We start from the raw sequence: 144,179 nt of genomic DNA, 5'->3' as shown, positions 1-144,179 counted from the left end.
AAACCTTCCCCAAAAATGTGAGAGCCTCATCACTTCCCCAGTACGAGAAGCTACGAAAATCTATAATGCACAGCACATACACAGAACACGACACGACACTCTGACACGTTAATTCTAAAAAATGTTAGATTTCGACACATTATGACATGTTTTGATATTAAATAATATTTTTAATTTTCGTAGTGTATATTATATTTAATATTCAATAATCTAACAAAAAAATGAAGGTTAACTTATAATACCCATCAATTTTGCAAAGAAATATAAGATATCCCAAATATTTATATTGAACTCGATAAAATGGTAATGATAATCTAACGAATCTAATAGTTGGAACTAAAAACGTAACGCAACGCAACCTTTGAACCCTTTTTTGAGTCTCTACAATGCGTGTTGGAGTGTCGGATACGATATGTCAGGTTTTTTGAAGTGTCGGTGCATCATAGACGAAAATTGCTTTTGTGTATGTTTATGGACTTTCAAATTTTGTTATTGTTTTTGGTATGTTAATATGGGATGTTTAAAGGAAGATTCAACGAGACTTGAAAATAAACCTTCCTTGAGAATGTGAGAACATCGTTGATTCCATTGGCTGAAGGTTTAATAATCTGTATTTTGACTTTCAGTTTTAGTTTTGTGTGAGAATGTTCTTTAATGACTGACTTAAACCTAGCATTTTTCTTTGTGTGATGATCTCTTTCTTTTCTTTTGTTTTAATACATGCAAATGTATATTGTTTTAGTAATTTATTTCATATAGATGTTTATTTGCAGTATTGTATCTTTTTCCTCTTCAAGAACAACAACTTTCCGTATTTGTATTGTGTCATACGTGTGTCTTTTCTCTTGGTCATTTTTTCATGGATTAGTCTTAAAATGAAAACTTCCCAGAATGTGGCTTATTTCCATACTTCCTGACAATTCAAATTGGACTTCATGGATGTAGAGCCACAGCCATAGGCTTTTAGCCTTATTTTGAATTTTTCAAAAAAAACTACGGTAAAATAATGTTTCGTAATAATGGCCTTTAGACATGTTACGCATCAAGGGCTTCACATTTACTCCCAGTGCAGAAACATTCCTAAATGTGGCTAAGGAAGATTTACATCTTCATTCGTATTGATTAGCAATTGCTAGCTTCCATTTATAAAATATTGGATTGATATCAATTAGTCCCAATTAGTATCAATAAGCATTTGTTAGCTTCCATTAATAAACTATTGGTATCAATAGATTAGTATCAATTAGTCCAGATTAGTATAAAATATTTTTAGTATTTTAAATCCTTGTAATCTGTTGTTATAAAAGACATGAAGGATGTATGGAATAACCAAGTAATTACCTTCTTCCAATCTTTCTCTCCTCCTCTCGATCTCTTCCCTCTGGAATTCTGCCTTTCTATAGTTACCCTTAACATCTTGATTTCAATACTGTATCCAATTTGAACTTAAAACTGTTATAGAAATACACTTTATAATGTTCACTGAAATCTAACCTGCACTTATCTCATAAATTCATATGGGAGCAATTTGAGTCTCTTTTGATTGTGATTTTTCCATCATTTGTATATTGTAGTCTTTAAAATAGAAAATTATTTTCCAAATAATGCCTACATGGCACCAACAAATACATATTTCAGGTGGAGGACAATGCTTTATATTGCAAGCATCCCCGGTTTTGTTGTTGCACTTGGTATGCAATTTGCTGTTGATAGTCCGCGCTGGCTTTGCAAGGTAGGATTTGTTGTTTTCGTATCTGACAATTTATAAGCTTTTCCACTGTTTATATAAAGCTTTAATATTTCTGCTCAGGTTGGGAGAATAAATGATGCTAAAACAGTAGTACGTGAGCTTTGGGGAGCATCTGAAGTTGAGAGTGCAATTGAAGAATTTCAGTCTGTCAGCAAGAATGATGGTAATGATTTGGACAGCCGATGGTCAGAGATCTTGGAGGAGCCACATTCTAGAGGTTGTGTCAAGGTGGTTTGACTGTTACTTTTAGACAGCATTCTGTGCATGGAAACTATTCTTTTCCCTATCCTAATATAGATTGAATAACAGGTCAGGAGAAATTTAAGCACGTTGCAGTAATAGTTTCTGCCCCGAGATGTGATTGAATTTAGCTTCATGAAATACAATTTTCTTCTTTCATAAACAAGTACACATCTATAATCATTACTTGCATATGGCACTTGAAGCATAAAGTTCTTAGTGGATTATCTTGTATGATTGCAGTTGCCTTTATTGGAGGTACTCTTTTTGTGCTTCAGCAGTTTGCAGGCATAAATGGAGTCCTTTATTTTTCATCATTGACCTTTCAAGATGTTGGAGTTCAAAACAGTGCTTTCGCAAGCTTGTTTGTTGGGCTTACTAACTTTGCAGGTTTGCAGCCTGCACTGTATTTCTTTTTTATTTTAATATATATTTCTTCTTGGAATCAGATTCTGATTGCTGTGAACTTTTGTTTTTTCTTCAGGTGCAGTTTGTGCTTTATACTTAATCGACAGGGAAGGGAGACAGAAACTTCTAATAGGAAGTTACTTAGGAATGGTGAGTGCGTACAAGATGTCCATAACTTCTTTATAGGTAATTTTATGTAAACTAAAGCACATCCAGTCATCCATTCACAAGGATGCGACGATGCGTTGCTACAGGCACATGTGCACTGATATACCGCTATTACTAATATTTATGCTCCTAGGAAGGGGATAGGAAGTAGAGGATCAACACAAGTGGGTAATGAGTAATGAGGACAAATGGGAAACTAAGAAGAATATTCATGCTGAGGAGCATAACTGAATTCAGATGTGGCAAGAGGAGAGAAAAGAAGCCATGGATTGAGTGAGGGTCTGTCTGTCTCAGTGGGAGATTAAATTTGATGGGGAAAGGAGAGGTTTGGCAAGATTTTGGTGAGGAAAGGATTGGGAGTAGACCCTCAAAGTTCTGCACTGTTTCTTTTTTTTTTTATGTGTTATTTAGTAGTAGTAAAGCTATTCCTTTGTAATTGAAAGGTCACAACTTCGAGTGCGGAAACTAGCCTCTTTGTCAATATGCAAGGGTAACACTGCATATAAAAATTGCTCTTACCTCTACCCTTGTTAGTCGAGGTTTAATGTGGAGTTGTGTTTTATTTCACTTTTATTCTGTATATCTTCACCTTCCTTCATTGTTGATTTGTCCACCATATCAGTAGTAGACGAAGAGATACAATGTTAATATAAATAAAATAGATCTATGCTTTAAGTTCCTATTACGTGCGCACAGGCATGCACTGAATTCGTTCAGATCTTGTTCCTAGTTCAGACTAGCCTTCTCTCACTGGATTATTACTCATGACTTTTACTTCTGTTTCTTTGTAGGCAATTTCAATTATTCTTGTGGTCTGTTCTGTCATTTTTCCATTGGATGAACAACCAAGCAACAACTTATCAATACTAGGAACTATCATGTAAGCATCTACTTGCTGCTGCTCTTAGAATCTAGTGAAATTGGCCTTCTCCAAGAGCAACCTAGCCTTTTCTGCCCCCCACATCCCCATTTCTGAATAAATATGTCCATTTGCTTGGTTATCACTTATTTGCAGAAAGTGGAGTTTTAAACTTACTGGACTTGGTTAAATAACTGTATATGATTGGAATAGTTAACTTACATCTAATTGGATTTACATGGTACCTTCGTTGTGCTGTGTAGCATGATTCTATCTATTTTCTGGCCTGCATGGCATCTCCTGTGGTTGAATTTGGAATCATAAAAAAACAAATGGGTTGGAAAACTTGGAAAATGTTTTTCTTCTCCCTCGATCTGTTCTTGTTTTTTCTTTTTTGGTTCATCGACCGCCGACCCCAACTACCTTCGAATAAAAATGATGTTGATGTTGAAAAACTTAAAAAATGGGGGCAAAGATGGGTTTTTGTCCCTGAGCACCATACCGGGCACGACAACTGCGATTTTCCATGATATTAGCTGCGATAGCAGATGCTATGCGAAAACAATGGGATTGACTTACTATTGTAGCCACCTATGCGACAGCAACATAGCGCATGATTGACTACCCTGTTTGCTATTGAAATAATATCTTACTGTTTCTAACTCAATAACAATGTGCGATGCGACAACATTTCATTAACATGACCATAAATGATGACGAAGATGTTCTGAGATAGTTTCCAATATTTCATATTTTCTGGAATATTGGCACATGGGTGATGCATTTTCGGTTTATACAATTTTACAGGTATATATTCTCTTTCGCAATTGGAGCTGGCCCTGTAACTGGCATCATTATACCAGAGCTTTGCAGCTCCAGGACTCGAGGGAAGATCATGGGGTTCAGTTTTTCTACCCATTGGGTGGGTATTAAAACATATTTTCAGTTGGTAGTTGCGTGTTGTGCTTGAAGCTGCATGTGTGATCCCCTCTCCCCCGGTTTGGTGCTCTTTTAAAGTAGTTTTTATATCTTTTATTCATACTAGTTAGGTATGAATATAAGCTTATTTGTATAGTAAGACATTCTTCATCATGTTGGTGTTCAATTTAAAGTAAACTACTATTTTTTAAAAATTTACCTTTATATCCAGGTTTGCAACTTTGTGGTGGGATTATTCTTCCTTGAGTTGGTGGAGAAATTTGGAGTTGCACCAGTATATGCCAGCTTTGGAGCAGTTTCCCTGTTAGCCGCAGCATTTGCCTATAAATTCATAGTAGAAACTAAGGGTCGCTCTTTAGAAGAAATTGAACGGTCCTTAAACCAGCAAGCTTGAGCCACTGATGAATGTTATAATATACTGATCCATGTATACCGGACATGGTTGAAAGGTGTGGGTGTTTGACAATGATTTTGTTCTCTCATTGATATATATATATATATATATATATATATATATATATATATATATATGGGTGAGGATCATTTTACACCAGTGTAAGTTACACTCTCAATCTTATCCATTGATTCTATTTATATCTAACGGCTTAAATTTTTTAGTAATATGAGTCATTGGATACAAGTGGATCAATACTTAAGATTGAGTGTAAGACTTCTAACTCTTACACTGGTGTAAGAATATCTATATATATATATATATATATATATATATATATATATATATATATATATATCAACTTGCTAATGAAGTTTTTAATTAGTTGATCCTTCAATGTTTCACTAATGCTGCTGTTTCATACAGCGATGTTGCATTGTTTTTTTTATTTTATAATTGTCATCGGAAAAAAAAAAAGTAAAAAAGAATATACCATCAGAGACTTGATGATCCACATTCCTTATATATTTGGAATTTCACTTATTTCTGCAGCTATTTATTTTTCCACTTGAAGTGGCTCGAGGTGAGAAGTAGTTTCTACAAAATGGAAGAGGAAGATGTTGGTGACTCTGAGCTTAACACTATTGGATGAGGGAGTTGACAGTGTTGATTATTTAGCTGTTGCACATGACAAGGGGCCAGCAAAAAAAGAAGTTGATGATATTTGTAATATTCTCATTTGGATTATTTATCAGGTTGTTGATGCTTTTTGAGGATGATGACAATTTATGCAATTTTAGTTGAGATTTAGGGACTTTGGTGAATGTTATTTTTTTTCATTTTAATTGTTTGTCCATTTTAGTACTTGTATAGGAATTATATAGATTACTTGTCTGTTTTAGGTTTTTTTGTTTTTAATTTTTTTTCAAAAAAATTCTCAATTTTTTTGTGTTTTTTTTTTAAAAAAAAATTCAAATTTTGAATGTTGTGTCGCGTCGACCTTTGACACGCAATGGGTGGGGTTTGTGTTTTTGACTCGTCAACAACTACGTGTTGTGTATGGGTCGTGTTGTTTCATGTACAAGTTGAATGTGTGTCGTGTCATATTAATCCGTTTTGCCACCACTAAATGACACCTTATACTTTGGCATTATTTCATGAATAATATTTAAGGCATTTACTTTTTTTTGTTTTATTTGTCTCTATTTACTTTATTGTTTTTTTACGGACAAGGGCCCTTGAAATAATCAAGGTGTATCTTAAGGATCTATGATGAAATCATGATCATGAAGATTTGAGTACATTATTTGATTATTTGCTAAACAGTGTTCCTAGTGGAGAGTTACTGAGAAAATGCATTGGTTAACTTGATTAGATTAGTACCTGCGATATGATGTACGGACCTTATGGATGGAAACATGAAAATACCTTAATCAATGTTGTGGGTAGATGCTTACATACTTACCCACGGCCTGAGAAGATTCAAGGTAGCACATTTTTTGTTTTACCTTTATTTCAAAAGAGTTTATGGGAAACAAAGTTTGGGTTTACAATGGGAAGAGTTATTTTAGGAGTGAAATAAATAATCAAATATTCAATAAAAAATAACAATTTAAATGTTAACAAAAAAGGATATATTTGATAAACACCATAAAAATTAAAAAATGGAGTGGCTTTACCTTGGAGTCCACAAAGATGTTAGTATAGATGTGCTAGAAACAATTTCATAGTTAGATGACACCTTATACTTTGACATTATTTCATGAATAATATTTAGAGCATTTACTTTTTTTATTTTATGTGTCTATTTATTTTATTATTGTTTTTGGATAAAGACCCTTGAAATAATCAAGGTGTATCATAAGGATCTATGATGATATCATGATCATGAAGACTCAAATACATTATTTTAAGTTTGGCATCATCAAAAAGGGAGAGATTGTAGATACAATGTATGTTTTGATGATTACAAAGTGGCAACAACAAAAAGAGAAGAGTATTAATCAAGAGCAAAAAGCATCAACCACATGTGGATATTGAAGATGTATGATGTAGTCACACAAGAAGAGTAATAACATATCAAAGTAACAAGATCGTTGGATCAAGAGCAACAAGGAATAATTAGAAGAGCAACACCAAGATCAAAGACAACAAACCATTTATACAAAAAAAAAAAACAAAAAAAGACAACAAACCATAGACAATAGCTAAGAGAAGCTCAATATCATAACCATGATGAAAAATGATCAAAACCAACAAAGTGTCAAGCATTGTCATATCCAACAAGTCAAAGCATCAAGCTCAAGTAAAAATTCAAGACAAGGGGCATGAAGCTAAGTATAAAATTATATTTAGAATACATCTTTAGGACTTAGAATATATGTGAGGGTATATGGTAGATTGCATTGCATGAGCTCAAAGTTTTTCTCAAAATAAACGTGTTTTTTTGAATTGTATAATCATAACCTTTATATACTTAAAAGAAATTTGAAGAACCAATGGAAAAGATCCTTGACATGTTTTATAACTTCAAAACAAATTTATCAAGTCAAAATCTTTCATAAAAAGTGGTTGGAAGCAAGATAGAACACAGTTGAACTTAGAATTTACTGAATAATTTTTATACTTCATTCCATACAATTTTTCGTATCCAAGATGATAGATTTAGATCTTGTGTTCTCATAAAAGTTGTATATCTTTATTTTATCTTTCCAACGACACGAAGATCACATCAATTCGACAAGTATAACTCAAGTTATGCCCAAAATACGAAACAATGTTCTTGTTGTCAGGTTGGGAATCGATTACCATTTGAGGTAATCGATTACCCACCATTTGGTAATCGATTACCACTGTGACAAAATGCATATAATGGCTATAAACGACTAGTTTTAAATGGAAACACTATATATGCATTCCCAATGACTCTAAAACTGATTGGGCATCATTCCTACACATATTAAGCATACTTTGAGAGCTTCTACACTATCATTTGCATATTCTTTCATATCTTTTAAAGATCAAAAATATATGAGCTCATCTTGAAAATTCATATACACATAGTGCTTCAAGTTGTATATCCACACTTTGAGAGTGTATATTCATTTCCAAATATTTCTCTCCTTGTGTTCTTGAGTTGAAAGGATTGTGAGACCCATTGTTTGAGAGATAGCCAAATACCTAAGTAAATTTGGAGTGAATTGTAAGGTTGCCAAGTACCCGTAAACTTAGAGATTATAAGATATCCAAGAACCCGAAGTCTTGGAAGATTATAAAGGTTTGTCAAACACCCGTGAAGCTTGACCATTAGTGAAAGAGTTGATCAAGCGGCTTCAGCCTGTACGTAGGTCACAAGTGGTGGTGACCGAACCATGATATATTATGTTTTGCAATTCTCTAAACTCTTTATTTCTAGCATTTTAATTGCTTCTTTGATATCTTGTATGTGCTAGAATAAGTTCTATAATTATGATATATTATATATTATGGATTGTTGGAATGTATTGATTAGCTTTCCATATATCAAAGTTTGCTTGAAATGATTATTTAGAAACTAGAAGGGGCCTTTTGCGAAAATCTTGTAATACTCAATTCACCCCCCTTTTGAGTATGAAAGTCACATTCCTAAGACATTGCAGCACAAAGACAAACACAAATAATCAGCAAAAGTTGATAATCCTAATAAAAAATAAATGGATAACTAAATATAAAAGATGTAATAATAAGTTATCAATAATCATAATCAACTCAAAATCAATCAAGGCATTTTATTTAGAATAATCATATCTCAATAAATCAGCATAAGTAACTCAATGATATTTTAATAAAGATAATCATCAACTAACATATTCAGTACTACATTATTTAAATTCAAAGATTAAAATGAGCATCCTAATTTTTTTTAGGACTCAAAAAGTATTTTACTCTTATTTTATATTAGATTTATATTAGTGCCCATTGTCCGAGTTGTAAAATGTATTAAATTAAAAACTTGAATTATGAAATAAGATTTTATTGAATTTTGATATAAAAATATAAAGTAAAGTATTTTTTGGGTCCTCAACCAGTATTACGGGAGCAATTAATCCCTTAGGAAACAAAAGTCGACACCTAGTCTTTCTGAAATTCAAAATAGACCATTGTTAGTTCTTTTGAGAGACTAACGTGAGTCTTCTTCGAACTTCAGAGGTCCACAATTTTAACTAATTAGGTCTATTTTAAATTTCAGAAAGATCACAAATCGATTTTTTTTTACTAAGAAATTAAACCGGGCCCATAATTTTTGTTTAGGATGCAGAAGGTACTTTTCTCGAAAATATAATTAAAGATTAACTTCAACTATCTCTTGACAGAATAGGGTTAATTTTAATAAAAAAAATTATTATTACATTATTGTTGATCTTATATCACGCATATATAAGAAGTAACTCAAGTGATAGGTAAACTTGAATTCAAATAATTAAATTACTTTTGCAATGCTGCTATATAGTACCCTTACCTTAAAGATTGTTATTAACTATTAACTATCATAAGCACAAAGCAAGGCGAAAAGGGTATTGCTTTCAATATATTAAGAACGGGAGAAGGTTTAATGAAATAAATATAGAAAAGAAAGAATACTTTTTATTTTCCTACAGTATATATTTAAATAGAAAAATATTTATGTAGTTACTACATATAAGTTATCTGCATTTATTCTCAAAACGACATCATTTGAAATGGAAAAATTAAAAAATTATAATTATAAAGACTATAATAATCCTGAAATAAATTAAAATTACAAAAATATCATGATTTCCATCCCAAAACGACATCGTATTGAGTTTACTGCAGATAAGTTATCTGTAGTGATCGCAGAAAAAACGAACCCATATTTAAAAGTGATTTTTCATCAACCATACCTAAATAATAATCCTGAAATAAATTAAAATTACAAAAATATCATGATTTCCGTCCCAAAACGACGTCGTATTGAGTTTACTGCAGATAACTTATCTGTAGTGATCGCAGAAAAAACGAACCCATATTTAAAAGTGATTTTTCATCAACCATACCTAAATAATAATTTCGCCAATTTTTTTTTTCACCACCACAAAAATAATAAATAACCTCACTACAAACTTTCTTAATTCAAATTTTACTGCAAAGAAAACCAAGTTTGAATAACTAAGTTAATGTAAAATTAAAAGTTTTCAAAACAAAATTAAAGCACACTATCTGACAAAAACTGAAGACTCACCAACATAGAAAAGTAAGACATTTTTTATTTTATTTTTGGAATGAAAATATAATCCTCCACCAACATAAGATTTACCAGAGCCATATATATTCTTAATTAAAAGGAAAATTTCCCACGTTTACTACTCAATAACCAAAATATAATCTATGCTAACACAGAAGGTTAAAAAAAAAAAAAACACAGGAAGAGAACCTTGTTGTACCAGTAAAATTTTCAGCAATTAGTCACCGATTGATAAAGATTGATTGAATTCTAATTGAAAAGAAGAATGATGATTCGATTGAAGCCTAATTCAGTCCAAACCATTAGCTGGCCTTTGTACAAAAGTGAATTGGCCAATTTGAACATGCAACCAAACTAGTACATAACATCATTGTCTGCCACAAAATTTTTGGACAAGTAATATAACTTCATAGCAAAAAAATTCCCCATATTAGAAGTCCTATCCCCATTAAAAGGCTTCTAATTCTCAATCCACATCTGTGGATATTGCAGGCAGAAGAATATGAATTTGTGGAATTCATTGATATTGCCGTGACATTAGAAAATGTGCCGTTTTTGCCAAGGCTGCACAACATTTACACAAACCAATCTCTTGTAAGCAAAAACAATGACACAAAAACACATGGTTAACAAAATGAAGCAAAGAGGCAAATAAATGTACTACCTTCCCGGAAATTTACATGAACCATGACCTGCAGTCATTAAAAAAATGTCCTTAGTTATTACTAGAAGAAATCATCAATAGAACTACAAAATCTGATAAAGCATATCCAACCCAATATTCATAATCTTGAAGGAAATGGTAATTTACTTGGATCAGAAGTGGAGATTGTAGCCATTTCATTGAAATCACATGACTCAGCAGACTTTCCAATTTGATGATAGTAAGTGTCAAAAGCATAATTTGCATGTGCAATAACATTGTCTGGTTCATAGCATGATTCTCCTTGCAGCAATGGAGAGCAATCCACCTTGCCAGGTCCACATGCCCAATCTATTCCAGCCTGCAGCATCTTTGGATCAGCACCATCTTTTGCAATGCAGTAAGTTTGATTTGTGGTATCATTTGCTAACACTGCTCCTGATCCTGTTAAGTGTAAAATGTAAACAGGTGCCCCATTTGCATCAAACAATCCCCAGTTCTTCTCTGACAATGGCCCTGGCTTTGTATCCTCATTGTAGAGCTCATAGATGTAAGTACTAACAGCAATTCCAGGATGTTTTGGAGTTCCAGTCATGTTCAATACATGCTTTATCAAATTGCTGTTGTAAGCATTGGCATTATCTGCTGTTGCATCAGGCTCATTAGAGTCCCCTTTTGAGGGCCAGCCTGTCTCAGTTACAACTACAGGAACATTAGTGTAATTCAGAAAAGACATGGCAAAGTATGCTGCATCAACCACAGCATCAAACACATTGGTGTAGTGGAGAAGGGTATTAGGATCAATAGCTTCTTTGTTTGGAGGAAGAGGTTTGAAGAGTGCATAATCCAATGGAATCACACCATTTGATTGCATGTAGTCATAGTAAGGGTAGATGTTGAGCATGAGATACGAGCCAGAGGATTGCAAGAAATCAAGCATTGGGACCAAGACTGGATTCAATGAGCGGTTAAAGAAGGCTTGGGAAGGTGGAAATGAATCAAGGATGATTGAAGAGGAAAGGGGTGTTGAAACTCTTATTTGGCGATCAAGATTGGATGCCACAAGTGCTGAGTGAATGTACTTAAGAGCATTGACAAGAACTTTTGCTGCATTAGGGAGAGTAGTTAAAACCTCAGAACCAACACAAATAGCTGTGATATTTGTGGCTGGATAATGTGCTACCACATTGAGGGAAACCCAATTTGCAGCTGTGGAATTTGATTGACCAATTGCTAGGAGCTCTTCATTAGGGACAGACACAACAACTTGAATTCCAGACTTTGCAAGTGCAATGAGCATAGCTTGGTCAGCATCATACAACCGAACATGTCGAATTTGCTGGGCTTTAAGTAGTGCTACTACTTGAGTAGGGTGAGGCATGTCTGAGAGACCTGTTCCAATATTCACCCCAATGAATGGTTCTGCAAGGAACAAACATAAGGTCCATTAAACATAAGTCTCAAGACTTAATTCATCAAAGGTTAACCAGTCAAATAACATTAGCTTGGTTTGCAAGAATATGCAGGCAGACTCTCTTGCACATTTTGCCTCTTCAAACCAAATAAGGTTTTTTTGGGCAAAATATAATGTAATTGATTATGTTGTCTTGCAATATGCTCGACTCGTGTAAAATGTAAGCATTTTAAGAAATTGATTTGCTTTCTTTTGAAGTTTTATCTAGTGTGACCTGAGAAATTTGAACAAGAATATAGATAATTTCCTAAAACAGTAAGCTTATTTTGAAAATAACTTCGCCAGTGTACTGTAAAGTGCTAAACACATATCCATATGTGGGGAAAGAAGACAATAAATGACTGAATATAAGGACAAACAGAGCCATCCTACCACATTTAATATATTTGAATACTAACAGGTACACTGCATTGCCATTCAAGAAGATCAATCAATAAAGCCTACCTACCCCTCTTCTTTTTTTCCATGTTATTTTACACACATTAATTGTTGATAAAAAATTCTTTCAGTCAAAATAAGCATCATGTAAAGAAAAATATGAATGCTTAGAGACTAAATGGGAAAAAAAGAAGGGAAAACAAGAACAATAGGCTGATTCGTCACTCTACACAACTCAATAAGATGTCTTTCAAACCTCAATACTAATTAAATCTCATAGAACACACTAACAGCCAAGATGTGCCAGGTACTTAGGGAAAATGAAAGGCAATGAAGGGTGTGCTTCAAACCTGACCCTAAATCTCATAGAACACGCTTAACAGCAAGGAGTCACCTTAAATCCTTTTCTGAAGGGTGAGCAAGAAAGTATAGGCAAACTGAAAATGCCAACTCATGTTTATACCAAGTAAAAGAGAGTAATAAGAACAATGCAGTGAGTAATCCATGCAGTTCAAGTAAATGTAGTTTTTCAGTGCAAACTGAACAATGCCAACTCATGTTTATATCAAAGGGGAATGAACAGTCAGAGGACAAGTGACTTTAAATGTGAGAAAATCTGAATCCAATAACAAAGAACTCCTCAGCAGAGAAAGGAAATATTTGACAAACACCATAAAATAAAAAAAGGCTTTACCTTCAAATCCATAAAGATGTTAGTATATGTGTGCTAGGGACAATTTCATAGTCAAATTACACCTTATACATTGGCATCATTTCAGGAATAATATTTTGAGCATTTACTTTTTCTGTTTTATGTGTATCTATTTACTTTATTACTGTTTACGGATAAAGAGCCTTGAAATAATCAAGGTGTATCTTAAGGATCTTTGATGAGATCATGATTACAAAGACTCAAATGTATTATTTGATTATTCGCTAAACATTGTTCCTAGTCAAGAGTTTCCAAGAAAGGGCATTGATCAACTTGATTAGACTAGTATGACATCACCTACTTACATGTGATATGAAGTACGGACCTCGTAGATGCATGCATGGAAATGCTTAATCGATGTCGTGGGTGGGCGCTTCCGTGCTTATCCACGGCCATGACTTGATTCAAGGCCGCAAAATTTTCTTTTTACCTTTCTTTCAAAAGAGTCAATGGGAAACAAAGTTTGGATCTTTAACGGGAAGAGAGTTATTATAGGAGTGAAATAAATAATCAAATATTTAATAAAAATAACTTTTTAAAAGTTAAAAAAAGAAGATATATTTGACAAACACCGTAAAAATTAAAAAAAAATGGAGAATGACTTTACCTTGGAATCCACAATGATTTTTTTATAGGTGTCTAGAGACAATTTCATATACAGATGACACCTTATACTTTGGCAATGTTTCACAAATAATATTTAGAGCATTTACTGTTTCTGTTTTATATGTCTCAATTTACTTTATTTCTATTTGTGGATAAAGGCTCTTCAAACTATCAAGGTGCAGCTGAAACATCTATGATGAGATCATGATCATGAAGACTTGAGTACATTATTTGATTATTTGTTAAACATTGTTCCTAGTTCAGAGTTACCAAGAAAGCGCATTGGTCAACTTGATTAGACTAATACGACATCAGGTACTTAAACGCGATGTACGGATCTCATAGATGCAAGCATGAAAATACCTTAGTCGATGTTGTGGGTGGATGCTTACGTGCTTACCCATGGCCATGAGTAGATTCAAGGCTGCAAAGATTTTCATTTTACCTTTCTTTCAAAGAATTGGTGGGAAACAAAGTTTGGGTTTACGATGGGAAGAGAGTTATTTTAGGAGTGAAATAAATAATTAAATAATTAATAAATAATAACTTTTTAAAAGAAAAAAAGAGAGAGGATATATTTGACAAACCCCATAAAAATTTTAAAAAATGAAGTGGCTTTATCTTGGAGTTCGCAAAGATGTTAGTATAGGTGTGCCAGAGACATTTCATATTCAAATGACACCTTATATTTTGACATTATTTCATGAATAATATTTAGAGCATATACTTTTTCTATTTTATCTATCTTTATTTACTTTATTAATGTTTACGGATAAAGACATTTGAAATAATCAAAATGTATCTTGAGGATCTATAATCATAAAAGCTCAAGTACCAATGTTATTAAAATCGGCTCGATCGTTAACCCGGTTGAGGTACCAGATCACTGGTTCAACTGCATGACCCGGTAATTATATGCAATTCTATAATTCATATTAAAAAATTATAAACATATTCGAATATCTAAAAAATTGATAAAAATTTCAAATATTTTAATATAAAAAATAATAAATCACATATTATTATCCAATAAAAGATTAAAAAAATATAATGATCGTGATACAGAGCTTGTAATATACCAGAAAAATAGTAACAACAACAACAACAACAACAATAATAATAATAATAATAATAATAATAATAGTGCATACCCTTATAGTGTTATAGGCATTTATTGCTAATAGTGTGTCATAATTTGACTATAAAATTATAACCTTAATTAGTGGTGGTTTTAGTTGCAACGTTCAGCAGTTATGGTTGGTTATCATTTAATTAGTAAATGACAATTATTATTTTTATTTAATTTTGTAACCATTGATATTCTAATAATAGTTAAAATAATTATGATGACCATTGATATTACTTGCAGTTTCAATAATTGAAATAAGTATATGACTTTTGATATTACTTGTAGTTAATGTATCAGTTTCAAAACTACAGCTATAAATAGGAGCTTAACCTAACCAAACCAAATCACTTACAATCCTCAGCATTTCTCCGTTTCTCTTCTCCCTTATTTTCTCTCTTTTTACTTCAAATTTTTATTTATTTTATTTATTATTATTTTCTTTTGGTTACCAACTGCTTTTCTTCCCCAAATCACTTTTCTTCTAGAAGATAACCAACATGGAGACCAGGTAATCCTAATCCCTAGAGAGTCAAGGGTTAGCTTTGTATGAATTTTTGTTTGATGTAATCTCGATGCTTAGGCACTATAGTTTTGTTTTATTATAAATTTATTAGATGTGATTCTAATCTTCATGGAATAATCAATAACTTATTTGAAATTTATGTAATCCTAATCTCTAGGTGATCATAATCCCTAGGTATTTGTAGGTTATCTCTTTTATATGAAATTTAGGCATAATCCTTATATGTAATCCTAATCCCTAGGTGCTCTTAGGTTAGTTTTAAATGAAATTTGTTGGGTATAATCCTAATGCTTTAGAAATAATAGATTAACTTTGATAAGAAACTTTGTCTAATGTAATCTTGATCCTTAGGGCATCTTAAATTAGTTTTCGATGAAATTTGGTATACATAATCCTCTAGGTGATCGTAGGATAATTTTATATTAAATTTGTTAAATGTAATTTTAATCCTTAGGGAATTTTTGGATGTTTTCATATATTATATGTAACCCTTAGGGTATTTAAATTAAATTCTTTTATCCTCTAGAAATTAATTGGATAATTATTGGACTTTGGGTTTTACTCTTTGGATTCTGATTTCGAAAATTATGATATGATGATTGGATTTGAGTTTTACTCTTTGGATTCTGATTTCGAAAATTATGATATGATGATTGGATTTGAGTTTTACTCTTTGAGTTCTGATCTGGAAAATTATGATATGATGATTGGATTTGAGTTTTACTCTGATAGATGTTGAATATGAAAATTATGATATTATTGGATAATAGATTTGAAAATTATGATAGAGTTGGAAATTATGATATTCTTGAAAAATTTAATTTGGAAATTATACTCTTGATTAAATTCATGTGGAAATTATGAAAAATATTTGAGGAAATTTTCCAATTATAAGGATTGTGACAATATTGAATTTTATTGATTGTGTGTGATTGTGATAAATAATAGTGGGAAGATAGCTTTTGAGACGGTACCTCCTGAAAGTGATGAACACAACCTTTGGGCTTTATGCCTTTGATATTTATTTGATGTGAATGATGTTTCCGTTCTTCCCAAAGTGGTATCTGGTAACTTTGGGAAGAGGTGTGCACACTATGATTTGATGTTTTGATGATGGCCAATTTTGATTATACGTGGCTGGTAACAGAGTTTTCCAGGTCACGGGGTAGACTGGCAACAGGGTTTTCCAGGTCTACCATGGTTCTCTTCCCACTAAATCCACTAAATTCACTACATACACTAAATGAACTTAATAAAGATTATGAGTAAATTTGATTCGATGTGAATATATATTGAAGGTGATATTTGATGTGATTATGATGAGAATATTTTATATATATGATGAAGTTGATATTTGATTCAATTATTATGTAATTATATATTTAATTTGATTACTATATTTGAGTTATATAAATTGTGATTTGATTAGGATTACCAGTTTTGCTGACTGTTTGTGGTTGTTTGGCTGCAATGATCCTTCAGGGGGAGCAGATTTTTAGTGAAACAGGTTGCAACGGATGGGGCTAGCTGTGAGCAGTGAGGATAATGACTCAGAGAATTTCCAACTAGTTCTAAATTTTATGTATAAAACAAAGTCTCTGATTTTATTTTAATATTTATGAATGTAAAAAAGTTAGTCTTGCACTTGTCAATGTACCGGTACGGCGGTAACATCTCTCCAAATTAGTTTTAGATTAGCTTCCACGATATTTCCATGATCATAAATAAATAAAACGTGAATTTTGACAATTTCTTTATTATAATAATATTTCGTAAATTGTTAAAAATTTTGGGGTGTTACAGGGCTTTAGGTTTAATAAACAACATCTCTAATTATAAAACAAATCAAAATTTTCTACATAGTACATAATTGAGATAATATTTGTGTCGTACGTACATTACTAGTATGACATGAGACTACTTACATCTGATGAGGTACAAACCTCATGAATGAAGGCATGAAAATGCCTTAGTCGATGTTGTGGATGGATGCTTATTTGCTTACCCACAGCCATGAGTAGATTCGAGGCATGGTGGACATGTCGAGATGTCCGAGTATAATGATTTTTATTTTGCTTTGACGAATGTGGCTCGCCTTTCTCAGTTTTCAAAGGTTAGATTTCCTCTAATCTTTATGATATGATCTGGTTTGACATCCAATTGCAAAGACTCCAAGTTGGAGTCGAGTGTCTCATATGTCTTCTCGTACTTCGTATGTTGCCAAGAAGATGTGGGTGCTCTACAATTGACCGATGTTGTTTCCCTTTATACATTAAGGCTTTCGATTTAGCGTAGAGTCATGGCTTGATATTCTTTTATAGTGACCAACGTATTGAGAAACTTCATATCCCAGTGTGAGCCACAACTTGATATGCCCTCGAGGAAATATACTATCCCTAGTCAATCCAACCAGCTCACTCGTGTGTTGAATCAAGTCTTTCTTGGAGAACTCTAATTTCCTAATTTCCGCTAATGTTTAAGGAATAACTGAAAATACAGCTAGTCATAACTCCTGATAATATTTTGGTTAGTTAAACAAGTTAAATTTGTATCGAACTATGTTTAAAATCAATTGCATTTGAAACACAGACTTAACTAGCGATCCGAGACTATTCAATTTATAAAAAAATAAAAATAAAAAAATAATGCTTTCCAAAGACAATGCTGAATAGGAAAATAAACCGTTAAATATTTTGTTCATTTTTTTCAAGATATTCAATTCAATATCTTGATCATTATTGAGTTTTGCTCGTCTTCATTTCTATTATATGGTTATAGATATTATAGAAGATTCTGTCTTCACCTCATGTCTCGGCAAATCAAATGAGACGAATTTAGAGGCGCCGATTTGTTCTGGTATGAATCACATTAGGCGAAAACAGAACAAGGAATGTGAGAAAACGGATAAGCAATTTTTATTTTTATTTTTATTTTGGTAAATAGTATACGCAGTTTTATGTTGGCTCTTTTTAGGTTCTGAACTCACAGGCAATGTGAGAAATAGAGAATTAATTACCCAAGGTATTGTTAGTTGTGGCAGAATAGTGCCGACAAGCTTTTGGCTTTGCTTTTTTCTATGTCTGAATATAAACTATTCTGATTATTCAAAAACAAGACCAAAATAATCAGGTAGTTTAAAATTTCTAATGGCACCAAATAGTAGCGTCGATACAATTTATAATAACAGTAAACATCATTCGCACTAACTTAAAAAATATTGCTCTCCAATAATCTTTTGCAGCAGAGATAAATATTAATGTAAGTTTACATATAAAGGTTGAACACAACTCGACCAGTCAAAGCCTCTACAGGAGCATTCAGCACAGCTCAAGAAGCCCATCATACCGAATATCAAATTTTCAGATTAATAGCTTTTCAATAGCATCCTGCATAGATACCAATCAAATACTCAGTATGCGTGTTTATTTAATATTAACATACGATGATAACAAATATAGTTTGCAACTACCTAAAAATTATTAAAGCAAAGAATAGTGCATACCTTTAATTGCTGTATTTGGGATTTCAATTGACTTCCCTCATTAGTTGTCACAGAACATGAAATGACTGGCCGGGTGACTCCACATGCTCGTCCAAGTGCTTGTTTTGATGGGACGAACACATAGGGAACATTCTAAAAAATTCAAGTAGTTAATTACATGGTCAACAGGTTACTTCATTGCTATAGATAAAAGTTCCAGAAATATCATTGATTTGAAATGAAAGCTGCTGGAGTTGGGACAAAAAACATAAAACCAAAATATTCTCCAATCAACATATAGGTAACATTTCAAGATGAAATTAACATCTACAGCAGTAAAAAAACTTACTAACATTATGTCTGCATCTGCTAATGTCATCCCAACTTACAAGATATGGTTGATCACACAACGTAATCTAATATGGGCACAGAAAAGGTGGGTCAAAGTGTGATCTTGAGACATGAAGGATCAAACAGGGTACTAGAGTCACTAGGCTACAAAGGCCACTAGGCCACAGCCTTTAGATAACAAAACGTCTATACACTCCAGGGATAATTTCAAAAGAGATTAAGTGCAGTGAAATTCACTATCTATTCAGTCTCTTCAGAACTTGAAAAGCTAACATCGCATGGAAAAGTAACTATACTCAAAATTAATTTCAAAGAGCACATATCAATAGATCAAACTATAAGGCTTCAACTTTACACAATATAGTTTCACTATTTAAAAGTACCAATACAGAACACTTTCAACTTACGCACGTAGAGATATCAAATAGTTAAATTAATAGCAAGATGCAAACTTCACAAGCCAAAAGATGATTGGCCATACACATCAGGGAGCTATCAAAATAATTATGGTAGCACTCAAAAGAAGCTTATCCAGACTCAACTTATTAGACGCAACAGACATCAAAACAATAAGTCAGATGGTGTTTTGGACACCCTTTTTAAATGCTATTGTGCTATTTGACGACCTGCTCATCAAATTTCTACAACATACACTAATCCAACACCAAACAGTCATTTATGCAACAACAAAGTGCTTTGAAATAAGAAAAGCTTCGTCCTCAACAATGAGTATTTAAGAAAAAAAATAAAGGTAGGGGAAGTTACCTTATCCTCAGCAAGTAAAGGAAGATGGAGAAGAATCTCAAGAGGCTCAGCGTCTGCTGCCATCACAATGAACTCAGAAATGCCTCTGTTCAGTGTCTTGGTCGCTAAAACAAAACAAAAAAAAAAAAGAAAAAAGAAAAAAGAAACGCTATATAACTAACACTTAAGAATAACAAATAAAATGGTACAACCAATGAAATATAAGCTCTTTTATACATGATTCTTTTTAAAGAAGAGGCGAAAGTAGTAATAATACCTTCATTAGCACCCTTTTTGAGCTGCTTGTAGTTGGCAGCTTGTTGAACAAGATCCAGTATTGTTAGTGTGAGTTGTGCATCGGCCAAAGGGTACGCTTTTGGATTCACTGCCTCTCCTGTCTGCAAAGCAAATTAAAGAAAGAAAGAAAGCATGAAGGAAAATTGAACATACAAGTAACGAAACGTCAGACTCAATGAATCATTTAGAAGGAAGAGATGATAACAAGGGAAGAGAGAAAATGTACCATTTTTGTTGGGGAGTCGTTGATTGAAAGGTGAGAAGCGGCTAGGGTTTTTCGTGGAGAAGAAAAAACGGTAATGAGAGTACAATGGGATTTCAGTCAAGCATCAATTTTAGGGCACTCTCAGGTCATGTTTGGTGCACAAGATCAGAAGTATAATTAAGTTTTTTTTAAGACTTATTAAATTTTATTACTATTTATATTTGCCATTATATTATATGAGGTAATATTATTCAGTTCTTGGTAATATCTTATATAATCATAGATATAATTAAAATAAATATTTTTAATAAAAATATCCTATAATAAAGAATTTATATGATTCTTTTAAATATATTATATGATATTAAATTTTTATAAAAATCTATCTATAAGTATTTTTAGAAAACAAAATATTTTTTATAAATATAAAAATCTTCAATATTTTTTAAAAAAAAATGCATGACTATTATATATATATATATATATATATATATATATATATTAACTTAAAACAAATTTATTTAGTTATCTGTTGATCCTTTCACAGCCACCGAGGAAAACTAAGTCGTTCACAAAATGATGACCAATTACACAAGTGCACGCATCGAGTAATAAATGGAAGTGTTATACCCAGATTATCATTTTCACGAAGAAAATATTGTTAAATCGAATTTAAGCCATATTCGGGAATAAAATAATGAATCAAACAGTATTGAACTATTTGGTCACATATTCCCAAGTATCACATTGGTGTTCCTATTATGACAAATGGTTTAGTTTAACTTAAAATAATTCATCGCGTTGTTATATTTTTCAAATTCTTTTTAATTAAAGGGGAAACAACAAATCATTGGAAGAAATAGTTGTTTTGTATTAAGAAAAGATAAACTTGATATTTCAACTGTGTGTTTATCTCATTCATTGGTAGCCTTTAAATAGGCGAACATACAATAAATGGTAACAACGTAACAGACTAAAACAAATAAATACTCTATCTAAACAGTCCTACGGTTACAAAGAACTCAAACAATATACGTTACAAAGAATTCAAACCTACGGTTACAAAGAATTGAATTCAAACAATATACGTTACAAATAATTCAAACCTACAGTTACAAAGAATTTAAACCTACGGTTACAAAGAATTGAATTCAAACAATATATTGTTACATATAATCTCCAACACTCCCCCTCAAGTTGGAGTATGTAAGGATGAAATGCCCAACTTGGGAAGAAAACTAAGAAGCTCGCGTTGTCCCAAGGCTTTAGTAAACAAATCAGCAAGTTAGGAACGAGAAGGCAAATGAGCTGTTGTAATATGCTTGGCTAGAATATGTTCACGTACAAAGTGGCAATCTAACTCAATATGCTTGGTACGCTCGTGAAACACCGGATTCACTGTAATGTGTAAAGCAGCTTGGTTATCACAAAACAATTCCATAGGAGTTGAGTGAGTGACCCAAGAGAGGTGAGAAACGACTTGAGCCACACAATCTCTGCTGTAGCTGCAGCCATTGATTTATACTCTGCTTCTGCAGAAGAGCGAGACATCGTTACTTGTTTCTTGGTCTTCCAGGATATGGGTGAAGAACCCAACATAATAAAGAAACCAGTGAGAGATCGTCTGGTAAGAGGACATGAAGCCCAATTCGAATCACAATAGGCATGAATTTTTAGGTCACAATCCGATTTGAGGAGAAGTCCTTGACCAGGATCTCTCTTTACATATCGAATAACCCGGAGAACAGCCTCATAATGAGCTAAGCGCGGTGAATGCATGAATTGAGAAAGTATATGAACAACATAGCTCAGGTCGGGTCTTGTGATAGTGAGGTAAATCAACTTACCAATGAGTCTTCTACACCGTTCAGGGTTCTCATATACTGGTCCGTCATCCAAGGCAAGACGATGATTTTGTTCTATGGGGAAAATCGCCGGTTTACATCCACTGAGCCCGGAATCAGAAAGGATATCCAGGGCATACTTACGCTGACATAAAAATATTCCTTTCTTGCTGCGGGCAATTTCAATACCCAAAAAATATTTCAGACTACCCAGGTCTTTTATTTTAAAACACTGATTCAGATACTCCTTGACTGCAAGACAAGCATGTGAATTATTACCTGCTAAGATGATGTCGTCAACATAAACTAAAAGTGCAAGAGACACCTCCCCTTTTTGCATAGTAAAGAGCGTGTAATCAGCTTTTGACTGAACAAATCCATATGCCGTCAACGAACTGCTGAGTTTGGAAAACCAGTTTCGGGGTGATTGGCGCAAAACATACAATGACTTTGTAAGACGACATACTTTATGCTTAGACCCAGTACTGAATCCAGGGGGAATCTTATGTAAACTTCCTCACTTATTTCTCCATTCAAGAATGCGTTATGAACATCAAGCTGGTGCAACTCCCAGTTTCTTGCTGCAGCCACTGCAAGCAATGTACGTACACTCACCATCTTTGCCACTGGTGCATAAGTCTCACTGTAATCTTCTCCGGCAATCTGATAATTACCTGCAATCACCAATCTTGCCTTATACCGTTCCACCGTTCCATCATAACGATATTTTATTTTAAACACCCACTTGCTTGGAAGAGCACGCTTCCCTGGAGGTAAATCCGTGAGGCACCATGTATGGTTGTCTTCTAAGGCTGTGATTTCAGCCCTCATGGCTTCCACCCATCGGGAGTCTCTCATAGCATCTTGAAATGTACGTGGTTCATGACCTGTGTCAATAGCTGCAACAAAATCTTGATGTTGCTTAGAAAAGTTAGTGAGGCTAAGATAATTGCAAATAGGATACCGAGTACCTGAGGTGACATTGGTTTGAGTAGGGAGAGATGAAGGAGTGTGTGTATCAGCTACTTGACATGCATAGTCCTGCAAATAAGATGGTTGCTTCCTGTTACGGTGCTAGCGTGTGACTGTTTGACGCAGATTTGCTTCCAGCAACTGCTATTGGGTTGATGCATCACTAGAACTCGAACTTCTTTCTAGTAAGGAGGACTCCCTAGCGGTAACTTTGTTAGTTGGTGTTGCTTCCAGCGAAACACTCCCCCCTATCGTCCAGAGGAACACATGATCCACTAGGCGTTGGGCTGTCATTTGATGCATCAGAACCGTCATGGACAATTTGGCCTTCGTCAAAGTAATTTGGCTCTGTAAGCACACGAGAATTTGGTGCAGAAACAGGTTGTACTGGAGCTTCGCGAAAAGGAAAAATATTTTCAAAAAATTTTACATCCCTGGACACAAAGCTTTGTTGCGCTTCTATATCAAACAATCTCCAACCTTTCTGCCCTATTGCATATCCGATGAAAACACATCGTCGCGAACGTGGAGCAAACTTGTCAGTTGGTTTCGGTCTTGTATTAGCAAATGACAGACAACCGAACGTGCGCAAGTATGTATAATCTGGTTTAACTCCATGCAATTCTTCATGTGGTGACCTGCCTTGGAGAACTCTTGTAGGTGTTTTATTAATTATATGAACAGCAGCAAGAATACTCTCCTCCCAAAAATCAACAGGGAGATTTGCATGAAACAGTAAGGCACGTGATACATTAAGGATGTGTCTATGCCTCCTTTCGACTCTCCCATTCTGTTCAGGCGTATAAACACAAGTTGTTTGTTGCAAAATACCTTTTTCATTCAAGAGTTTCACCATGTTATTAGATTTGAACTCAGTACCATTATCAGACCTTATTATTTTTACGGTTTTACCAAATTGGTTCAGAACCATAGCAAGAAATTTGCACATCCGATCATAAGTTTCACTTTTATCGGCCAACATAAAAACCCATACATGCCTACTATAGTCATCCACCACAGTTAAGAAATAACGTGCACCAGAAGAAGAAGAATTTTGATAAGGACCCCAAGTGTCACAATGGATTAAAGCAAAACATTCTTTGCTGCGAGAAAAACTTATAGGAAACATTGATCTAGTTTGCTTGGCACGATGACAAACTTCACATGCCTTACATACTACTTTATTTTGCAAAACTTTAAATTCTGGAACCAGAGATAAGATATCATAGGATGCATGGCCGAGCCTGTTGTGCCACAAGTCAATTGACTCTCCTGCTTGAACTGCCGAAGCTGAAGCACATGAAGGTTGAAACACATAGACTCCTTCATGAAGTTCACCCAAACCAATCTCCCTCTTCAGCACTTGGTCCTGCAAAATGCACTTTTTATCAGTAAATGTAACGCTACTGCTCTTGGAGTGAAGCAATTGGGAAACAGAGATGAGATTGCAGCGTAAGTTAGGCACATATAAAACATTTGACAAGCTGAAGTTTGTATTAAACACCATCGAGCCTTGTTTTGCAGCATAAGTAATAGAACCATTTGGTAGAGTCACAGATAGAGGGGGAATAAGTGTAATGTCAGCTAATAAAGCCAAAGTGCCTGTCATATGACGTGAGGCCCCACTATCAATGAGCCATTGAGAATGAATACGCTTACCAGATAATTTTTCATGTGACTGAGGCTGGTCTACCAATGTTAACAGTTTGTTCACAATTTCTGGGGTCAAAACGGAGTGTGCAGCAACTTGAGAAGAGGCAGAATGGGAGACGTCTGGAGGAAGAGAGTTAGCAGCAACTGGGTGTGAGGCATCCATTGCAAACGTCGCATGAGCATGCGTATAACGTCCTGCCGAACGTCCTCCCCTTCCTCGTCCGCGACCAGCACTACTGTTTGGTGGAAAACCATGAATGTTCCAGCATTTGGAAGGGTCGTGATTGGTCCTGCCACAATGAGGGCAAGGTATTCTGTCTTGTGGTTTGTTAGGAACCATCCGCTGCTGCATGGACGTGTCTGATTGCTTCATGGAATCGGTTTGGGCTGAGTATCCCACTACCTGACTCCTCTCATCTTGAACGCGAGAAATACTACGATGGGTCTCCTCTTGAGTGACAATTGCGTACACTTTGTTGACACTAGGAAGAGGAGAAGTGTTGAGGATATGGGATCTCAGATTGCCAAATGTAGATTCATCCAGCCCCATCAAAAATTGATAAACGTGATCATGCTCTTGCTCCTCCTCGATTGCTTTGGCAATGGCACACTTATCACCACAATCGCAAAACTTGCGAGTTTTGCTGCCTTCCAGATCGTCCCATACAGCCCTGTGTTTGGTGTAATAATCACCAACACTATCTCCATGTTGCTTGATATTGGCTAAACTGGATTTCAGTTGATACTGTCTTGGAAAGTTTTGCACTGCATACCTTTCCTCTAGGTCATTCCATAAGTCCTTGACGTCATCAAAGAACTTGATGAATGGTTGAAGTTTTGCATCAATGGTGTTGTGAATCCAACCATTGAGCATCGAATTGCACATCTCCCAGGCGCGCCACTCTTCGGCATCATCCTATCCTGGTTTCTTGACTGAACCGGTCACAAAACCCAATTTGTATTTCGCCTTCAATGCGTTTTTCATGAGCTTGGCCCAGTTGTCATAGTTGGCCTCACCACGCAGCATGACAGTCGTTAACAAGAGACCTAGACTGTCGGATCCAGCCAAGTAAAATGGCGAACTAGGATCAGTTGTTTTGGACTTGCTGCCACCACCTGGTGCCATGTTAAATGAACCAGCTTTTGCACTGAAAGGGAATGCGGAAACGTGTATACTAGGATTGCTCTGATACCAAGATAAACTTGATATTTCAATTGTGTGTTTATCTCATTCATTGGTAGCCTTTAAATCGGCGAACATACAATAAATGGTAACAACGTAACAGACTAAAACAAATAAATACTCTATCTAAACAGTCCTACGGTTACAAAGAATTCAAACAATATACTGTTACATATAATCTCCAACAAGAAACATTAAAGATATATGCAGAAATTAAATTGAGCAAGTTCAAGGAACAATATCGGTGAAGTGAAAGATGGAATGACAGTTAAAAGAAAAGGAATGGATGCACTGATCCATTGTTAAACCAGTTGTAATCTAGGCTTAATACCTCGTCTAATGGACTTGTTCAAGTCTTTTTCAATGCCAACGCTGATTCTTCAAGCTCTTGGACTTAAATGGTACATGAAATCTTATATTCCTATAGTTGTTTCGTTCCCAACAAGTACTCAATTCAGAACCTTTAGTAAATGAGGTGGTCTCTTATTCCTAAGGCAACCAATGAAAGTGTTTCCACACTCTTCACCTCCTATTGCTGAGTAGATTGAAATCTCTTCCTTATAAAAGTTCCTTTATCAAGTTATGTTCAATTTCCATTGATACAAGATTTTAAAGCACTAAATAACATAAATCCAAAAGATTCAGCAACAGAGATTCAATTACAAAGATTTAATAGCTTTATAGATTATCCATTCCAAAAGAAAATTAACTCGTGTTCACATACATTGCTGAAAATACAGACATAATCTTCACAAACTGAAATCCCATAGACCCGAGATATAGATTGATGAAGACGAAGAAGAACGAATAGAAATTACAGACTCAATCAAAGTAACATAAAACAAAGACTCAATGAAGCAGTAAAAGAGAAAAATGAAGAAAAATGGTTGTTTTGCTCATATGGAGACTGAAAGTTAAATGGCCTTGAAGGCCGAAGCATGAGAGAGGAAAAAATAAAATTTTTCATGCGGAATCACACATGCAATCAAGACTCATGCTTTAAGACAGCATGATGTTACCTTTGTTTGTGATTCAAACACCAAGGAGATCAGTGTCAGGTTTGAAGGGTTCAAACCCTCTAACGTTGATCCACACCACCCCACATCAAGATGCAAGAACTCTTCTTGAAAAGCCACCAATTGATCACCACAAAAGCTTGCTAGGCGCCCAATGTGTGAAGGAGGGGGCTAGGTAAAGGTGTTTAGAAGAGTGAAATTTTCAGCTTAAAACTTCACAAAAGTGGGGCATGGATGCTCTTAGAAAAGGCTAGGTTATTTTCAAAACCTCTTAGGGGGCGTTTGGTTGAGGGGAAATTTTATGAATAATAGGGAAATGTTATGCATAAGGAAATGGTTGGAGGATTATGTTTGATAGGAAAATGTAAAAAAAGTTGTTTGGTTGAAAAAATTTTGGATGGGAAAATTAGGCAACTTTTATAATGTCTATGTTTGGTTGTAAGTAACATATAGATGGGTAAATGCAGTGGGTATTACAAAAATAACCCTGAGATGAAAAGTAACAATTGTTTTCCATTTCATTCTTGTCCCATTTTGGATTATTGTTTGAGCTTTGTCCTATAATATAGCACGGTACAAACCATAATAAAAATGTTTTCATTCCATAGTTGTGAGCAGATTATTATAGTCACGAGTATCCAATTTTGTAATTATGTGTAGTGTTTCGTGATAATATCCCCATTTATATATATATATATATATATATATATATGCATACATGAGTATGGAAGAAGCAAGTTATGTCTGAGTTGGTTACAGTTATGAATTTAGAAGGACATGCTATGTAGAGCCAAAATAGATGATGATGAGCTTGCAGATAATAACAAATTTCATCACAGAAGGTCAACAGTTATCTTTGTGTCTAAATGATAAGGTTGGAAGAGATATTTTGAAACAATATGGTGTCAAAAATATATATGAATTGAATCATCAATAAAGTTGCATAATCAAACTCAAGATTTCTGGTTTAGCTTAAAGAACAAGCTTTGTCCTGAATTTTGTCGATGATCGACATTGTCAAGGTCTGTTTGAGGAGGCATTCTAATATGAATAGGTACAGTTAGCCTGTGGAATTAACCTGATGCTTATTACATTCCTCTTTATAGTCAACATATGTGATTGCTCACATTCACAACACAACTATGGAAAATCATTCACAACTACTTCAATTTAATCGGTTAATATAGCTGTCATAGATACAATGGATTGCACTTAACAAATGTGATTAATAATATTGTGGCCATTATCATATTCATTACATCATGACTGCAGATTACAGGCAAATAGACCATAACATTCATCACTGTCCCCATTCCCAAAGTTCAATTTATAAGAAGCTGACAAATCTTCAATTCCTGTTCGAAGACCATTGCACAAAAAAGTTTCGATCTAAGGAAGTCAAATTCAGCCTATCTGATGCAATCCTCATTACCCTTGAAAGGAAGCACTCCAATTTCCTCTACATTGTTTGACTATGGAGCCCATGTAGCATCACCAAAACACTGTCAAACACAGATATAAAAAAACATATTGGTTGATCATTTGAGTTAGTGTACAAATTATATGTTGAATGCATACATGTTCAAAACAAGAAAGATTACAGACTTAAAAAAATCTTCCTTAACGTATCAACCAAAAAACAGAGGAGAAATGCATATATGAGGATGCTAATGCAGTCCTATATCATCCCAATGATAGTACGAGTTTAGAACAGTTTAAAATATTGGAGAAAGGGCAATGCATAGAAACCCAACCCACCCTACATAAGCAATTCCACAAAAAATGGGAAAGTACCTTTACACAAAGTGAAACAGAGCGACACATAAATGATCAAATTGAGAGCTGTGGAACACAGTTGACGCTAGTTTGTGTGCTTTACTTGTCGAAACCAATCTCTGCTCCAACCAACAAACGCCAAAAAATAACAACGCTACAAAAAATTATTACCTCAGATCTGGAGGAGAGATGTCAACATGAAGAAATGAGAATATTTTTTCACCTACATGCAATTTAAGAAATTAATATGTAACACCATGTTGCAAAGGAAAAACGCACTCTTTGACAGAAAACAACCATCAACCCAGATGAAATCATTTCCTTTCTCCTTACCTTACCTCCCACTGTAACCAACCTTCATGCTCAGAGATCATTTCTTTTGGGTTTCAGTCTGGAAACAGGAACACTTTGCAACTCTGGTCTTTGGAACCAACTCATGTTACTTCAACGTCTTCGTCTCTCGGACTATATTGTTTGGGAAGTGATAACTCTGCAACAAATAGATCTAACCAGGTAGATATTTTCAGTTTCGCGTGCAAGTGGAGGGTACGCTGGTCATATGCCTCTTGCCCATTCTGATGATTTACATAGATAACGTAATATACCATATCGCAAATGGGAAAGTATGGCCGGGTTTTTGGATCAAAAGCACATGCAAACTGTAAAGATGGGGTAATGATTTAGGTGGGCATTTTTTCAGAAAGCTTCAACCAAACATGGCCACCAACTAATCCCACCTCTCAAATGCCTATGCATCTTCTTAGAATCCTCCATCCAAACGCCCCCTTAAGAAAAACCTAACAAAAGGATGACCAAAGGAGATGAGAGAATGAATGAAAAATCAGATTTTTTCACTAAAAATTCTAACCTATGTAAAGCACACTAGGAGAGGAATAAGTGGAGTTGTTGCAAATCAAATCTTGCCAACAACCTCCTATCATATCCTCATGATATCAAGTCAATATCTAAACAAAAATTTGACTTAACAACCATCATATGGCCAGCCATATGGTGTGCCCTTTTGGTCTACAATGCAGTCCAAATACATTGCATTCAAATTTGAACCAACTCACTCACTTATTCTCTCAACCAACCAAATCAGATTTGGAGCTTATTTGGTTGATTAAATGACATTCATAACAACCCAAATCAGCACCCCAAACAACCTTGGATGATGCTTCAAAGATCTCCTCTTGATACAAGGGATTTGTTCCAACAAGATCTTATCTTATCATTTTGTTATGAAACAACTTTTCATAGCCAATTCAAATTCAAATTCAAATTCAAACATTTAAATTCAAATGTTCAAACATTTAAATTCTAAATTCAAATTCTAAATTTAAATTCTAAATTCAAAACTCAAATTTCAAAATTCAATTTCAAATTTCAAATTTCAAAATTCAAATTTCAAATTCAAAATTCAAAATTCAAATATTTGATAATTAATTTAACTAATTAAATTAATTAGTAATGTCCTGGACCAAGCTCATTACATGATCCATGCGCCCTTTTCCTTTTTAGGTGGGCTTCCAAACTTCTTGGGCTAACAACCATTATTAGGCCCAATACCTTTAATGCTATATCATCATGACAATAAGGTGTTAGTGTGTGACCCATTAGGCCCAACATAGCCACTGACATAAATGGGCTTGGACCCAACTAGGGGTGTTCATCAACCAATCCAAACCGCAATAACCGAACCGAAAAACCGATAACCGAATAAATCGAAAACCGAAAAATCAAAAACCGAAAAAAAACCGCAAATTTTAATTGGATTGGATCGGTTTTCGGATTGGTCAATGAAAACCGATCCAATCCAAACCGATCCAATATATTAATTTCCCTCTACCTACTAGGGTTTTTCCCTAATCATAGCCCAAAAATTTCTAAACCAAAGACTCATTAACCCATCAACTAAACTCAAGAAAAAACCTAGTCACATCTCACTAACAAAATTTAATTTGTGTAGAGCTTCATATCTCATTGCCAAAAAAGGAAAAACTACATTATCGTTTAATGATGCTTTTATATTTAAAAAAAATAAAATGACAAAGTCAATATATACAAAAGATGTTATTTGCACAATAATCATGAAATAAATTTTAAGATTTTCAAAAAACCGAAAACCAATCCAATCCAAACCGAAAAAAATTGGATTGGATCGGATCGGATTTTAAAAAAATTCAAACAGAATGGATGATTACATGATCAAACCGAAGGGATTGGATCGAATGATTTTTGCTTCCAAAACCGAAGGGATTGGATCGGATGATTTTTGCTTCCAAAACTGATCCAATCCAGACCGGAACACCCCTAGGCCCAACAAGCCCACAACCCATCTAATGACAACACAGAGCACTAGCAATGCTTTGTTGCCCCAGAGCTAGTTAGGTTAATGACATAATCATCCTATTATACATATTTAGTTACCGTATGTATTTCCTTTCGTCTCAGTTACCTTCCCATTAAACCTAGGGCAAGGAAACGTATCAACCCTTGCGGTTTAGGGTAAGCTTTATTCGAAATAGGGAATCTTCAATTTACTGACTCTAAAGGCAGATCATCTCATGACCTCTTTTACTATGCATAGATTCCTGAGTCCTGTAAATGTCATCCTGATTTCTTCGGTTTACAGATAACCTAATCCCTTACAGAGATTTGACGAATTCCTTCAGCTTATCACCCTAGGTTTGTGCTCTTTCAGGACATGCCCAAAAATATACCTATGAGTCTCCATGTTTCAGGCAGACGAGGTATACAATCAAAACATGCCTTCTAGAACACAGTCCAGGTGACAACTTATGGTCTAAGGAAAGACATACCCAAATATTAAGAGACTGCTCTAATGATACTTTTGTAAGATTTTCTCGTAGAGTCTCTTTGTGGGTCTGTTCAGTGCGAGCTATACCCTTATAGGTCCACCCACGACTTTAGCTAAGACATCTCCATATCTGTAGCTTATGAGGTCTTTACCTTGCATCCGAATACAAGTAGATAAGTCTTGCTAGTCTCACCCAAGATCACTGATCCCCATTCTCAGTGTCTCTAGACTAGGAACATAAAATTAGAGATAAACATTCAGTATCCTTGAATCCTCATGATCGTGATCTCATCACAGATACTCAAGAGATACCTATTTTATTCCAAGGGGTTCATCCAGTTACTCATATAAAATATTAACTATAATATTAAGACAAAATATGAAACAGGATAAAGAGTGCCTTTTATTTATTTGCGACAATATAAAAGGTCCACATATGTCCTAATCTAATCAAAAGATTGTCTCTAGGACATCCATATACTAACAGAGACTTGATGGAGAAAAGAGAGTGCAAGGGTGTTGTTCCAAAAAAGCTTGCTTCTTTTGCCTTCATTTGATCTTCTAATTATAAGGGTAGGTATAGTGGTGGCATTCTTGTGATTAACACGAGTCGTTCCTTGCACCGTTGGATTGAGGACGTCTCCTCTTTCTTGATCTAATGAAGGTCAATGGTTTACAAAAGTAAAAGTGCTGAAAGGGCAGAACGACTGACGTTCCACAACAAAAACACTACAGACGGGAATGAAATTTTGTCCTATCAAATACCCCAAAATTTAACTATTGTTCATCCCCCGAACAACCCAATTGAAACAATCTATTTATTTATTCAAAATCATTTCAACAAACACAAGTTAGAAATCAAGGAACAATATTCACACAGTAACATATTCATGTCATATATCACAAAGTCAAGAAAGATTTCAATCAAAGTTATGCAAGGTTATTGATCCATATTTCACCAAACACTCATGGATACTGTTTCACTCATCGTTCCAATAATCCATGGTTCCATGAACTTGAGTATCCTTTGCTTTCTTAAGAATCACTTGTTCTCTTCAATCAAAAGGGAATTTTGACGTTTGTAATGAGGCTTAGGTTGAGGTAAGAGTGTTTGGTTTAGTCTAATTCAGAATAAGGAACATTGGTCCTTTTCTTTCTTTTAAGGAACGTCTTCTCTTGTAATTGTGGGAACTTATATGTTTTGACTGCTTTGTTTTGCATTTCCTTTTTGGGATGTGTTTCTTTTTCTTCTATTTGACAACAATTATTTTTCCTTTCTTTTTCTTTTGTCATTCCTAGAAAATCTTTTTACTTCTTTTGACGTTCCTAATAACTTTCCTTCTTTTTCTTTTGACGTTCCTAATAACTTTCCTTCTTTTTGTTCCTTGCTCTAGTGAATGGAATTCTTGCCTTTTGGAACGGGTTTGAAGAACTAAATTTATTTTAGGCTCAAAGAGGGTGACTATGGAAATAATGTGATTGTTGGCTGTTTGGCTCAAGCTTGATTGAAAGATTTCCCCTTATCCTTTTGAGGTTCCCAAATTCTATTGTACTAACAATCAATATCAACAACGCCTTTAACATAAACTAGTTAGGTCGATGGTAGATAAACCCAAAAAATGGTACAAAAATATTGTGAAAAAAAAACTTTAAGTGTGTGTGTATATATATATTTATCCAAAGAAAAGCATTACACAATTACAAGGAAAAATAAATTAAAATAAAATACAAATAAGAATATATAGGAGGATAGAAGAGAATAAGAAGGTAAAAATAAAAAATAAATAGATAAGTAAATAAGATAAGATATAAAATAAAATAAAAAAACATAAAAAGTGATATAGGGAAAAGAAAAACACATAAATAAATAGGTAGGAGAAAAAAATTGAAAGAAAAAGTTGAATAAAAGAGAAGAAGGAATGAGATAAAGTGGAGAAAGATTAAAAAGGGTCTGTCAGGAACATAGGAATAAAAATAGGTCTAACTCTCCATCATGCTTATAGTTTTTCTCTACTCTGTCCAAAAACACGTCGTCCGCCAATCTATATCCCACTCCATTAAGTCTTGTTTTACTACCTCCTCCCAAATAGGTTTCGATCTACCTCTACCTCTCTTTATGTCAAGCTCTTGCTAACAAACTTTTGCTCTTATAGGATCATCCAAGGACCTTTTCATTACGAGCCCAGACCACCTCAATCTATGTTCTTTCATATTTTTCGCCACTGGTATAACTCCCACCTTTCATCGAATATATTCATTTCTTATCTTATCCAACCTCGTATAACCACACATCCACCTTAACATCCTCATTTCCACTACTTTCATTTTATACTCATGTTGCCTATGTGTTGGCCAACATTCAGCTCCATATAACATTGCACACCTTACTATTATTCTATAGAATTTTCCTATTAGCTTAAGGGGAATTTTGCAGTGACATAAAATTCCTGATGACTACGTCATTTCATCTACCCTGCCCTGATTCTATGATTTACATCCTCATCAATCTCTCCACCTTTTTGCAAAACTGATCCCAGATATCTGAAAGCATATTTATTGAGTACCTCTTGTCCAAGAAGATGCACAAAATTTTAGTCTCTATCTTCTGCCAGAGAAAACACACTTCATATACCCAATCTTGCTCCAGCTTATCGTAAATCCTTTAGACTCCAACGACAACATGCTTCTCCATAATTCTAGTTTTCTATTAACATCGGCCTTGATATCATCATTAAGCACAATATCATCTGCAAAAAGTATACACAATGGCACTTCCTCTTGAATATCTTTTGTTAGTTCATGCATAACTAAGGCAAAGAGATAAAGACTTAGAGCAAAACATTGATGTACACCTACCATGATAGGGAAATAATTTGATGTTCCATTACAAGCTTTCAAACATGTAGTAGCACCATCATACATATCATTCATTGCATCTATATACTTTGATGATACTTTTTTCTTCTCAAGAATCTACCATAAAACTTTTCTTAGTACCTTATCATATGCATTTTGCAACACTTATAGTGTCAATGCAAATTCAGGAATGAGAAAACCTAGGAACACTCTCTTGAAGAATTTTAGTGTTTGACTTTTGTTCCTTACCTTTAGGACTCACTTTGATCACAACCTTAACAATTCTGAGGTTCAAAATTCAACTTTTCTTTTTCAACTTTTCCAAAATTTCAGTTCTTGAGTTAACGTTGCTACTTAACTCTTAAATATTTTGCTTTAACTAACTAACAAAAGCAAGAGAATTACTCAAAGAGTAGACAATATAACAGGGCATTTCGTTCAAAATAGCAAAGCAACAAATGCTACAATCTTGCAAAATTAAAACTTCTACAAACAACAAAGTTTTCAAAATAGCAAAGAAATAATAATTAAAGTTTGAAATAAGATGAAATATACTTCATTAATCAACAAGGAATCACATTAAAAGACTACAATATTGAGAGCAGTTTGAAACAAAGGTGCAGAAAATTAAAAGTATGGAAAATTAATAAGTGTAGGGATAACAAAGGTGGATGAGTGGATCAACCTATTCAAAATGTTCCACTTCTTCCCTGTTTACAACTGTTGATAGGGCAAGTTGTGGAGCTACTATTTTCCCAATTACGATAAATGTAGAGGGACCTAGCCAAACTTATTAATCCTACCTCCTTTCCTACCATGCCTACGAGTTAGGCCTACTGTTACCGACACTAATAAGATATATAAGTCCAACAAAAGGATCACTCAATTAAGTGTGTTTTATATTGCACCCCGTATGAAACATGACTTATCTAATTTTTATTTAAAACAAAAAAATTGTAATTAATTGAAACCCATAATAATTATAAAAAAATTATGACAAGAACAATCTAATATCTTAAATCTTAGAGTTTATTGGATTTGTGATGGTGACCAAAACACTAGCAGCCTATTTAACACATTTTTTTTTGGAGCTAAAAGCTACTTTTAAGCTAAAGGTAAAAGTTACTTTTAAACTAAAGCTAAAAACTGTTTGACGATTATATAAATTCTTTAGCTTAAAAGCTCAAATTAAAAATAAGCTGATACAACTTAAAAAAAGCTCCTACTAGGAGAGAAGCTTTTAGTTTTTGACTATTTTTTTCATTATAAAAAAAAACTCGAGAAAAGAAGCTAAAAAAAACTTCTCAAATAGGCACTAGGTAATCTAAACCAAAACAATAACTCGTAGAAGAAACAACAAAGGTGGGCACAGTTAGCTAAGGGTTTGGTTCATACCTTATAAAGGAGAGAGTTCAAACTACACATGCCGATGTGAAGACTTTATTGGTGGGTGATATGTAATCTGTTCCGTAAAATCTCAAAAAGGTTGGGGGTCTTCTCTGTGCCTGTTTGGATAATCTTTTTTTAAACTAAAAGCTACTTTAAATTAAAGCTAAAAAAAGGAGCTTAGAAAAAGGTAAAAGTTATTTAGTGATTACATAATTTTTTAGTTTAAAAGTTACTTAAAGCACACATTTCGAAAAAAGTCTCTCTACCTCTACGACTCTTCATTTCGAAAAAACATGCAATTCAAGAAAAGCTGATAAGAGCTTAAAAAAATGCTCCTCTTAGAAGCTTTTGACTTTTGACTATTTTCTTCATTATAAAATTTTTTTTTTTCATTATAAGAGCTTTTCTCAAAATTTGTTTTGCCTAACTTTTGCTTATAAGGAGAAGATAAACTAAAAATAAAAGAATTCAAACAGACACTTAAACTTTTCTATACTAAAAGAAATTGAATTTAAACTTCGTCTACTTTATTTTATTTTTGTAATTTATTTTTTCGTTGGGGATTTATCTCTTAAAAAAAATAGGAGAAAAAAAATGAAATGAACATTAGAGGCTCTATTTTCATCTTCAAAAACTATATTTACTCATGCAATTAAAATTTAGTTATGTCATCTTTAATTTATAATGGCTATACTTTTTGCAAGTAGTGATACTGTTCATTTCAGCAAAACAATTCCATTGCTATTAGCCTAAAAAAATAATTATTATAGGGGTGTAAGTAATTAATAAATAATTGAATTTAAAAATTATAAAGAAGAACACATTTAAGAAATACCGTAAAATAGAATAAAATGAACAATGGAATGCGAATAGCTTTATCCATGTATATATTTGGGGTCCACATCATCCGATATTCTCTTGTTGTAAGAGATAAAATTATCTTTTATATACATATAAAAGTGTGTGGAACTCATATAAATATAAGCTCCACTTACATTTATACATGTACAGAAGATAATAACTCTTATAATATAAGATATATTAAACCCATATATTTAAAAGTATATAACTTAGTGCAATTTCAAAAGTCAATTCAAATATCATCCTAGTTTTTTTTTAATGATAGAATTCAAACATTACTTCAAAAAAATCATCGTTTAATCAAGGTTTTAATATTTTTACGGCGAATATAGATAAGTTATTTATATTTACTTCCAAAATCAAGTCTTTTTGGTTAAAAAATATAATAATAAAGACTGTTATAATTTTGAAATAAATTATAATTACAAAAATATCTTGATTTTTGCACCAAAACAAAATCATTTGGGTTCAATATAGATAACTTATCTGCATTACTTGCGGACGAACCTTTAATCAAATACTTTTTATAATTAAAATATTTCACGGTTAAACAACTCCAATAAAAAAATAAAAAAATTTATTTTCATTTTCATAAAGAGATGAAACACTGTACTTATTGGGTGCCAACACTTTCGTCTCTGACCGTTTCATAGTCACTTTCGAGTTTCAACCATTTTGCATTGCACACACACATCGTCGTCGTTGTCGTTCTTCTTCTTCGGCAAAATCAACCTTTGATTCGAGTTTGTTAAGTTGTGACTGTGAAATCTAAATGTGCCAACAACCACTATGGCATCCCCAGAATCCAATGGTGCAGATCACATTATTGAGCTCATTTGTTGTGATGCCTCCATCACCTTCTCATGGTGATTCTGATGATGCGGGTAATGACCAGATTGATGAAGACGAAGAAGAACGAACATAAATTATAGACTCAATCAAAGTAACGTAACACACCTTCTCATATTTTTTTTTTCGCAATCATAATATCATATATATATATATATATATATATATATTTAAAAAATATTTTTATCATTCGGAAGAAGTAATTGAGTAAATAGTTGAAAGACGATCGTGATTGGGTTTGCACCAATCGAAACCATAAATTGAATATATAATAGAAGGATATAAGAAGAAGAGTATATATTAAGAGTAGATTTTTTTTTTTTTTTTTTTTTTTGCTAAGTAAGATGGTGTGAATGGAGTTCTTCCATTCTTAACCTTAACACACCGATACTGGAATAATATTTTTATCTTCTATATACATATAAAAGCTATGTTGCACTGACATCTGACATCAACATGAGACACGAGATACGATACTACACTACGAAATGTTAATTCTAAAAAAAAATATGTTTTGATATTAAATAATATTTTTAATTTATGTAGTGTATATTATATTTAATATTGAGTAATTTAAGAAAAAAATGAAACTAAACTTATAATGGCTAATGCCTATAGATTTAGCAAAGAAACAAAAGATATCCTAAATATTTATATTAAACTCAATAAAATGGTAATCGTAATCCAACGACTCTAATAGTCTACAACGTGTGTTGGAGTACCAAGAAGTGTCAAATACAACACGTCAAGTATTTTGAAGTGTCGACACATCATAGTATAAAAGTGAGTGGAACTCATGTAAATACGAGCTCTATATACTTTTATGTATGTACAAAAGATAATATTTCTTATAATACGAGAGATATTAAAGGCATATATTTAAAAGTATATAACTTAATGCAATTTCAAAAGTCAATTCAAATATCACCCTATTTTTTTTTAAATGATACAATTCAAACATTACTTAGGAAATCATCGTTTAATCAAGGCTTTATTGTTTTTACGGTGAATGCAGATAAATTATTTATATTTACTTTTAAAACGAAGAGTTAAAAAGTTATATTAATAAAGACTGAATAAATTTAATTATAAAAATATCTTAATTTTTGTCCTAAAACAATATTATTTTGGGTTTAATACAAATAAGGTGTGTTCATTCCAGAAAAACTAATCCTCTAATCAAATACTTTTTATAATTAACATATGTTTAAACAACTCCAATAAAAAAAAAAATTAATAATTCATTTTCATTTTCATAAAGAAATGAAACACTATACTTATTTTATTGCCAACACTTTCGTCTCTGACCGTTTCATAGTCACTTTCGAGTTTCAACCATTTTGCACTGCACACACATCGTCGTCGTTGTCGTTCTTCTTCTTCGGCAAAATCAACCTTTGATTCGAATTTGTTAAGCTGTGACCGTGAAATCTGAATGTGCCAACAACCACTATGGCATCCCCCGAATCCAACGGTGTAGATCACGTTGTTGAGCTCATTGGTTGTGATGCATCATCACCTTCTCATGGTGATTCTGATGATGTGGGTAATGACCAGATTGCCCCTCTTCTCTCGCTTACAGAGAGACCAAAGATCAACATCTTCACGGCTTCTTACCCTCGAAGAAAACCCAGAGTAATTTTCTTTTTCTTTTTCTTTTCCCCTTACATACGGTTTGTCATAATTTGAATCGTTATCTCTTCTTGTGTTTTCTTTGATTATTGGAAATAAAATTTTCATTGGAATGAAGGGTCGTTGTTGTTTCTCAATTTGCTAGCAGAAGTTTACTGCATTATTATGGTTGATTCCGTTTCACAATTTAAATAATTTACACAATTTTTTTTTTAATGAGTTTCAGGATGTGTATATATGTGTTATATTAACTAATGCACAAAACAGTGTTACCGTTTGATGAAGGTTAAAACTCAAGATTTGTGTTACTGGGTTCACAGTCAACTCTATACGTGGCAACATATTATTACACTTTATATATGTTTAAAAATTATAAATTTATAGATATTATGAATTTCAGTCTATGGATATGTTGTCATATATATATATATATATATATATATATATATATATATATATATATAACAAAACTCAACCTCAACCTTAGCTTACTCTAGTAATTCCTGCGCTGAAGCAATATAAATTGTATAAAAGAAAGAAAATGTAATGAATGTTTTTTTTCTTCTTCTTCTTCTTTATATACTTAATACCTTGGAGGAAGGAAGCAACGAATTTTGTTTGAAACATATTTTTTTAAAGCAGATTCTGGTGTTAGTCTGTAATTATGAATAGAATATAAGATGGCTTTTATGTTTCTGTCTGTCATAAAAAAACAATTTAAGCAAAGGGAAGCTGACGAAGTAGAACTAATTTCTTTAACTCATATTTGGGTGCAGGATGAAGTAATAAGACTACTTGAATCGGAGACGTCTCCTTTCACTCAGTTTATATTGTGGGTATGGAATGGGTCCAGATACTCTGGTTTACTTTGTATGGCTCTCTCATCTATCATCTACTTTCTCATGGGAGTTCTTTCCAATATTTTTTCTGGTAATGCTCTCTGTTCTGCACAGTACTTCTTGTTCTTTGCTTGACATTATGCATTTGCAGAATAATGGAAACAACGAATGAAAAAAAGAAAAACTTTAGTTGGAAATAGTTAGCAATTAGAGATTAGAGTTAGATATTTTGAATTTGTGTGATGTTCAACTTTTATGTTTAATCACTATCTTTAGGTTAGGGGAGGGAGAGGGTTGACTCAGAATTATTTTTTTGTCCCCTGTCCATTCCATTTTTATTGAAGTTGGTCTGATAAATCTTATATATGTCAAGTATTAGTTTTTGCCACATTGGGGAATGATGAAACTGTTTTTTTTTTTGATAGAAACAATGGAGACTAGCTCCTTTCAAGAATAGAAGAAATACAGAATACTAAATGATAAATCTAGAGTTTATAGATGTCCAGAATCTCTAGCCCAACCCCCTATCTTTTCCTTTTTACTCAATTAATGCCCATTACCATGTTCCACCCCTCCCTTTATAACCTCATCTTGTCCCTTCAGCTCCTCCCCAACTCCTCTCTCCAATTTTATTGCAGTTAATGCTGATTAATGCCTCAACAAATCCCTCTAAATATCATAAGCTCCCTTCCACATTTTTTTTTCTGTTATAGGTTAGTTCATTTTAGAATGTTTTCTTGCTTTCATATGGCTGTAAACAAACATAAAAGGAAAATCTATGCCTCTCTCCTTGAGGTTCACCTTGTCCTCAAGGTGAAAAGAAGTTGGGATCGTTACCACTGCCTTCCCCACCTCTGAAGCTGTCTTCTGCTTGATGCACTGGATCCCTTGTTCCTAGAATCATCACATGGAGGTGCTTATTTTGGCACACATGGCCTGGCGAAAAGGGCGTGTCACAACGAAAATACACATTACATCTCAACTTATCAGTTAATTCCTCTGGCATCAGTATCTTGAACTGAGAACCGCTTTGATGATTCCCCCCTCCGCTGTCCATGCTGTTTGCTCTTCCTTGTGCTGTCCCATTTTGGTCATGCGAGAGACCTGCTTCGTAGTAATATGTTTTTGCCGTCACCATATTGGGTCCTGAGTATTTTCCTTTTGTCTTTTGAATGTGTTTGACCTCTTTGGGCCACCATATTGGGCCTAGCTCTCTCATCCTAACTTCTTGTAGTTTTGTTAGTTAAGGCTAGGTGTGAGTGAAGCCCAATCCCAATCCCACTTCCATTCCAATATCCACTCATTTCATCAGAGGACTCGATTGAATCCAACACTGCTTCTCTCTCCTCCAGTCTTTGTGCAATAATTTGTCCCAAGTTATTTGTGATGAGAAGTCAAACCTCCATGTGTATGGTCTTCCCTCAATTCGTTCATGAACCCTGCCAACATCATTTTGTTGTTCGCTTGCAATTCTCTCAAATATTGATTGTAGGAACTGAAATAAGAGAATTACCACACTTGCAAGCAACACGATCACGAGTAATACAATGAAAGAGTAAAGTTATTGTTCCATTGAGGATTTATATAATTGTGCATTCAATGAGATTCCTAAATCAAATGGTAATTCATGGAATATTGCAAGAAGTAATCAAACAAAACTCAAACTAATCACTGATCTAATATGATGTAAAATAGCCCCTATGTTGCACCGACACTTAAAATATCCTAATCCTGAATTTTCGTGTCTGACACTCCCTGACACCTCAACACTCTAACACGCTCTGACATCTATAATATTTGAAATTTCATTATGTCATGAAAAAATTGATCGATATTTTACCAAAATGATATAATAAAAATTAAAAATGGATACCGAATAAATCTCACTGGAGTGTATAAGAGATTTTTAATTTAAAATATAATAGTAAATATTTACATCTTATGTTTTTTTGCAAAATTGATGGGTATTATAAGTTTAGTTTCATTTTTTTGTTAAATTATTGAATATTAAATATAATATACACTATATAAATTAAAAATATTATTTAATATCAAAAGTGTCCTAACAAAATCTAACATTTTTTAGAATTAACATGTCAGAGCGTCGCGTCGTGTCATGTCTCGTGTTGGTGTCGGTGCAACATAGAATAGCACTAATGAGTCACAAGGAAGTTGATTCAACATTCAGATAGCATCAGACTTGGAATTTCTTCCAATTACCTTGTTTTACACTAAATTACCAGAACTTGTTACAACACCTTTGTCAATTAACTAATCCGCTACCACAGTTCTGCACTTTCGAGCTACAGAATAGTGGTTTGGTTATGAACTGAATAATTCCTAATTGAATTCACTCTCAAACGACTTTAACGCCTTGGATTTAAGTTCTACGAGTCTGATTATCCCTAATCAAAACTATGCAGTGTTCAAGGTAGATCTGGATGTTGTTTTCCAACAACCAATCCTATGTTACTCTTTCAAATTGGCCAGATAAGATGAGTTCTTTCATTAATAATCCTTGAGCAAATTGATTAAGGAACAAACATAATTTATTCACAACCTTTAGTACATTCCAGATCTGATTAAATTACTTAGTTACTACATGGACATAAAGCTAAAATTCAAATACAGATCAAAAGCATTCATTTGAATGTCACATATTGAACAAAGGAATACGGATGTATGTGTGTAGTACAATTGAACTCAGAAAACAGAATTAAAATGTAGAAGAAAAAGATTAAAATCTGCATTTTGGAAATTGCTGCGCTTCAATGAGATCTTGCTCAAGCTTCTAAAAACTTTCCAGCAATAAATATATCGAAGAGTTGGTGCTGGGCTAGCCGAAAATCAAAGTTTATCAGAAGCTTGGTCTAAAATTCCTGAAAAATTAGCTTTTTATGATTACGTTGGCAATAATCCGGCAAAGGGGGGATTGTTTAGAGTGGGCACCTCAATGTCGGCTCTTCGCCACCTGGGGTTGTAGTATTTTCCAAGGGTTGGGCTGTTCGCCTATTAAAGCGGTATGTGAGCTGGGTTCAAAACGTCATGAGACAGTTCGGTCCATATCCGGTGTGGGCGTTAGAGCATTGAAATAGAAAAATGGTTTGGATCCAACATTGGTGCCTGAGGAAGAAGGAATAATAGGTTGCAAAAGAAAGAGAAGCTTCACGAAGTCCAAAAACTAAGACAAGTTCTGAAAAGTGGAAAGTGATTCTAAAAGCTAAAAGTCCCCTTCACTTTCTCTCTCTCTTCTTTTATAGTTTCCTGAACCTTTCAACATGTAGAGCCAAAGTCCTTTTCATTGTGGTTAGGGTTGGCAAAACGGGCCAACCCGGCTCGACCCGGCCCAACTCGCATTCAGCCCGAAAAAAACGGGTCGAGTCGGGTTGGCTCGAAAAAAAACGAGCCAGAAAACCCAACCCGGCTCGACCCGAGCCGGGTTAGGGTTGGCTCGCGGGTTGGCTCGATAATCAGCTCGCGGGTTGGCTCGGAAAAAAGCTCACGGGTTGGCTCAAAAAAAGCTCACGAGTTTGCTCGAAATGGTGCCAGTGAGTTGGCTCGCGGGTTGGTTAGCTCGAAATATTGGCTCGCGGGTTGGCTCAAAAATTTTAATTTTTGTGGTTTGTTCTCCTGTATATAATTATCAAATTATCAACACTGCCAAATCTATTGATTGCCTAATGGATAATGGTGTAAAGACAGTAACTAATAAAACATAACCAATAAATTAAGAAATCCCAACATAGCAGTAGACAAACACATTACGAAAAAAAAATTGTCCTATGAGTTCCCATGGCCAATACAGTACAATAACAAAATATAAACATCCAAAAGTACACCATCATCATTAGATCATCTATAAAGTTTCATGACCATTAGATCCCCGTGAAGAAGCTAATATATGAGAAATACCATCTTCATCATCATCATCATCTACAAAACACAAACCATAAAATGTAAATAATCAATTAAGGTTACAATGACAAATGAAAAATGAAATTTTAATTGCATTGAAAATAAATAAATTACCATTGGCAACAAAACCAGCCAACCAATTGCGGGTACATACCAAAGCTTCAACATTCTTTGACAACAACTTATTTCTATATTTGTTAAGCACACGTGATCCAATGCTAAAAGCAGATTCAGATGCCACAGTGATAATAGGAATGCTTAACAAGTCACGAGCCATTAATGATAGACTCGGAAAACGACAACTATTATCCTTCCACCATTGCAATGCATCTAAACTATTCCAGCTGTCAATAACCATTACAGGCGGCTCCTCTAAATAAACATCAAGTTCAGATTTTCCAGCATTTATTGCTTGGTGTTGAGTGTGCAAGGTCAATTCCTATCATATTTGAGAAGTGCAAAAACATAATAATCGAAGTAAGTAAGTACATGCATAAATAAAGGCGTGAAAATGAATACGATATAACATAATTAAAGCTTTTTGCTAAACATGAACTTACATCCAATATCTCATCATCCCATCCTCTCGATTCCATTGACCCTTGACTTGAAGAGTGGGTGTTATCTTGACTTTGATCAATGGTAGTTGATGAATTAATTTTTACATAATTCTCAAAGAGCTTATACACGTTTGCCTTTATATTTTCCATCTTGTCATCATGTGTGTAAGCATATAATGTAGTAAACTTAATGCGAGGATCAAGAACAGCTCCTAATGAAAGCACATCACTATAATCTTCCCAATATTTTTGAAACTTATCCATCATCTTATTAGCCATGCTACTTACAACCACATCTTCATCATTACTCATACGAATGAGAACCCGCTGAATTTTCCAAACTTGTAGAAAATACAAGTTAGAAGTAGGATAAGAAGTGCCAGACATCAAATTAGTGATCTCACAAAATGGATGCAAGAACCGACAAAGAATTTCCAACCTATTCCACTCTTCTTCTGAAGGATAATACTTGTAATTTCTATCACTCAATTGGAGAATTGCTAACTCACGCTTGAATTTGAGAGCACGATTAAGCATTTCATAAGTGGAATTCCATCTAGTGGGTACATCTGCTATCAATGCAGTTACAGTTTTCTCTCCACCAACTTGTTCAATGCACTCCTTAAATTTGATCATTCTTGATTCTGTGCCTTTTATATATTTAACACTCTCTCTAATCCGAGTCAAGGCATCATTTGCAACTTTTACTCCATCTTGAACAATCAAATTCAATATGTGTGCAGAACAACGCACATGAAAAAACTTCCCATCACATAACAACAATTTTTGCATATTCAATTGGTTTCTCAAACCACTAACCATAGAGTCATTTGCAGACGCATTGTCCAAAGTAATGGTAAAAATCTTCTTCTCCATGCCCCATTCCTTTAACAAACCAAGTATCTTATGAGTCAATTCAAATCCAGTATGAGGAGGAGGCATATGACGGAAGGCAATAATTTTACTATTCAGCTTCCAATTGACATCAATGAAATGGGCAGTTAAGCAAACATAACCCTTAGTATTACAAGATGTCCACAAATCTGAAGTTAAGCATATCCTACTTTGAATGCTACCAAACATCTTTTTCAGCTTCATTTTGTCTCTCATGTGCAAATTTAAAACATCTTGTTTAAGAGTATTTCTAGAAATGCCAGTCCAATCTGGATTCAAGTAATTATGGAAACGCTTGACTTTCTATACTCAGCAAAGTTAAAAGGTTGGTCATGTTCAATAACAGCTTCAGCATACATCTCACGTGCTACCTTCATATCTATTTTTATAGCCTTCATTTTACCTTGCATGTCCAATATGACTTGACCAATATCTTCATGTTTAATTTGTGTGCATTTATCAATGTGACGGTTTAAAGTAGACGTACCACAAGTCTTACTGTCAATCTTGTACTCTGTCTTGCAACCATTGCATCTTGCCTTTTCATTCCCTTTTTCTCCTATTATTGTGAAATGTTTCCAGCAACGAGCTTGCCTTTTCCTAGGCTTTTTAAAAGTAGGTCCTTCTTCAACTTCTTCCAATTCATCACTTCCTGCATCAGCATCATTGCCTTCTTCAAGCATCACCAAGCTTTCCCTACATCAAAGTTAAATATAAAATTACTATAGCGTGGAAAAGATAATTTAAACTAAAACAGATTTTAAAAAAATTGAAGAATATTAACCTATTCGAATCAGCCATTTCAGAGACTTCAAGTCGAAGATAAGTAAAGGGCAGGATCAATAATGATCTGTCTTCCTCTTTGGTTCCTGACCATATAAACAACTCATCAGCTATATCAGCTACAAGCATTAGACAATCCTAATCCAAGCTACAAGCATATAGTAAGCTACTTTATCCATACAGTCCCTCAGCAAGAAGGTGGCTTAGAAAGTTCGCCTAATATCCTAAGCTACTTTATTTTAAGGCATCCAACTAACTCTATTCTTTTTCTTTTTTTATCAAAGAAGAAATTCACTAAGAATAACTTCTACAAACTGTAAAGAAAAATAAGGGGTATTAAGTGAGGCAACAAAACAATAAGGGGTCTCAGATTAAGGGGTATTATTTTTCCTGATGTATTCATTGGTGCTATAATTTATCTGTATAGTTGAACTTGTTCTGATACATCAATGTATATATTCCAGATATATTGTTTGTCATGCAACATAGGATATTTTATAATATGTTGAATTGCCATGATATAGCAGCTACAGAGCCCTTATAATTTTAAGCCTATAGAGTAAAAATTTACTTTTAACAAAACACTGGCCTGTTCCAGATAATTTTGATTTTTATCTTCAGGTAATGGCAGGATGCCATGTAACATTCACCAAACCAAGTTTGTTGTTTTGGTGCCATTTAGAGGTTTGCAGGGGACCACCAGCATTTGGTGGTCAATTAATGAGTTTACAACAACCCATAATTAGTTGGAGAATCATTGTTTCTGGTTGAGTAGAAGATGTTATTAAGTTTTCAACCTGTGATGCATGGAAATAGTATATCATTATTTCATGGTATTTTCTCTTCTTAGTGGTGCTTTGAACTCTTTCTGTAACGAGCTTCACAAAAAAGGACCAAATGGTTCACTTGAATTTTATAAAGAGAACATGAAAAATATTATTCCTCTAATACTTGAATATGTACTTTGCAGTCTATTGCTGCGTTTCAATATGATTACATCATAATCATGTTGAATTGGAGACTCTGTGATTTCAGAGCTTAAAGTGTGTAAAGAGAAATATTAGTAATTGAACTAAGGAAAAATAGTGACACACATTTATACAACTTTAAAAGACCTACATGTAAAAGTCAATATCCTTCATCACTATCCAAAGATGTACTGAGGCAACAAAATTAAGGGGTATTAAGTGACTTCAACATGTTCACGAGGATAATAAGTCAATCTCTTTGTACTGCCATGTCTTTCTTAAAAGAAGAATTCATTTCAATCTTTTCAAAACAATCAAAACTGATAGGATACAGAAAGTAGGAGAGAGGAAACCAAACAAAACAATAATATGAAATGTAAATAGCTGATCTAAATTATTAAACTGTTGCGCCGAATCCAGAAATGCAAGGAAGTTTGGTGATGGATGGTGGTTGATTTACAATAAAGTATTGTCAAAACTAATGCATAGGGGTCTCAGATTTTTCTATTAGGTAAATTATGGATTAGTTCAGTGCAATTTTAATCACAAAAGAATTTAGAATCTAATTGTGTACACATGAAACTAAAACACTAAACGTAAACAACATAGACTAAAACACTAAATATAAGCAGCTTAGCTACTTTGATTTCTGTAGCAAATTAAGGACATTTTCAGAGCAACAAAACAGAGATCGAACACTTTTGCATAACAGAGATCGAACACTTTTGCATAATACAATTTTGAGAGAGGTTGAACAGCAGTGTTTGACATGCAAGGTCGACTCCCCTTAAGATCGAGTTGCGGGATGAAGAAGAACATCATTTTTATTTTATTTTTATTTATTCTTTTGTTTTTAAGATTTTATCACCCCCAAAAGAAAAAAAAAGGGGAAGATTTGAAGATTAAGACTAAGAAGAAAAAAAAAAGAAACCTGAAAACACAGAGGTGACGGTCGGTGGAGAGGAGGAGCACGGTGGCTGACTGACTGCCAAGATCTGGAATAAAAATGGAAAAAAAAAATTAACAAAATGCAAGATCAGTAAGACAAGAAGAAAGGGAAAAAAAAACCTTAAAGTTGCGGAAGAGAGGATGTTGTCGCCCGCCGTCGCCCGTCGATGTGGGTGGGGTGGGGGACCTGGGGTGGGGTGACTGTTGTCTGCTGGTAGTGAGCGGCGGTGAGTGAAAGTGAGAGTGAGAGTGTCTGAGTGTGACTTTTTTTATTGTATTTTATTAATAAAAAAAAAGAGTAACCCGCGAGCTGGCTCGTTCAACCCGCGAGCTGGCTCGTTTGAGCTCGGGTTGGCTCGGGTCGAGCTAAATCGAGCTGGCAGCTCATTTTTGCCAACCCAACCCGGCTCGTTTTGTGCGGGTTACGAGCCAACCCGACGGGCTGGCTCATTTTTGCCACCCCTAATTGTGGTCCCCACTCCCCACAATGTGATTTATTACCTATCTTCTCTTTCTACCAAAAGGGGCGAACCGGAGCAGTGGTAAAACTGTTTTTTCATGATTGAAAGGTCATAGGTTCGAATCCAGGAAACAACCTTTTTTTTTTCTCTTTCTACCTTTTCGCACTTCCTTGCTTTCCTCTTTGTATTGTTCAAAACCTGCAAACACAAAAAGAATCGCTTTAGTATTTTAAACCCATAAAAGACATTCAAATGCTATTTTTATTCACATGACAACTTGCTGCACACTTTAAGCTTAAAGAAATATTCATTCCTAAACAAAATGCAATTTTCAGCTTATGTTTTTATCAATTATAACACTAAATTATATCTCTAAAAACAACCCATCATCGTTGGCATGCCTGAGTGAAGCTGAGAGCACTCACTCCCGATACACTGCCACTGATCCTTCCTTATTCCAGAGGCTGAGAAGTGAAACCTATGTAATAGCGCAGATGAGAAAAGAATTTCGTGGTTCCCCCCATTGAAACCAATTAAGACCTTTTCTTTGTTGGCAAATTGAAGTCGCTGAAATTTGTTCGTTACCCACAATCCGATTAATGCACAAGTATCTCTTAGCCTTATAAATCCAACCATATGGATCTTGACTAGAAGAATAAGGGGTGGCAATTTAGGTTGGCGGTCATAGACAACATGACAACATGAGCATAAAATGAGAGTAGCGGAAATGAGGATGTTAAGGTGGATGTGTGGTCATACAAGGGTTGATAAGATAACAAATAAAGATATTCGACGAAATGTAGGAGTAGTATCGGTGGCTGAAAAGATGAGAGAATATAGATTGAGGTGGTTTGGGCACGTAATGAGAAGATCCATAGGTGCTCCTGTAAGAACGAAAGTTTGTTACCAAGAGTTTGACACAAAGAGAGGAAGAGGTAGACCGAAACTTATTTGAGGGAAGACAGTCAAACAAGACTTAATGAAGTTGGATATAGATTGGCAGACGGTGTGTCTTAGAACGGAATGAAGAAAAGCTACTAGCATGGTAGAGGGTTAGACCCGTTTTTCTTCCTATGTTTCAGATGATCAATTTTTAGTCCTTTTCCTCTTTATCTCCCTTTCTTTCTTTAGCTTCCTCTTTTTTTTTTTTTTTATTTCTTTCCTTCTTCTCTTGTATTCCTTTCTTTTCCTTTCAATCTTTTTTCTCTTATTTATTTATTTATTTATATATTTTTCTTTTTCTTTATTTTACTCTCTTTTTTCTTTTTTTTTTATCCCTCTATTTCTTTTTTTTTACTCTCTTATTCTTCTTTGTCCTCTGATATATCTTTATTTTCATTTTATTTTAACTTACTTGGGGGAAGGTAGTAAAACAAAGTTTAATGGAGTGAGATATAGATTGGCGGACGGTATGTCTTAGAACGGAATGGAGAAAACCTATAAGTATGGTGGAGGGTTAGACCCGTTGTTATTCCTATGTTCTAGATGGTCCCTTTTTAGTCATTTTCCCTTCATTTCCCCCACTTCTTCTTGTCCTTCTCTTTTTTACTTTTATTTATTTATATATACATATATATATATTTTTATTTTATTTTATTTTATCTTTTTCAACCGTTTTGTATCTTTCATGTGGGTTCATCTACCACCGATCCCAATTAATTTGGGATAAAGGTGATGTTTAATTTATTTATCCTTTTAATTATTTGTTGCTAATTTTTTTAATGGATAATGTTTTATATATATATGTACATGTGTATATATATATATATATATATGTATATATATATATATATACACACACATTACTTTTATCTTTTTTTCTCAATCTTTTCGTACTTTTCATTTAGGTTCATCTACTACCAACACCTACTAGTTTGGGATAAATGTGTTGTTGATGTTGATGTTGATGGTAATGTTGAATTCTGGGTCAACGTGAACATGAACGCTAATACCTTGATACGAACCCAACTCCAAAATCAATTAAAGATAACAGAACACAAGATTTTGGCTTGGAAACCCAGACTTTCTGATATATGTATTAACAATAAAACGATTACAACCGATGGAAATTGATCTACTGCTAAAGGGAAATTATGGGAATCCAAATGACATGAAAGAAAGAATAAAATGACAGAAGGAACATAACAGTGAGTGAAGCAATTCGAGAGGCCTCACACTCTCCCAAGGGTCTCAATTCCACAAGATATCTAAGATACCCCCACACACTTCACATTCTCATCTTACACCCAGCCTAACATCCTAGTATATTCTATTCTCCCTCCAAAAGTTAGTAATGCCACCTCATTGGTAGAACATAGTCCCCTACAACCCACCTTACATACACCTTCATGAGTATATTCCTATCATACCCCTAACATGAACATGTCAAGAACTTTTTTAGGTCACTTTTAGGTTTACACGAACACGATTGTGGGTTTATATGAACACAAAAATTTCGTGTTAGTCGTGTCGTGTTGAGAATTGCCACCCCTAACCCACACCTTATGGATTTATTTTCCCAATATTTGAAACCATCTAATTTTGTTTTAAGCCAAAATTCTCAGTCATACATCAGTTCGTGAACACTGAATTAACTGCGTGAGTCATTTTTTGAAGATTACTGTCTCTATTCCTTTGTGGCTTGTGCGTTTCTTTTAAGTATATTCTATGGATTCTGTCAAGGAGACAACGGATGTCACACTTGGAGTGAACACTGAATTAACTGCGTGAGTCATTTTCTGAAGATTACTGTCTCTATTCCTTTGTGGCTTGTGCGTTTCTTTTAAGTATATTCTATGGATTCTGTCAAGGAGACAACGGATGTCACACATGGAGTATATATATATATATATATATATATATATATATATATATATAGGGAAAACTTCAAAAATCCCCCTACAAGTTTCCTCAAAATCACTTAACCCCCCTCCTCCCCCCCCCCCCCCGAAATTTTTAATCATTTATCCCCCTACTTAAAATTTCTTTATCACTTACCCCCCAATTTGATTTTCCATCCAAAATTTTGTTAACAGAGTTAATTTTTTTAAAAAGTACCAAAATTACCCTTAATAGAAAAAAGAAAAACATAATTTTCTCACAAACGCAGTTTTAGACAAACTCACGTCAGCAAGACATGAATGTAAATCAACAATTGAATCCTCTCTCTACTCTCAACGACACAGAAAACAACAAAATAACACCTTCTGCATGTTTGCTTGGTAATATCATATGATTAATAGAAAAACAAGGCATATATGAAGCACAGAACGTAAAGCTTTTCAGGTGCTGTGCAAGCAAAATAAAGGGCAGCTTTGAATAAATTTATAAAGTCAGATTTGTTAGTCATATAATAGCATAAACGCTTATAACAGAAAAGGAAAGATCTAAACCTGCTGAGATGATGCCTCTTTAATCATTTTATTTGAACAATGGCACCAACGATTGTGAGTGCGGTGTTTAATAACAATGGAATTTGCCGGAAACAATTTTAATAATTACTAATTCTAACAAGGCTACATTAAAAAAAACATTCTCTGAGTTCGTCTAAAATTGTGTTTGTGAGGAAATTATGTTTTTCTTTTTTCTATTAAGGGTAATTTTGGTATTTTTTAAAAAATTTAACTCTGTTAACAAAATTTTGGATGGAAAATCAAATTAGGGGGATAAGTGATAAAGAAATTTTAAAATTGGGGGGGGGGGGGTAATGATTAAAAATTTCGGGAAGGGGAATAAGTGATTTTGAGAAAACTTGTAGGGAGATTTTTGAAGTTTTCCAATATTTATATATATATATTTTTATATATATTGGTCTGTCTGGTTAATTTGAGAATTTTTTTTTCAAGATCTACAGTTATCTTTTTTTTTTTTCTTTCTGATTTTCATTTTTTTTTATTTGTTTCTAATTTTAATTTTTGCAATAAAATTTTTGATTTGGCAGTTCAGGCAATTCCTTTGTTCGAGACTGCTTTTGGAAGATGTACAATTATCTTGATACTGTCATATTTGTGGTTGAGAAGGAGCGAACAGCCACTATTTGGAACATCCCATGTTAGAACCATGTTACTTTTAAGGGCCCTTACAGGCTGTATATCGATGTCAAGTTTTGTATATTGGTAAGTAGTATGAGTTTTTTCTCTTAATTTTCATTCTTTTCAGCACTTCATTTGTCATTTTAGGATGGTATTTCTCCACCTTTTCCCTTTACTTTTTATCTTTGTATTTTTGTAAATTATCTTTGTTTTAGGATATTATTGGATATTATATTTTTCTGCACTGTTGATAGTTTATTTTATAAAGCTTTCTGGTTTGAATAGTAATTTCATTAGTTGCTAGTATAATATTCAATGAAGGTTTTAGCAGAGGGATTTGTATTGCATTTTCATGTAACTGATAAGTATGTAAAGACAAAATCAGTTGAATACTTCATATTGTATCAATGTATCCTAACGTTATCGAACTCCATGTTGACAAGAGTTATTTCACGTGTAGTATTCTTCATATTATGTTCAGTTAAAACCTTGGTTTGTATTGTGTCATTGTCCATGATTTGCTTTAGTAAACTAGAGTTTACATGCAACTCTCTTCATCACTTCCCAACCTTTTATTTTTGGTGTGCTTTACGTTGTTTTGATATTTTCTGCTATTCTGGGCAATTTTGGAGGGATGCTTGTTGAGGATTTCATGAACTGCCTATTACTGTAACAAAGAAATTTATTCTTTTTCAGCTTTCAGAGGTTGCCTTTTTCTCAAGCTATTTTATTGAATTCAACAACTCCAATTATGGCTTCAATTATGTCGAGGGTCTTTTTGCGTGAGAAATTAAAAATTGCTGATATTGCCGGTAAGATTTCATACTTCTGTTCTTAAACTACCTGCTATTGTAAAATTATGTGGAATGAGGAGAAATTTTAAACCCTGATTTTTTAGTCAATTACTTGTCTATATTATTATGAATTTTATATTTCATACTTAAATTTCTGCTAAATTATCTCCTGTTTAGAAAGCTGAAGTAGTTTGTGAACTACTAACTATTACTTACCTTTTATGATCTGATATTTGACACCATCTGTCTCTGTATACAATTAAGGCATTTTGGTGTACAGGACGATATAGAATAGGACAAAAAACTTACAATATCAACATTATCTTTATCCTCCCAAACTAGTTGGGATCTTGCAGTTGACGAGCTCATATAAAAGCAAGAACATATTAAAGAAAATTAATAATAAAAAAAAATATAGAAAAATTCTATCCCTCCACAAAGCTAATAACTTTATTTCATTTCGTTCTTAGAGAAACTGTACGCCAATCTATGATCAAGAAGAGTGTGAATGAGAAATAAATGTGTTTGATTTGAGGAGAACAATCAATAATAACTTTTGATCAATGAAACAATGATTGTTTATGTTGAAATCCGTAATTCATTATTATAAATACGTTTGGTGGGAAATATAGTTTTTTTAATCCATTTATAGATGTTATTTTTGTTTTCTGGTGTAGGGGGGATCCAGCCCTATTAAAAGGTTGGAAATTCAGCCAAAAGCATTGTTTCTTGATTTAAATGGATTGCAATCACTTATAAATGTTTGATAGACACTTGGAACATGTTTTCATAAACGTGGGATGTTCAAAATAGTTTTGTGAGATTTCAACACGAAATGTTGATGTAATGCATGTGTTTCGAAAATCTTTTGAGCTTTTTCATGCAAATTGTCAAGTACCTTCACGATTAAGCCTAAGTCCTAAAAATATACTACTTGTGGGCTCTTGGACTTGGGTTCTTCCATTCTAGCATGAATCTTGAGCTTCTTTGAGCTTTGTCAACTATTTATATTGACTTAGTTAGTTGCTCTCTTAGACTTCTTTTTTATTGTTGCAAGTTATAATGCTTTGAAATCCTTTCCATACTTGTTTGTTATTGTTGAGATATATAGTCCCACATTGGTTGTATGAGAAACTAATGTGGAGTTTATAAGGCCTTGGGCACTCCCACCCTTTGAGCTAGCTTTTGGAGTGGTGTATCCCAAGGTTCTCTTATATTTTCTTCCATTGGTACTACTCCAAATTTTTGTTCAATACCTTCCTTTCTTATCTTATCCATCCTTGTATAACTTCATATCCACTTTAACATCCCCATTTTTATTATTCTCATTTTATGCTCATGTTTTTGTGTTGGCCAACATTCAGCTCCGTATAGCATTGCAGGCCTTATTATTCTATAAAATTTTCCTTTTAGAATAAGAGGAATTTTTATGATCACACGGAAAATCCCGATCCATTCCATAATTTGATTTAACCCACTATAATTCTATAGCTTACGTTCTGATAAGAACCAAACCAGATAATCAGAGAACACAAGAAACTGCAGCTCTTGGCCCAGAAAATATCTGGATTTTCTGTATATTTAAGGAACAAGATAACAATAATGGAAATTGCCTGAAAACAATCCTATATAGCCATGTTGTTTACAGAAGAAAATACTAAATGGAAAACAAGAGACATATTACAGTGATTGATCCTAACTAGTGAAGCTAAAAAATCATAGAGGAATTCTAGAGCCTCTAGTCTCTACCAATTCACCCAAGAGGTGCCCAAAAGTCCCAGCAATATCCATGCCCCCTACACCAATGCATCCTCCTCTATTTAAACAACCAGACTTTCCTCAACAGCCTCTCCAATTCTGTTATCCACGTCAGCCACACAAAATACCCTCTCTCAACTGATAATATTCCCCTTCTTTTCCTTATTTTATACACCTTTGCTGACTAGAATTGTATCAATACTCTCCCCTAACAATTACCTTGTCCTCAAGGTGATGATCATTTACCGGGGTCCCACTGTGTGAAAAGTATATGCCCACAGATTTCTAAAATATAAGAGCGTCCACTAGGATCCCACTCCTTGAGTTGTAGGAATCCACATGTGCCTAAAGTATGATAATGTCCACCTGGATCCCTTTGCACTGCTTCAATCCCCATTTCATTACCCATTACGACATGAACAAAGATCAGTCTTTCTCTTGACAGATTTTTCTACTTTTGCGTATAAATGAGCTTCTGCAGCCAGTCGAAATTCCATGACAGCTCCAATAGTGCTTTTGTTTATGTTTGTAGCATAATTCATGGCCATAACAGTGGATAACAAAGTAGAGAATCGTTTGGGTTGAAAGTTTGTCTTTTCGAAGTTGGACCCGTTAGAGGAGTGGGTAAAACCGGTTCTGGAAAGCACATACTCCTTTGTTCCTTTGTTGCCATGACCGTGACTGGTAATGATGACAAATGCTTCCCTGATTCTTCGCTCCTCACTTGTCAGCTCATCATCCTTGATTATCTTCTCGCTGCAGTGGTTGTTGTCTATAGCCTTGCGAAGACGACAAGGAAACACATCAACAATGTCTTGGTTATTCAGATTTATGGTGACCCCCTGATTAAAAAGGCAGGTTAGGTCAATCAAGGTGATGGCCTTAGGCCCATTCAAATACTGAAAATATGATTGGGTCAGGCAAATGCAGCAGCCCCCAATTCCAATTGTCCAAAAAAAAAAACATTTGTGAGGCCTAGTAACCATTGGTTAGTTTGAATCATCAGCCCACAAACAGCATTTCCTCTAAAATTCACAGCAGATAGGCTAAGGTTTTGGACTTGAAATAGGTGGATAGATAGTTGGGCCTGACCATTCATTAGTGCAATAGATCGGCCCATTTTCTTCATTCCCCCTTTACCCTAATTTTTTTATCCTCTCTCAGCACAATTCGCAGCCGCTTTACCTCCTCCTTGTTGCACTGCGGACTCGCCTGCTTCTTCACAAGAATACTCGTTTCTGGAGGTTTGGGTAATGGTGGTGGTTGTTCCACCTCCTCTCCTTCTTCACGCGTTCGCAACCACCTTCTTTCCTCATGGTTGTGCCGTTCAAAGCCCTCCATCTTCTTAAGAAAAAATAGATCTAGTGGGTCTATAACCATGGCTGCTGATTGCCTTTCCACTTCTACTACTCCACTTTCTTCTTTACTTTTTATAGGCTCTTTATGCTCAACATCTTCTCCCTTATCATCTTGCTCATCCTCTTTTATTTTTTTAATGGCGTCAGTCTTCAGATCTTCTAGTAGTTCTGTCCTAAAGACAACTCTCTTCTCCTCTTCTACCTTTTTCTGTGATCTCCGCTTCCTCCCATACAAATTTTTGTTGCTGTTCGAATTCTGGTTTTTGAGGCTCGAATTTTTCTTCATCCACCAAACAAACTTCCGGTTGAAATTCCTTGAAGAAAGCTTTTAAAAATGTCCACAAGCTAACTTTTGGATTATACCAGTATCGGTACCAGATTTGAGCTTGACCGGTGAATCCTTTCTAGCTTCCCATGGCTTTTTAGTATCCGCAATTCCCTTTGCCTCGAAGTACCTCTCAACTTGAAGCAACAATCCCCAAGCTTCTTCTTCCCCAGAAAATATAGGAATCTTCATTTTATAAAATTGATTTCTCATTTTTTTTTTTGAATGGTGTGGTTCAAAGCCCCTAGATTAGAGAGCTTTGATACCAATTGATAAGAACCAGACCAGATAATCAGAGAACACAAGAAACTGCAGCTTTTGACCCAGAAAATATCCGGATTTTCTGTATATTTAAGGAAAATTGAATCTGAAATATATTGTATATTCAAGTGTGTAAGTTTGTACAAGGAGGCTCTCTATTTATAGAGACTAAAAGACCTAATGGGATGACCTAATGAGCCAAGCCCACAATCTAGACTATTCTAGACTATTCTAATAATAATAAAATAATATTATTTCTAACACTCCCCCTCAAGCTGGTGCGTATATATCAAAAGCTCCCAGCTTGTTACAAATATGATCTATTCGGGGACCTCTAAGAGCTTTAGTGAATACATCCGCAAGTTGATCATTGGAATTGACAAATGCTGTCTCGATCTCCTTTGACTGGATCTTTTCTCTAACAAAATGACAGTCAATTTCTATATGCTTGGTCCTCTCATGAAAGACTGGGTTAGAGGATATATGCAAAGCGGCTTGGTTGTCACAAATGAGCTTCATAGGCCTTTGTTCACAGAGATGGAGTTCCTTCAACAATTGTCTCAGCCAGATGAGCTCACAGGTTGCATTTGCCATTGCCCGATATTCTGCCTCCGCACTGGATCTGGCGACCACAGTTTGCTTCTTACTCTTCCAAGAGATCAAATTTCCTCCGAAAAGAACACAATACCCTGAGGTGGATCGTCTATCTGAAGGAGAACCTGCCCAGTCAGCATCTGAATAACTAGAGATCTCTGAACTCCCTTTATTTGTATATAATAAACCTCTTCCTGGCGCCCTTTTAATATATCAGAGAATTCTAATAACTGCATCCCAATGGGAGTCACAGGGAGAATCAAGAAATTGACTTGCAACACTCACTGCGAAGGAGATATCTGGCCTTGTCACAGTAAGATAATTCAATTTTCCAACTAGTCGGCGGTAGCGACTAGGATCTGGCAGTGGCTCCCCCTGTCCTGGTAATAACTTAACATTGGGGTCCATAGGTGTATCAATGGGTTTACAGCCTAACATGCCAGTCTCATCTAGGATATCCAGTGCATACTTCCTCTGACAGATGGAAATGCCCCGCCTAGACTGTGCAACTTCGATCCCCAAGAAATATCGAAGTCTGCCAAGATCTTTGGTCTGAAATTGATTGAATAAATGCTCTTTCAACTGATCAATCCCGGTCTGATCACTGCCTGTAATGATAATGTCATCAACATAGACCAGAAGATAAACGCACTGGCCAGAAGAGCTATGCCGGTAAAAGACAGAATGATCGGCTTTGCTTCTGATTAAGCCAAAGGATTCAACAACTGAACTAAAGCGGCTAAACCAGGCCCGAGGAGATTGCTTCAGGCCATATAAAGATTTTCGAAGTTTACATATCATTCCAGAACTCTCCCCCTGAGCAACAAAACCTGGTGGTTGCTCCATATAAACTTCCTCCTGCAAGTCACCATGTAGAAAAGCGTTCTTAATATCAAGTTGGAGAAGAGGCCAGTGATGAATGACGGCAAGGGCAAGAAACAGGCGAACAGAAGCCATCTTAGCAACAGGAGAAAAGGTATCCCCATAATCAAGACCAAAGATTTGTGTGTATCCCTTGGCCACTAAGCGAGCTTTAAGACGATCAACAGTGCCATCAGGACCAACTTTAACTGTGAACACCCATCGACAACCAACAACAGACTTCCCGGGAGGAGCACGAACAAGATCCCAAGTGCCATTGGAGTGAAGTGCCTGCATTTCATCAAGCATCGCCTGGCGCCACCCTGGATGAGATAGTGCTTCACCTGTGGTTTTAGGGATGGAAACAGAAGAGAGACTAGAAACAAAAGTAAAATGTTGTGAAGAAAGTCTGTCATAACTCAAGAAAGAATAAAATGGATGAGGATTTCGAGTGGATCGAATACCTTTCCGAAGGGCAATGGGAGGAGTCTCTGATGGAGGATCCGGAGGAGAAGAGCTGACGGGAAAGGGCGATGAGTCATCAAGAGGCAAAGTCGGAGGAGGTGCAGGCTGACGATGCTGGTATGTGAGGAGAGGACGATCTGCAGGTATGGAGGTAATTGGTTGCTCCTCTGGAATAGGGTCACCTGCAGCTGGTAAAGACAAGTCAAGAAAAGGAAGAGGAAGGACCTGATCAACTTGTGACACTGGAGACGGAGTAGAGTAAAAAGGCTGCTGATCAAGGAAAGTGACATCAGCAGAAACGATATAACGCTTGAGATCAGGAGAATAGCAACGATACCCTTTTTGAAAACGGGTATACCCAAGGAAAATACATTTGAAGGCCTTGGATGTCAACTTGTCTTTACCTGGAGTAAGATCATGAACAAAACAAGTACAGCCAAAAATATGTAAAGGCAGAGGATAAGAAGGTGTTCCGGAAAACAAAATACTGTGGGGAACATCATTATTTAGCACAGAAGAGGGCATGCGGTTGATAAGAAAACATGAGGTGATAATAGCATCTGCCCAAAAACGGAGTGGGACGTTCATATGAATGAGAAGAGTACGTGCAGTTTCAACTAGATGTCTATTTTTAGGTTCAGCGACTCCATTTTGTTGTGGAGTGTAGGGACAGGTAGTTTGGTGTATCGTCTCATGTGTATCCAGAAATTTAGAAAATTCAAGAGACACATACTCTTTTGCATTATCACTGTGCAAGATTTGAATAGAAGCACCAAATTGAGTTTTTATTTCTGCACAAAACTTTTGATAAATAGAAAATAACTCAGAACGATTTTTCATTAAATAAACCCAAGTGCAACGGGAGAAATCATCAATAAAGGTTACAAAATACTGAAAACCCAAAACTGACATAGTCCGACTCGGACCCCAAATATCAGAATGAACAATAGAAAAGGGAGCAGCAGCTCTGTTATTGACTCTACTAGCAAAGGAAGAGCGAGTATGCTTTCCCTGCTGACAAGACTGACAATTCAAAGACTTAAGACCTGACAAAAAAGGAACCATATGCTGAAGCTTCGAGAGACTTGGATGACCCAGACGGCTATGGAGAAGCTCAGGAGACTTTGTGAGAGAGCATGCAACTGGAGCAGAGGGTGCATGCAGATAGTAGAGACCTCGTGACTCACCGCCCGCTCCAATCGTCTTCCCCGTACCCGGATCCTGCATAGAAAAAGATTGTTTAGAAAAGGTGATAGAGCAAGAAAGAGAATGGGTCAATTGACTAACAGAAATTAAATTAAAAGGAATGCCAGGGATGTAATAAACAGAGGTTAAAGTCAAGAAGGGAGTTGGTTTGGCTTGCCCAATGCCACGAGCAGGAGCCTTGGTGCCATCAACAAGAGTAACAGAGGGAAGATTATTAGAAAAGGTAAGGGAAGTAAAAAGATCCTTATTACCACAAAGATGATCAGTAGCACCTGAGTCTATTATCCAGGGTCCAAGAGACGATTGAGAAAAACAAGCAACATGATTACCAGTATTTGGAGCAGGTGGCTGAGAAGAACTCTTCTGGAGAAGGGCCTCATAGTCTGCAGCGGAAATAGTCACTGATCCGGTCGAGGGTGAAAAAACATCTGTTTGAGCAAAGTTCATATGTGGTGGCTTCAAGTGAGGGTACTTTCTATAACAACGTTCTTCAATGTGGCCCAGATATTGGCAATAATTACACCGAGGCCTTTGTCCTCGGCCACCCTGTCCATACGACATCGTTTGTCCGCGCCCGCCTGGGCCATATGATGTCATGGGCCCGCGACCGCCTTGTCCGCGGCCACGACCACGACCGCGTCCACCATTGTTCCAATTACCACGAGAGACTAAAGCAGCAGAATCAGACAAGAGAGCAGTAGAGTCAGTAGCTGGCACGTGTGCGGGGGGCACCTTATCTTGAAGATTCAGAAGGCGCTGAAAGGTCTGGGATATGCTGGGAATCTCAGTACTGGTTAGAATGTTCTCACGAACACTTTCTAATCCGTCAGGGAGACCAGAGAGAGTCACAACCGTAAAGAGACGCTCCACTTGCGTCCTGTACACTGTAGCATCCGCAGCATGAGTTAACATAGCCAAAAATTCCTGCATCAAAGAACGAATCTTACCAACATAAACTTCCATACGAGCTTCGGGTGATTTGCGCAAATCCATCATCTGGGAGACAATGGAATAAAGTTGCTGAATATCATTGGTGTAGAGGTTTTTGGCTTCCGTCCACACATCATAGCAGGTCTCAAAGGGAATGAAAATATTGAGAAGAGATGAATCAATGGATTGCCAAAGAATACTGAGGAGCTGAGCATCAACTTTCTCCCATTCAGTTATCTGATCTTTGGAAATATCAGTTTTCTTAGTGGTGAGATGTTTGTCATGGCCTTGACCGGTAAACCAGATCTTAACGGAGGTAGACCAGGTCTTGTAAGTGGCAGATCCGGTCAATTTCAGAGTTGTGATAGATGGAATAGCACTTGAAATGATGCCGGAAGAATGTTTACTGGTTCCTTCCATCAGGAACAGCGATCAGACAACCAAAAAACTGTAAAAATCACGCGAAAAAGGAACAAAGTAGCGACTTTTGCACTGGAAACCCTCGAACGGAAGAGACCCACAACGATCGGGCACCGGATCTGGAAGGAGGAGGCAGAGGCGAGCCTGTCTGCCTTGGTTTGGCCGGAAAAGGTGGCCGGAACAGTGCACACGCGCCGGAGAGAGGTGGCGCGTGGAGGCCCGTGCGGCGGCCGTTTGGGACGGGACTTGGACAGAAATGGTCGCCGGCGTGAGGGGATCCTGATCGCGTGGTTTCTCGCCGGAAAGGTGGCTGAAACAGTGATGAATAGTGACAGAACAGTGTTTCTAGCGATGTGAACAGTGTTTTCCGGTCAAATAATGAAGGAGGATGACGATCTGAGATCGAAAAAGGGTCTAACAATGTTCGGAGGGTTGAAAAAGGTTGTCGGTATTATGCACGGCGGTAAAAAGGTTTGCCGGTATGATGCACGGCAGTAAAAAGAAGGGAAAAGATATATATGCGGAAGCAGAGCCCTCAGATCGAGAGCTCTGATACCAAATTGAATCTGAAATATATTGTATATTCAAGTGTGTAAGTTTGTACAAGGAGGCTCTCTATTTATAGAGACTAAAAGACCTAATGGGATGACCTAATGGGCCAAGCCAACAATCTAGACTATTCTAATAATAATAAAAATAATATTATTCCTAACAAGGAACAAGATAACAATAATGGAAATTGCCTAAAAACAATCCTATACAACCATGTTGTTTACAGAAGAATTCTAGAGGTGCCCAAGAGACATATTTCAGTGATTGATCCTAACTAGTGAAGCTAAAATCCTAGAGGAATTCTAGAGCCTCTAGTCTCTCTCAATTCACCCAAGAGGTGCCCAAAAGTCCCAGCAATATCCATGCCCCCTACACCAATGCATCCTGCCCTATTTAAGCAACCGGACTTTCCTCAACAGCCTCTCCAATTCTGTTATCCACGTCAGCCACACAAAATACCCTCTCTGAACTGATAATATTCCCCTGCTTCTCCTTATTGTATACACCTTTTGCTGAATAGGATCGTATCACATTCTCATCAATCTCTTCCCCTTTTTACATCCTCATCATTTCATATCCACTACTATAATTTCTTAGGAACTGTAACACCCCGTATATATCCGGTAGTATTAACATTACATTGTATTAAGCTACGCTTAATTAAAATTGCGGAAATTTCTTTTTCTTTTCATTTATGACGTCATTATACTTAGCCAAGTTGATTACTTAATCATTTTCAGAAAAACATCGCCTGAATGTAAATTGCAATAAGACATCTACTGAAATACCTCAATATATAAATAAAGTGAGTATCTAAATCACGGCATTACATCCAGTGTTGTTAAAACGTAGAGTCTACGCCTCCAAAGTCTGCCTCAACACTGTGTACGAAAAATGCACACCAAGATGGGTTTTTTCTTCACAAAGGTGACACTTTGAAGCTCAAAATGCCAAGACCAAGGCTTTCACCACTCAACCTCCAAACTCAGCCCTCAAAATTGACTCACACAGTGGCAAGGACTCAGAAAATACACCCTCACACCCTCACAAGGATAACTCTCTAGTGTATACAAGCTCAAAGATGAAGAACCCAAGCAAAGGTGGCAACTTGAGCTCAAAAATGGTGAAAGTAGGCAATGGAACAGTGTTAGAAGAACTGGTCAGCAACCCTTCACGTAAGAAGTCTGGTCCTAGGGTTTTGTGCCCATAATGGGTGTATATATAGCCATTTACTCATTAAACACACAGTATTAACTTTAATTGCTACGCTTAGCATTTTAATCCCAAACTTTGGATTCTTAACCTACTCAATTTTACAATAATTATCATATTTTTATTATATTTTTCGGATCACCTTTCCGGTACGCGCTTTTCATAGCCAGTATCAGTTTCTGGCACCAGTTCTCATTATATTAACTTGAAACTCGTTTTACAAGTCCTATATATTATTCTAGGAATTATCATGCACTTATTATAACCTTCCGGGATACTTTTTCGGTACACATTTATATCGACTAGCAGAACCGGTATCTGCACTTTTCTTCCGAAAAGCGACTTCCAGCATTCTTAATCACTTATCATAATTATTAAAGCTTCTTAATAATTATTAGGGTCAATTATGGAATCATTTCCTAATTTAACATAGTTAATTAATTAAATTCCTTAATTAACGGTGCGGGTTCTTACATTCACCCCACCTTTTTAGGATTTTGTCCTCAAAATCAGAAAACATACCTGTCTCGAAACTCGGGGTACTGCTGGAGAAGCTCGTCCTCACGCTCCCAAGTACACTCCTCAGGTGTTCGTCCAGTCCACTGCACTTTGACCATAGGAATGGTCTTGCTCCTTAGCTGCTTCTCGCCACGATCAAGAATTCTGAGTGGCCCAACGGGAGTTTTCAGGTTCTCCCGGACTTCCACATCATCCGGTTGCACCACGTGCGAAGGATCTGCTATGTACTTCCGAAGCTGAGACACGTGAAACACGTTCGTGGATGTTGGCCAAGTTCGGAGGTAAGGCAAGCCGGTAGGCAACAGGTCCTACTCTACCAAGAATCTGGTATGGCCCAATATATCGCGGGCTCAGCTTCCTCACTCCGAGTGCCCGACCAACACCGGTGACAGGTGAAAGTCTCACAAACACGTGCTCACCCGCACTGAACTCCAGTGGACAATGCTTGACATCGTAGTAGCTCTTCTGGCGATTCTGCGCCTGCTTCAACTTTCCTCTGATCATCTGGATCTGCTGGGTGGTATCTTGGATAAAGTCCAAACCAAAAAGCTCCTTGTCTCCAACTTCAGACCAACAAGTAGGAGTCCGACACCTCCTACCATACAGTGCTTCGTAGGGCGCCATGCCCAGGCTAGCACGAAAGCTGTTGTTGTACGAAAATTCAACCAACGGAAGGTACCTATCCCATGCCGAGCCCTGCTCCAACGTGCAACCCCGCAACATGTCCTCCAAGGTCTGGATGGTCCTCTCAGTCTGTCCATCAGTCTGAGGGTGATAGGCTGTACTCAATCTCAACTGCGTACCAAAAGCCTCCTGCAGCGCCTCCTAGAACCGAGATGTGAACTTCGGGTCCCTATCACTAATGATACTCTCGGGCACCTCATGAAGTCTCACAATCTCGCGAACATAAAGCTTGGCCAACTACTCTGTAGTGAAGCTCACCTTCACTGGAAGAAAATGGGCAGACTTCGTCAGTCTGTCCACAATGACCCAGATAGAGTCACAACCCGCCTGAGTCTTCGGCAATCCCACCACGAAGTCCATGGAAATACCTTCTCACTTCCACTTTTGTACTTCAAGAGGTTGAAGTTCACCAAACGGTCTCTGATGTTCAATCTTCACCTTCTGGCAAACCAAACACTTGGACACAAAGACATCAACATCTTTCTTCATGCCCGGCCACCAGAAGTTCTTCTTCAGGTCTTGGTACATCTTCGTGGCACCAGGGTGGATAGAAAACTGGCCCTTATGGGCTTCTGCCATAACCTCATCGGTTAACGGACCTCGAGGAACCACGATCCTCTGCTGAAATAAGAGAAGTCCATCCTCATTCCAAGACACATCGGCCTGATTCTTCACATAATCCAGACACTCTCTCTGAACTTGTGCCTCTTTGATCTTATCTAACAGCTCATTAACCACATCTGCTGCTTCCATCTCGAGAAGTACACCCTCACGCGGAGCGGTCACTGCCAAGTTCCGAAACTTCTCAACCACATCAAAGTTACCAAGTAACAAACTGGATGAGCTACCGGATTTCCGGCTCAAAGCATCAGCTACCACATTGGCCTTGCCAGGATGGTACCTCAACTCAAAGTCGTAATCCTTTATGAACTCCATCCATCTTCTCTGCCTCATGTTCAACTCCTTCTGGCCGAAAAGATACTTCAAACTCTTGTGGTCACTGAACACCACAAACCTCAAGCCAAAAAGGTAATGCCTCCAAATCTTGAAAGCAAACACAATAGCAGCCAACTCTAAGTCATGAGTAGGGTAGTTCTCCTCATGAGGCTTCAGCTGCCTCGAAGCATAGGCAATCACTTTGCCCAATTGCATCAACACACAACCTAGCCCCTTCCCGGAGGCGTCGGTGTAAAGCTCAATCTTGAGCGCAGGATTAGGAAGGACCAACACAGGAGCAGTAGTCAGTCTCTCCTTCAACTCCTGGAAACAAACCTCACACTCGTGAGTCCACACAAATGGAGTCTCCTTCCGGGTAAAGCGAGTCAAAGGGAGAACCATCGTGGAGAAACCCTTGATGAACCTCCGATAGTAACCTGCCAAACCAAGAAAGCTCCTCACTTCCGTCACTGTCTTGGTCCTCTCCCAATCCAGTACGGCCTCAATCTTGTTCGGATCCACTGAAACTCCTTCAGCGGAAATGACATGCCCAAGAAACTTCACTGACTTGAGCCACAACTCACACTTCGAAGGCTTCGCATAAAGCTTCTTCTTCTTCAGCACTTGCAGAACAGTCCTCAGATGCTCTACATGCTCCTCCTCCTTCTTGGAGTAAATCAAAATATCGTCAATGAAGACGATCACAAACTGATCTAGGTTCGGCTGGAAAATCCGGTTCATGTAATCCATGAACACAGCAGGTGCATTGATGAGTCCAAACGGAATCACCAAATAATCAAAGTGACCGTATCCCGAACGAAACGCGGTCTTAGGGACATTTTCCGGCTTCACCCGAATCTGATGGTATCTGGACCGGAGATAAATCTTCGAATACACACAAGCACCCCGAAGCTGATCCAACAGATCATGAATACGCGGGAGGGGATACTTGTTCTTGATTGTCACCTTGTTCAGCTGCCTGTAGTCGGTACACAATCGCAATGTCCCATCCTTCTTCTTCACAAAGATGACCGGTGCTCCTCAAGGAGACACACTCGGTCGAATGAAATCTTTCGCTGAAAGATCCTCAATATGCTTCTTCAGCTCTGTCAGCTCCGGTGGCGACATCCGGTATGGAGCTAATGAAATAGGCCCCACACCATGCAACAGATCTATGGAGAACTCTATCTCCCTCTGTGGCAGAAACTCAGGAATCTCCTCAGGAAACACCTCGAGGAATTCCCTCACCACAGGAATGCCAGTGTTGTCCTCCTGTGTCCCACTCACCAAACCTCCCAACATGACGTAACCAAACGCCCCAGCTCTCAAGGCTCTCCTAGCCTGCAGCAAAGAAATGTAAGGCGAGGAACTAGGTGTTGAATCACCCGGAGACATCACCACACACTTGGCACAACAGTCAATCAATGCACAGTTCCTGGACAACCAATCCATGCCCAGAATAACCTCCAAGTTGGCCATCGGCAATCCTATCAGATCTACAGAGAACTCACGACCTTCCCACTGAAACACGACATTTCGATGTACAGTGGCAGAATCACACTTTTCTCCGGTGGCGGTAGTCACCCGCAACGGTGGAGAAAGCACAAACATGGGCAACTCAAGCCCCACAGCAATCGGGGTAGCAACAAAAGAATGCGTAGCCCCATAGTCAAACAAAACATCCACAAGTGATGCACCAATCGTAACAGTACCTCTGACAAGGTTCGGAGCTCGGTCCGACTGCTGACGATCCAGAGTATACACACGCCCTGTAGAGGGTGGCACCGCCGGTGCCGAAGTAGGTGGAAGGCGAAACATCTGAAGTGGCACTGCCTGCACTGCAGCAGCCCTTGCCGTCTCCGACGGACAGTCTCTGGAGAAATGGCCCTCCTTGCCACACTGAAAGCAAATCAACTGACCGGTAGAACACGGCCCAAAATGAGTCTTCCCGCATCCCGAGCACTTGGGAGCAGGAGGTCTCGCTGTACTCCCCTGAGTAGGAGTCCTCTTGAACTGATTCGGCGCCTGCCGAGCCGCCAACTGCTTTCCCTTGCCCTTGTTCCCAAACTTCCTGTCTCTCCAAGAAGTGGAACTACCAGCAACAACCTTCGTCGCCTCAGCAACCTTGGCCTTCTTGGCCTTACTCGAGCTGTAGAAATCCTTTATATCACGACACTGCTGAACCAGTGTCCCAAAGTCTTTAGATGTAGAACCAGCAAGATAACCAGCAATATCCTCACTAAGTCCTCTGCGGAACTTAGCAGCCAAGTATGTAGGAGTAGGCCTCGCCATCCTGAAGTGTGCAAACTTCTCCAGCTGGTTGAACTGGGCCAGGTACTCGTCCACAGACAACGAGCCCTGCACCAACATGTCAAACTCCCCCTGCTTCCTCTCCTGAGCATCATATGGGAAGTACTGACCCAACTTCACCAGCTGGTTGAACTGGGCCAGGTACTCGTCCACAGACAACGAGCCCTGCACCAACATGTCAAACTCCCCCTGCTTCCTCTCCTGAGCATCATATGGGAAGTACTGACCAAAGAAGAAATCCTCGAACAATGGCCACGTCATCACATGACCCTGCATCTGGTAGATATGAGAAGTGTTCGTCTACCACTCGTGGGCATCACCCTCCAGCATGTACGTAGCGAACATCAGCTTCTGCGGATCCGTGCACTGCATGACCCTGAAAACCTTGTCCAGCGCCTGAAGCCATCGCGCCGCAGCAACAGGATCAAAAGATCCATCAAAGGAAGGTGGCTTATGCTTACGGAAAGCATTCAGCCGGCGATCGATCTCATCTCGATCCTCAACAAAAACAGGGACAGTCTGCATGGCCCCCGTAAGATGACTGCCGTCACCCATCTGACTCTGACTGTCGTCCTGCAGACTGGGTGGAGGTGGTGGTGGTGGCGGAGGAACATGGCCAACAGCAGGACTAATCCTCATCTCCTCCAACATGACTCTAAACATCGTCATGTTCGCCAGACGGTTGGCCTCCAACACGTCCTCAGTGGCCTTCCTGTTCGCCTCTCTGACGGCGTCCAACATGGCCTGGTTTGCCATTCTCATGGCCTCTTAGTCGGCTTGTCGGGCCGCCTGCATCTCAGCCAATGCAGCTAGGACAGGATCGGGCTGATCCTCAGAAGTCTCGCGTGTTCTCCCGATTCTTACCATGACTCTGCACAAGTTACACAAATTATGAGTTGATCAGGCCCACACAATGTGATCACATATGCATCATTATAATAACAGTCGACGGAGTAAACACACAAAACGAACTCAACAAAGCATCCTAATCATTGCAATACATACAGGCTTTTCCCTTGAACCGTTGCTCTGATACCATAAAATGTAACACCCCGTATATATCCGGTAGTAGTAACATTACATCGTATTAAGCTACGCTTAATTAAAATTGCGGAAAATTCTTTTTCTTTTCATTTATGACGTCATTATACTTAGCCAAGTTGATTACTTAATCATTTTCATAAAAACATCGCCTGAATGTAAATTGCAATAAGACATCTACTGAAATAGCTCAATATATAAATAAAGTGAGTATCTAAATCACGACATTACATCCAGTGTTGTTAGAACGTAGAGTCTACGCCGAAACGGTAGGGGTGAGCAAAAACGTAAAAACGTGAAACGTAAACGAAACGTAAGAGTTTACTACATACCAAATAAAATAAAATATCCAACATATAACCAAAACACACCAATACATAAGTCCAAACACTAAGGAAATAAAAATTAATTTTGAACTTAGTCATCATAATACATACTAAAATCAAAATACTAAGGCAATAAAATTATTCTAGAGATCAACATCTCTAATCTAAGGTAAAAACAATCTGTAAATGAGGTAAAAACAATATTAAAGACCGAATCTGATTAAAAATAAAAACTGGGAAAACATTAAGCCGTGGGTCAGTCGTGTTCCACCCAGTGTTGTTAATCTATCAAATAAAAGTCATCTACAGATCCACAAAATATGCTATAATAAAAGTCACCATACCCTGCGTGTTCCACAAAATTTCTCAACAATATAATAAAAAAAGGGGAGACAACATATCAAGAAAATGAAGCACGCAAGCAAAAAAAACGAGAAGAAACGATCCAAAAAAAGCACGCAAGCAAAAAAAATAGGAGAGTGGTGAGTGGTTCCATAATATCAGTTTTTACTTCATCTGGTGAGTAAAGGTGAGTGGTGGCTTTGTTCCATAATATCAAGAAGAAACAATCCAAAAAAAAAATAGGAGAGAAACAGATCAGAATAGGAAAAAAAAAAAATTACCGTCTGAACTGCAAGAAGAGAAGTAGAAGACCACCGTCCACCTTCCACCGCTTGCGACTAGGGGAGAGTAGAAGTAGACAAGATCCAAAGACCAAAGGAAGATACAATCGGGTATTAAAGGAAGAACCAAAGACCACCGAGTTATTTTTCCTTTTTCAAAACAAAAAAAATGTCATTATTTTTTTAAAGACCCATAACGCACTCAGTCCGGTCCAGAATTTTTTTTTTTTTTTTTTTTTGAAAACTGAGTCAACTCGGTAAACTCGCCGAGTCAACCGAGTTTACCGAGTTGACTCGCCGTTTCAACCGTTTCAACCCATTTTACGTTTCAGCAACCGTTTTAACACGTTTTTTAGGCAAAAAACGTAGAATTGTACGTTTCGACCGTTTCGACACTACGTTTTAACAACACTGATTACATCATGTAATCCGGACAACATCCTGATACATTATTACAACTCCACATAAAGCAAGACATAAACCAGTCAATGTGTCATGGACAATCCCCATGCTCACCAAATAGACAGCGTCTCAACAAGATAATACAAAATCATAAACTGAAGCTATAAGCATAAAACAACATGCATAACTAGCATCCACGTAACAACATAATATCATCAAATCTAACTCAGCTCCGGTCTCCTGCCGCCTGAGGTCTCAACATTACCTGAACCTGAAATAAGCATTCCCCAAACGTGGGGTGAGATCTCTAAACCAGAAATCTCAGTAAGACAAGCGGTCCTCAAGGATCTTCCACCCCAAGCGCACTTACATGTGCAATATAAGTTCTAAAAGCATTTACTCAATATAAGTTCTCAAAACTATGCAGTGCAACAGATATTCATGCCATGTGTGTTTATCACTATTCTACTGGCCAGAGAAATGCAGGAATACGTCTGTCTCCTACATGTAGTACAAGGAACACCGCTTGCACCTCACCCACAACCTCACCATATTGTATGTACCACATACTCAGGCTTACCGTATAGGTGGAACACCACATGCATATCATAAAGGCACATTGCATATAACAGCTCAACAACATTTCCAAAACATCAAAAGCATGTAACACAGCATGCATATAACCATACCCCCATGGGACATGGTGGAACCACAACATGGCTAAACCGAGGACACAAAAGCTTACCTCTAAGCTAGCTATCCAATGCCACAAGCTCAAAGTCCAACACACAGCAGATCACAATCTGTTTTAGGACCAGAAAGCATATCAACATGCATAGCTCAATAGCATTAACATAAAGACTACGTTTTCCTTTAACGTTTTACGTCTTAAGGCTTCCCACAAAGCCATAAGCCTTAATCACATGATTATGACTTAGATCATTAATTACAGAAGTTCAACTTCATCAATCTAGGGTCCACAAACCCCCGATAGCCTACTGTCCTCACAGTGCAGCTACTGTTCTTCGAAATCCCAGAATATCCGGATACTCCTCGGGGACATATCCGGATGTCCAATATCCGGATATCAGATATCCGGATATCAAAAACCCCAAATTCGGATACCAATATCCGGATACCATATCCGGATATCAATATCCGGATATTTCACGATCACATATTCGGATATTTCACGACAAAATGCAGATTCTGCATCTCGTGAAGATATCCTTCCATGGTTGGGTTTTTACCGATTTTAAACACTTAAACATGCATTTCTAGGTGTGTTTGACATTACCCAACACTAAGTTATCATCTTTTAGCCTTTACATGCATCAAGGTTCCATTTTTAGCAAGAAAACTCATGAACAAAGGTGGTGATCATACCAAAAGCCAAAAACAGAGGTAGATGATGCTCTTGGAGCTCACACAGCAGCTCCCAATTCTGCCTCAACACTGTGTACGAAAAATGCACACCAAGATGGGTCTTTTCTTCACAAAGGTGACACTTTGAAGCTCAAAATGCCAAGACCAAGGTTTTCACCACTCCACCTCCAAACTCAGCCCTCAAAATTGACTCACACCGTGGCAAGGACTCAGAAAATACACCCTCACAAGGATAACTCTCAAGTGTATACAAGCTCAAAGATGAAGAACCCAAGCAAAGGGGGCAACTTGAGCTCAAAAATGGTGAAAGGAGGCAATGGAACAGTGTTAGAAGAACTGGTCAGCAACCCCTAACGTAAGAAGAAGTCTGGTCCTAGGGTTTTGCGCCCATAAAGGGTGTATATATAGCCATTTACTCATTAAACACACAATATTAACTTTAATTGCTACGCTTAGCATTTTAATCCCAAACTTTAGAATCTTAACCTACTCAATTTTACAAGAATTATCATATTTTTATTATATTTTTCGGAGCACCTTTCCGGTACGCGCTTTTCATAGCTAGTATCAGTTTCTGGCACCAGTTCTCATTATATTAACTTGAAACTCGTTTTACAAGTCCTATATATTATTCTAGGAATTATCATGCACTTATTATAACCTTCTGGGATACTTTTTCGGTACGCATTTTTACCGGCTAGCAGAATCGGTATCTGCACTTTTCTTCCGAAAAGCGACTTCCATCATTCTTAATCACTTATCATAATTATTAAAGCTTCTTAATAATTATTAGGGTCAATTATGGAATCATTTCCTAATTTAACATAGTTAATTAATTAAATTCCTTAATTAATGGTGCGGGTTCTTACATCCTCATCATTTCATATCGTCTACTATAATTTCTTAGGAACCTCTTGTCCTAATGTATTCACGAATTTTTGATTCCTTCATCTTGTTATAGCTCACGTAATGTAAAACCTTTAGACTCCTACGTGCTTCTTTATAATTCTTGTTTACTATTAAAACCAGCCCTGGTCTCAGCAATAAGCACAACATTATCTAGAAATAGCCTGTTGCTGTGGATGATTACTATTGGAATATACTATAAACCATTAAAGAGGCTTTCACATAATAGTTTAAGCTTTTGGGTTGAATTGGTTCTTTACATGGTATCAGAGCCTCGGTGTCTTGAGTTCGATTCTCGCCGCCACCCATTTTCTTTGTGGAATTTCTTAGCACAGATAGGCTGGGCCTGATGCATCTTCCACCTTTCAAACCCAATGGGCTCTTTTGTGTAGGGGTGTGTTAGAATATAATATAAACCATTAAAGAGCCCTTTACTTAATAGCTTAAGCTTTTAGGTTGAATTGATTCTTTACAATTACTATGACAACTGAAATCCCTAGAGGCATACTAAACTACATATAGGGGACCCAACTGAACCTCTGTTAGCAAGCCTCCAATTAAAAGGGTCTATGTTAGGAGGGATGTGTGGGAGAGTAGAGGATTAGGACCCAAGGCTGATAATAAGAGGAGACAGATGTGTAATTGAAATAGAAAGGGGATTGGGGGAGTTAGTTATGATTTAGTTGTGTTTCGAGAAAAGGAAAGGGACTCTCAAATATCCTAGAGTGAGAGAACAATTCTCTGTTATCATTGTTGCTTATATCTTTATCCCTGATTTTGTATCCCATTGATATAGGTTGAAAGGTAGACAGATTCTATCAACAATGTTAGAAGTATTAAAAATAGGTTAATAAGAAGTCCCACATTGTTAAATTAGTCTTATACTGTAATTGCTAGAGTCGTATATAATAGAGTCTTTGGTGTGGTATTGACACACAAATTTGAACATTGTCTTTCTTTTCATTGTTATTCAACATGGTATTAGAGCCGTACCATCTTTCATGACCTGTTTCATCATTTTTCTATTGTCAAGTTTCCAAAATTCGATGCTCTAACTTCCCAAAATTCAGAATTCTTCATCTTAGACAGCTGTAAGGGCTGATGTTTGATGTTTTGTGGAGCCCAACTATATATTATTTGGTTAAATTTTCAGTTATAAGGGTTTATTTGTAACAAACTTAATGTTTTAGTTTTAGTTTGAGGGGGAGAATTAGAACCAGTGAAATTACGTTGTTAAGAAGCCCTGCATTGTTAAATTAGTCTTATGTAATTGTTGGAGTCGCTCTATGTAATAGAGCTTTTGCTGTGGTATTGACACACGGATTTAAACATTGTCTCTCTTTTCCATGTTATTCAACAAATAATATTCCTTTTTCCTTCTAATATTGTGGTCGGGTTTGTTGAGATATATAAAACCATTAATGTAGCCTCACCCAACAGCTTAAGTTTTTGGGTTGAATTGGTTCTTTACATGGTATCAGAGCCTCGTCTCTCGGGTTCGATCCTCACCGCCCCCCACTTTCTCTTGTGGAATTTTCTTAACACAGGTAGGTGGGCCTGTGCATTATCCATCCTTCAAGCCCAGTAGGCTCTCGTGTGAGGGGGCATGTTAGAGAATAGTATAAACCATTAAAAAGCCCTCATCCACTAGCTTAAGCTTTTGGGTTGAATTGGTTTTTTTTTTTTTTTTTTTTTGTAAATTGAATTGGTTCTTTACATGTTAGAGAATAGTATAAACCATTAAAAAGCCCTCACCCACTAGCTTAAGCTTTTGGGTTGAATTGGTTCTTTACATGGTATCAGAGCCTTGTGTCCCGGGTTCGATCCTCACCGCCCCCACTTTCTTTCTAGTGGAATTTCTTTCTTCGCACAGGTAGGTGGGCCTGTGCGTTGTCCATCCTTCAAGTCAGTGGGCTCTCGTGTGAGGGGGCATGTTGAGATATATAAAACCATTAATGTAGCCTCACCTGACAGCTTAAGCTTTTGGGTTGAATTGGTTCTTTACAGGGTTCTATTAACCTCATTCTACTTGGACACAGAAGCCGAAATAAAAAATGTGAGCAATCCTAATCTGCATTTGCAAATAAAATCCTAAACCAACTAGTATTATGAAATTTTAAGCTCCAAATTATAAACTACTTAACTGAAAATTCTTGATAATTAAATCATAGTTCATAAATTATAAACCCTAAATTTCACATTACACATACAAGAAGAAATAAATTAATAATGATAAAAGTATGTCTTTATTATCAATTGCAGCCTTCTGATTAATTAATCTAATGCTGCCTAATTTTCAGGTCTTGCTTGCAGTTTCTTTGGCGTGCTCTTCTTCTTGCGAGAAATGCTTGCTACGCAAGGTATAGTTGCTTCCATTCATATTCTTTTGAATGCATTATCATTTGTTTAAATTTACTGGTATGCTTGTTCCCTTTAAGTTATAGTAGAGTTACTTGATTAGGAATTAAGAATGAGTGGCTTATAAAGTTTGAATTTATTGGTCAAACTGTTCCTAACTTTTTATTCCTCCTGCCGTTCCCAGAAAAGGGGAAAATTAAATGCCAACAGGCCTTTGACCTGTTGGTTACAGGAGGTCTCATGCACAGAGGCCACCTGGGCTTGATCTCGTGTACAATTTTATATTTTTGCTTGTTTCTGATTGATGCGAGGAATATAACCTGCATCATCCTGGTTCTGGAAGAATAATAGGTATACTTTAACTACGCTTCCTGATTTCAGAATTTGGAATTTCCAGGACATTCAGTCAAAGCTGATGAAGCAAGCAGTGCATATGCTAAGACAAGTAATCATGTATTTGCAATTTTATTGGGCCTCTTTTCATCAATAATTGGCGGAACAAGTTACTGCCTTATAAGGGCTGGAGCTAAGGCATCTGATCAGCCATTGTAAGATTATAGTTTGTTTGTTCAGATTTATTCCATTTATCAAACCCACCAATGTTATGCTCCTGAATGTTTGTACCTCAGTTTTCGTTATCTCTATTTTTTTTTTATTTGGATTATACTTTGATTGCTCAAGATAAAACATATAACTCTACTCTACCTAGTATATCCTATCATTTTGTTATAGAATCCATTCCCTTTGCAATTAGGTTTTCCTAGTAAGGCGCATAGATAAAAGTAGGTGGGATGCCAACACAGCAAAACGAACTTCTCATTTTAGTCCATGGAAATGTATCTCACATAATTATGCTAACTTTAAAATCTTTGCTCTTAGATCATCAAGAGAACCATGTCAGATTATCAGGAAAGCTTTTGTGAAAAACTGGTTTGCCCTTTGTTGCCATTCTCGTTGTATAGTAAGTCAGCAACTTTACAAGGAAGAGGTTGTACGAGATGTTACAGATATTACAGCAGAATCACTGAAAAAGAAATCAATTGCTAAACTTAGGATCTACACATAGTTATAAAATATTACAGCTGTAAACAGTTAAAAGACGTTTGATTAATAATACACACGTGACTAAATAATAAGTGACAGCCAAGATGCTGTTGACATCTCCGCTCAAAGATGTTGAGGGTTCAACCAGCAACAATTTGTCATCAAGAGCTGATGCCGCTGTCTAGTCATAGCCTTAATGGAGATATCAGCAACCTGAAGAGCCGTGGAAATGTAAGAAAGAGAGATGAATCGACTAGGCTTCCCTGATATATGGACAATCCACCTCTATATACTTGGTATGTTAATGAAACACATGATTTGTCGCCATTTGAATAGCACTAGTATTATCCTCATAAAGAGGGATAGATTCAGATTGTAAAAAGCCAAGTTCCTCCAAACTGCTAACCACACAATTTCGGAACAAGCAGAGGACATTGCATCATATTAAGCTATGTAGTAGAAAATTTAGAAACACGATCTTGATTCTTACATTTCCAAGAAATCAAAGGCATCGCTTTGAAACACTTAATTATAAAAGAATATGTAGTGTATTGATCTAATTCAGAGGGTTACAATATATAGGGACTCTAGTGGGCTTATATGAAAGGCCCAGACCTAATACAATCAGACCTAATATAATCAAAATAATTACAGACCCTAATCATATCTAATCAGCCTAATCACAGCCCTAGTCACAGCTAATGTATTTAATATATTCTAACACTCCCCCTCAAGCTGGTGCGTATATATTGTGGGCACCATGCTTGTTACAAATGTGTTGAACCCGAGGACCTCTAAGAGCTTTAGTGAAGACATCCGCAAGTTGATCAGAGGAGTTGACGAAAGCAGTTTTGATTTCTCCTGATTGAATCTTTTCTCGAATGAAGTGACAATCAATCTCTATATGTTTGGTCCTCTCATGAAAGACAGGATTAGAGGATATATGTAGCGCAACTTGATTATCGCAGATGAGTGTCATGGGTTGTTTCTGTTCAGAAAGATGAAGCTCTTGAATCAACTGCTTTAACCAGATTAACTCACAGGTAGTATTTGCCATTGCACGATACTCAGCTTCTGCACTAGACCAAGCAACTACAGGTTGTTTCTTGCTCTTCCACGAGATTAAGTTTCCTCCAAAGAAGACACAATAGCCGGAGGTAGAGCGCCTGTCCGAGGGTGATCCTGCCCAATCAGCATCTGAATAACCACAAATTTCTGTATTTCCCTGATCTGAATACAACAAACCTTTTCCTGGTGCTCCTTTGATGTATCGGAGAATCCTCACAGCTGCATCGCAATGTGAATCACAAGGGGAATCAAGGAACTGACTAGTCGTACTAACAGCGAAAGAAATATCTGGCCTAGTCACAGTAAGATAATTGAGCTTCCCAATTAGCCTCCGATAACGTCCAGGATCAGATAACGGCTCCCCCTGTCCGGGCAATAACTTGACATTTGGATCCATGGGTGTATCAACTGGTTTACTCCCCTGCATGCCAGTTTCTTCGAGGATATCCAAGGCATACTTCCTTTGACAAATAGAGATTCCCTGTCTAGATTGCGCCATCTCAATTCCCAAGAAGTAACGCAGATAAATGTTGTTTTAACTGACGAATCCGTCTTGATCACTTCCGGTGAGAATGATGTCGTCAACATAGACTAACAAATAGATGCACTTGTCAGGAGATGTAATCCTATAAAATACAGAATGATCAACTTTACTGCGGATTAAGCCAAACGCCTGAACGGCAGAGCTGAAGCGACTGAACCATGCGCGAGGAGACTGCTTGAGATCATATAAGGATTTTCGAAGACGACATACTTTTCCAGACTCCCCCTGAGCAACAAAACCAGGTGGTTGCTCCATGTAAACTTCCTCTTGCAAATCACCATGAAGAAATGCATTTTTGATGTCAAGTTGAAGGAGTGGCCAATGACGAATAGCAGCAAGGGCAAGAAATAGGCGGACTGACGCCATCTTAGCGACCGGAGAGAATGTATCGCCATAATCAAGGCCATAGATTTGAGTAAAATCCTTGGCAACTAGGCGTGCCTTAAGTTGATCAACATGACCATCCGGTCCGACTTTCACAGTAAACACCTAGCGACAACCAACTATAGACTTCTCTGGAGGAGCAGAAACAAGGTCCCAAGTGCCATTGGAATGAAGGGCAGTCATCTCATCAAGCATCGCTTGGCGCCACCCTGGATGGGAAAGTGCTTCACCCGTGGTTTTAGGAATAGAAATAGAAGAAAGACTAGAGACAAAGGTGAAATGAGGAGAAGAAAGACGGTCATAGCTCAAAAAGGTATAAAGAGGATAAGGGTTACGAGTAGTACGAGTACCTTTTCTTTGAGCAATAGGAAGAGCCTCTGGTGAAGGATCCGGAGGGGAAGAATCAACTGCAGGGGGCAATGAGTCAGCAGGAGTCGAGTCGACAGGAGGCACAATTTTACGTCGCTGATAAGTGAGAAGTGGACGGTCAACAGGTATTGAAGCAGGAGGTTGCTTATCTGGAACAGAAGTACCTGCAGCTGGCAAAGACAAGTTAAGAAAAGGGACAGGAAGAACATGATCAACCTGTGACAACTGAGATGAGATAGAATGAAAGGGTTGTTGATCAAGAAAAGTGACATCAGCGGAAACTAAGTAACGCTTAAGATCTGGAGAATAACAACGATAACCCTTTTGTAGACGAGAATAACCAAGAAAAATACATTTAAAAGCTTTGGATGTTAACTTGTCCTTACCAGGGGTGAGATCATGAACAAAACAGGTACAACTAAAGACATGTAGGGATAGAGGATAGAGAGGAGCATTTGGAAGCAATAAGTGATAAGAAATGTCATTATTTAGCACAGACGAAGGCATACGGTTGATGAGAAAAGAAGAGGCAAGGACTGCATCGGCCCAGAAGTGAAGAGGAACATGCATGTGAATAAGGAGAGTCCGTGCAGTCTCAATGAGGTGTCTATTCTTACGTTCAGCTACTCCATTTTGTTGTGGAGTGTGAGGACAAGTAGTTTGGTGTAAAGTACCCTGTTTGGCTAAGAAATTAGAAAAATCCACAGAAACATATTCCTTAGCATTATCACTACGTAAAATACGAATAGAGGCACCAAATTGAGTAAGAATTTCAGCAGAAATTTTTTGATAAATAGAAAACAACTAAGAACGATTTTTCATTAAATAGATCCAAGTAAAACGAGAAAAATCATCAATAAAGGTAACAAAATACCGAAAACCTAAAACAGACACAGTACGACTAGGACCCCAAATATCTGAATGAATAATGGAGAAAGGAGCATTAGCTCGTTTATTGACTCGATTAGCGAAGGAGGAGCGTATGTGCTTTCCTTGCTGACATGACTGACAAAAGATATTAGAATAAGAAAGTGAAGTGAAGTGAAGAGATCTTTATTACCGCAAAGATGATGAGTAGCACCTGAGTCTATTATCCAGGGTCCAAGAGATGATTGATAAAAACAAGCAATATGATTACCAGTGTCTTGAGTAGGATGCTGAGAAGAAACCTTCTTGAGAAGTGCCTCATAGTCGGCACTTGAAAGAGTTATAATCCAGTTGAAGGTGGCGTAGCATCAGTTTGAGCAAAGTTGGCAGTCGATGGATTCAAATGAGGGTACTTCCTATAGCAGCGTTCTTCAAAATGCCCAAGACTCTGGCAATAATTGCAACGAGGCCTCTGTCTGCGGCCACGTCTGCGACCGCGTCCATTGTTCCAATTGGAATCACTGGCCCGAGAAAAGAATGGAGATGGGGTAGTACCGGAGATGATGCCAGTCGTGTTTTTGGACGCATTATTTGAGCCCTCCATCACAAAATAAAAGGAGATGACCAGAAAATATCAAAGAACTACAAGAAAGCAAGAAATCGCTCAAAAACGTTGCACAAAAGTGTCCAAACAACGGGTTTTTCACTGATATCTTTCAAACGGATGGGACCCACAACAAACGGAGACCAGATCTGGAAAGAGGGTGAGAAGGCGAGCAAGATGGTGGTGGTCCGGCCTGGAACGGTGGCCGGACGGTGGCTCACGCGCCGGAACAGTGGTTCGGCCGCCGGAGACTTCCACCGGCGCGTGGCGGCGCGTGGATGCTCCGATCAACACGCGGCTTGGACAGACAGGGTCGCCTCCCTGAGCTGCTCTTGATCGCATGGTGGTTGGTCGGAAAAGTCGCCGGAAAAGTAGTCTGACGGCGGTGAACAGTGGCGGACGGTGGTTTTGTGGCGGTTTCCGGCGATGAACGGAGGCTGACGATCTTTTTCCTGATGATACGAGGTTGAGGACAAAAAATTTGTGACTAAATAAGGGTTAGGTGTGAAAGGATGGTTGCCGGTATGATGCACGGCACGATATGCGGAAGTAGGATTCCCAGAACACAAGCTCTGGTACCAACTTAAAAAGGATGAATGTATTGTATTGTATCGTATTGTGTTGTGAATAATGCTGTACAAGAGTCTTCTATTTAAAGAGGTTAAATGACCTAATGGGCTAATCCCAAATAACCTTCTAGAATAATAAACTAATAATAATAAAACTATTATTATTTCTAACAGACACGTTATGATATTAAATAATATTTTTAATATATATAATATAATTAATATTTAATACATATAATAGTCCATAATAAGTCATTTAACCAATCAAATATTCAAATTTTATAACATAAATATAAAGCAAATATAATTTTTTATACCTTATTAAATTTTCATGTCAAATTCCATAACAGAAAAAATTGATTTGTAAATTGTTTTTTCATGTTTAGTTAATAAAATAAAATTTAGACAAAAAAAAAAAGTGTCAGATGCGTGTTGGATCATTGACTGCATGTCAAAAAAAGTTGACCGTATGTTGGGAACGCGTATCGGATCCGACACGCATTTTTAAAAAAAATTTATGTGTCGGTGCTTTGTTGTCCAATACTAAAGTGAGGTGATGGACAAGTAATTTGATATCCTTGGTATAAACTAGGACATCATCGAAGAATACCAATGCTAAATTCCTCAAAAATGGTCTGAAAATTTCATTGATTAACGATTGAAATGTAAAAAGGGCATTTTTTTAGCCCAAAGGGCATAACTAAGTACTCATAGTGCCCCTCATTAGCATGAAATACTGTCTTAGCCATATCCTCTTCACATATCGTAATTTGATGATAGTTAGACTTAAAGTCCAGCTTGCAAAATACTACAGCCCCATTCTGGTCATCTAACATTTCATCTATTACTGGAATAGGAAAATTGACTAAGATAGTTACCTGGTTAAGAGCCGTGTAATCTATGCAGAATAGCTAGCTTCCATCCTTTTTCAGTAGAATCAATAGGCTTGAAACGGACCAGCTCTGATCATGCTTGAAACCAAATCTCCCTTACAAATTTTTCTATCTCCTTTTTCTGGTAATGGGGATACCTATAAGGCCTGGTATTAGGTATGTTAGCCCCTTCCTTCAAGATTATTTTGTGGTCACATGGTCTTTAAGGAGGCAACCCCATTGGTGGTTGGAAAACATCATGAAAGCTCTGCAAAACTTGGGAAATCTTTGGTGACCATCCTTAGTATACGTCCTCAATAACATTCACCATCCCTAATTCTACATAATATTTTTTACCCCTTTTTATCCATGTTTTGCCCACCTTCTTGTAAGAAACTGCACTACCGGTCAACCTAGGATCCTCTTTAAGTTCACCCATCCCTCCCTTTTTTGGTATGCTGAGGCTCAAGTCCTTGTTATTAGCTTTCAGTTCACCTAGATCTGCCAACCAATCGAAGCCCATGATGGCATCCACCCTCGCTAAATTGAAAAGGAAGAAATCTTGGACCACCACTAATCCAGGAAACAATATCTCCAAATCATGGCATGCCCCTTGATTCCTTACCTTGTAGCCATCTTCCACCTCTACCACAGTTCTTAACCCATCCACCACCAACTCAAGCTCGTTTGCAACTTGAGCATCACACAAAATTGTGAGAAGCCCTTGAATCGATGAGCACACCACCCTCCTCCCATGTTTATGTTCCAGGTGGTGCCTTTTTAATCCTTTTTCCCTTTATCTCCCTTTCTTTGCCTCCCGTTTTATTTTGTCCTTTTTTTTCTTTTATTTTGTCCTTTCTCTCAACTTCTCTTATTTATTTATTTATTCTCTTTTTTCTTTATTTAATTTACCTTTTTTTATTTTTACTTTCTTATTCTTTTTTTGCCCTATTATGTATCTTTATTTTCATTTTATTTTAATTTATTTTTCTATTTATATTTATATTATATTTGTTATCTTTTTTTCTCAATACTTTTGTGCTTTTCATTTGGGTTTATTTGCTACCGACCCTAACTAGTTTAGGATAAAGGTATTGTTAACAACGTCTTCCGTACCACGATGTGTATGCTCAATCTCATGGATAACTTCTCCCCTTCCAACTCATGTGCCATGGCCTCTTCGTCCAAAAGCTCGTCAGCATCTCCCACCCCCATTGACATTACATGAAAGTTAGGGTTCTTGCATGTGATTGGTAGAGTAAGGGGTGTCACAATGAAAACAAAGATTCCATTCGCCTCTTATTGGTCATTTCTTTCGATGATAGTCACCGAAATCGATCACCACCTCCACTTTTATTTTGTCCTTTTTTTCTTTTATTTTGTCCTTTCTCTCAGCTTCCCTTATTTATTTATTTATTCTCTTTTTTCTTTATTTAATTTAACTTTTTTTATTTTTACTTTCTTATTTTTTTTGCCCTATTATGTATCTTTATTTTCATTTTATTTTAATTTATTTTTCTATTTATATTTATATTATATTTGTTATCTTTTTTTCTCAATAATTTTGTACTTTTCATTTGGGTTTGTTTGCTACCGACCCTAACTAGTTTAGGATAAAGGTGTTGTTAACAACGTCTTTCGTACCACGATGTGTATGCTCAATCTCATGGATAACTTCTCCCCTTCCAACTCATGTGCCATGGCCTCTTCGTCCAAAAGCTCGTCATCATCTCCCACCCCCATTGACATTACATGAAAGTTAGGGTTCTTGCATGTGATTGGTAGAGTAAGGGGTGTCACAATGAAAACAAAGATTCCATTCGCCTCTCGTTGGCCATTTCTTTCGATGATAGTCACCGAAATCGATCACCACCTCCCCTTTTATTTTGTCCTTTCTCTCAACTTCTCTTATTTATTTATTTATTCTCTTTTTTCTTTATTTAATTTAACTTTTTTTATTTTTACTTTCTTATTCTTTTTTTGCCTTATTATGAATCTTTATTTTCATTTTATTTTAATTTATTTTTCTATTTATATTTATATTATATTTGTTATCTTTTTTTCTCAATACTTTTGTGCTTTTCATTTGGGTTTATTTGCTACCGACCCTAACTAGTTTAGGATAAAGGTGTTGTTAACAACGTCTTCCGTACCACGATGTGTATGCTCAATCTCATGGATAACTTCTCCCTTTCCAACTCATGTGCCATGGCCTCTTTGTCCAAAAGCTCGTCAGCATCTCCCACCCCCATTGACATTACATGAAAGTTAGGGTTCTTGCATGTGATTGGTAGAGTAAGGGGTGTCACAATGAAAACAAAGATTCCATTCGCCTCTTGTTGGCCATTTCTTTCGATGATAGTCACCGAAATCGATCACCACCACTTCTGAAGCTACACCCTATACAGATGCACTTCAATCTCCCTTTTAATCGCATTGTGCTTTAATCCACTCCCAGGGTCAACAACTCTTTGGTTTGGACTAGTTAGGCGAGACTCCCCCTATGCCATTGGCCCTCACTGAAAGTTCTTGGGCCCAAAACGTTGGTGTTGGCCCACACCGTCGCCAACCTCTCCTCTCGTTGAACCCGTTTGATTTACCGATCGAGTTGTCATCGCGGGTCATCAATGATGACCCGATCCACTCAACCCAGATCTATTACGACCCATACCACCATTCGTCCTCCCTAACATGATCTCCTCCTCAATCTTCTGTGCTAGGGACATTATTTTCTCCATAGTTTCTGTTGTGTGCAACCTTACCTCAATTCATATTTCTTCCTTTAACCCATTTAGAAAAATCAAAATTTTAAAATTTTCTCTGAACTTAGAGACAATAACTAGTTGGCGTAAACACATCAACGTGTGGATTTCTAGATGTGGAAGTATGGAATCATTGCAAGAGTGCTGCACGAAACTGCCCTTAAGTGATTGCTGGGTTCATGGACACCCACCATTGGAACCCGTTTACAGCCCAGCCCTCCCCTCCATGCATATTGATGCAGCTTCGACCTGCTCCTTCGGGGGAATTCGATTGACCTTGAAATACCTCTTAGCACGGTATATACATCCATATGGATCACACCTTGCAAAAAAGGATACCTCTAACCTCCTGATTTCATCCTTTTCTATATTAATTCCTCTTGTCCTAAGTCCTCTGTTTTTGTCTCTATCCTCTTGTTGTCCTCCACTCTATCTAACTAAGACAACATCATTTCTTGTAGTTGCCTCATAGTCTCAGTCGTCTCATTTATCCTCCCTTCAAACTAGGTTGACCTTTTCACAGAATCCATCATTCTCTCCATCCTCGTTTGTACCATCCAAAGCTCCAAGGGTCAGGCGGTTGACACAATTTATTTGAAAATGATGGAATTACCAAAATGATGGAATTCAAATCGAGACATTATTTTATTAATTGAAAAAATAAGAGAATTGAAAAAATAAGAGACAGAGCTCCTTACCATCACCAATTCATAAAAAAAGAGAATAGATTCAAATGGCTGACACGACCTATAGAGGAATGAAAATATAGACATTGACTACCCAGAGAATTGATACCGGCTCCTCCAATTCCCCAACCCACCTTTACATAAAATTCTCCATGGAAAACGCCCCCACCCTTACACACTATATATCCCATATCCCAACAACCCATTAGTCATCTTCTCTCTCCTCTAAGCAATAAATTTCCGCCCATTCATATGTGTATTTGTTGAACCCTCCTTCTCACCATTCTATTGTGGATCAGCTGAACCCTCCTTCTAACCATTCTGTTGTGAACCAACAACTGGATCCTCTTGCATTATTGGACCTCCTATTGGTTCTAGCCCATGAACCTTGGCCTTACCCTTTTTTCTTTTTTAAGATGTATGCCAACTTTTTGCAGTTGTCATTTTATTTTATAGTTTTACCTTTATTTTATTTATTCTGTTCCCTTATGACAAATTATTCCATGTCCCCTCTTATGAAGCACTGACAGGCAACATGTGATATGACACTCAACACGTAAATTCTAAAAAAATTTAGATTTTGACACATGGGGCAAGTTTTAATATTATATAACATTTTTTTATATATATAGTGTATATTACATTTCATATGTAATAACTTAAAAAAAAAATGAATCAACTGATTACATCCATCAATTTAAACAAAAAAAAGAAATCAAAGAAAATAAATTTGGATGCAAAGGAAGACTAAAGAAGAATTGTAGTACCATGGGAAGAACTGAAGAAGGCTGCTTGGTGAGTGAATTATTTGGGTGTTGTTTGATTTGAATAAATTTAGGTATATGATTTAGAGCGAAGGAAGAGAAAGTGTTTTTTCTATTTTTTGAATTGATGTAATTTTTCTTTTGCACTGTTTAATTTGAGTTTTTAGGGGTTATTTGTAATTTAATCTTTTATTTTAATTTTTTATTATATAAATATTAATTTTTGAAAACTTGTGATTTTATTTACAAAAAATGCCATTTGACCGTAACGGACTCTGTCAAAAATGTGTCACATTAGTCAAAGTGTCAGAAATCGTTGAACGTGTGTCGGATACCAACTGTTCATCTGTTTTAATGTGTCTGTCCTTTCCAGGTCTCCTCTTCAAAACCCTAAAAATATCATGAAAATTTTATATTTACTTTTTAAGCTCCTTTTTTTTTTATTTTTTAACTTCAGCTTAAAAGTAGCTTTTGGTTTAAAAAGAAGATGTGCCAAACCGGCTCTTAGGATCTATATAACAATAGTTTCTTTCTTGTTGTATACATATTTTTTCATGGTATTGGAGGATGATACGAAATATGAAAGGTGGAGTTAATTCTATGTGAAACTACAAGGGTCTAATTGAAGAAAAATCATGTAAAGAGTTTCGCATAAGAAGTTACTGGGAGGAGCTTCTAGATTTTGGCTTCTCTTTTCTTCTGCGACATCTAACATAACAATATAAATAACAACACATTTTCACTCACTCGAATGCATGGAGAAACGACATAAATGCCCTTTGTCCCTTGAGTAGAATGCCCTCCTCAACAGTGGTGTTAGTGACCCAATGTCGCCGGCTCATCTCATCAAGCCCTTCGCCGATGGCCTTGACCGGCTCAAGGATCACAAGCACATGGAATCAATTTGTAGCAAGAACACCCTCGAGATCACCTTCAAGAATTTGTGTGACGGACTGCCCATGGTGCCGAGCTTCATGCTGCAATCAAGCGCTTCAATGAAGAGCTCAGCCGATGGAAAGTGGAGTGCCGTCAAGAGATTCTGCTTCACCTTTGTTGTTCTGGAATCGATATTTGTATTCCATCACCCAAGTGGCTTGGTTGCCGGACCAACTTTCTCCTGCTCTGCTGCTGCCACCGCCACCAATGATTATCTGAACTAGGTTCCCTTATCGATCTTAATCCATTTTTAAAAATAAAGCAAAGTCGTAATTTTTTTTTTTTTTAACCTCATAAAAGATTTAACTGACCAAAAACTAAAGTGGTGGAGACATTCCATTGATGGTTTGCTTTTATGGTTTGAGAAATTAGCGTTTTATGTATGCTGACGTCCAAACAGCTTTAGATTTATTCTTTGAGCTCTTATTTTTAGTTTTAGCTTGAAAGTAGTTTCTAAGCTAAAAACAAGCTTTTTGGCTAAACTGGCTCTTAATGTCTCTATCTTAGTTCTATGAATTTCTTTTTACTACAGGTTGACTGTCTTTTCATTTGGTATACTGGCTAGCCCTGCAATGGGAATATGTACTTATATCTTTGAGGTAAGTTCATGCTTTGATTCAGCTACTTTTTCAATCAGTGGATGGGATATATGCGCTTCAAGGAATTAGTATTAATGATGATTTATGTCTATTGCTGTCAATATATAAAAGAAACATAACAGTTTAAATTTTAATTTTTTTCTAATAAGCTTCCTGAATATCTGTAATTAATCTTTCAAAAATATTATTCACTACAACCTTAAAGATTCATTCTATATCACCTTTTGCTTTTCGCAAGAATTGTTCATTTGGATTCTTTATGGTGGTACTTGTCAGTTCATGTACATTTGCAAGACTTTGTCCTTGTATTTATGTTAAAGTTCGTTAATTGAGTAAATAAAAGTTCCTTCAATTGTTCTGGGTGTGTTAGACATAATTCGAAGTGGTTATAGCAAAAGAATAATGCAAAATCTTTTAATTTTATATCCTCAAAGTTCTATAGCACCTACACATGTTAGGTAATGATGTCTTATGCATTTTCCAAATTTCTAACAATTATCAATATAAGTTATTTGAGTATCAGCTTTGACATTAGAAACCTTTGATTTGCAAAATGAATTAGCAATTGGAAAATTGCTCTTGCTTTGAAATTCAACAAGTAATTTAAAAAATACTAAGAAAATCTTGAAGTATATGAAGTAATGGCAAATGAAAGTGTTGGATCGAGTGCTTACTACTAGGTCAAAAGTTATAGCTATTAGTTAGGGTGCAACTCTTTTTATTTACCCATACAAGCTCAAGCACCAGGATTCGATATGACTTCGACCTACATTGGGCTTGCTAAGACACGACGTTGGCCTCACCAACAAAGTTCTTTGTTAGAGAAGTTCTTCAAACTATCAAAAGGAGCATGCTATAAATATGGAAAATATTTGTAATATTTGTTTCTTTTATTAATTAGATTAGTGTTTCCTTATTTTTAAGGAATTGAGCTTCTTCCTTTAGAACCATTAGTTTCTCTATATATATCGTAATCCTCTACACATCCACTCTTGAGAATCCATAAAATATTTTAAGTTTTTTCTTCTTTAAGTCAAAATATAAGCTCTCGACCTGGGAGCATGTCTTACTTCCGCAGCTGCCACCTTAAGAGAGAACTCTTTTTCGATTGATCTTTGGTCACCATGCTGCCATAGGCTGTCATCGAAAAAAATTTCCGGCGACTTATTTGACCGAGTAGACCACCTTTGATCTCATAATCTCCCAGTCTACTAATCTACAACAGTTTCACGCCTGAAAGAATACCCACACACCTCTAATCCCCATTCAAGCTTCAGTCGCATTTTCAGATTCTGTTCGGCCACTATTGTGGTGAATTTTCATATTTGGCGACCTATAGACGACGTCACACTATCCAAAGCGACCATTCACCAGAAGCCCAACTAGAATGGAGCCCACAAGTGCCTCCACACATGCCCACTCTTTGCGCATGAAACTCATGCATCGCCTCTGTCATGGACGTGTGGTGGTGTGTGGCATCGCCGTTTGCCTTCCAACCGCCACGATTATTGTCTCCTAGTCATCGTAAGTCCAAATTTTCCCTCACCTCCTTGATTTAACACTATTTGGGTTATAGGTCTTTATTCTCGTTATAAAATTTGGATCTTTTAGGCTAACCTAGACCTCCTTTGCTTAAATTTGACATTTTTATTGTTACTTGGGGACTTTCTATAACTCAAGCAAGTTAGCACTCTCGTTTGTCAATCCTTATGGATATCTTTAGTTAGACTTCTGACTCTTTCTCTTGTGCTATGACTAGTAAAGACATATATACTCAATCTTTTCTAGCTTTTGGCACTGATTTTGAAAGGTTATGGATTGTTGTCTCTGTTGAAACTAATCATATGATTTGTCAACCTAATTACCTTTCTCTTTTATCAGCCCATCACTAGTATTTGTACTATAATTGTTGCTGATGGATCCTATGTATCACTAAGTTCTTGTGTCATTAAAGTTCAATCCTCCTTATATCTACAAAATGTTCTTCATGTTCCCAAACTCTCTCATAATCTTCTCTCCAATCACAAACTTACCCCAGATTTGAATTGTACCGTAACATTATTTGCTATTCATTGTGTCTTTCAGGATCTCACCATGGGAAGGACGATTGGAGTTGCTAAGGAATAGGGTAGGTTGTACTATCTCCTTCAAGAAAAAGTTGCAAGTAGTGCTCGAGAAAAGTTGCCGATGGCTCATAACCAATACACTTCAGAGTCTATGATTTGGCTTCATCGCAAGCGTTTGGGGTATACACCTTTTAGTCTTCTCAAAACTTTGTTTCTGACCCTATTCAAGCATGTGTTAGTTGAATTACTTCATTGTAATGTCTATGAAATTGCAAAACACCACCGTACATTTTTGGGGACATCTAAAGTATATTGTATGTTAGGTGCTAAGTGATTTGTTTCTTTCATTGATAATTGCAACCAGGTAACTTGGATTTTCCTAATGAAGGACAAGTCAAACATGCCATAGTTATTCATCCAGTTGGTTGAGACCCAGTTTGAAAAAAAGTATTAAAGGACTATGGATTGATGATGGTAATGAATACATCAACCAGCGACTTTCACAATTTATTTAAGACCATGGCATGATTAATGAGCTCATTTATGTAGATACCCCTCAACAAAATGGGGTTGCTAAGAGGGAAAGCCATTACTTACTTGAAGAGGCTAGAGCATTACTTTTTCATACATTTGTTCCCAACTCTTATTGGGAAGAAGTTGTGATGACTACTCTCACTTTCAATCTATCCATATTATGCAGAGTCTTCAGTCTCGCGTCTTTTGGTGTGTTGCATTCATCCATGTTCATTAATAACATCGTAGTAAATTGGATTCTCGAGCTCTGAAGTGTATCTTCCTAGGATATGCTCCAAACAAGAAGAGGTACAAATGATATCATTCTTCGAGTTGCAAGTTTTGTTTGTCTCCATGGATGTCACCTTTAATGAATGAGTCATTCTTCACTTGTCCTTAGCTTTAGTGAGAGACAAGTTCAGTAGCTTCGTTCATTTTCTTCAAGTCCGAGTCCCACTTACCTTTGCCCAAACTTTTTGAGTTAGACTATATTGAATCTACCTTAATTACTACACTACATGATAATGAGCAGGAAGACTTAGCTTACGAGGCTGGTAGTTTATCTAATACTTCATCTGACATGCCTACCCTTAACAATGTACAACTAATTTATAGAATGCTAGGACACTCGAATTATTATATAAGAGGAAGAAACAACTTACGCTGCCCTATCAGCAATTGCAATTGCCTGAACCACTGGTAAGTACTAAATGCATAACTTTTTTTGTTTCTGAACTTGATATTATAAATCCTGATGATTTAGCCTTAAGGAAAGGGAAAGAGTTTTGTACCCAACAACTATCTCTCATTTTTTCTCGTCTAAGAAACTTTTTGTGTAGCATAAAAGTTTTATTTCAGCACTTGATTCCATTTTAATCCTGACATCTGTGCACGAAGCACTAAAAGATGGGAATTGGATTCAAGTCGTGCATGACGCGATGAATGCTTTGGAGAAAAATAGAACATGCGAAGTTGTTGATAGGCCAAAACAGTGGGTTGCAAATTGGTTTATACTTTGAAATATAATTCATATGGTACTCTTGACAAGTATAAGGCTTGATTAGTAGTCAAGGGTCACACGCAGACTTATAACATTGGTTATGAGGAGATGTTTGTCATAAGGACTTTCGGATAAATAAACCAGAACTAATAACAGAGAACACAAATCCTTGGCCTGAATCATCAGATTTTCCATATATTCAACCAAAACAATTACAATGACAATAAACAGAGACTATTACGGTGACAAAGGAAATACAATGAACAGAAACGTAACAAAGCACAAAGAAATAAAAGATAGTATGAGACAATTCTAGAGGTCTCACTCTCTCCCAATCCCAAAAGGGCCCAATCAATACTATGATTCTAGACCCTCGTACAAGCACCCCCCCTGTATATTTAACCAATTCCTCCGTAACTAACTTGCTTTTCCATGCTTCCATTCTGTTTTGCTGAGTCAACCATATTGTTTTCCCTAAATTGCCCTTAGGGTGGTCATAGTATCGTATCAATACTCCCCCCGTAACAATTACCTTGTTCTCAAGGTGATGATCATTTTTTCCGGATCCCATTGCTTGAATTGTAATGGCTAGCTAATACATGCGGCTATATAACCTCCACCGGGATCCCATTGTCCATCATCATGTAACACCAAGAAAGTATATATTATAACAGTGCCCATTATGTCAAATTGAAGATATCTTACCAAAATAGCACCTATATGAGACTTTTCAACAAACTGATGCATCATGAGGTCGTCTGAAACATGCTTTTCATAGCTCATAAATGCACCCAAAGAACCCCAAAAGAATATTGCTTGTGCAACCTTGTTAGACCATAAATGAATTGCAAAAGAAATAGCGTCCATGATAGAGGCATTGTCTCTTATAAAAACTCTTCCAAAAGAAGAAATACGCTTCAACCCAAGTTGCAGTGCATTCAAGTAAGATATATCACCATAAATGTTCCTCAACAGTGTCTCATGCCACCATGGAACGGAGATGGCAGCAGTGCCAAACCTGAAATAAGTGCTGCATTGCGCTTCGTGGCCTCCTCCGCAGTCATCCCCATCAAAAACCAAGAAGAAGAGGGTTTGCAATTTAGAAGAAAAATGAACCAATGAGTCCATGACTAACCCAACAGGCTCGCTCACGATTCTTTGTTCCTGGGCATCCAAGTTCAGCTTGTTTAGATGTTGCTCATATTTTTTGGGCTCACCTAACTCAAACAAATTCACGGGCTCACAAGCCCAATTGTCCCACAAAACAGAAAAATATAAGCAATCACCATTGAATTGGGCTGAAACATACAACATTTTAATTGGGCCGGGTTTAGAAATTGGCCCAATTCCAAATTTGACCTAATTGTGTCTCTCTTCTTTGTTGGTTGTTCACATGTTTGCACCCTACTCTGTACACAACAAGGCTGCAACAACTCTTTTCTCTCACGGTGGTGCTTGTCCGGTGGCTTTGGCAAGGGTGCTGGGTCAACCACAAGCGTAGGTGGTGGTGGTGGCCATGTGAGCACCCTTGCTCTCTTTACCCATTCATGATCGTCTCCTTGTCGAAATGATCTTCCTCTTTCATCTTCCTTCTCGTCGCCGTCAAATGAAACAATACTGGTCTCCTTTCCCCGTGCGGAAACTGGCAACTCTACTTCCACTGAAGGAGATGGCCAACCTGCTGTCTTCACCTGAGTTATAGCCTCCCCCGCCTTCTTGAAATCTTTAACGACCTTTGTCCTTATGCTCTGTTCTTGCTCATCCTCCTCCCTGGCGAAACGGAGATAATGGTTTTCATCTCTAGCCACAATCACCTCACTGGAGTTTGTTTGCTCTTCTTGCTGCCTCATCCGCATGTAACTGCTCCGCGAAATTCCTCCTTCCTCGTTATGAAGGCTGGCATCTGACTACTCCGGTAACGGTGGTGGTTGGGTTACCTTCATCGGCGGCTGTAGCAACGCTACAACCTTTTCCGGAGCTTCTTTCTTTTGCAATTTCATAGCTTTCCCTTCTTCTTGTCCTGCTAAAAAATCCTCCATGATTTTTTTCTCTTCTCTTCTGCAATTTTTAAATTGTTGGATTACATCCATTCGGAACTGCGACCATGTAAATTTCGTTGTCTGAAGCTTCCACCAAAAATACCAATCCTAAGCTTCTTCCCGCAAGGCTCTTCTCACTGCTGACAGCCACATAACTTCCGGTTTACCATTCTTGCGAAAATACCACTATCCAATTTAACCATTCATATACATCTTCTTCACCACAAAATACAGGGATTTCCCTCTATGAAATTGATTCTTCATTTTTTTTTTTTTTAAATGATCGATATCCTTCAAAGCTACCCAAATCGGATAGCTCTGATACCAATTAACAAGGACTTTCGATAACTAAACCAGAACTAATAACAGAGAACACAAATCCTTGGCCTAAATCATCAGATTTTCCATATATTTAACTAGAACAATTACAATGACAGTAAACAGAGACTATTACGGTGACAAAGGAAATACAATGAACAGAAACGTAACAAAGCAGAAAGAAATAAAAGTTAGTGTGAGACAATTCTAGAGGTCTCACTCTCTCCCAATCCCAAAAAGGCCCAATCATTACTATGATTCCAGGTCCCCTCTACAAGCACCCCCTCCTGTATATTTAACCAATTCCTCCGTAACTAACTTGCTTTCCCATGCTTCCATTCTGTTTTGCTGATTCAGCCATATTGTTTTCCCTAAATTGCCCTTAGGGTGGTCATAATATCGTATTAGTTTGCCAAAATGAACATTGCGAGAGTTCGATTGTCCCTTGCTGCTCTCTTTATTGAAACTTGAACCAATTTAATGTGAAAAATGTCTTTCTTAATGGTGAGTTAGAGAATGAGATTTATATGGAGATCCCACTGGGATTTGACTTGACAAATGGAGAAAATAAAGTGCGTAGGTTAAAGATAGCCCTGTATGGTTGAAGCATTTTCCATGTGTTTGGTTTGGAAGACTTGCCATGGTTAATGTGTTATTAGGATACAAGCATAGTCAAAGAGATCACACACTTTTCTTTAAACACTTCCAAGGAGGTAAGTTCACTATTTTCTTTCTTTATGTTGATGGCATTATTATCAAAAGGGATGTTATAGTTGAAAAATTCTCCCTACAAGAGAAATTGACTTCTAAATTTGTTAAATATCTTGAGAAGCTGAGATATTTTCTTGGGATAGAAGTAGGTCACTGAAAGGAAGACATTTTTATTTGTGAGGGAAAATATGTCCTTGGTCTCCTTAAAGAAGTGGGAAAGTTTGGGTATAAACCGTCCAATACTCTTATTGAGGAGAATCATAAACTGGGGAATGAAGAGTATAGTCCTTCAGTTGACAAAGGTCAATGCCAACGATTGGTGGGAAGATTGATATATCTTGCTTATACTAAACCTGGTCTAGTTTATGCAATTTTCATTGGTAGTCAATTCATGCATGACCTAAGGGAAAAACTCATGCACACAGTAGGCAAGATTCTCCAGTACCTTAAGTCCACTACTGACAGAGAATTGTTATTCCGGAGAAGGGAAAATTTATCTGTAGAAGTTTATAGTGACGCTGATTATGCTGTGTTTGAGATTGATCGATGATCTACTTTATGTTTCTTTATGGAAACTTAGTAACATGAGAAGCGAGAAGCAAAATGTGGTTTCCAGGTCGCGTGCAAAGGCAGAATTTCGAGCAATGACCCAAGGTATTTGTGAATTGCTATGGCTGAAAATCATTTTAGATGATCTCAATGTAAGATGTGAAGGACTTATAAAGTTACTCATTGAGAATAACTTAGCCATTTGTATAGCACACAACCCAGTTCAACACAACTGAACAAAACATTATGAGATCGCCGCCACTTCTTCAAAGAGAAACAAGATAGAAAACTGGACACTACTGCATATATTCCTTCTGGTTGTCAACTAGCGGATGTCTTGACCAAGGGACTTTACACCGACAGATTTCAAGAACTTACTAGCAAGCTGAGAATGATAAATATTCATTCCTCACCTTGAGGGGGAGTGTTGTAAATATGGAAAATATCTATAATATTTGTATTCCTTTGCATATGTACTCTGGAGAATCAATAAGATATTTTAAGTTTTTTCTCCTTTAAAGTGAGCATGATGTTACGTATAAAGAAGTATGTGTAGAGGCATTAGAAATGCCAAATCGGGCAGACTGCTACAAATCCTTTCATGGGACAAATGCAAAGGCCATACCCAATTTATATCTCATGATCTCATCAAACAAGAAAAATAAAGGAAGGGATTTAGCTAAGAAATGAACATCCAGAAATTTACAAACGTGGTTGCGTTTCTAATCTAAGCATCCCCCATTATTATGAACATCATACTTATTTAGTTCTTAATCACCTTTTATGTTAGAAGCAGTTAGGCACTAAAGAAATCACCGTAACCATTTCCCCACTACGGTGTTATCCCAACCTCTGGCCAAAGGAAAGCTTTCATATTCTTAAAAGTTTTTTAGTACCAGGTACTCCATTGGAATTCTTGACATAAAAAATAAAATAAAAATGAGAGGATATCATAAGTTGATGATTCTAACTGTGAAGTTCACTGCAAATAATGGCGAATTACTATAGGATCGTGAGAGGTGCAAAAAGCTGGTTGGTAAACTAAACTACCTTACTCTGACATGGTTAGATATCTCTTGCCTAATAAGTGTAAGATAATTTGTTCATGTCATTGCTTTGAGGTTCTCATGGTCATGCAATGTTACATATCTTAAGGTATGTAAAAGGAGCTCCAACACATGCAATTCTTTATAAAGACCATGACCATTGCACATTGGAAGGTTACTTTGATATAGATTGGGAAGGGTCTCTTCTAGTTCGAAAACCAACTTTCGGTTATTGTGTTTTCCTAGGAGGAAATTTGATTTTTGGGAAAATCAACTGGCATAACATAGTAGCAAGGTTAGGTTCAGAGAATGAATATCAAGCAATGGTCCAATTTTCTTGTGAATTATTACGGGTGTATCATTTACTTGATGATATCGTATTCAAGGTGGCTTCCCCTATGCAGTTGTGGTGTAATACCTGAGCTACCCTTCACATGGTCCCAAACCCAGTATTCCATGATAGGTAACAATAAATAGAAGCTAATTGTCACTTAATTTGGGAAAAGATCCAGTATGGACTTGTAAAGCAACTAATTCAACCCAACAACTTAGGGTGTTAGACGAAGATAACATGAATAGATTTATATTTTTCTAACACATTCTTTAACACAAGAGCCCATTGGGTTTAAGGATGGTCAATGCACAGGTTTGCCTATCTGTGCTAAGAAACTCCACAATATTTAATTATTTATTAATAGAATAGAGATGGTGAGGATCGAATTTGTGACCATTTGATCACAGAGACTTTAATACCATGCAAAACAATAAATCCAACCCTACAATTTAAGCTGTTAGGTGAAGGCCTCATTAATTGTTTTATATTTTATTATTTTTCTTACAGGACTTATATCCACAGGATATGTTAGGACCAAAGAATAGATTGGCAACATCCTCATGAAGGCAATGAACGGAAGTAGGGTTAGCTATCTATATAAGAAGTTGGGCATGATTAAAATCTTTGTCACAACTTGAGGAGGAGTATTAAGAGCAGTGTATTAAGCATGTGTTTAGTGTTCTTGAGGGTAATTATGCCCTTCGTATTGTCCTGTACTATACTGTACTACTAGCATAGTTTACTGTCTATAAATACATTTATTGCACTCATATTGGGTACATTTGTCCTCTTATTTCACAAGTTTGAAAATTCCTTAATGTCAATAATCAAGCAAGAAAAGTCCTCAAGCTGTGAAAAGGGGTATTTATACCACACAAAGTAATAACTGAATAGGAAATAAACTGGGATAGGAATATCCCTCTATAAACAAAGGAAAATCGTTAACTGAAAAATTTTAAATTCCTAAAGTAAAAACCATACTTTTCAAATTGAAGCCCTAATCAAAATCAACCTTGTTGTGCTTCATGCTCTTTATGGACAATGCAACGCCTGGCCGCTTCAAGAATCAACGACTATTCCCACATACTAACACGAGACTTTTCAGTGTGCTTTTTCCTCACTCGCACACTTCCCTCCACGGTTTGGTCGCTGGAAGAAGAAGAAGAAATGTGAGTGGGGTTGGTGTTTTGTCACTTATAAAAGGTTAAGTGACTTTAACCGGGTATGAGCTCATCTATCTATTCACCTCCATTCACCACCAAACTTAACCAAATGGTCTAGAATATTTTTCAAGTAATATTTTTAACTTTACTTTTATATTTTGGGTACTTTTGCCTACACTCATTTATAACCCTTAATTTTAACTGACTACACTTTTTACCTCAAAAGTGACCCCAATTCACTTAATTAGGCCCTAAACTTAATTTTACTCACTAATACAAGCTTAATTACTTAATTAAAATTAATTAATTAAATTCTTAAATTAGGGATATTATATTCACCCTACCTTTTTAGCGATTTTGTCCTCAAAACTAACAAAACCACTCATTCCCTCAACTACGGATTTATCGGAGAACTCTCTTGTGTTCCCGAAGTTACCCTGTTAATTACTTCATCTTTTCCTCATCATCCTATCATAGGATGCCAACTTTCATTTCACGATTTAGCTTTCGTTTTTATAATTACTTTCCACTATTTCCTTCAATGATTTCTATCTTTCACTTTCCTCAAGGGTCATACATATTCACTCGGTATTCAACCCTGACCTTCTGCGGTCCAATAAATAACCTTATACAAAAATCTCATCTGATGGAACTTCCAAGAGAGATCCGCTATAGGCTGTTTCTCTTAGGTATCTGACCACAAGGAGGTCCCGAAGGCTAACTCCAAGGGAAGTTCCCCTCAATATAGACCTTTAACGAGAATTCTCTATCTCATAGGATACTATCCTCATGGAGGTAATACCACCACTTCCATGGAAAGGTCAATGCATACAACTTATCATCTTTTAGCAATCTATGCATAGCCTAGTCTTTAATTACTAGACATATCTAATCACACAATCATAATTGAGTCCACAGTCTAAGCATGTGCGGCTCCAACCTCAATAAACTATGCATGTCATATTAATCTACATGCGTCATACCTTTCGTCAAGTATGGGAACCCCTCTAGCTGGGGTTGGGTCGAAGTACTAACATGCACCGCTGCTGAAGGATCAGAGACCACTTGCACATGAGCAACCCGTCCCACAATCTGGGGACAATCCCTCGCATAGTGACCAGGTCTACCACACTTAAAACATACGTTCTGGCCCATCAAACAAACGCCCTTGTGATGCCTGCCACAATTGTCACACTTGGGCACAGGGGGTCTTTCGTCATCCCAACATTGTTGACCCCCGCTTCTCTTAAACTTTTCCTCCGATCGTCTCGCTTGTAATTTCTTCTTTTCATCCATTTTCTTACTCTTTTATGAAATAGAGCCAGTTGCTCCACTAGCACCAGATGCTTGTGCCTCAGAAGGCTTTTTGATCTTGGAAACATTGTACACTTCTTCCACCTTTCGGCACTGGTTCACAAATCTACTAAACTCTCGGATGTCACAATTTGACATCTTCCGAGACATCTTCTCGTTCAGACCCCATTGAAACTTGGAGGTCATCTCAGCTGGAGTGGGTAGGGCTCTCCCATAGTTGGCGTACTTCACCAATCCATTGAATTTAGCAAAATATTGGTCCATTGACATCGACCCTTGCTTTTGATCATTGTGCTCATTCTGCTTCTGTTCCCTTGCCTCCCTAGGGAAGTAGTTGTCCAAGAACAACGTCTCGAACAACCGCCAGGTGATTTCTCGGCCTTCAGCTTCTAATGGTTGCACCGTATTCATCCACCAATCTTCAGCTTCACCTTCCAACATATACACGGAGTAGACCAACTTCAATGCATCAGGGCATCTCATCACCCTGAAGATCTTCTCCATAGCTTGGAGCCATTTTGCTGCCACCAGTGGGTCATAGCCTCCATTAAAAGTAGGAAGTTTATGCTTTCTGAAAGCCGTCAATCGTCTTTCCTCGGCTTCATGTTCATCGACATGCTCTATTCGTGGTTGATGAACCTCAGCGTGATGACTATGACTACCAGAATGGTGACTAGCCTCACCCTCATTGTTACCCGCTCCACCCTCTTCTTGGAGAATAGGTGGAGTAGGCGTGGCAGTGTGAGGAGGAGTGGGTTGCCGGTTTACAGGTCTAGCACCCCTTAACGTCCTCAACTCGTTCATCATCGCGGTCATGGCATTCCGCGAATCTTCATTCGCCTTCAACAAATTTTCATTGGCTTGCCGGCTAGCAGCCAACTCCCTCTGAACGGCTGCAAGAGTTTCAGCCACGGAATCAGGCTGCCCGCCTGCTGCCCCACGACCACTTCGGGGCCTAACTAGAGCAACCAAAATAGGTTCTGGCTGAGCATTGGTATTCGATGGTCTAGGGTTGTTTCGGTTCCTCGTCATGTCACTACACATGTTACACAAAGAAATGAGTTGATCAGGCCCACACTTAGTGATCACAAATGCAATAATCATAAAGAGTACCAAAACAACTATAAAGCATCAAACCCAAGCATACATAACAATAGTTAACAATTTTCCCTACGAAACTGCTCTGATACCACTTGTAACGCCTGACCGCTTCAAGAATCAACGACTATCCCCACATACTAACACAAGACTTTTCAGTGTGCTTTTTCCTCACTCGCACACTTCCCGAGAAAGCTTCCCAGGAGGTCACCCATCCCAGAATTGCTCTAAGTCAAGCACGCTTAACTATGGAGTTCTTTCGTTTCGAGCTACCGAAAAGAAGATGCATCTTGTTAGTATAGGTAGTACCAATTAATTCTTATAAGCTATCCCAAACCGTGCAGTGTGGGGTTACATGCATGAATGAATCGAATCGACACCCGAAAGAGAGGGATTCCAAAGATTGTGCAGGTATGAGACTGCACGGTTTGGGATAGCTTATAAGAATTAATTGGTACTACCTATACTAACAACATGCATCTTCTTTTCGGTAGCCCGGAACGGAAGAACTCCATAGTTAAGCGTGCTTGACTTGGAGCAATTCTGGGATGGGTGACCTTCTGGGAAGTTTTCACGGGAAGTGTGCGAGTGAGGAAAAAGCACACTGAAAAGTCTTGTGTTAGTATGTGGGGATAGTCGTTGATTCTTGAAGCGGATGTGGGGATAGTCGTTGATTCTTGAAGCGGTCAGGCGTTACAGACAAGATTAGTTACGAAAGTCATACATTCATTGGATCCCTGTGCTGAATTTATATTCTAGATTATCAGCAACATAGTCTTTACAACTCTTGCTTACTACCTCAAACTTGCTCTCTTTAGTGAGTTCATCCATCACCATATTGGAAAAAGGGGTTGCTTCATTAATAGCTTTATAAATAACCTTTATCATGGAAGGCTATTCACCAGTAAGATATCAGATATTGCTTGTACTAAAAAACAAAAAAATATATATATCAGATATTGCTTGTCTAAGTAATTGTTACTAGAATCTTATCTCTTTTACCATCAGTCTATGTCATATCTTACATGGATGAAAATTTCAGTACTTATAAAATATTGTCTCCTTTGTACAGGATTTTGTGCTTCCAGGAGTTCAGTCAATTTTACTTATGCTTGTACTTGGTATTCTGGCCTTCTTTGCTGAGGTAAACTGTGAACTGTATCATGATAGTTTGCTTATTTATTTATTTTTTTCTAAAAAATTAACTATCTTATTATAGGCAATTGGTGTAGTAAAATATTGGTTTTATCATGCTCTACTTGAAATGAGGACTATATATGAGTTCTGCTTCTATAGTGGGACCCAGATAAAGAGAAAATAAGATGGAGGAAAAAAAATATGCTATTCAGAATGGTGTTGTTTCTGCCTACACTAATATATTAACTTATTTGATCTTACTCGTAATTGCTACATAGTTCTGCTCATTCTAGTGAACTGTATTGAATATAGCACTTATCGAAACTTAAATGCCTTAAGACTTGTGAAACAGTAATTTTATCGAACATAGCTTCATCCCTTATTTTATTGTAGCACTTTGAAGGGCTCCAGAGAGTGTTTTATAATTGTGAAGTATGGACACTTCTTTACTGTTGAAATTATAGGGTTTAGGTAGACAAAAAGGAAAAGAGAGAAAAGGAATACTCAAAATAATAAGATTTTTTGATTCTAATGATGTGATCCAAAATATAAGGCACCCCTATTTGTAGTGGTACTAGACTCCTAATCCCTATTTGTAGTGGTACTAGACTCCTAATCCTTGTGAAATCAAATAAGGAAACAAATAAGGAAATACAATGAAATTCGAAAGTCATTCCTAAGATACCATCTAAGATAATCTAAAATATTCTAAGATACAATAAAAAGTTATGAGATATTTTCTAGATATTCTAATACTTCCCCTCACACTAGAGCTTACTAAGCTTTAAGCTAGTTATAAATGAACACTTCAACAAGAAAAATTGCGTAAAATTAAATTAGGCTCCATAAAACATCGCTGGAAAGGCAACTCAAGGATGCTTGGATACAATCAACCAACACCTGAATCTAGAAATAATAACAAGACTGGTATATTTGGTTCAGAATGGGGAAATATAGACAATTGCCAAGAAACCACCAAAAGAAATGATAACTGGAAAGCATAACAGGACTGAAACATATAAAAGTAAATTACAGAGCAGTTCGAGGAGCTGTGCTATCCTCCCCAAATTCCACGATGATTCCACCCAAAAGCATGCTACTCTATCTACCAATACCACCACTACTCTCCTCTCCTCAGCACTTCACCAATTCAATTATCCACGTCAGCACAAGCAGCAACATTTGCACTCCTAGCGTGGTTTTCCCTTCCTGACAGAATATTACAGAATATTCTCTTCTAACGAATTTGGTGACTCAGTAGGGGATGAGTTCCTCTATAATGTTTCCTAGAATAAACTTTTGGGGGCCTATCAATACCAGCACCACCACCCCACAGATAAAAAAAAAGTTTAACCTAGTCCTCATGGTAAAAATTTGGAAACTGATCAATGATGGCAATAGAATCCTCCCAAGAGTTGTCAAAGGAAGGGAGGTGCTTCCACTTGAGCTGTATGTTAGTGGATGGTGAAGTTTCGTTTTTGAGGAAAGACACATGAAAAATAGGATGCACATCACATGCAGGGGGAAAATCCAACCTATAGGCATCTTCACCAAATTTGCTCCAGCACCTTAAAGGGGCTATAAATCTAGGACTCGACTTCTCATTTATTCTTCTAGCTAATGACTTTAACTGATACTGTTGTAACTTTGAACAAACCAAATCATTGGCAGCAAAAGTAACAACTCTGCTGATGTAGATCAGCTTAGAACTTCATACGATTTTGAGCAAAAACTAGATGCTGATGTAGGTCATGGAGGATATTGTCACGTTCTTGAAGCCAAACTGTGACTTCATCAAGAAGAGGGGTAACAATACTCTTTGAATTTGAACAATGAAGGTGGGTCACTTCCATAGAGGGCTTTAAAAGGAGTCATTCATGTAGCTCCCTTGAAGGCTGTATTGTACCAAAACTTGGCCAAAAATAACCGTTTGGGCTAGGTTTTGGGTCTAGGACTGCAGTGACACCTTAAGCAAGTCTCCAAACAGCAATTTACCAGTCTGTTTGTGCATTAGACTGGGGATGATAAGTTGAACTATACTTTAATTGGGTTCCAGAACTTTTGAACAAAGCTAACTGGAACTTACTTATAAAGATTTTGTCACAATCAGAGACAATAGACTTTGGAAAGCCTTGTAGGCACTCCACCTCTTTAATAAACAGCTATGCAACTTCCTTGGCATCAAATGGATGACTGAGAGGAATGAAATAGGCATACTTGGTCAACCTATCAACCACAACCCTCGAACTTGCCCATGTGAGAAATGCACCAATCAATCATAGCTTCTGGCTCAACCACCAACTCCCTTTCTTCATTCAACATTGGAGGTAGGGGTTGTATGTTAGTGGACAGTGAAATTGCCTTTTTTAGCAAAGACACATGAAAGATAGGATAGACTTCACTTGCAGGGGGGAAATCCAACCTATAAGCAACTTCATCAATTCGCTCAAGCAGCTTAAAGGGGCTATAAAATCAGGGACTCAACTTCTCATTAATTCTTCTAGGCAATGACTTTAACCGGCACGGTTGTAATTAGGTCGAGTACTACTATACTTGTATTGCTGGTAGAAACCCAAGCCCACTAAAAGTAAGACTAATAATATAATAACCTTAATATATTAACAAACAGTATGACATTTTTTGGTTCTTGCTGTTTATCTTCTTCTTTGTCCTGTTTCTTAGTGTTGAGTATGTTGATCAAGGGAGGGTGGCTGGCAATAGAGACTCCTAGGCAAGGTTTTCTAGATCAAGATCTTATATCTATGGTCAGAAAAGGGTGGCAATATCCTAAATGATGGGATCGACACGAATTATAAGCTCTTACGTTCCTAATTTTAATTATAAAAAATAATATTTATACATATAAATGAATATTTATTGTAAGATCTTACATTCTTAATTTTAAAAGATAGCAAATATAAAAGACAACAAAAGAGTTAAAATATAAAAGACAACTCGAAATCATTACCAATAAATATAGATAAATTATAAACAAGGCCAATGTTATTCAAAAAAAAAAAAAATACTAATTTTTCATCTTTATATTAAAAAACTGAAAAAAAACCAAAAAGAAAAGGGGGGCGAACTGGAGCGATGGTAAAGTTGTTCTTTCATGACTGAAAGGTCATGGGTTCGAAACCAGGAAAAAGCCTCTTTGCTATTATGCTAGAATAAGGTTGCGTACAAGGATTATCTTCACCCCACACTCAATAGTTGGGTTTAACGGGGAGTGGTTTTTTTATTTTTTTTTATTTTTATTATTAAAAAACCGAAAGAGTGGAAGGCAATACAAAATTATAGACAATATAATTGAAAGCACTAAATCCATATCAGGAGGACAATATATCCATATGGAAAGATCGGAAGAATTTAGACAATACAGAAATATATTAAGTTTAAACACTAAACAAGCACAGAAAAAAGAACATAGAATAAATGGAGACCATATTATATCTCGATCCAAAAATTTTGTTATCTCTCAACTGAAAGTTTTGACAGTCACCAAGTAGACATAAGAGTGAAACAAATAGGAACACTTACCTTAAGGAGTCAGAAGAAGAAGGTCGCAGGGTTGATGGCATGAAATTTGATTTTTTATTTCTTCTGGGTCGTGGGTTTTGGGGTTTTTTTTTCTTCTTTTTGTTTACAATCGTTGCAATGGATCCCACCGATATTACGAGTTTCCATTGCCATCCCACACAATCCGATGTTGAGATGATTTTACTTGCTATTTGGATCGCTAAAGGAAAACAAATTGTAGGATTGTACGATCCTACGATCTTAATCGTGATCTTGACAACACTCTGGGTTTACATTTTACTTCTTTGATGAGTTAATCTAATGGCGTTGCTCAACTAGGGATAAAATCATTGAAGAAGTGGATGGTTTATGAACCTGTATGGTAGGTTCTCTCAATTTTTATAATTCTACATGGTAAATTTGTAGAAGAATTTCTTTTAAACAATTCTTGTTTGATATAGTTATTATTTTGGCTTCTTGTGGTATCCTACTAGTGGTCATCTCTTGGTGCGTAGTTGTCTAGTGTGCAGTCAGATTTGAGTGCTTTGTTTGAATGTATTGATGTTATTTCTACTTGCTTTTGTTCTCATTTTCTTTTGCTTTTCTAGGAGGATGCCTTATTCTATCTTTGTATTCTCCTTTATCTTCAATAACTTCTCTCATATAGTATGAAACAAACCTCTCTTTACCATTTGATAGAATTGTACATGAATCTTTTGCAGGCCTTGTTAGCACGAGGACTGCAACTTGAGAGGACTGGTAAAGTTGCCAACATCCAGTACTTGGAGGTATCCTTCTCACTTTACAGCTGCTGGTTCTCTTTTTTCCTTTTTAATTTTAATTTAGTTCTATATATATTTTAGATCCCAACTCTTCGGGAAACCAATTGCGAAGTTTGTATTTTGTCATTAGCATGTATGTAGCATAACTCTTAGTTATCCTGGTTTTCAGTCATCAATCATGACAACTTATGCACCAGATTTGGAATTAAAAGAGAACTATAAATTTCTATATGCACCAGTCATCAATCTCTATATGTTTCATTAAGCTGTTGTGGTGCCAGTGATGTATGGAGGTTCTGGTTTGGCTCCTGAAGGCCAAAACAACATCAACATCAACAACACCTTTATCCCAAATTAATTGGGGTCGGTGGTAGATGAACCCACATGAAAGATACAAAACGGTTGAAAAAAAGTAAAAAAGCAAAAAATAAATAAATAAATAAATAAATAAAAAATAAAAAATAAAAATAAAATAAAATAAAATAAAATAAAATAAAATAAAAATATATGTATATATAAATAAATAAAAGTACAAAAAGAAAGGGACAAGAAAAAGTGGGGGAAATGGAGGAGAAAAGGACTAAAAAGGGACCATCTGGAACATAGGAATAACAGCGGGTCTAACCCTCCACCATACTTATAGCTTTTCTCCATTCCGTTCTAAGACATACTGTCCGCCAATCTATATCCCACTCCATTAAATCTTGTTTTACTACTTTCCCCCAAGTAAGCTTCGGCCTACCTCTGCCTCTTTTTGTGTTTAGCTCTTGGTAACAAACTTCTGTTCTTACAGGAGCATCCATGGGTCTTCTCATCACGTGCCCAAACCACCTCAATCTATGTTCTCTCATCTTCTCGGCTACCGGTACTATTCTGACCTTTCGTCGAATATCTTCATTTCTTATCTTATCCATCCTTGTGTAACCACACATCCACCTTAACATCCTCATCTCTGCTACTCCCATCTTATGCTCATGTTGCCTATGTGCTGGCCAGCATTCCGCTCCATATAGCATTGCCGGTCTTACTGCCGTTTTATAGAATTTTCCTTTTAACTTCAGGGGGATTTTGCGGTCACACATTTGCACTGCGCCATTTCATCCACCCTGCTCTGATTCTGTGATTTACATCCTCATCAATCTCTCCACCGTTTTGTAAAATGGAGCCCAAGTATTTAAAAGCATCTTTTTTGGGTACCTCTTGACCATTTAGATGCACAGGTTCTTGATCCTCATCTCGTACCAGAGAAAACTCACACTTCAGATACTCAGTCTTGCTTCGACTTAATGTGAATCCTCTGGATTCCAATGTGCTTCTCCACAATTCAAGTTTTCTATTAACACCCTCCTTGCTCTCATCAATAAGCACAATATCGTCTGCAAAAAGCATACACCATGGCACTTCCTCTTGAATGTCTTTTGTTAGTTCATCCATAACTAAGGCAAAGAGGTAAGGACTTAGAGCCGACCCTTGGTGTACACCTTCCGTGATAGGAAAATAACTTGATGATCCATTACAAGCTTTTACACATGTAGTAGCCCCATCATGCATATCCTTGATTGCCTTTACATACTTTAATGGAACCTTTTTCTTCTCCAGGACCCACCATAAAACTTTCCTTGGAACCCTATCGTATGCTTTCTCAAGGTCTATGAACACCATATGCAAGTCCTTCTTCTTTTCTCGGTATCTTTCCATTAGTTGTCGCATCAAGAAAATGGCTTCCATGGTACATCTTCCTGGCATAAATCCAAATTGATTTACAGAAACCTTGGTATCTCTCCTCAAGCGATGTTCAATAATCCTCTCCCACAACTTCATAGTATGGCTCATTAGCTTAATGCCTCTATAGTTTGAACAATTCTGTATATCTCCCTTGTTTTTGTAGATAGGCACAATCATACTTTTCCTCCATACATCAGGCATCTTATTCGTCTTTGATTAAAAATCAATCTGTTTTGAATTTTATTCTTCATATGGAAATTGTTTTGTTTTTAGTTGAAAGTTGAAACAATCTTTTTTGCTTTTAGATTCCATACATGCCTCACATGACCATTTGGATTTGTATCCACAATGTTGTTAAGTTTGTCAATACATTGTGTACTGATGGTGTACATAAAATGTGTCCCATGAAGGGTGAAGTATGTTGATATAGAGGGTGTCCATAGTGACAATGGTAGAGAAAGTGGAGCTTCCCATGGTGCATAAGGGGGTGTGTGTGGTGAGGATGGCTCTACCAATGGGCAGAGTAACAACATAGGCAGAAGATCACCTCTCCATGTGTGAGAGGGGTATTTAGAGAGGAAAGTCCTCTATAGCATGGAGGAGACCGTTGGTCAACCCCCTGAGCTGTCTCATCAAGCTGCCCACTGTCAATGTACAGGGGCAGCAGTGCAGGGATAGGGAGATGTCCCAGTGGTGAGCCTATATGGCTTGTCATGGATGCCCTCTAGAAGGTTCTAGACTGTGGGCTTAGTGATATGGGGCCCAATCATGCTAGGCCCAAAACAGAAGCCCCCCAGCTTGGTAGCTTGAAGGAGTCAAGGTGACAAGATGTATGACAGCTTAGGCCGGTTACCCATAGTGTGCAGTGTTCCAAGCAGGATACAATGTAACTGATCGGTATTATGTCGGACTTCATGAGTTGTTTATTTGTTGTCATCGAGTATGAATTGACTGGTTGGCGATGCTTGAGTGCTTCAAGATAATCTTCTATTATGGCTTGCAATTGTGTTGAACTTTTGTTGTCTTCAAAGATGCGCCTTGTTATTAACAAACTTCAACACTTCAACAACATTTGAAGACCTTCCTCAATAACAAGGCGCATCTTTGAAGACACATTGCTTGCACATTTTTAGCAAGGCCTGCTAACAAATTGGTTATTGAGCTAGGTAAGAGTATGCAGAAAGGGCATTTTCCACTTGGTAAATAATTTGGGGAAAATGGTAGGAAAAATGCATTAGTGTGCCGAATTTTTTTAATTAGTAATTATTTTGTAGGATACTTAGATTGATATTAAATGAGCCATCAAACTCTCTCATACACAGGCTTAGATATTGAGGTGTTATTTGGGTGCAACGTTTTTAGTCAACTAAATCCTTAGCAATACCTCCTCCAAGGTTATCAGTGAAGGTTCCATTTTGTATGTGTTGCAGTCATTTCTGCATTTATCTCTTCCTGTTTAAACATGATATAACTTGTCTTGAGAGCATGGAGTGTTTTACTTTGATTATAGTCATCTTATAAGACGTGATTGATTCGTGTCTTAATCTCAATACCATGCGATGATCTCATTGGTTATTTTCTGTCATGTGTCTTGTATCTAAGCCTATGCATTAGTTTCACTAAGCATTTAACTGATTACACTGCCTTTATAGAATATTATTTTCTTTCCATGATACTTGGATTTGAATACTAGCCCTGGGGACTGATACATACCTGCCTTTCTGTGTTTCAGACAGCACTAACCCAATTTTGGACCCTTGCTTTGACAAGAGTAGCTGCTGCATCTTTTGATCACCTCATTGGGATTTTACTTATTGTTATCTCTGTATGTTGCACCTTGTATATTGGACCTGACAAGGAGATGGAATGATAGATTTGAGTGATGTATTTGTTAGGTTTGCGGTTAACATAATTGGTTATATTCAAATTGTTTAAAATATAGTATCGTTATTGACTTTTTCAACTAAAAAGCCAATTCCAATAATTTATTCTCCCTGAAACCTACCAATTACAATTGCACAAAGCGATTATCCGAGGTACTTTGCCTGCTTGTTGAAAGTTAAAAACGTGTAATCTTTTTTTTTTTTTTTGTAAATAAAACGTGTAATCTTTATCACGTTGGAAGATAGCAAAGCATGATTTTAAACAAAACTTTTCGTTTAAGGTGAAAAAACATAAACCTTTTATGCACTCATCATGCTTTATACTAGGATCTACTCAATATCAATAGATTATGAAAGGTTATATCTTTTCACTTTGCCCTTTCCAACGTTTGTTTCACTAGTAGGTGTTTTCAATGCGGTCTACATTATTAATTAAATGGAATGTGGGAATTTTTCTTCTATGTTTCATCAACACGGGATTATACATTCTGATATGTTAATTCTAAAAAGTATTAGATTTTGATATACTAGGACATGTTTTGATATTAAATAATATTTTTAATTTATGTAGTGTATATTATATTTAATATTCAATAATTTAACAAAAAAAATAAAGCTAAACTTATAACATCAATCAATTTTTCAAAAAAAAAAATACCCTAAATATTTATATTAATAAATTGGTAATCGTAATCCAACAAATTTAATACTTATAACTAAAAACGTAAAGCAACATTTAAATTCTTTTTTGAGTCTCTATAATATGTGTTGTCGTGTCGGAGTATCGTAAAATATCGAGAAGTATCGAACACGAAATGTTAATGAATGGACTTCTTAATAATTATTCCCACTTAATTTCTCATATAATTTATGTAATTTTGGTTACTATAATTTATTTATTTAATGCTTTCTTTAAATTATCGAAATTATGAGTCACATATTTGTAATAAAAGATTATGTACGATGAACACGTATTGCATACATATATAAGCGAAAGGATCACGTGTAAAAACACTACTAGAAGTAGAAACACTACTAGAATGTGATGCATATAGACTCCAAAGCACCGACACGCTAAATTTCTCAAAATGTGTGTCGGACACGTACACGGACACGCTTTGACACGCGTCCGACACTCGGTCAACATTTTGGGATACGCGGTCAACGCTCTGATACCATCCGACGTTTTTTTGACACGCAGTCCATTTTTTTCGACATGCGGTCAACGCTCCGACACGCATCCGACACATTTTTTTTTGTTTTTTTTTTACTTCTTAATTTTATTTCATTAACTAAAAATAAAAAACAATTACAAATCAATTTTTTTCTGTTATGAAATTTACATGAAAAATTAACAAGGTACGAAAAATTATTTTTGTTTATATTTATGTTATGAAATTTGAATATTTGATTGGTTATATAACTTATTATAGGCCATTATATGTATTAAATATAAATTATATTATATATATTAAAAATATTATTTAATATCAAAACGTGTCCTAACGTATCGAAATATGATATTTTTTAGAATTAATGTGTTGGCATATCATATCGTGTCATGTCCCGTGTCAGTATCGGTGCATCATAATATATAAACTTGTCACTAGTAGATAAATGGATAAGCTTCTAACTTTTTGTGTTTTTTCTTTTTTTCAAACAGAGGGAAAATAAGGACTACATATTACAAAAACGTGGGCAAGAAATGCCCATGGAGTCTCTAGCTAATAGAACATGACATCCTAATGGTGGATCAACAAAAAAATGAGTATCCCAGTCTTTGAAATGATGGCTTGAAGACGCCAGCCAGTCAGCCACTGCATTTCCTTCTCGAAATGTATGGGTTATGATAGTGTTCCAGTCTTCTTGAAGAAGATGACGGATCCTTTTGACAATTGAATAGAGGGTGGTTTTGCTGGCAACCTGTGTTAATAAGATTGATAGTTACCAAAGAATCACCCTCTATGCATACGTTGTTAAGACCTAGCCTTTTGGCCTGCTGGATTCCTTCTAAGAAGCCTCTAAGCTCAGCTGTTAGGGAGCTTCCATGTCCCAGCCTCCCACAAAATCCCAGGATCCATTTGCCTGTGTCGTCCCTGATGACTCCACCAAAGCTCGAGCTCTTCCCTTTATGAACACAGGAGGCATCGACATTTACTTTAGCCCATCCATTATTTGGGTGCTGCTAGCAAACGTGGTGCTCCATCCTCTTCGATTTGGATAAACCATTTGAACTAAGGAGACTTTGAGTGTGAGAAAGTGGTAGACATGATTACTGATCTCAAAGGATAATTGCCTTACTTGCGAAGTCTTTTGGTCGAAGATTAGTGTATTCCTTGCTTTCCAAATGTGCCAGCAAGTGACTCCAAAGAAGATATGCCAGTAGCGATTGTGATAAGACTTGTTTGTAATTGTGAGATTTTCATCGAACCAAATTTGGACGGACTGATTGAAGAATGATTGGTTCGCCACTGTTAGGCCCAGACTATACCAGATATGTTTACTGGAAACGCAGTCCCTCAGTAGGTGTAACACTGTTTCTTCTTGTATGTGGCATCTAGGGCACATCGCTGAGGTTGTGAGTTTACGTTGGAGTCTCCTGGTATTTGTTAACATAATTTTGCTCTTTGCTTGCCAAAGGAATATTTGTATACGACGAGGCCCATTCCAACTCCAAAGCGCGTTCCAGTTGATGTCATCATTTTCTTGGATATCCTGTGTGATTAGGCTGTAAGCTGATTTGATACTGAAACTGAAGTCATTGGCATGAGTCCAAATAGGTCTATCCTCTCCATTAAGTCGGGACTGAGGGAGGACATTGGCTATCTTGTCACAGAATTCTGAGGGAAGTAAGTTGTTGACGCAGTTCCAATTCCAATGACCTTCATCTGTAACAAAATTACTAACCGACCACGTTTGCATGTTTGTTGGTACTTCTCCAGTAACGTGGGCCAGCAGTGGACCAGCATTTGGGACCCAGTTATCCACTCAGAAATTGGTGTTAATGTCGTCTCCCACGTGGATGCGAGTGCCCTCCATAATTGGCTGCCACCATTTGAGAATTCCATTCCATAGTGGAGATGCTGTTCTGCATTGTGTGAGTTTCAGAATTGTATCCTCTCCCACCTATACTTGTTTTTTAAAACTCTCACCCAAAGTGCATCCGATTTTGTAATTAATCCATGCCCTAGCTTCATAATGGATGCCTGATTTACTCGTCTGACGCGTTTGATGCCAAGCCCACCCGACTTTTTGTGTCTGCAGATATTGGCCCAAGCTATTCCATGTATCCTTCGAGCCTCATGATTTGACCCCCAGACAAAGTCCCTTAATCTCCTTTCAATCTCATCGCAGGTCTTTGCTGGGAGAATGCAAGTTTGCATAGTGTATGAGGGAAGGGAGGACAAGACCGATTGAGCCAGTGTTGTTCTACCTGCCAAGGAGAGAGTTGCCATTTGCCATGTATTGTGCCTAGCATCCATTTTTTGAAGAATAAAGCTGAATTTCTTTGCTGAGACTCTATCATGCATGATTGGGATCCCCAAATATTTTCCCAAGTCATTTGTTCTGGTGAATCCCATCTCCCTTGAAATCTGGTCCGCCCTTGAATGATGGATATTTTGTGAGAAAAACACCTTGGTCTTTTCTTGGTTAATTTTTTGTCCAGATGCCTTGCAAAAACAGTCCAACACCTGTGAGATAGTTTGAGCTTGATCAACTGAGGCCTCAGTAATATCATCTGCAAAAAACAGATGTGATATCGGTGGTCCCCCTTTTCTAAGGGTTATGGGTTTCCACTCCTTCTTCATCACCTTATCATTTATTAGATGTGCCAATCTCTCAATACAAAGTACAAACAAGTATGGTGATAGTGGATCACCTTGTCTTATACCCCTTGAGGATTTGAATTCCCTTATTTGGCAGCCATTCCAGAGGACATTCATAGTAGTGGAAGACACACATTCCATAATGAGTTGGACCGTTTGTGTAGGAAGCCGAACATCAATTAGAGTTTGCTCCAGAAAAACCCAATCAATCCTATCATAGGCTTTCTCAAGATCCACCTTGATAGCCATCCACCCCTTTGTTCCTTTTTTTCTCCTCATAGAGTGAAAAATTTCTTGAGCTATCACTATGTTGTCCAAACTTTGCCTTCCACGGATGAAACTGCATTGATTAGGGAGGACAATGTTATTCATGTGAGGCCTTAGTCGTTGAGCCAACAACTTCGTCACTATTTTGTAGATGACATTGCATAAACTAATTGGTCTCAATTGATGGATGGAGGTTGGGTTATCAACCTTAGGGACAAGGCAGAGGAGAGTTTGGTTAACCTCTTTGATTTTGGTAGGATTACTAAACACATCCTTAACAAAAGCACATACACTACTCTTAATAACTTTCCATTGTGATTGGAAGAAAATAACGTGTATACCATCAGTCCCAGGTGCCTAAAATGGTTGCATGTTGAACACTGTTTCTTTAATTTCCGAAACCGAAGGGCTTTTGTGGAGTAGCTCAAAGGAAGTGGAAGTTATCCTGGGAAAGCAGCCCGAAACAAGAAAGGGAGAAGAGATACTGTCAGCTGAATACAATTTCTCAAAAAAATCAACAGCCATTTCCTTCACCACATCGGGTTCAGCATGCTAGGCTCCGTGATCATCTTGCACCAAGTGATTTTTATTTTGCCTCCTTCTGACATTAGTGGCTGTATGGTAGAAACGGTCATCCCCATCCCAAAAGACTAACCAATTACATCTAGACCGTTGAAACAGATTAAGCTCCTCTTGAGCGTAGATGGTTTGAAGTTCATTCCACAGCTGGCCTTTAAGCCTTTCTAGGTTATGGTCAGCCGAATCACCCAGCTCCCTATTTATCCCCATCAGTCTCGCATGCAAAGTATGTTTCCTCCATAGGTGCTCCTTAAAAATTGAACAATGCCAAGTTGTAGCTTCATTCTCAAACTTCTGTCTTGCCTGTACCCAATCTGAATTTCCATCCCAGCTCTCTTCGACGATGACTTTGAAATCTTGTCTAGTCAGCCAAGAAGCAAGAAAACGAAAGGGTTTCGTTTCTCTACTTCCAGGGTTTCGCTCCCTATCTCTCAATAGCAGTTGACGATGGTCCGAGTTAAAGAAAGAAAGGTGAAAAACATATCTCTGTGGAAAGGCTAGCATTCCTTCTACATTCGATACAGCCCTATCTAGACGTTCGAATAGATTACCACGTCTCCAGGTGAAAGGTAGGCCAGAGTGGCCAAGATCCTCGAGGTTGCAGATGTCTAGGCAGGTGGTAAATTCTGGTATGCTTCGTTGACAGGGAGGTTTCCCTCCTTTTTTTTCATATGCATGGGTGACTGAATTGAAATCACCTAGTAGTAACCATGGAGTAGGTCCCCTTTGACAGAGCCTATGTATATCAGACCAGAGAGCTCTACGCTCCACTCTGCGAGGACTAGTGTAGATAAGGGTGATATTTTCTTCTTTCCCCGTCTGTTTCCACTGATACTAGCATGCATGAATTGATGCTGAGATTCAAGAACCGCTACCTCCACATCAGATTTGTTCCACAAAAGCCAAAGGTCACCAGAGAATCCTACGGGGTCTTGCTTATGGAATACATCAAACCCCATTTGTTTAATCTTTCTAGTGGCTTTGGTCCCACTAATCCTAGTTTCCAGCAAAGCTAAAACTTTGATGTCATACTTCCTTACAATATCTCTGATGAGACAGGTCAAACCCTTTTTGTTAGCTCCGCGACAATTCCAAGAGCAGACTGATATAGAGACATGCATGGATAGTAGAAAGGCATAAAGCCCTGACCTCAAAGGTCACAGTGGAAGCGAACTCCTCCCAATAGTTGTAGGCTTCTATCAAGAGTTGCCTCATTTTCTTCTGCTATATGATACTTCATCGTTTCCAGTATATCCCTTTCTCTTTCCATTCTACTTTGATGATTTTTCGCAACCTGAATGGGGTCTGGTGGAGCGTAGGTATCAGAAATTATACCCTTTTCCTTTCCCTCGGTTCCATGCATTAGGTTACGTTGGGCCACTGCATGGCTTTTCCTTGGGGACAAAACTCCACTGTCAATTCTCTTTCCTCCATGTGTACTCCCCTGAATGGTTGTGAGTGACTACTTAAGGATGGGTCCCACCTGTCAAGCCCTCCCTTTTGTTTCCTTCTTTTCGTTATCTTTCTTCTTCCTTTCTTCTTCTAACACCACCTTCCGTATCGATTTACCTGTGTTATTTGCAGTAACCACTGTTAAGGAAGTATGTTCCTCGATTTGCATAACTGAGGAAGTCCCCTTCGAGGCATCTGTTCCCTTTGATTCTAGCTGGTTAGCTTTTTGATTCTGCACAGCAGGTACAGGCATAGGCACAGACAAGGCTGCAGCTGGTTGGGCAGCAGTCCGTTGACCTTGGTTACTTGGATTTTTTGTCTGGTACACCGTTCCTCTTCCTTGGTTCGCCGAAAAAACTCTTGGCCGTCGTCCTCTAGTTGGCCTTTGAACCACCATCCAGGCACTAAAGGCATCATCATCATCCTTCTCCTTACCTTCCATACGTCCTTCGTCACTACTCCGTTCTGTCTGTGGTAGTATTGATACTGGTTTTTGTGGTTTCACAGCATCTTTCGCCCCACCATTACTGCAGATATCCTTCCGACGACTATATTGCCCGCACGCAAAGCAGACCATGTGTAGTCCCTCATATCCCACCTGGTACACCTTCCCTATGAACTGGAATTTGGACAGTAGACTCTTTCGGAGGTCTATCTCAACACAGATTCGAGCGAACCTTGCTCTATCTGTTACCTCTCCTTGAACTCCCTCCACCTTCTTTAAAGAATTTTTGTCTATCTTTAAGGTCCTACCAAAAATACCTCCTATCTTCCAGAGATGGTTTGAAGAATATAATTCAATAGGTAGACCAGGGATTCTTAACCATACCGCAAGCTTCTTGAAGGATTCATCATAAGGATCAAATAATGGCCTCCAGCGTTGCACCACCACATAGTGATCAGCCACTATCCACGGACCTTCTTGGAGCACATGGAAGTAGTCTTTTTCCTTTTTGTAAGCTTACAACTTCTTGGAGGACTGCCATTACTGAAGACACAATAATGTTCTCATGCATGTCTCTTCTTCTCTTCTCGACCGTCGATTCCCATCTCATCTCCTCTTCACCACTGGGTGACCCCACTTTCTAAGGGGGCAAAGCTTCTAGTAACTTCTACATGAAGGAGCTTGTTTAGTTAAGAATCAGGAAAAAAACTGATCTAATGGTGACCGGGTTTAGTTACAACTGTTGCATGTCCGGTCCGAATGGTGACCCGGTTTAATTACAACGGTCCCAAACAATTTTGAATTACAACGGTCCCAAACATCTGTTGTTCGTCAATTTGAATTACAACTGTCCAACGACTCATTTTTTGGGCGTCAAAAGTCGTTTGGTGCATTTCATTGCCGCCATAAATATCCACTAATCTCTCTCTCTCATTTCTTTTGTTAAACCCTCTCTATTTTCTTCTGTTAAACTCACTCTCGCTCGCTAATTTCTTCTGTTAAACTCACTATCGCTCACACTCATTTCTTCTGTTAAACTCACTCTCTCTCTCTCGCCCAACATGTCTTTCTCTCTCATCTGTAGGAAGAGAAAACGATGCCCCAAGATCTTCAGATTCCACTCCTTCGCTGACCATGGTTGCCCCATCACACCTTCTGGTCCCTTTCGCGACAACGTTCGCTTATTTCTTCAAGAAGCGGGTTAACTCCAAGATTACACTGTCTCTGGCAACCCCCTATGGTGCACCCTTCTCAACCGCAACGAGACTAACCTCACAGCTCCTCTCTACACCATCGAAGAGGACGTTAATCGGTCTTCCAATCCCTTCTACGATCATTGCCGCTGTGCAGGTACGTTTACAATTTCCAATTTTTACCTCTTGGGATTCGTTTGGTTGATGATTCTTGAACTGGGTCGGTTCGATTTTGCAAGAATTTTGATTTTTTTTTCTGAATTGGGCATGCGTCTTTAATTTGTTCGAGTCTTGAATAGGGTTATCTTTTTTTCGTGCTTTCTTTGACGTCTGTTGTGGTTGATGTCATCGTGATCAATATCTCTGAATATGGTTTTTCTTTTGATAATAAAGTTGATATGGATTGGTCGCCAATTTTGGATTTTATTTTTATTTTTTATTTTGTAATGGTTTGGATTTAGCTAGTGATTCGTGAATTTAGTTTTGTTTTGCTAGAATATTGATTTATTCTGAAAAGGGTTCGTTGGAATTTTGATGATTTCTACCACTTCTAGTTTTTATAATTATGATTTAGTTCTCTCTTTTAATTTTTTCGTGCTTTCTTTGACATCTGTTGTGGTTGTTGTCATCGTGATCAATATCTCTGAATAGGGTCTTTCTTTTGATAATGAAGTTGATATGGGTCGGTCGCCAATTTTGGATTTTTTTTTTTAGATTTAGCTAGTGATTCGTGAATTTAGTTTTGTTTTGCAAGAATATTGATTTATTCTGAAAATGGTTCGTTGGAATTTTGTTGATTTCTCCCACTTCTGGTTTTTGTAGTTGTGATTTAGTTCTCTCTTTTAATTAGAAACTGAAAGGGGTTGCTATTGATACTGATAGTGTGATACCAATATGTGGATTTGTTTGTTTTATGTTGGTAGGTTGGAGTGGCCATTATGTATCAAAGAGAAGGTACCATTTCATAATCCTGATGGACAACGGGTGGCATAAACCCTTAATTGAAGGTGCTCTTGATAATCAGAGTCATCTCTTGCATGGGGTTATTCACTGCAACGGATACAATCATTTGCTTCGTCTCAATGGCGTAGAAGGGGGTTCTAGAGTTCTCAGTGGGAGAGAGATCATGGATCTCTGGGACAGGATCTGCATCAATCTTGGAGTAAGGTAAGTGTTGTAATATAGTAAGAAAATAATTAACTCATTTATTAGTTTCATTTTTGGAATTCAATATTTATTTGTCTATTTTCTTCGTATGGCAGGAAAATTACAGTGCAAGATTCTTCCAGGAAGAGATATATGGATTTTCGGTTACTTCATGGAGTTGCTTATGGGAACTCTTGGTATGGTCGATGGGGCTATAGATTTTGCCGTGGAAGCTTCGGTGTAACTGAGTAAAATTACTATCAAGCAATAGAGGCTCTTGGTACTTTGGACCTTGAAAAGATTGTAAAAGATTTCAGCGAGACAAAGTGCGTTGATTTCCGCTTGGGATCCTCCCTTGGAATGACGGTGCACGCCTCTGATATGATATGGATATATGAACTGTTCTGTTATGATATCTGCTATATGTTGTATTTGTATACTCTGTATCTGACTTTCGTGCAGGAGTGAGCCAGGGGTATGGACAATTCTCTATAAACCTGGAGCTTATTGAGATTTGTAATCTCACCCCTCGTTGGGGAAATATTTTCAGGTGCCCAGATTCCCGGTAAGTCCTCACTAGGCAGGGACGCGACACATGGCTGAGACGTTGGTGCCAGATCAGTCTTTTTGAGTAGCTGTAGGCTACTAACCTTTTGGAATGCATTTATTTCATTTAGTATTTCCGCATTTGATGGATCATGATATTGATTCTTTATTTTGTATATGGCCTGTATATGTCTTGTACATGTCTGTCAGTTGATGCATGTACATTTGGGTATTCAGGCACGTTATATGATGATGTATTATTCAATTATGATTTCGTGTTGGATTGCATGCTGCTTAGGATAGTGGCACGGAGCCAAGTTTTGCATGCGCCCGTGGATGGGTATCTGTGTATATTTGGATGACTGGTACTTCTGGATATATATATTGTCTAACTGTTTATCAGGAAATGCTTTTGAGTGGGATTGGAAAATCCCCAGTTGTCCGATTTATAAAGGAAACTCTGCCCGATTTTCGTTTACGCCTAGTAAGAATTAAAGCAGAAAAAGAAAAAGTTAGCTCGTATTTTTTGTAAGTTAAGTCTTCCGCTGTTTCTGTTTGTATCATATGTATGATAATTGAACCGGCTCGAGACGGGAATGTTACATTTATGGTATCAGAGCAGTTTCCCTAGGAAAGTCTGTGATATATTGCATAAACTGTTCGGGTTGGGATATTCTTGAGTTTTTCCTGGAGTACTATGATATGCATGTCTGATCACTGAGTGTGAGCATAGCTAACTCATTCCTTTGTGTAAAATGTGCATAATTATAGTTCGTCCAAGGAGGACTCCTGATCCTCCCATAGATCCGACAGATCCGATTTTAGCAGATTTAGCCAGACCCCGTGTAAATCAGCGGGCAAGTACTTCAACATGATAACGGCCTTAACTGCTATGCAACAAAATATGGCTGCAGCTAGGCAGCGAGAGTTGGAAGTGATGATGAAAGCAAATCAAGATATGTTAGAGGCCAATAGGTTGGCGAACCAAGAAATGATGACAACAAGTAGACTGGCAAATGTAGAAATGATGAGGTTACTTCTGGCTGAGGTGAGGGCTGGTGGTCAAGGTCCACAGCAGTAGCCTTTGCAATAGCCACAGCCTGAGCCCCAGCCTATTCCTCCTCCTCTCAATCCCATTGTAGTAGAGGGTGAAGGAAATAATGACCTAAATGAAGAGTCCAGTCACAGGGGCGGTGTGGCACTGCCAGCCACTAACAGAGAGCAGAGAGAAAGAATGCTAAATGCATTCCGTAAACATGCATCACCACATTATAAAGGCGGCATTGATCCTATTGCTGCAATTCAGTGGTTGGAGGAGTTGGATCGTATTTTTACTGTTATGGAGTGTGATGATCAGCAGAAATTACTGTATGCTTCCTATATGCTGCAGAGTGACGCAACCGATTGGTGGAGAAATACCCGTCATCCCTTGGAATGTCAGGGTTATGCTATTACCTGGCCATTATTTGAAAGGCAATTCTTGTTGAAATACTTTCCGGGGATAAGGAAGAAGGGTGAATTTGAAGAACTAAAGTAGGGCCAGATGTCTATTGATGAATATCTAAATAAATTTAATAAGCTGGCCAAATACTCTCATTTCCAGAGAGCTCCACCTACTGAGGATGATCTGGTGTTTAAATTTCATAGGGGACTACATGATAACATCTCTGAAAAACTTGCAGGACACTCTTTTGATACTTTTGCTGCACTCGTCAAAAAGTGTAAAAACATTCAAGAGTACTATAGAAGGAAGCATAAGGACCAAGCTGCTCCTAATTCTGGCCCTAAAAATACTTCTGGGAATTCTAAAGGAAAAGTTTTGCAGGTTAAACAATCTGATGGTAAGTTCAAGAAGGATGGAAACTCAAAGACTGGGAATTTTAAAACTGCTTCTCAATGCTCTACATGTAGCAAAGTTCATGCTGGGGTTTGTAGGAAAGAGAAAAGACTGTGTTACAAATGTGGCCAACCTGGGCATTTTATTAGGGACTGCCCCTTTAATGGGGACAGTTTTCTACTATTCAGGCTACTCCAGCTCCTATTGTGGTTGAGGAACCATCTCTACCTCTCCCACCTCCAGTTGCCCGAGTATATGCAGTGACTCAGCAAGAGGCGGAGAGATAAGCTAGTTTGGTACGAGGTATGATTTATATTCGTGATGAAATGCTTAGTATTTTGTTTGATTTTGGTGCCACACATTCTTTTATTGCTGATTATGTAGACGATGCATTTGGTCTGCATATAGTAAAAATGAAAAATCCTATTGTTACGGCTGTGGGAAAAGTTTTTGAGGAAAAATATATTTGTGAAAATGTGAAGTTCAAGTATGAAGGCAGGGAATATTCTGCCGATTTTATCGTCTTACATCTTGCCTCGATGAATTTAATCTTGGGGATGGATTGGTTGTCTAAGTACTGTGTGAAGATTGACTGTTGCAGTAAAACCATTTATGTCTCATCTCATGATGAAGAGAGGGAGTCTCCTTATTTGTCTGTACTTCAGGTTGTAAAGGCCTTGAAGGGAGGAGATTCCGGATTTGTTTTGTTAGGAGGTCTGGTTGGTGTCAACAAGGAGCCAATTTCTGCTATTCCAATTGTCTCCGAGTTTGAGGATGTCTTTCCGGATGAAATTCCGCACTTTCCTCCAGAGAGGGAAATTGAATTTGCAATTGATTTGTTGCCTGGCGTGGGGCCTATCTCTCTTTCCCCATACCGGATGTCACCTCTTGAATTATCTGAATTGAAGAAGCAGATTGAAGACTTGTCCAGTAAGAATTTTATTAGACCGAGTGTGTCTCCGTGGGGAGCACCGGTGATCTTTGTTAAAAAGAAGGATGGGTCTATGAGATTATGTACTGACTACCGGCAGTTGAACAAGGTTACAGTTAAGAATAAGTATCCTTTGCCGCGTATAGATGATTTATTGGATCAGTTGCGTGGTGCGACTGTATTTTCTAAGATTGATCTCCGGTCCGGGTATCATCAGATCCGGATAAAACCGAATGATGTTCCGAAGACAACTTTCAGGTCCCGTTATGGGCACTATGAATACCTGGTTATTCCTTTTGGGCATACCAAAGCACCAGCCGTTTTCATGAGTTATATGAACCGGATCTTTAAAGCCTATCTGGATCAATTTGTGGTTGTCTTTATTGATGACATATTGATATATTCCAAGAGCAAAGAAGAGCATTCTGAGTATTTGAAGATTGTTTTGCAAATTCTGAGAGAGCATCAGTTGTATGCTAAGCCATCAAAGTGTGAATTCTGGATTTCTGAGATACAATTTCTGGGCCATGTCATCTCATCTGAGGGAGTGGCAGTGGACCCAAGTAAGATTGAAGCAGTATCAGAATGGGAACGTCCTAAAAATATTAAAGAGATCAGGAGTTTTCTTGGTTTGGCTGGGTATTATAGGTGTTTTATTGAGGGATTCTCACGGATGGTACTACCTTTGACACGGTTAACCCGTAAAGAGAACCCATTTGTGTGGACCCAAGAATGCGAAGTGAGCTTTCAAGAGCTAAAAAGGAAGTTGACCACAGCTCCGGTATTGATATTGTCGGATCCTAAAAGTAAATTTGTGCTGTATTGTGATGCTTCTAAGTTTGGGTTAGGCTGTGTGTTAATGCAGTTCCGTCAGGTGGTCGCTTATGCTTCTCGACAGTTAAAACCGCATGAGGAGAACTATCTGACATATGATCTTGAGTTGGCAGCCGTAGTGTTCGCATTGAAAATCTGGCGACACTTTCTATACGGGGCTGATTTCATTGTTTATAGTGACCACAAAAGTCTAAAATATCTGTTTGATCAGAAAGAGTTAAATATGAGGCAACACCGATGGGTGGAATTTCTGAAGGATTATGATTTTGAATTGCAATATCACCCGGGTGAAGCCAATGTAGTGGCTGATGCGTTAAGCAGAAAAGCGCTTGGTATGGCCAATTTAATGATTTCTGAGTATAATCTGATTGAGAAGTTCAGGGATCTTCGCATCCCTGTGAATACAGAGGATAGTCCGCGTTTATTGACTATTACGGTTGTCCAGAACTCATTAGTGGAGCAGATCAAAGAAGCTCAGTTGCTTGATGAAGAAATTCAGTCTATGAAAGAACAGGACTTTGTGTCCACGGATAGGTTCGGTCTTAATTTCTACAATGATCGGATCATTGTTCCGAAAGGTCAGATGGTAGATGAGATATTGGCTGAGGGTCATATGGGTAAGTACACTATCCATCCTGGTGCTACCAAGATGTACCAGGACTTAAAACGAAATTTCTGGTGGTCGGGCATGAAGATAGATATTGCTCTGTTTGTGAGTAAGTGTTTGACATGTCAGAAAGTTAAGATTGAGCAGCAGAGACCTTCTGGATTACTGCAGCCCTTAGATATTCTGGAATGGAATTGGGTCAGTATTTCTATGGATTTTGTAGTGGCATTACCGATAACTCAGGCTGGTTTTGATTCTATCTGGGTAGTTGTTGACAGATTGACAAAATCTGCTCATTTCATACCAGTCAAAACGGGTTTCTCTACAGAGCAGCTGGCTCGGTTATATGTCAGGGAGATTGTGAAACTGCATGGTGTTCCTGAAAGTATCATTAGTGATCGGGACCCTAAATTTACTTCTCGACTTTGGGATGCAGTGCAACAAGCATTCGGTACACAGCTGAGGCTGAGCACGAATTATCATCCCCAGACTGATGGTCAGACTGAAAGGACTATTCAGACCCTGGAGGACATGTTGAGGGCTTGTGCCTTAGAGCAGGGAAATGCATGGGATAAGTATCTTCCTCTGGTGGAATTTTCCTACAATAATAGTTATCATGCCAGTTTGGGCATGGCTCCCTATGAAGCTTTGTATGGTCGTAGGTGCAGGGCGCCTACTTGTTGGTCAGAAGTTGGTGAGAGGCAGTTATTTGGGCCTCATATGGTCCAAGAGACTACCGATCAAATTATGTTGATTAAGGATCGATTGAAGAAAGCACAGAGCCTCCAAAAGAGTTACTATGATGCAAAGCATCGACCCCTTGAATTTTCTGAAGGGGATCATGTATTTATCCGTTTGTCTCCGACTACGGGTGTTGGGCGTGCTCTAGGAGTGAGGAAGTTGAGTCCTAGGTTCATTGGGCCCTATCAGATTATAAAAAGGGTCGGACCTGTGGCATACCAGCTTGCCTTACCTCCACACTTGTCAAATCTGCATGGTGTTTCTCACATCAGTCAACTTCGCAAATACGTGTCGGATGCGTCCCACATTGTACAGCGGGATGATATTGAAGTAAGGAAAGACTTGAAGTTTGTAGTTGGGCCTTTGAAGGTTCTAGCTCGTGATGAAAAAGTGTTGAGAAACAGGACTATTCCCATGATTAAGGTGCAATGGGAAGGATTGACTGCTGAGGACGCTACTTGGGAGCGGGAGAATGAAATTCTCCAGCAGTATCCTGAGTTTGACGTCAGGTATGCGTGATATTTGTATTTGATTTTGTGGGCAAAATCCTTAAAAGGTGGGGTGAATATAATGACCCTAAACGGTAAACCTTAATTAGAGGTTTAATTTAAGGATTTAAATGTCATAATTAGATTCAGTAAGTGAATTCGAGTATTTTGACTGTAATCATGACTATGTTATGAACAGTGCGTTCTGCCAGAGAATTTGCAGTCTTGTAAATTAACCGGTTGAACTTAAATAGGCAAAATGATTTTAGAGACATAATTTGATAATTCTGACGACAAATATGAGTGCAGAACGAAAAATTTTATAGTCTGGCACTTTCCGTGAAAATCTCGTGAATAGTGTTTCTACCGGGTATTTTGTACTGCTGTTTAAGCAACCGATAGAGTCCAGAAAATAAATAAATGATGAAATAAGAATAATAAAGTCCAATATATGCCATACAAGTCAAAATAGGCCCAAAAAAAAATGATAAGTTTATAAGTTTTGAGTTTAGTAAGTAAACGACTGACATTTAGTAATTCACAGTGCATTTCGTCAAAAACGGTGCAGAAACCATACTGTAAATTAAGAATATTGTTCCTTAGGAAATAAAAATTAATGTAAATGACCTTAGTAAAATAAAAATATGTCTGTAGCTATAAGTTAGTTCCGGGTCAGTTAAGTGAAAATACGCGATAGAAAAACAACCGGTAAAAAGGGCCACTTATACAAATAGGTCCAAGTCACTTAAAAGTCACTATTCACATCAGTTTCTCTTTCCTCTCACTCTCAAAAACCCGAGTTGCACCTAAGGGAATGGGGGGTAAGGGTTTTGTTTGATTTTTGTTGATTTCTCTCCAAATACTCATCTAAATCCTTTGATCCATACATGAAAATCATAGGAAAAAGTCCAAGGAACCCATTCCACCTATCAATTTGAGCTATAGTTGAGTGTGTGAAGAGTTCTTCCTCCCCCCATTTTCGTGACACTATTCACCAAGGAGGAGAAATGGCATTTTGGGAGGAGATTTGCTTGGTGATGGTTCTCTAGATCCTGTACAAGCTATTGGAGGTAATGAAACCCTACTTCCATGGTTGAATTTTGATGATTTGAGTTATGAAAAATTATGAGCATGTGTGGGTAGGAGATTGATTAGTTTAAAATTTGAATTGATTATGGTTTGTTGGTGTTGTGGACATAAGAATGTGAATTAAGCATTGTGATGTATTTAAAAATGGAAAAAATCCCATTGAACCCTCCCCCTATGCCACGGCCTTGATAGGGTTAATAGGGTTCATTGTGCAAAAATTTTATGTGATGTATTGAGACTATTGTGTTGGAGTAAATATGAATTTGGTAAATTAGTATGAAGCCAAAGTGGGAAAAATGCTTTGTGTTTTGAGGGACTTGATGTTCCAAAAAAATTAAGTTGGAACCTTATGGAAACATGCATTTGTATGTGTAAGTTACATGTAAGTGAAGAAAAAGAATAACTAAAAAGAAAAGAACCCTTACCTTTTTTCCTTGTAGTGTTCGACCTAGAGGGTAGTCTAGGGGGATATGTTGCTACATTTGATTTTAATAAAATGTGTTGTAATTCAATGTATAAAAATTGATGAGTCAAGAAGTGAAATAGCTTGAAAAATTGTGAAAGATATCTTGATTAGGTCCACGGCCTTTTGAAGAAAAATATCATGAATTATGTTGAAAATTCCTAAGGGAGTGCTTGATTAAATTAAAGAACACCAACGGTTATATAGAGGTCTAGACTTGTGTATTGGCATAGGATTGGCAAAAATGTAAAGAAATGGGAATAAGCGATAAAATGTATGCTTTGTGAAAGGATCATGGCATAGTATCATTTTATTGATTTTATTGGAATTCTTCTCTAGGTGTGCCTAGGGATTGAAAAGGAGAGGAATTCTATTGAAGCGATATAAATAATTGTGCAACGAGTAAGGGTATTGGTAAAGCTTCAAGAGGTAAGCTCTATGTTTAAGGAGTCTTTTCTTGCTTGAGTGCTCCACCATGGTTAGTGAACTATGGTTGGACTGTATGACTGTGATTTAGATGCTTTGTATAGATGCATTCATATAGAGTTATTTGATAACATGATATGTTTTGCTCTAGTATGACTTCTGTATTATGATATCTGTAACAATCTCTGGCCATTGATTGTATAATACACAGATGTCCGCTTTGGGTCCTCCCTCGAGACTGATGGTGTACACCTCTGATATGCTCTGGTTCCGCTTGGGGTCCTCCCTTGGGAACACGTGCGTTGATTTCCGCTTGGGGTCCTCCCTTGGGAATGACGGTGCACGCCTCTGATATGATATGGATATATGCACTGTTCTGTTATGATATCTGCTATATGTTGTATTTGTATACTCTGTATCTGACTTTCGTGCAGGAGTGAGCCAGGGGTATGGACAATTCTCTATAAACCTGGAGCTTATTGAGATTTGTAATCTCATCCCTCGTTAGGGAAATATTTTCAGGTGCCCAGATTCCCGGTGAGTCCTCACTAGGCAGGGACGCGACACGTGGCTGAGACGTTGGTGACAGATCAGTCTTTTTGAGTAGCTGTAGGCTACTAACCTTTTGGTGCATTTATTTCATTTAGTATTTCCACATTTGATGGATCATGATATTGATCCTTTATTTTGTATATGGCCTGTATATGTCTTGTACATGTCTGTCAGTTGATGCATGTACATTTGGGTATTCAGGCACGTTATATGATGATGTATTATTCAATTATGATTTCGTGTTGGATTGCATGCTGCTTAGGATAGTGGCACGGAGCCAAGTTTTGCATGCGCCCATGGATGGGTATCTGTGTATATTTGCATGACTGGTACTTCTGGATATATATATTGTCTAACTGTTTATCAGGAAATGCTTTTGAGTGGGATTGGAAAATCCCCAGTTGTCCGATTTATAAAGGAAACTCTGCCCGATTTTCGTTTACGCCGAGTAAGAATTAAAGTAGAAAAAGAAAAAGTTAGCTCGTATTTTTCGTAAGTTAAGTCTTCCGCTGTTTCTGTTTGTATCATATGTATGTTAATTGAACCGGCTCGAGACGGGGATGTTACACCTCCTCAAATTGAATTGATTGTCCTCTCATGGTAGCAAAAGCAATGGTCATTTAGCTTTCCCATGCCAATGGATTAGAGGCTTCTTTTGGGTCTTTATGATGTTATTTTGCATATTTTAAAATTTCTTTTAGACTTTTTAATTTTCTTGTTATGATTAAAACATTTTGTGTGAGCAAGAGTGGTGCATTTTATGTTCAGAACTTTGGTGATTTCGTTTGCCCCTTTTGGGGGGACTCATGAGAGGCCCCCTGATAAACTCCTGAACTTGAACTTTGGTTGAATAATATGTCTCCGTTTTATTCCATTCTTCTTTACTTTTAATTATATGCACGTACTGAATAAAATTTGTAACGATGTAACTTCCTATCACTTTTTTTATTCCCTTCATTTTAAGTCCTAGATAATTGATACACTATAGGCTGATCCCCTTATTGAAAACAGACACCAATGTATTAGCAATAAATGGCTAGCATAATAAGCTTATCTTAAGGTGCAATTTTTTGAGGGAAAGACAATTTACTTAGTGTAGTGTATCTGTAAACTATCATTGTTGAATAAATAAAATGGCCATTGAGCTGAACCTTCTCTTATGATTTCTAAACATGTTTGTTAGTTAAGATAATAAATAATGGTCCCAGACTCACAATTATACAACCTTATTAATGAAGAGAATCATTTCTGGGTCAAGTTGTCGAAAGTGGATGCTATACAAAAAATATTCGGATAAAATCAATATCCCAATCCAGGAAATACAGCTGGGAGTGTGGACAAGGTGCAAAAAATACATCATACAACTAAGGGGACCTCATTTTCCATAACATTATAAATAACAGGGGGAAAAAGAGTTCAAATACATTGATAACCTAGTTTTCACCTAAGCTTGCAACATGACATCTGAATTTTGAGCCAAGTGTGAAGGTAGATTGGTAGCTATATAATAATATTGGCCTAACATGAGAAACAATTTTCATCATTCAGATTCATTGAGTCCGCATTAGCTACAGTCCACAACACATATCCCATAGATTTTTGTTTTGAAACTGTAAGCTTTCACAAACAGTCAAATTGTTGAGGGGCAAACTATAAGCTTAAACAGCAGTTCCTTGATGCCTTTAAGTAACACTTTGTAGCAGTAGAGAATTGATTGGAAAAACATACTCATAGCCAAGTGTAGTGAGGCTGGTAATCTGAGCAGCACACGCCACAATATGACATTAACTAGATCATTAAGTGCATCAAAACGTGGTTTCAATGAGCCAGCATGCTCCATGATATTAGGTAATTGCTTCAAAGTAGCCATTGATTTGGCAAGTTGGTTTGTGTCATGAATATGGGCAAGAAGCCAGAATTCACCGTAGGTCATAGCAAAAGCAGCTAAGGCATAAAACACCTTCAGTTATAATTAGGATATAGGAGAATATCAACATATGCAAGGGCACCCTGAAAGAAAGTACAAGTTATAATTAGGATATAGGAGAATATCAGCCAAATCCACATCTAAATTAAAACCAAACTAAAATTGCACATGTTTGTCTTAAATATTTGCTTGGCAAATTCAAAAGAAACTTTTTTCTGCTACTACCATCATACCATTGAAGCACCTTCAGAACTCAAGACAGAACGTCTAAGAATATCCTCAACAATATGGAGAAGTGGCTTGACATCTCATATTCTAGTCCATGAGGATTATGCTCTGACACTATTTTCTTCACCAAAATGTTGTCATCAGACACTGCACTTGCAGGCATGATTCTATCTTTGATCATTTGTTGCATACCACCCAACTTGCCAAAGATAGCCTGTTACACTCAGGAGATCGTCTAGAGACAAGAAACACTCTTCTAGATTAAAGGACTTTGTTGCTTGAATTAGTCTTGACTTGTATTACTGTTAATTCCATGTAATTATGTAGAGTTGGTATAGTGGAGTTCAACACGTGTCTTGTTGCATGTATTCATTGGAGGGTGAGTTAGTTAGCTCACACGTGGGAAGCCAGATGGCAGTTAGTTAGCTGGTCAAGTTGTATAATTAAATACATTGGAACCGGTTCATTGTAATCCATTCAATCAAACTCAATACAAATTCTCTGTTTACCCATTTTCGGTTCTGTTTCTGTTCTTCTTTAGGTTTCCATAACCTAACATTGGTGCTTTAATTGTGTGTTCTTAAGTTGATGACGAAAGTTCAGGAATTATCGGAGGAGTTGCACACCTTTCAGCAACGAGTAGATACAAATTTTGAGGAACTTCGTATGCAAGCGGCGCGACAAGCTGTGGAATCCAGAAACCAAATTTCAATATTGGTTACTCAAATGCAATAATTACAGGAAACTGTAATTGCTACTCAGACGCTGAGGCATGACTCTTCAAATGTGAATTTTTCTCCTGTTTCTCACAATTCGCATAAATCTGATACGATGGATCATCGTTCACTACTTAAAAGAGTTCGCATGGAGATACCTGTCTTCAATGGTCACAATCCTAATAATTGGATCTTTAAAGCAGAGCTGTTCTTTACTCTTCAAATGATTCCAGAAGAAACTAAGGTGTCTTTGGCTGGATTGAAGATGGAAGGTATGGCAGCATCATGGTTCCAGTGGACATTCAATACCGGTAAGGCTCGTGCATGGTGTGATTTTGCTTCTGCACTTCGCAACCGTTTTGGTATGTCTGGATTTACGAATTTAAAAGGAGCTTTGTCTAAATTGACACAATCTTCCTCTCTTCGTGGTTACATTCAACAATTCGAGGCTTTGGTTAATCAAGTACCGGATGTTGATGATGATTTGTTACTGAATTTTTTTTGTTTCGGGACTTCAATATGAGCTCAGAAGTGCTGTCCAGTTGAGGGAACCGGTTTCCTTGCACCAAGCCATTCATCTTGCTCTGGCTTATGATGATCACTTTGGTGATTTGAAGAATTCTTTTCAAGGTGCTTCCAAGAAATTTTTTCCGAAACCAATTCAGGGGACTGAGGTTAATTCAGGGCTTCCTCCTACTTCTACAAGTCATACTGTTATTCCACCTCCTATTTCACATTCACAGAGATTGGCTTTACCAGCTTCGAATCAACTGAAACGGGTTCATAATGCTGATTTACATAAGAGGAGAGAGTTAGGCTTGTGTTATATGTGTGATGAAAAGTGGTCTTCGAAGCATATTTGTAAAAATAAGTTGATGTTATTAGTAGGTGATGAAGAGGAATTACAAGAGGAATTGGATGAAGAGCAGATCGTATGGCAAGCTGACATTTCTGTGGGGGAATCGAAAGATGCTTCCTTACACACTTTAAGGGACAATAACCATTATCGTGCCCTGGTGTTCCCTTCTGCTTTGGGAGGTATGTCTTTCCCTATTCTTGTTGATTCTGGCAGTACTCACAACTTCATTCAGAAGCAGTTGGCTATTAAACTTGCATTACCAATGTTACATTCACGTAGAATTCGTATTTTTCTGGGAAATGGTGATGTCATGTATTCTGAAAGGAAGTGTTTGAAGGTGCCACTGTTGATTCAGGGTACTTTGTTTGTATGTGATCTGTGGGTTTTGGACTTATCTGGTATTGACATTATTTTGGGCATGCCTTGGCTGGAAAAATTAGGCAAGGTTACTCATGATTATGTTCAGAAATCTATGGAGTTTATTTGGAAGGGTAAGTCAATTTCATTGCAAGGTCATAGTGATACTTCAGTTCCTGCTACCATGAATGCTTTACTCACCAATGACTGGGAATTGTGTAGTTCCTTGAGGTTCGAAGAGGCTCCTAAGTTGCAACTCACTTGCTGTCCTGAATTGACAGAATTACAACCGAATGTTCATCCACTTTTATGGTCTATTTTGCTGCAATTTCAGCAGGTGTTTGCTGTGCCTAGTGGACTACCTCCATTTCGAGGATTGGACCATTCCATTCATTTAGAGGAAGGAACCAAGCCTGTTAATGTGAGACCTTACAAATATGGTCATAATCAAAAATCAGAAATTGAGAGACAGGTTTCTGAATTGTTGATATCTGGTTTCATTCAGCATTCGAATAGTCCTTTCTCTTCCCCAGTTCTTCTAGTTCGAAAGCAAGACAAGTCTTGGAGACTTTGCATTGATTATAGGGCCCTTAATGCAGTTACAATCAAAGATAGATTTCCAATTCCAACAATTGATGAGCTTTTAGATGAATTGGGAGGCTCAACCATTTTCACCAAGTTGAACTTAAGGGCTGGATACCACCAAATTCGTTTGCTGCCTACAGATGCTTACAAGACTGCATTCAGAACACATGAGGGCCATTATGAGTTCTTAGTCATACCCTTTGGCTTGACAAATGCTCCTGTCACCTTTCAAGCGGTTATGAATCATCTATTCAAGCCTTATTTGAGGAGGTTTATCATAGTCTTCTTTGATGATATCTTGGTCTTCAGCAAAACTATCGAGGAGCATGCTAAGCATCTGGAATTAACTCTTCGGTCCTTACAGCAATATGAGTTCTTTGTTAAACTCAGTAAATGTACATTTGGTCAAACTTCTATTGAGTATTTGGGCCATGTGGTTGATGATAAGGGTGTTTGTGCTGATCCCAAGAAAATTTCAGCCATGCTTCACTGGCCTACTCCACGAAACATTAAACAATTGCGGGGGTTCCTTGGGCTTACTGGTTATTATAGACCTTTTGTCAAAGGTTATGCCTCATTGGCTCTTCCATTGACAAACTTGTTGAAAGGACCAACTGTTTTTTCTTGGTCAGCTGCAGCTGAGGAAGCTTTTTCGCAATTAAAGCAGGCCATGTCTCAAACACCAGTTTTGAGGTTACCTAATTTTGAGGAAGTTTTTGTCTTGGACACTGATGCTTCTAATCAGGGTTGGTGCTGTATTGCTTCAAGGTGAGCAACCAATATCCTATTTCAGTAAGAAGTTAGGACCAAGGTTAGCTAGTGCTTCTACTTATATCCGAGAGCTATATGCTATTACTACAGCTGTCAAACGATGGAGGCAATATCTGCTTGGAGCCAAGTTTATTATTAGAACCGACCATAGAAGTATCAAAGAACTTCTTACACAGACCATCCATACAGCTGAACAGCAAAAGTACCTCTGCAAGTTGATGGGTTATTCATTTCACATTGAGTACAGACCTGGTCCTGCCAATACAGTGGCTGATGCTTTATCTAGGATGTTTGATGAGGAGGGTGCTATGTGCGTATCCCTTTCTGAACCTGATTTTGACCTTCTTTCTGAAATCCAAAAACAGAATGTGGTTGATCCTCACCTAGTGCAGCTTCATTCCAAGTTAAAGGAACAACCAACCAGTGTTCCTGATATGGTGGTTCGTGAGGGGGTCCTTTTCTACAAAGGTAAATACTTCCTTAGTCCTTCTTCCTCCTTGATTCCTTTATTAATAAAAGAATCTCATTCCTCATTGATTGGAGGCCATGCTGGTGTGTTGAGAACATATTTGAGATTGACAGCCACATTCCATTGGCAATCCATGAAACAAGATGTGAAGCAATTTGTCCAACACTGCACTACATGTCAACAAGTCAAATATGAACCATCCAAGGTTGCAGGGCTGTTGCAGCCACTCCCAATTCCATAAGGCATTTTTTAGGAGCTTTCTATGTATTTTATAACTGGCCTGCCTCCATCGAAGGGTTTCACAACTATTTTAGTTGTTATAGACCGATTGTCTAATTTTGCTTATTTTGGTCAATTACCAAATTCCTACACGGCCTTCACAGTTGCCAACTTGTTTTGTGAATTAATAGTTCGAGTTCATGGTTTTCCTCGATCTATCTTGACTGACAGGGATCAAATTTTCTTGAGCACGTTTTGGAGCCATTTATTCAAACTAAGTGGTACCACTCTTCGCACTACTTCTTCTTACCATCCTCAATCTGATGGTCAAACAGAAGTGACTAATAGATATCTTGAGCAACCGAATTCGTGTAGTTGTTTGGGTTGGGCCCAATATCACTATAATTCAGCTGTTCACTCAGCTATTGGCATGTCCCCTTATCAGGAAGTCTTTGAATAACCTCCCATCATGATTCCTTTCTATCCTCGAGGACTGGTGAAGTTGGAGGCCATTGATACAATGTTGCAGCAAAGAAATGAAGTTCTCACGCAGCTTAAGGCTCATTTGCAGCGTGCTCAGAACCATATGAAGGTTCAATTTGATAAGCATCATAAAGAACGTTCATTCAAGGTGGGAGATAAGGTGTGGACCAGATTACAACCTTATAGACAGGTAACAGTGGAGAGGAGGGCCAATCACAAGTTGGCTAAACGGTTCTTTGGTCCCTTTGAAGTTCTTCGCAAGCTAGGGAATACATCTTATGAATTGCAGTTACCTCCAGGAAGCCAAATCCATCCAGTGTTTCATGTTTCACAACTGAAGCCTTGTATCAGCTCCCTTCCAATTGTTCCAAACCCCCTGCCACCTTCGGCGGTGGATAACAGGCCTGTACAGGTTCCATTAGCAGTCTTGGGCAACCGTTTTTCTTCTTACCAGGGACACAACATAAGAGAGTTTTTGATTCAATGGTCTAACACTGTTCCTGAGGATGCGTCTTGGGAGAAGGAACAAGATTTGGTTCATTGCTACCCAACTCTTAACCTTGAGGACAATGTCATTGTTGAAGGGGAGAGCAATGTTACACTCAGGAGATCGTCTAGAGACAAGAAACACTCTTCTAGATTAAAGGACTTTGTTGCTTGAATTAGTCTTGACTTGTATTACTGTTAATTCCATGTAATTATGTAGAGTTGGTATAGTGGAGTTCAACACGTGTCTTGTTGCATGTATTCATTGGAGGGTGAGTTAGTTAGCTCACACGTGGGAAGCCAGATGGCAGTTAGTTAGCTGGTCAAGTTGTATAAATACATTGGAACCAGTTCATTGTAATCCATTCAATCAAACTCAATACAAATTCTCTGTTTACCCATTTTCGGTTCTGTTTCTGTTCTTCTTTAGGTTTCCATAACCTAACATAGCCACACAAAACAAAATGTAGATAACAGACTTGTGTAGTTGTGTTTTTAAATGCAACGTGATAGGCCTATATATATATACATGTACTATTGCAATAGCTAATCCAATCATACAAATGAAATGGTTCAGGAAGTGGATAGAAAAGAGAGAGAGTGTGCAGTGAAAAAAAAAGAACGGAAGCATTATTATAATTACAAGAAAAAAGACGATGGCCATGGTAAAACAAATCACAACACCAAATTTGAATTCCAAAATTAAAAATAAAAATAAAAATCATCACTTCAACACCAGATGAATAAACTCAAACCTTTCTTCGTATCTGCTATCTCGAGAAGCTCAACTAGATCCACATGATACTTAGTTTAGGCTCAACTCTTTTTTCCCCCACGACTTAACAACAACATTGTTGGCCTAAAGCATACAATACCCTGTGATTTTAAGACTTGCATTAGCAGGAACAAAAATAAACGAAAAAAACAAACAGACTTCATCATCACTTTTTGGAACGGTATCGTGCACTGTTAGGGATCATGATATTTTGATTATCATATATTTGCATAATATGGTTGTCAATAAGTTCATTTTTTCTACAACCATATGAATCTGTAAGCAAAAATAAAAATAAATAAAATTAGGGACTGCCTATAAACATGAAAACAGAATCTGTACACTGGTACAGACTATAGAGACAAACATGCGACAAGTTATATTTATAAACTTTTTTGTTTACAAAGTACACTATTTTCTCCAAAAGAACATTAGGTTACACTATCTTCTCCGATGAGAAGATGGTGTAATTTGTAAAAATTTATAAAAAAAAGTTTGTAAACAGATCCTTCTCCGATAAACATTACTTGGACCCATCAATTTTGTTTTTGGCTGACCCTCTAATTTTGTTTTCACCATTGGCTGAATTTTAATCGTAAAAGGAGACATTTTGTTTTTACATTAAGCTGAATGTTAATTGCAAAAAGAGTTTTAATTTTTAAAAAGTTTTGAATTAAAAATGACGTGTTAATTGAGAATATAAATGGTAATTTTGTAAAATAACTCACATTCCCACGGTAATATTTGATAATCAACTAAACATGAAATTAGAAAACTTGAGCTAATATTTCCGGTTAAATTTTATTCTACCAAACAGTTTTTTGATTACATTCCCAAGAAAATCATTTTCTCAACATATTTCTGTTAATCATAATTCCCGGTCATAAAAAAATTTCTACTCTCCCAACTCCCCTAAATTTTTTAAGTGAACTTTTGAATTCCATCTGAATTCACGAAGAAAAGTAATGGGGCGACTTGATATAAATTGTGGTGTTAATTTAAGTGTAACCGAAAGATAGTGATATTTTTCATGCTTAATGATTATTTTATGGTAGTATTTTGTATTCCTTTTTTATGTCTACTCTATGTAGTTCCACACTCTTAGACCTCAATAGGAATAAAGGAGGCATGATCGAGATAAAATTACACTTTGATTACGTTTTAAAAACCTATCCAACATATTTTCAACTGTTGTTCTTTTTGTTTTAAGCTCGCTTTTAGTTATAATAACCGTAATTATCATTAGTTATATTTGACTCTTCATTCATTCAAAGAATGCTATTGTATCATTTCAAATTTGCAATATGTATATAAATATTAAATTAGAGTTTAAAAAGGCAAACAATTTATCTTTTTCCAATTTAATCCATTCAGCAATAGGTTTTAGTAAAAAGTGGGATTCTTATAACATTAACTAGGGAAAACTTCCAAAAATTCTTTGTAAGTTTCTTTAGAGTCATTTATGTTAGTTTACATAATATATCATGTTCATAAATCAAAAAATAAGAACATAATAAAGGATGTTGAGAATACATGATCTTCAATACACATAAGAGATAAAGACATACCTGGAAACATAATGGTCCACATAATGCCTTACAAAGACTTCCTTGTCAAAATTCATAATCTGTATACAACCATAAAATAACAAGAAAACATAATGTATGTCAGAAACACATAGGTGAGCTCAGAGTGTCACACATCAATAATATAATAACCCTTACATGTAGTGTAGATTTGATAATTTTAATTATGTTATTGAGGAATAATTATAAGAAAAGTAGAAGAAAAATAAATAAAGTCACCTTTGACGAAAAAGGTGTTAAAATGACAATTAAGGGATAAAAATGCAGGTAAATAAAGTTACCCTAAAGTGAAAAGTAAAATTATAAATATTACCATAAAAATATTCTGGACTAGTGTGCAATGTTGGAATGAGAGTGTAGTGAGCATGATAGATAAGTTTATACCCATTGGGTAAAAGAACCTCACTTAAGTAAAAATAACTCTCTTTCTCCTTCATTTTTATTTCTTCATCGTCGATAGAAGGCAGAAGCTCCTCCATGGCATAAAGCTTGTGATTTTTCAAAAAATCACAAGTCTCTCATTTCTCAACGAAATGCATCCGTTCCAAAGCTAAAATCGTTTCAAATCTTCTCCTCTTTCTAAATCATAACTCATTTTCGGTTGGGGTTTATTGTGGAGAGAGATATCCTCATCTAAAGATTTCGTGGGTTGTGTGTTTGGGCTGTTTGAGAGGTTCCCACTCCATGGAAGCTTGAAAGGAGTTGCTCTCATCGTTTTAGGGTGTTGTGTGGTTAGTTTCCAACTCTTAAACTCCATTTTCTTGAAATTTTCGAATTTAGGGTGATGATGAATAGTGACCATCCGAAAATTGATATTTTAGGAGATTAATAGTGATTGGTTGTTATTGTTTCATGTTGTAGAGTTGATCCCAACGTTGTTTTGAGAAAATTCCACGGATTGGAATCCACATTCGCTTGAGTTGGAGATTTGTGGATTTTTCATATTGAGGTAAGTCATGGTATGGATAGTTGGAGAGTGATTTGGACATGGCTCCCTTTGTTAAATATGCTTGTGGTTGGTTATCGTAAAAGGAAAAATTATGAAATGGCCGTTAGGACACTTTGATGAATTGAACTAAAAATCAAGTGTAGGCTTTTTGTATGTGTAGTCTTGAAAATTTAACGTGGTAGACTGGTATATAGGAATACTGATTGTCTTCACATCTTGGAACTAGGTTGTGACATTGTGAAAGATCGTGACTCTGTGGACACGAGAATTATTGGAGGACACTGCGTGCCAGGTAAGCTTTCGGTCCTTGGGGTTAATCCCCCGTTTGTTCCACCAGACTCCGAGGGAGGATGGTAGTTTGATATGGTATGTGAAAATGATATTATATGTTGCATGTATATGTATGTGTGTTTGTGTACCACACAAGACGGTGTTTCCTTGTGTGAGGCATAAGACAGTGTTTCCTTATGCATAGTATGAGACGGTGTTTCCTCATACGGTATGTTGCAAGACGGTGTTTCCTTGCGTAATGCATACTTGTTATATTCTCTGGCCAGTAGGATTACATTATTGCACACTGCATTGTCATACATATTCTGATGCATGCATAGATTTTTATACTGTGATTATACCAGAAGTGAGCTTAGGGGTGGAGGAGCCCTCCAAGGGTCCCTAGCTTACTGAGGTAATTATATTATCTCACCCCGCGTTATGGGAATTACCATTTCAAGTACAGGAGCTGATGGTGCTGAGGCATCGCGTGGCAAGAGGCCAGATGAGAGATACTACTTGACATGATTGTCAGGGTCCTGTAGATATTTAGATTTGTACCTGACATGCTTTATTTGGAGTTGTATATGCCATGTATATTTTTTGAGAGCATAAGATATGTCTATGCCATGTCAATAGTCTGTATATGCTGTTAGTTATGCATGCTCAGGCTATGTTACTTATTTAATTGCATCTCTTTTGTTTATTTGATGTAATTATATAAGTAACATCATGGACATTATTTTGAGACAGTGAGATTATGAGATAGCCTAGGCCATGGATGGCTGGACAATATGTTTTATCTATGTTGTGGTATGCCCGAGTTATATTAAATTGTCAATCAGGTTGGAATTACCATAGGGGGAATTATCCCAGAAGTCCAAAATACAGAGGAAATGTTGTCCGTTTTATTTTGGCCATGGAAGTAAAAAGGTTTGCAATACATAAGGAAAAAGAGAAAAATTATTTAGTTAGTTTCCGCATTAATTAAGTTGAGCATGCTGCACTTATTATCATATGAATGTTAATTAACCGGCTGCAGACGGGGCGTTACATTTTATGGTATCAGAGCAATCTTGAAAAGAGAATTCCTTGATGTATTGCAATAACTATGTTGTTTATGAGTGGCTTTTAGGATTTTCTGTGATAATGCATGTGTAACCACTTAGTGTGTGCCTAATCAACTCATTCCTTTGCGTAACATGTGCAGAGTCATGGTTCTTTCCAGGAGACCTTCGGCAGTAGATGATGATCAGGCAGATCCTACATTAGCTACTTTGTTAAGATCTCGGAATACTATTGGGGCCACTTCCAGTCAGCCTGATCCTATAGCTACTGCTTTGGCTGGTGTGCAGCAGGAGCTGGCTACTAGTAGGCAGGCTAATGAAACTCTTATGAAAAAAATCAAGATATAATTGTTGCCAATAAATGATGGTTGAGTTGAGAGCCATGAGAGATGGTAGAGCGGGGAATCAGCCCCCACCGCCTCCCCCTCCACCGCCGCCGCCACCTTCTCCACCACACACTCCCATTCCATCTCCGCATACTCTCCATGAAGAGCACGGGGATGGAGAGGGTGAGGCTAGTAATCATGGTGGTGCTACTATTAATACTGGGGTGCAATCTGTTCACACGGTTGCAGTGGATGATGTTGAGGCTAGAGAGAGACGATTAAATGCTTTCAGGAAGCATCAGCCGCCTACTTTTGAGGGTGGTTATGACCCTATTGTTGCTGCTACATGGTTGCAGGATCTAGAAAGGATTTTTAGGGTGATGGAATGTCCGGATAATCAGAGACTATTGTATGCTACCTATATGCTGAAAGGTGATGCTAGTGATTGGTGGCTAAATACTTCTCGCCCATTGGAGCTGCAGGGTCATGCTATTACACGGCCTTTGTTTGAGAGGCACTTTCTTGACAAGTATTTTCCCCGAGATGCTAGGGAAAGGAAGGAAGGTGAATATAATGATATTGTGCAGGGTGAAATGTCTGTTGATGAATATGTGGCCAAATTCAATCAGTTGGATGAGTATGCTCACTTCTGGAGAGCTATGCCAGATTCAGAGTCTTTAGCTGCAAAATTTTAGAGAGGATTAAATGATAGAATTGCAGAAAGTCTTGCAGGTTGTGGTTTCAGAGATTTTCCCACCCTGATTAATCAATGCAGGGCTGTTGAGGATATCCACAGAAGGCGAAATAACAGAAATTCTAAAGAGTCTGATTCCAAGAAGTCCAGTGGTTCAGATTACTGGAAGAACAAGAAATCTGAGGATAAAAACAAAAATTTGCAGGTGAAGCAGTCAGGTAATAAATTCAAGAAAACTGGTTCTTCTGAGAGACCACCGATTCCTCAGTGTATTGGCTATGGTAAGGAGCATATAGGACCGTGTGCCACAGGCCAAGTGATTTGTTATAAATGCGGCAAGACTGGACACTACTCCAAAGACTGTGCTGGTATGGGACGGTACAGTTGGAAATAGCTTATAAAAATTAATTGGTACTACCTATACTAACAAGATGCATCTACTTTTCGGTAGCCCGAAACGGAAGAACTCCATAGTTAAGCGTGCTTGACTTGGAGCAATTCTAGGATGGGTGACCTACTGGGAAGTTTTTCCGGGAAGTGTGCGAGTAAGGACAAAGCACTCTGAAAAGTCTCGTGTTAGTGTGTGGGGACAGTCGTTGATTCTTGCAAGTTGCCAGGCGTTACAAATAATCTTTAATACAACCAAGGCCCATACTTTCAACATGTTCTTTAAATAGCTTTGGTTGTAACCCTTTCGTCAAAAGGTCTGCCATCATGTGTTCAGTTCTGATGTGCATAATTGACACTCTCTGTTTCTGAACCTCTTCTTTAACGGAAAAATACTTTAACTCTATATGTTTGGCACCTTTAGAGTATCTCTCGTTCTTAGAGAAGAATACTGCTGCAGAATTATCACAGTAAATTTTCAGCGACCTGCTAATGGTGTCAACAACCGCAAGCACTGAAATAGAGTTTCGCAGCCATAATGCATGAGTTGTGGCTTCAAAACATGCCACAAATTCTGCTTCCATAGTGGATGAAGCAATGATAGTCTAGTCTATTTTGCACTTTTCCATGATATGGCTCCATGAGTAAACATAAATAAGTAGCCAAAGGTTGACTTTCTATTATCAAGACATCCACCAAAATCCGAATCAGTATATCCAATTACGTCTAATTCATTGGACCTTTTGTACATGAGCATGTGATCCTTCGTGCCTTGAAGGTATCTTAAAACTTTTTTTTGCAGCTTTCCAATATTCCATTCTTGGATTACTTTGATATCTGCTCAACATCCTGACCGCAAAACTGATATCCGGCCGAGTACAGGGTTGAGCATACATTAAGCTGCCTACAACATAGGCATATGGAATTGATTCCATATCTTTCCGTTCAACATCATTCTTTGGACATTGCATGAGACTAAATTTATCACCTTTCTGTACAGAAACAATCCCAGGTGAGCATTTACTCATATTAAATCTCTCTAGAATTTTCTCAATATATCATTTCTGAGATAGTCCCAATAATCCTTGTGATCGATCACGGAATAGTTCTATCTCAATCACATAGGACGCATTTCTCATATCTTTCATTTCAAAATTCTTTGAGAGAAAATCTTTAGTCTCACGCAATATGCTGAAATCATTTGCAGCAAGTAAGATGTCGTCAACATAAGTAACTAAGAAAATAAACTTACTCCCACTGATCTTCTAGTAAATACACCGATCAATAGTTTTTTCCTCAAATCCAAAAGATGTAATAATGGTATTGAACTTGATATACCATTGTCGGGATGCTTGCTTAAGTCCATATATTGGCCTCTTGAGTTGACACATTAATTTTCTTTCACTTTCCATGGATGTGCGCGTAAGTGTACGTGCGTGTGCGTATTGTGTGTCTAAACAAACTAATCTTTCATATATGTATGCGATTTATATTTGAAATAATAAGTTAATGATCTTCAACCGTTTGCTCTTTTATATTAATACACATGAAGGACTACGATGATTATTGCCATGGGAAATAAAGCCATCAACTCGGATCCTGGAATATAGTATTGATGAGCTTGACAAGGGGTTCAAAGCCCTTGAACTAGAGTCTGGGGTAATGGCTCTTGTAGATCCCCAAGTAGAATCATCTTGGATTCCTGGTAATGATGTCTCTAATGATGTGTCTTATTTGTACAAAAATGTACTATGAGGCCACCTTGAGCAGGGTGAATACAAATACAGACAAAACACAAAGATATTAAGCATAACAAACATTTTGTTCTTTAATAAAATTCGTTATATATATTTTTTTTTTGAATTCACATTGTTTATTTTTGTATTTGATTATATATATATATATATATATATATATAATTATAATATACGTACAATATTAATATGTGTAATAAAATTATAAGTTTTATTCCAATTTTGCTCTATTTTATTAATATTCTATTTTTTTTAATAATCTTCTATTTGAAATTGTATATTCAAAAAAGAAAAGTTGTATATATATTATACTAAGATTATAATAATTAATTAGTATTATAAATAAAACAGTTTATAATAATTATAATAATTAAGATATTTTTTATTTTTTATTTTTGTTTTGAATATTGAAAAATATCTAAAATAAAAATAGAATACAAATATGATTATTTATAATATTTCATTTATGTTATGAATACGTATATTAATAAGAATATTAGGATTTCGACAATTCAGAACTAGTGGACTTGGCAGCTTGGACAATTCTTGACAGTAGGCACTTTGTGAAAGAGTGGGCTTTAAGGGGTGAAATGGAGCAGATATTGACATTCATTTGCGCTTGAAGCTAAATTTTGTGGACACTAAGTCTATGTTGAAAGGGCTACCTTGTGGCGAGATTGTTATAGTTCCACTGCAAGCAACAGTTGGAGACTTGAGGCTGCTGTGAGGGATACTTACTGCATTGCGAAAAGACTTATAGTGATAGAAATTGCAGAATTGATGGATGTAAGTGACGAGGAAGTCCTTTTTGGACTAATCCAGTCTAGTGTGGAACTTTTTATGAGGGGTATTGCCATAGATTTGTGTACTCCATTGAAGTATCACGGAGGGTCTGACAATTGGAAGGTGAGGAGTGAATGTGGTGTTTGTGACGATGATGGTGAAAGAATTGTGGCTTGTTACATCTGTGAAGTGTGGAAGCATACACACTGTTGTGCAGTCGATGACTCAGAGACAGTGCCACCATTGTTTGCATGCTCTGGCTGTTGGGATTCAATTGTAACCGCAGGGATTGAATGTGTGGATTGTGCTGATGATTTTCTGATTCCAATAGAGCCTACCCACTTACTAGAGTATTTGAGACTAAAATAAAGTTCAAACTGTCCGCACATAAAAGTTTACTTCATATGCTCACCATCACATTTTCATGTTGCTTAGCTTCCTCCATCGATCTGTTTGCGTATTGTATTCACTCATGCAAAATATTATTTTTCTTCTATAATATCAAATCCAAGGTGTTCAAACAAAAATAATTTTTTTTAATTGCAAACAAATTGCTTATTTTTTAGTTAACTAACTAGTGCATTACCCGTGCGATGCACGGAAGAGAAAAAATCAAAATTTTTGTCTACGACCGTGTTGGTTAATCTCGAAAAGAAAATTAAAAACAATTTGTGCAAAAAGAAACCACTCACAGTCTCCTATATACAAAGGATACAGCAGCTTGATTTCTTTTAATATAATCTTCATATGGATTTGAGATGAATTTTAAATAATATACGTATAAAAGAAATTGTGTTCCAAATCTGTCTTTATTTCGTCTGAAACTTATGTGTCATCGTTGCATCAAAATATTTAATTCTGAATTTTAGAAAATATAAATTTTAGGAAATATAAAACTTACATGAATTCGGTATGAGATTATTTCAGATTAATTGAATGGTGCTTTTTCAAAATATAATTGGCTTTATTTGTACTTACTTTTCTTGCAATATGTTGAATACGTGATTTTTATTTTTGTTCAAAATTTAGAAAATCATTTAAATTTTCAAATTGCACCACCCACTTCCACATATAAGATGGGTTTGTTGAGATGGCATTTCATTATTTTCTATCTGTTCTCTTCCAACACACTTCAATTTGAGCCACTGTGTTTGAATTTCTTCTCGGAACATACAAATCATTTAATTTATCGAGACAATGCATGGGGTATAAAAATGTTTTCTTTTCTAAATGGATTCCCAATTTCACCTATTCATTGCCGATCCTCTTGAACTCTAACCTTATTTCTTTTTTCTTTTTTAACTTTAAGGGCTCGCTTGGTGAACAGGATAAGATAAGGGTTAGGATATGATATGGGGCTGATAAGGATAAGATATGATATGAGACTGAGAAGCCTATATCATGTCATGTGTTTGATGAGCATCTGATTAGCAATCTGATAAGATTATGTAGAAGGAGAAATGAGAAAGAAAAAATAAAATATAATGCAATAAATACAAATATATTGGGTAGCGTGGGGATATATTGGGTATCCAATATTGATATCCTATCATGTTGAATCATAACCCAGCTCCCCCATAGGATAAGAAATCATGTATTGGATAGGATAAAATGAGACAATTGGATAAGCTAATCATATCCTATTGACTCACCAAAGAGATAAAAACAGGATATGATAAGTTATCATATTCTATCTTCTTTATCAGGTGCTTCCAAACAGACCCTAAATACTTTTGTCTTTGATGTTGCCGTTGTTTCTCTTGGGCTCGTGGCAATAATAGAGTTTTGAGGATGCCGTGCTTTCTACTCATTTGTTAGGTCAACTTCAAGGTAAGCTTCTCTTTCCACTCTTCCGCTACCAATCTCATTTGTTCTCTATCTCTCTTCTTTTTAAGATTATGTACAGTTCCTCTACTTTTGGTTGTATTATACAGTTTATTTTCTACAATTGAAATATGAAAGAAGTTATGGATTCAATATTTTCATTTGGATCAAATTATTAAAAGCTATGAAGTGTTATACAGTTTATTTATACATCTAGCATTCACTAACATGTAAATTATAGTGATTGTAGTTTGGGGGAGTATGCTAACCGTGGAGTGGTTAAAATTTGAGTCATGTGAATTTTTCTTATAAAGTGAATTGGTTCATTTTCGGGAACAAAAAAATAAATTGATTTTGTCAAACACTGTTTCTATCTTTTTTGTTTTCGGGAACAAAAATTGAAAAAATAAATTAATTCTGAAAAGGTTGTCATACACTCTTGATCTTATATTTTAATCCACTTCTTATAAAAAAAATATATTTTTATTTTTATTTTATTTTTACTTATTAAGTTTTATATACACGTCTATTCCTTTATGATCAGTGATGATATAGGAAACAAGTATTCCAAAATAAATAATAAGTTAGAATATTTTTTGTTCTATCAAGCATTGTCAGTTAATGCGATACTTGGACTGAGGCAGATGATTGATGGTTGCAGGAAGTTCCAAATGTGATGACGATGGGAATTATGTGCACTAGCCACTAGGACATAAATTATTTGGGATTGGATTTTTACTTAGGCTTCCATCTACTTGGACTTCCTTGATTTTACAATACAAAAGGAAGTGTTTACAAAATTCTCATTTATGATATATCAAATTTAAATCTGTTTATTTAGGTGTAAGATTTTTTATTTGGATTCTCATTCGAGTGCAGGGCATGAATTTTATTTTTGTTTGGGTTTAAATACTGGTAAAGAAAAAGTACACTTGTTTTTTAAGAAACAAAATAA

At 37.1% G+C, this 144,179-nt stretch overlaps 5 protein-coding genes across 6 annotated transcripts in view; 2 read left to right on the top strand and 3 right to left on the bottom strand.

Moving 5' to 3' along the window:
* LOC133284693 (probable plastidic glucose transporter 1) overlaps window positions 1-5,762 on the top strand; it is a 12,250-nt gene extending 6,488 nt beyond the window's left edge. The window contains exons 5-12 of the mRNA XM_061481770.1: window positions 1,639-1,732; window positions 1,811-1,967; window positions 2,234-2,380; window positions 2,475-2,548; window positions 3,358-3,446; window positions 4,233-4,347; window positions 4,576-4,813; window positions 5,311-5,762. Coding sequence (XP_061337754.1) covers window positions 1,639-1,732; window positions 1,811-1,967; window positions 2,234-2,380; window positions 2,475-2,548; window positions 3,358-3,446; window positions 4,233-4,347; window positions 4,576-4,758 — 859 coding nt within the window. The 3' untranslated portion in view covers window positions 4,759-4,813; window positions 5,311-5,762. The remainder of the gene's footprint in view (window positions 1-1,638; window positions 1,733-1,810; window positions 1,968-2,233; window positions 2,381-2,474; window positions 2,549-3,357; window positions 3,447-4,232; window positions 4,348-4,575; window positions 4,814-5,310) is intronic.
* Window positions 5,763-10,407: 4,645 nt separating this feature from the next.
* On the bottom strand, window positions 10,408-14,918 carry LOC133284688 (glucan endo-1,3-beta-glucosidase 2-like; the record flags this gene model as incomplete). Its single annotated transcript, XM_061481760.1, has 4 exons — window positions 10,408-10,564; window positions 10,665-10,692; window positions 10,812-12,062; window positions 14,864-14,918. Coding segments are annotated over 4 exons (1,491 nt in total), but the record flags the coding sequence as incomplete, so codon positions are not given.
* Window positions 14,919-18,586: 3,668 nt separating this feature from the next.
* Window positions 18,587-20,709, bottom strand: LOC133284689 (uncharacterized). 2 transcript variants are annotated; one of them, XM_061481761.1, is made up of 6 exons: window positions 20,565-20,709; window positions 20,319-20,439; window positions 20,063-20,166; window positions 19,300-19,362; window positions 18,968-19,099; window positions 18,587-18,851 (listed from the first exon to the last, which is right to left on the bottom strand). In XM_061481761.1, exons 1-6 carry the CDS (start codon window positions 20,565-20,567, stop codon window positions 18,825-18,827), a joined length of 450 nt encoding a protein of 149 aa, XP_061337745.1. In that variant the 5' UTR covers window positions 20,568-20,709; the 3' UTR covers window positions 18,587-18,824. The 2 variants fall into 2 exon arrangements, with proteins under 2 accessions (XP_061337745.1, XP_061337746.1); XM_061481762.1 differs by lacking the exon at window positions 19,300-19,362.
* Window positions 20,710-39,116: 18,407 nt separating this feature from the next.
* Window positions 39,117-108,299, top strand: LOC133284698 (uncharacterized). Its single transcript, XM_061481775.1, has 10 exons — window positions 39,117-39,398; window positions 40,172-40,325; window positions 52,704-52,878; window positions 53,491-53,606; window positions 74,964-75,023; window positions 75,419-75,569; window positions 87,023-87,089; window positions 100,313-100,384; window positions 104,619-104,684; window positions 108,136-108,299. Exons 1-10 carry the CDS (start codon window positions 39,216-39,218, stop codon window positions 108,271-108,273), a joined length of 1,182 nt encoding a protein of 393 aa, XP_061337759.1. The 5' UTR covers window positions 39,117-39,215; the 3' UTR covers window positions 108,274-108,299.
* Window positions 108,300-112,932: 4,633 nt separating this feature from the next.
* LOC133284682 (uncharacterized) lies at window positions 112,933-115,992 on the bottom strand. Its single transcript, XM_061481754.1, has 4 exons — window positions 115,899-115,992; window positions 114,529-115,329; window positions 113,835-114,061; window positions 112,933-113,787 (listed from the first exon to the last, which is right to left on the bottom strand). The coding sequence occupies exons 1-4, from the start codon at window positions 115,990-115,992 to the stop codon at window positions 112,933-112,935; spliced, it is 1,977 nt and encodes a 658-aa protein (XP_061337738.1).
* Window positions 115,993-144,179: the final 28,187 nt, after the last annotated feature.

This window comes from Gastrolobium bilobum, unplaced genomic scaffold, assembly GCF_033153095.1.
Source record: "Gastrolobium bilobum isolate Gb01-03AN ecotype WA unplaced genomic scaffold, APGP_CSIRO_Gbil_v1 utg6879, whole genome shotgun sequence".
In the NCBI taxonomy this organism is placed as follows: Eukaryota; Viridiplantae; Streptophyta; class Magnoliopsida; order Fabales; family Fabaceae; genus Gastrolobium; species Gastrolobium bilobum.
The sequence above is the reverse complement of the archived record's forward strand: the minus strand, read 5'-3'. Positions and strand labels throughout refer to the sequence as shown.

What these genes read in the sequence shown, in the direction of transcription:
- LOC133284689 (XM_061481761.1), bottom strand. An exon ending in CAAAAAGGGTGCTAATGAAG is followed by an intron (nt 20,167 to 20,318) that starts GTATTATTACTA and finishes GTTTTGTTTTAG; the next exon opens with CGACCAAGACACTGAACAGA. An exon ending in CTTTACTTGCTGAGGATAAG is followed by an intron (nt 19,363 to 20,062) that starts GTAACTTCCCCT and finishes TGCCCATATTAG; the next exon opens with ATTACGTTGTGTGATCAACC.
- LOC133284698 (XM_061481775.1), top strand. Translation starts at nt 39,216, where the DNA reads ATGGCATCCCCCGAATCCAACGGTGTAGATCACGTTGTTGAGCTCATT. An exon ending in TCTTTCCAATATTTTTTCTG is followed by an intron (nt 40,326 to 52,703) that starts GTAATGCTCTCT and finishes TTGATTTGGCAG; the next exon opens with TTCAGGCAATTCCTTTGTTC. An exon ending in TATGTACTTATATCTTTGAG is followed by an intron (nt 87,090 to 100,312) that starts GTAAGTTCATGC and finishes TCCTTTGTACAG; the next exon opens with GATTTTGTGCTTCCAGGAGT.
- LOC133284682 (XM_061481754.1), bottom strand. Translation starts at nt 115,992, where the DNA reads ATGGTCAGCGAAGGAGTGGAATCTGAAGATCTTGGGGCATCGTTTTCT. An exon ending in TGTTGGGCGAGAGAGAGAGA is followed by an intron (nt 115,330 to 115,898) that starts GTGAGTTTAACA and finishes TGCTCCAAGAAG; the next exon opens with GTCCGTGGATAGTGGCTGAT. An exon ending in GGTTACTGCAAATAACACAG is followed by an intron (nt 114,062 to 114,528) that starts GTAAATCGATAC and finishes TCTCTATATCAG; the next exon opens with TCTGCTCTTGGAATTGTCGC.